Source organism: Haliotis cracherodii, unplaced genomic scaffold (assembly GCF_022045235.1).
Source record: "Haliotis cracherodii isolate W230 unplaced genomic scaffold, xgHalCrac1.p SCAF_1, whole genome shotgun sequence".
Lineage (NCBI taxonomy): Eukaryota > Metazoa > Mollusca > Gastropoda > Lepetellida > Haliotidae > Haliotis > Haliotis cracherodii.
This window is the reverse complement of record NW_027266264.1, coordinates 85,426,387-85,567,044: the sequence shown is the minus strand read 5'-3', so window position 1 is coordinate 85,567,044 and position 140,658 is coordinate 85,426,387. Positions and strand designations below refer to the sequence as shown.

Below are 140,658 nucleotides of genomic sequence, written 5' to 3'. Positions count from 1 at the left end.
CAATACAAATTACTACGCAGCAATGGTAGTACACAGCCGAGTGGTAGTACGACATTCAATGACAGTATAAAATGGGAGAGCAATGGAAATGACACTGACAAGAATATGAATCACCTCGCCGCAACAGTGGTCAAGCTTCCAGGATAGGCCTTGACTCACACCAGGTGAAACGACTGTGAGATCCGACTGGGACGCGCCCGCTCCACTTACATAGTCTAACCAGCTTCAAGGACTTTCTACACAGTACCAGACCAGTACAGTGTCACTTGAACATTACAGAATATTCCACATGCTTCTATAACGCCTGACATCCATCCATGCTATTCCGGAGGTTTACAGATAATTCGAATATCTAAATATATCAACTTTCTCACCACTTCTTACATTAAATAACTAGTCATTGCCTAAACACAATGCAATGAACTTCTACTGATTCTCAACAGAAACAATGTAATGCAGTCGTTATCGCTGTTTAACAATAAATTACACTGCCATATAACAAGAACTCGTAATTTTATAACAAATTTTATTTACCATTTTTTTTTTATTTGTTTGCTTATTTCAAGTCATTTTATAACAAATAATTTTAAGGTCTGTAATGAGTAACTGTTATTTTTGTCTTGAGTGAGTGAGTGAGTGAGTGAGTGAGTGAGTTGGATTTAGCGCCGTTTTTAACAATATTCCAGTTATATCGTGGCGTGTCACCTTAATGTGGGAGGAAAGTGATGCAGGTCTCAGACGTTTACCACTTCGGTAAAACCTACGAGCACGGGTATGGTGATGACAGACCTAGAAACATAATCAGAGCGAACCGGTATGCGAACCCACAATGATAGGTTTCTAGCAACTCTGCACAGCGAATCGCGGCGACTTAGACGACTGGGCCACCCGTGCCTCCCTTTTGTGTGCTAATATGTGGGGGACAACATGGATATGCTGTGGCATATATATGCTATATAATGATAATGGATAAAGTAAAAAACCTATATAAGATGACTGGTATTCAATATTTCGTGGAACATATTGCATAAACAACCGGCAACTTTAAATACAAGAGAAAAAAAAAGGTTTTCATAATCATAAAAAATATATAAATATACACAAAGCACAGTCCAGTCGAGAAGTATGTGTTTATAAATCATTCTACCATCAATTTGGAAATTACTCGATTCTGATTGGTCAATTATAGGCTATTAAATCATAATAACATTTTGTGCAGAAAACACGGTAGAAATCTACAAAGCTAATGTATTTTACGTTTTGGGGACAACAGAGAGCTTGGAATTTGGCGCTTTTCTATAAACGACTGACGTATATGACGTCATATCTTTTGCGTCATAATGAGCTATATGACGTCATAATTGTGACGTGTAGTGTGGAACGAAGCTTTGCAAAGCTTGCTTATGTTTCTTTAGGGGTGGCCATTTCACGTTGGCTTACAATGTACCAAGTTGCCGTGCTTATATGCTTTCAGTGCCTGTCATATGTTCGTGTGAAGTATTACAGTGTATTACAAACTGCTTGAGCATATACAGCGGCATATTATGTTCACTGACTGTTCAGATCGATAACCCACTCAAAACAATGGACTCAACCCATGCCGCTTCACTTAGTATATTTGCTAACACCAAAGAGTTCGCTTTTTGCGAGTATTTAGTCATGGTTGAATGGAGATAAACATACTGTGTTCTCAATGTAGGGCTAGATTTAACCACGCTAAATTGAATTTGGAACAGAATTTCATTAAAATCAGATCTCAGTTCTCGCTACGCTAAACAAAGATCTGAGGACATCCCATTAGGGGTCACGTCAGAACGACTTTTTATATCTGACCAATCAGAGCGTCGCTTATCAGATCTTGAAAGTGACAGTCGGAATGTGATTTCTAATCATGCAACCTCGAATCTTTAAAACGGGGTATTCCGAACTATAGTTACTGGCGTAACGACTGATTCTGTGCAATCTGGACCATATATTCGCCATTCGAGAATGTTCTTTTGTTCAGGTTTCAAATTTTTGTCAAAACATGTTGCGAAGCGTAGTCGCCAATTTGAAATTAGTGCCGTAAAGCACGAGAAAGCTGCCTTCTGATTGGCTATTGTCGACTTCTTGTCAGTAATTCCATTGGTCGGTCAGAGTTCGCGAAAGGTCGGTCTGACGTGACCCGTCACAAACACAGGTAGGTCAATTATTCACCTAAGCAAATGTGGCAATACATATGGTACAAGTCAAACTTTGGAAATATCCTCCACATCTCTACCATATAAACATTTTGAATGGAAAAATACATACGGAGAGACGTTGACTTCACAAATAAGGTGTAGCGACCAGTGAATCCACACAGGAGATTGAAGTGCTGTAACTGAACACAGAGTCACGATATCGTGATGTGAATGTTGCACAATTTTCAAAAATAAATATTGTTGTTCCACTGAAGTAAATACTTGAGCTTGTAATCGGTAGTAATACACACACACACACACACACACACACACACACACACACACACACATACATACATACATACTGTCGAGCAGGCCAATATGCATCGGGAATTCAAACCTCAAGCGGTAAAGACCGTCATCAGCAACACACACCCAAAGTTCAAGGCGCAACTTCTATTTCAAATAAATGGCATTGCCGTCGACGCCATTTTATGACTTTAGAAAAACCAAGGGACGAAACTCCTATGGAATGTTTGAGACGGATGACGTCACGATAAAAAAGCATCTTGCGTTAATATAGTTCGCTTTAAACAACTAAAGTTTGGTGTTTAAAAGGATTGTTTTCTTATGATTTATGAATTTGTGAATATAAGGATTGAAGCTGTTTTTGTTCACGTTCATCAGCTGATGAAGACAGTGCCTCGGTTGACAAATTTACCATGAAGCGTTTCGTGCATCATAGAATTTGCTCACGTGAGTCACTGTCTTCAGCAGCTGATGAACGTCAACAAAAACAATTGCTTTAAATATTTCATAGTTAACTGGAGGTTGGACAAGACCTTTATGCTGTGTTCTCACTCAAGTCGGAGTCGCCGGTATAAAAAAATCCCATTTCTCGATCATTATAGAACATAGCCTGTTGTACATTGTACCAAATCTGACCAACCTGTCAATTAAAAAGTGACAAGTTCCGTGTGATAACGAGTTTACGAATGTTCAAAGTATGTGCCAGCCATGTGTCACGTGGTGTGTCGCATGATGTAAGTGCGCATGTCGTGACACAACTGCGCATGTGTTGGGCCACGTCCATCAACAAACTACAAGACGACAAGAGGACTGCTTGTTGAAGCACTTAGACCACTTAGATGTAAACAGAACAAGAAAATGACGGTTAGATTGTTACAAATTGGGACTAATTGTCGTATTCTTCTTTTAAACATAGTCTGTCTTTCCCCTGTCTTCGTTTTCAATACATTCAGACTTACAGCATAATGAGTTTGCAAGTACATTGAACTGAAATTTAACTATAACCTCAACAGGTCCAGTTATCAGGGAGGATTAGCTCTTGAACGTCAACAAAGTTTATACATAAGTTGTTTCTACTTTGAATTAAATTCTTTGATAGGCATTTAGAAGTTGGAGTACTAAGTAAGGATAAGTTATATGGATGAACACATTCTTTATTACAATTAGGAGCGACGTTTCGGTGTACCTTCTAACACCGTTATTAAACAAGTGATGTACATATTGTACAGTAAACTACGTTTATAACGAACGCGCTTATAACGAACTGACGGATATAACGAAGTTAGTTTTTGGTCCCGGCTATTTGCTGTATATACGCTGTATGTATGCTTATAACGAACACACTTATAACGAACTGACGGATATAACGAAGTTAGTTTTTGGTCCCGGCTATTTGCTGTATATACGCTGTATATATGCTTATAACGAACTTCGGTTGTAACGAACTAAAAAATGTGGTCCCTTTGAGTTTGTTATAAACGTAGCTTAGTGTATATCTTATATCCATATATCTTATCTATATATGTTAACCTTACTTGAATTAAGTTAATTCCATTTCATTTGGAGAGTGGCGGATCACTATAAGCGGAAGGATATGTTTTTGTCTGTCACTATGTGAAGGCCCCTGCATTACTTTTACATAAGCCTCGTCGAGATTCCAGATTAGAATTATTCACCAACAACCTATGCATATTGTGTGGTTGGTTGGTTTGTTGTTTAACGAACCAACCAACCAATTCTAATCTGGAGTCTCGACGAGGCTTATGTAAAAGAAATGCAGGGGCCTTCACATAGTGACAGACAAAAACATATCCTTCCGCTTATAGTGATCCGCCACTCTCCAGCGCGTTGACTTGGTTGATGGCGTGTCATCGTATCTCGACGACGTGGATCGTTGCTCACGATATCAATCACTGGTTTGACAGTCTAAACGCAATCATTTAGCTGGAATATTGGTATTAAACAATGAAGTAACAAACAATACCTTTACATTACTATTAAAAAGCAAATACCCTCAAACACTGTGATATTATATTCATATCTTTGAATATATCTTAAATTGATTAACTTCCCCTTAATTCATCTGAACGCATCACTGCATGCTGATGATGATGCTCTCATCGGATAACGCTCTACATTAGTCGAATTAAGCTCCATAAAAGTAGTCAGGTGTGTTCTCAATTCTGTCGAACCACTTTTATATTATTATTATTATTTGAAATGTTTGACATTATGGTATTGTCCTTTCTGTAGTCTGATAGGTGTTGATATTTATTGATAGGTATATTGGAATATTGGTGAAATCAACGTAAACGCCTACTTACTCCTACTCACTGACTCACTCACGCATTCACGATGAGGCACATTGATCATGATGTGACACCTACTGCGTTTATTTCTTTTGAGGATAAACCGTTATTGAGTGTAATCAACATCACTATATCAAAGCATGTATATGAACAAACCATATATTCCCTATTCCCTATAATAGTATAATACTATTGTCGATAACAGTATTCTCCAAGGAGGTGTCGCTTAATGTTAACATTCAGCGTGTTCGTCCACATACGCTACCATGATGGCCTATCAACTGACGTATTGGTAATCATGCTGTAATGATATCATGAGGACGAGTGCATAAATACCACACAAGTGCATTAATATATGCCACATCTGTGCACTAATACACACCAAACCAGTGCATTAATATATACCAAACCAGTGCATTAATATATACCACACCTGTGCATTAATATATACCACACCAGTCCATTAGTATATACCACATCTGTGCATAAATATATACCAAACCAGTGCATTAATATATACCACACCAGTGCATTAGTATATACCACACCAGTGCATTAATATATACCACACCAGTGCATTAATACATACCCATCTTTTTCAGCAATTCACCCCATAACATTGCATAATGGATTGTACATCATATCAGTGCACTAATGTGCACCCCTCCACTGCATTAGTTCACACCACTGCATTAGTTCATACCACTCCACTGCATTTGTTCATACCACTGCATTTGTTCATACCACTGCATTAGTTCATACCACTCCGCTGCATTAGTTCATACCTCTCCCCCTGCACTCCAGTGCATACATATCATATCAGTGCATTAATTCATACCAATCCAGTGCATACACGCGACTCCATGTATTAATTCATGCAACAGCGCATACATACCACACCAGTGCATACACGTGACTCCATGTATTAATTCATGTAACAGTGCCAACATACCAGTCTAGTGTACACGTCACCCCTTGCTTTAATTCATAGCACACAAGTGAATATATGTCACACCAGTTCATTAATTAATACACCATTAATCAATATCACACCAGCGCATTAACTAATACCACACCAGCGGATTAATTAATACCACACCATTGCACTACGTCATACCCAACTAGTGCATTAAGTTACACCACACCAGTGCATGCATGCCACTCCATGCATTAATTTGTACAACAGTGCCTACATGTCACAAATGCGCATTAATTTATACCACACCAGTACATATATGTCATACAAGCGCATCTATTAATACCACACCAATGCATGGTTACATACCACACTAGAACAAACACCTGTGCATTATTCCATACCACTCCAGTGCAAAGTCTCCTCCACATTTTGTCATATAGTACATCTGAATATACAGTCTACCTCCTCGTAATAACATCGCATCCATAGTTATTGATTATGTTTAAAACTGCCAACGTACATGACTATAATAAAACCCCACTGAAACCGCCAGGATCCTTAGAAGACACCGACAAAGGTTCAGAAATAACTACACCATGTTTTCCATTATAAAGGGCTTTTGAAATGCATACGACGGAAAAGTCTAGCTAATCTATCGAAATCCAAGAGATGCGCTCTACATAGGTTGTGACGTTCCACTCAGAACGGACGCCTTCATTACAGTTGCAGACAGTGGAAGATGAAATCGTCTTTAAGGCTGAATGTCTGCACACAAAGGTGGTATATTTAGCTCACTTGTATCGTATGTTCATGTCAGAGCATAATTACTCTGTAACAGCCAGGTAGAAGGCAACACTTGATCATGTCGCCAAGACATCTCGCTTCTGACAGTAAATGTAAACCAAGCAGATGAAAATGTTGATCTGAATTTAATCAGATTGACAAGCTTGACAGTGTTCAATGATATTGACGTCATAACCTTGATATTTATAGATGACATCGATAATTCTGAAACACCATAAGTGTCAGAGCAGAAAAGGACAAGACGCAATGTTATACATTGTCTGTACCTCAGGTTCATCAGCCGCCATTGTGCCCACCCCTATCGTAAATAAAAGCGACAAACCATTTCACTGCCCATAACAGATGGTTACTAAGCTTTGCTTCCATGTTGGGCGGACGGCGTGATATCACTCAAATATTGTTCAAAGGCCTCTATTGGCAATAGCATGTATATTATAGACGTTGACAGTCTATAAGCAACAGAGTCAAGTAGAGTGCAATGAAACTTTCCCAGTGTCTTCTAGGTCCTTAATGTCAAAGCTGATATTTTCAGAGTTGAAAATAGGATTTATTCTCTTTAACATGTGTCAAAGAAACTTGACAATACGTTTTGCCTTCTCTGCTAGCCAATATAAAAGTACTTGAACAAACTAATTTGATACGTTAATGTCAGTGGAAAGTATCGGTTGCAAGAATTGTGGCCAAAAACCTCACCGCGAGCCTATCCCACAATCTAAATATTGAGAAGGCTACTTTAAGATGATGCGTTTGACGCGTTCGTTTTAAGAGAACTCTAACACGCTTATGATGTTGATCGTCCAAACAATGATATTTATATCTATACAACTTGTAAAGGGCAAAGCGTTATCATCAATACAGAACAAGCGACGATTTACCTTCAGCGAGCAATATTTTATTTCATGCACTGCAACCCATAAGTGTAAAATTAGAATATTGAAATTAACATTCTAAAGTCACATTCCAATGATAAACGCTAATTAATGGCAAAAAGGAAATACTCTTGTATCCTGCATAGAAGCGCTGACATAATCATAAAAAACGTTTCCTAGCATCATAAAGAAGTACCTAGTGATACGAATTAGTGTCCATTGGCATGAAACACTGCTTCGTCACATGAAGCAGCACCTAATCACATGAAGCAGTACAAGGCATGACGCAGTGTACCACTAACAAGTTGCAGTGCCTCACTGACATGAGGCAGTAACTAGTGACATGAAGCAGTGTTCCAGTGACGTGAAACTGTAGCGAGCAACATGAAGCAGTACCATGATAGAAACAGCGTCCAAGTGATACGAAGCAGTTTCCAAGCCACATGCAGAAGCAGTGAGGCAGTGCCCGAATGATATGAAGCAGTGAATTAGTGCTATAAAGCAGCGTCCGAATGACATGGAGAAGTGCCATGAAGCAGTGAATTAGTTATCATGAAGCACTCACCGAATGCCACGAAGCAGTGAATTAGTGCCATAAAGCAGTGCAGGAGTGCCTTGAAGCAGTGATTAAGTGCCATTAGGAGTGTTTGTTTGTTTGTTGTTGCACACAGCTTATTCCGCAATATTCCAGCTATATGACGGCGTTCTGTAAATAATCGAGTCTGGACCAGTCAATTTAGTGATTGTCATCATGACCATCGATCCACGCAACTTGGATACGATGACATGCATCAACCAAATCAGCGAGCCTGACCACCCGATCCCGTTAGTCGCCTCTTACGACAAGAATGGGTGGCTGAAGCCATAAAGCAGTGAATTAGTTCCATAAAAAGTCTCGAGTGTCATGAATAAAACAGTGAATTAGTGCCAGGAAGCTGCCGCCGAGTGTCATGAAGAAATGAGTTAGTGCCATGAAGCAGTGCATCAGTGCTATGAAGCAATACCCGAGTGCCATGCATAAAACAGTGAACGAATGCCATGAAGCACTGCCCGAGTGTCATGCATAAAACAGTGAACGAATGCCATGAAGCACTGAACGAGGGCCATGCATATAGCAGTGAATTAGTGCCTCGAAGCACTGACCGAGTATCATGAAGCGGTGTCTTTGGCGTTACTGTATTTGGGTGATTTTACTACAAGAGACACAAATCAGGTTGAACAAGTGTTAATTTCTAAAACCCTTTCATTATGTTTTCTGCTTAGGGAGTTCATAGAGTAAGGTGCTGTGTTTACTTGGATGGTATCACTTGATAATTGAGAAACTAATGTCATATGTATGCGTTGCAACAGTGGCGGTAGTGAGTATAGCTGCGACGGAAATGACAACAGTTAAATCATGTTTTTACTGGTTACACACTCTGTCATTACCAGCACATGCATTTCTTTTGGAAATTAGATGAGGTGAAATGGGGTTATTGCACTTATATAGCGACGTGCATGCATGTGTGTGTTTGGCTGCTTGTACTAGTCCGGGCCGATTCCGGTTTATATTGCACGCACACTGAGATACCATGCCGCAGTTTAACATGAATACCCCCCTCAGAGACAATATAGACTCCGAGCTGACCAGTCCTTGTTTTAGCCCCTTATGTTTTAGCCCAATGCCGAGCGCCAGACATGGTAACAACAAGTACCATCTTTTAAGGTCTTTTGGGATGACGCGGGCGGGAGTCGAACCCCGAACCTTTCGCTCTCCGGGGGGACGCTTTACCACTAAACCACGGAGGTGGTCATTTTGGAAATGACATGTGAGGGTTATAACATTACTCATTTTTTTATATGGGTGGCTTATTAGCATGCTCACCTTCCAAAGCACTGATTGAGAAACACCGAATTCAAAGAAAAATACATCACTGTTTGCAAAATTATTCGTTTTGGTTTACTATAATGTATTTGGTAATGACATGGTTTTAGTTCACATCATGAGTCTGCCATAATTGAAGACAAGTTTCGGGATTTCATTTTAAATACTTACCTTAAACATAAGTCTTTTACATGGCAGCCATGCTACTCTGTTCCGACATTCCACTTTCTGATGAGAGTGATCTCCCTTAGAGCAAGTCCATGACATAGAGTAGTACTGAGTAGTACTGTCAAATAATGTATTCATGTTTATTTTGTGTTTGTGAATAATCTAATAATCTAGACATTTTGATAATTAAACTGAAAATACAGATGAACAAACAAATGCCATTCCCGTGTCGGACATTACACCACATACACACATTAATAAATAATTATCTTTAAAAATATTAGCATTTGCAAATTATGAAATATTATGGTAATGAATTCAATTGGCCTTAGGTGTTATGTTTTAATGAAGTTTCCATGTTAATAAAAACTCTATAGATTCACCCATATATATTATTCCATCTACTATTACCTGAAGAAGTCATGTATGGTTTAGTTGTTATGTACAATCGAGTGAACTATGCACATAGCATCGCTGTAAAAACGATTAGACACAAAAAGAGATCTGATGCAAACAAACCATCTGACATTTCGACCCAGACACATTAATTTCTTTCTCACTTTTTTGCATTCGCATACACATACATTTGACATGTTGTAACATTGTTGGGCTGTTAGTCAGGTTACGTAATGATCATAACATTACGTCACAGGCACATCAAAGGAAGCCAAAGATTGGCCTGGAAATAAAAAAATCGACTTGATATCAGCGATGGCATAAGGCACAAATCCTTGCCGCTACTCTCTACCCACGCCGTTCACTCGGGGATTGCCATGCTGGAAATGTCAAATAAGCAAAATAACTTTAGTCTCCTTTGCTTGTCACGACGACATCTGTATGATGAGCAAAAGATGATTATATCTCTCTAATTCTGTTTTAGTCCCTGTTTGTTGTTTTAAAAATAACGGATATACCACTCAAAGTTTGCTAAGGATCAACATAGGTGATACGTCAAATTGTGTGCATCTGTTGAAATAGGCAAAGACTGTGCAACACAATGCCAACAAACGACATGTGACAAATAAGCAGTCAGGTCTCCCGTCACAATCAGAGTATCTGACCAAAACGGAAATGTCAAGAAAGCACAAAAAGACAACTCAGAGTGCGCATGTGATCCACGTGATGCACTCGCAGCCTGGCAACTAACCTCATGCTCCCAATATTGCCGAGTTCCTGTAGACCTGCCGGAAGGACTGGGTGTCGTGAGCGGGAGATCTTCAGCTCGTTCCACGTGTGATGGATCGGGTTGAGGTCCTGTGACCAGGCTGGCCACTCCATGCGGACAATGGTCTCCTGCTCTAAACAGGCATGAACGACTCTGGCACGACGAGGTCGTGCGTTATCGTCCATGAGATTGACGTCCGGGCCGATTGCGGTGCACACCTGGCATCGTGCTTTGCTGTTGGACATGAATATAGTTCTTCCCGCTCAAATGCGGAAATGTATCTGTCGTCACCATGTTGAGTAAATACGACAAAACCCTTTCAATAACAAATGCCCCATTGATCAACAGAGGATGTTTCCCTCAAATTTGTCATGTTGGATAGTTTTGAGATTGCAAAACTTTAGACACATCCTTTGAGTTTATTAAAATCCATTTGGTATTAGTAAATTCTACTTGTCTCAGATATTTTCTGTGAATAGAGGGAAAGTACTTCCTTGATTGTATGGTGTGTGTGGCTGTTTGTACCCGTCCGGACTAATGCTGGTTTTATAGTAGTAGTACTGAGTAGTACTGTCAAATAATGTATTCATGTTTATTTTGTGTTTGTGAATAATCTAATAATCTAGACATTTTGATAATTAAACTGAAAATACAGATGAACAAACAAATGCCATTCCCGTGTCGGACATTACACCACATACACACATTAATAAATAATTATCTTTAAAAATATTAGCATTTGCAAATTATGAAATATTATGGTAATGAATTCAATTGGCCTTAGGTGTTATGTTTTAATGAAGTTTCCATGTTAATAAAAACTCTATAGATTCACCCATATATATTATTCCATCTACTATTACCTGAAGAAGTCATGTATGGTTTAGTTGTTATGTACAATCGAGTGAACTATGCACATAGCATCGCTGTAAAAACGATTAGACACAAAAAGAGATCTGATGCAAACAAACCATCTGACATTTCGACCCAGACACATTAATTTCTTTCTCACTTTTTTGCATTCGCATACACATACATTTGACATGTTGTAACATTGTTGGGCTGTTAGTCAGGTTACGTAATGATCATAACATTACGTCACAGGCACATCAAAGGAAGCCAAAGATTGGCCTGGAAATAAAAAAATCGACTTGATATCAGCGATGGCATAAGGCACAAATCCTTGCCGCTACTCTCTACCCACGCCGTTCACTCGGGGATTGCCATGCTGGAAATGTCAAATAAGCAAAATAACTTTAGTCTCCTTTGCTTGTCACGACGATATCTGTATGATGAGCAAAAGATGATTATATCTCTCTAATTCTGTTTTAGTCCCTGTTTGTTGTTTTAAAAATAACGGATATACCACTCAAAGTTTGCTAAGGATCAACATAGGTGATACGTCAAATTGTGTGCATCTGTTGAAATAGGCAAAGACTGTGCAACACAATGCCAACAAACGACATGTGACAAATAAGCAGTCAGGTCTCCCGTCACAATCAGAGTATCTGACCAAAACGGAAATGTCAAGAAAGCACAAAAAGACAACTCAGAGTGCGCATGTGATCCACGTGATGCACTCGCAGCCTGGCAACTAACCTCATGCTCCCAATATTGCCGAGTTCCTGTAGACCTGCCGGAAGGACTGGGTGTCGTGAGCGGGAGATCTTCAGCTCGTTCCACGTGTGATGGATCGGGTTGAGGTCCTGTGACCAGGCTGGCCACTCCATGCGGACAATGGTCTCCTGCTCTAAACAGGCATGAACGACTCTGGCACGACGAGGTCGTGCGTTATCGTCCATGAGATTGACGTCCGGGCCGATTGCGGTGCACACCTGGCATCGTGCTTTGCTGTTGGACATGAATATAGTTCTTCCCGCTCAAATGCGGAAATGTATCTGTCGTCACCATGTTGAGTAAATACGACAAAACCCTTTCAATAACAAATGCCCCATTGATCAACAGAGGATGTTTCCCTCAAATTTGTCATGTTGGATAGTTTTGAGATTGCAAAACTTTAGACACATCCTTTGAGTTTATTAAAATCCATTTGGTATTAGTAAATTCTACTTGTCTCAGATATTTTCTGTGAATAGAGGGAAAGTACTTCCTTGATTGTATGGTGTGTGTGGCTGTTTGTACCCGTCCGGACTAATGCTGGTTTTATAGTGCTTGCCCACTGAGATACCATGCCACAGTTTAACAGGAATACCACACTCAGACGCAGTATGGTTCCTCCGATCATTAGCCATCATAACACTTACTCTGTTGCGTTGTTCTCATGTCAAATCAGTATGACGCGCGCACATAACCTCTCTCTGTAATATCAGAAGGTGTGCTATTAACGACTCCGGAGTTACATACACAAGCTTCTTGCGTTGGCAAAATCGGCCTCTGTTACCTAATTAGCTGTCGCGTAGGCAACCAAATTCAGACGAGGTGTGGGCGGCGGAATGGGATCAGTTATGTAGTGATGTCGTTCCTGACTAAGTGGGTCCGCTACGTGAACACTGTAGTCTTGAAGGATGTGTTTATAACCTTTGAGTCGCCTTTGCAAGATGTGCTCGTAATATGTTCACTGTTGCACGTGCGCCAAGTTCCGTCGTATAGCTTTACAATGTACTGTGCAAGGTTATTTGCAGTTTCGAACAGCATCCTCCCATTCGTTACAAGTGTAGTAAACACAATCTTGTTTAGAGAATTTTTATATGTGTCCTACGTCAACATTATACAGCATTAGCATTATTACGTTATTACAGTATCTTATATATTAATATACAGTGACATACAACATTCTTCTCTCAACTTGGGGTAACGGGTTGCCCAGTCGTCTAAGGCGCCGCAATTCGCTGTCCAGAGTTGAGGCCCCCGAGCACGCCAGAAACTTATAATTATGGGTTTAAATCCCGGTTCGCCCCGATTATGTTACTTGGTTTGGCAGCACCATACCCTAGCTCATTGGTTCATCAAAGTGGTAAACGTCTGAGACCCTCATCGCTTCGGGCTTTTCTCCCACATGAAGCTGACACGCCGTGATATAACTGGAATACTCTCCAGAGCGGCGTCAAACTCACTCCCTCCCAACTTGGTGTAAGCATATGACCAATGGCATCCAGATACTGTATTGGTGTCTTTGGTTCGTGTTCGAGCTGGTCTTCTGGGCGTCCTATACGATTTTCCACTTCCCTGTGGAAACGCTTCTGCATAGGTGGTACGGCATCGCAGTGGAGTTATACCAGTTTTGCATTGTCTGCAGCCTCCACCTTCTTGATAACCTCATCGATATGTGGATGTAGATCAGGGAGGTTGTGCAAGCCCTGAAGCCCGTCCTATCCACTGCTGCACTGTACTTGTCTTAACCCGCCCATGGTTAACAAAGAGCTGACAAGTGAGCACTTCTGTACTGAGCTGGTAGATCCAGGGTGGGTGTTTTTAAAAGAGTGTATGTGGATTATGTCTGTCAGCTCTGAGGATTGTTTTAGCAGTGAATCTTCCGAAATAGATCAGTTGATTTCGTATGTCAAGGTCATGTGTCAAGGTACAGTTTGCAGTGGGTTTTGCAATATGGATAAGTTATCTAAACTGTGACTCAAGCTCGCCTCGCTTCTTATCTCCTGTAGACCTGCTTGAGAACCAGATGAGGCTTTATAGAACAAAACAGAGCCTTGACAAATGATGTATATATTTTTCCTGATTGATTTAGTTATCTTATCAAGGGTTTATCTCACAAGTGTTAACGATATCCACTGGTACCAAATGCTATACAAGATGCTATACAACATGCTGTACAACATGCTATACAACACACACAAACACATACACACACACACACACACACACACACACACACACACACACACACACACACACATAGAGTCCTACATCATGATCATGTGTTTATGAATCACTATCACATACCCGTCACAAACACATGCAGAGGCAAGACAAATGTTCACATTACAAAAAAACGGAAACGTGGTGCAAATCGAAATAGGGAATTGCATCGAACAACATATTGGTCAGTTATGCGTCACTAAGTTTGGAAATGTCCTCCATTTCAATTGAAATCTTAACTGAGACTTTTCAAATAACTTTTGAGCAAGAGCCGTTTGACATTCTTTGACGTGTTCGTAGAAAGAGCACGCTCGATTGTACGTGAAATGTAGACATCTACGGCTGGAGCTGCTGGAATATTACTCGACAAAAAGTTGACTATTGGAAAGTCGTTCCACTTCTCATATTGTCTTGTAGAGAGTTTGTCACTCTGTATGTTTATGCCTAGATCTAAATATGAAACAGACGAGGCCGTCTCACTGGTCTCATATAATTCTAGTTCTAGAACGGAATTGCCTATTTAGCCGTTATTGAACGATATCAGATCATCGATGTATCTGTGGTTTAACTGAGGTTTAACTTCTTGGCAAATGCCTCGTTTTGACTATGCCAATCTGAGCAGAACTATACATAAACAAGGGTAGTACACATGTGTCCCTGGGGATGCCTACTTCTTGCCTATATATCACACCCCAAAATTTCACATAGATGGTATTATTTTCATTTCTGACAAATTGTTCTGAATCTCTGAAGATAGGTGTGTAACTCTATCTATCGTTTATCTATAGGAAATACGACAAAAGCCTTTCCATAACAAGTAACCCATGGATCAAGAGAGGACGTTTTTCCCCAAGTTTGTCATGTTGGATAGTTTTGTACAAAGTTAAAGGCCAAATGATTGGACAGAATTAAAGTTAGTTCATTTCTGAGATTGCAAAACTTCAAACAAATGCTTTGAATTTTTGAGAATCCAATTGGTATTAACAAATTCTACTTGTCTCAGATACTTTCTGTGAATAGATAGAAAGTGCTTCCTTGGTTGTATTCAGGGTTATGGTTAATCTTCCAGACAGGGAGTAGGTGGTACTTGTGGTGGACCTAGCGATATCTCTCTTTTATGAAACTTTGGATTCCAGAAATCTTTGCTAAAACCAGTGTCCGTTGAACGCATCCGACTGTATCATGATCATTACTTCATCAACATTAATGCAATATGTTGTTCATATTTATATTGAATGTCTTTAATCATATTGTTTCATCTATAATACGTAATATCCCATATTCGTGCTAATTATGATCACTGAGTCTCTGGCTCACTGACTCACTCACTCACTGACTCACTCACATTCTTCAGGATGGTCGTCTACCATGTCAGTAAATGTGTGGCGACAACTAATGCCTTTGGTCCAAGTTCAACAATACAGATGATCAAGAATGATGTCAGAATATGACGGGGAGCAAAGAAACTAGTCAAGTCAGTTTTCGATGGCGTACCTTAACTTAGTTTTAGCTTTTGTGATTTTTACCTTCAAACTAACTGCCAGTATCCGGTAATATAGTAGAAACGTGGTGAACACGTGTCCACGTGATTCGTAAATATGTGTTAATGTATGTACTTGTGTAACCTTGGCTATTCTCGCGAGAGTCACAGTGTAAAGCAATTCGTTCTTGAAAACCTCACGATGCCATTGCCATACAATGGTCTCATGGCAAAATAGGGCTTTTTCCTTGACATGAAAGACAAATGACTCAGCCTTAAAAGGCTGGTCATGGACTATACGATCAATCGTTTTGACGTATGGCCTTGTGTTGGTATAGGCATCATTCAGCAAACACGACAGTTTGCAATGAATCACTGTATGAAGTCGATGTTGGTCATTAACACATCATACATGATGATCTAAAGAAAGATGATTCATTCATGTTGCAACTGGCTGTGAATATCTTGATATAATCTGTATTTAATACTAATGCTTGCTGTGTTCTCCGGTGCGGGCAAATCAGTCATCGTAAGAAGTGTAGACGTTTTACTGAGGCGATGAGAAAGGAAGCTACCATGCATGTACCTCTGGGATACCGCTAACTCGTACCGTCTAGTTCATGTACATTTACACGTGTGTAACCTCAATGTGCGTTAGCAACATCCTCACTCTCCCGGGTTTCCGCGACCTGAGCCAACGTTAGCCGTTCTTCCTACCATCAGACCACTGAAACAGGCTTTGTAGTATCGTGGATCCTAATCATTGTGTATCACAAAGTATGGCACATGTCATGTAAATTCTGTCACGAATGTGGGGGTTCTTGCAGCCACACAGCAAAGAGCGGCAAAATATACTGAAGTCGACAGAGATTGTATGTGGGTTGCACTTCTGAAGTATACTCGAATGTCCAAGTTTCACTCCCGTGTTTTCAGCAAATCATGTATACGTTGTGAAACTAATGTTAAACCGTTGCCAAAAGCAAACAAGACATGTGAGATAGTCTGCGTGACGTTTGTCGGGGGAATACATCCCGACTGATAACATTAGATGACATTAACATATTCCCACGACGTCCAGCTACTTGGCACATAATAATATCTTGTAATATCTTCGCGGGAAAGCAACCCGGAAATGACCACACAGCTTCCCGACCCTGTGACACTGAAGAGGTGCAGGGGACCGGTACACTACAGCCCTGAAGCTTCTCCGTGGCAGTCTAATTTGTTACCTTGCCCAAAGCATAAGTTTACTATGAACATTCCAATAAACTTATTTTCACAACTTCTTGACCAGCCCCACGATTAACACAATGTAATGACGTTACAGTTTCCAGTCCCAGTTTCAGAAAGATGACATAACAATCACATATGTATCTACGTGTATAGTGTATTATATTGATAGACGTAATACCGTGAATAAGTAGGTAAATATTTAACTTTTTTTCATTCGTTTTGAACCACACATCTTGTTTGAAGAGACATGTGTCAATCGTTCAGATAATGTCGAATAGAGACTGAGAATCTGTGTTATGGGAAGATTATTTTTCTAAAACTAATTAACCCTTTTTATAATCATAAGCGTCCATATAACTGTATCCTTAGCATGTGTGTGTGAATCACTGTCAAATAGTGATGACACCATGTGAAACGGTGGGCGTATCCTGCCTGACGTGTGGCACAAATAAACTATTGCAATAGTCCTATCGCGTTTATCACAACTGTGTTTTAATCATTACACAGCTATAGCAATAATACAGACGCTTTCAATAGTCAATCTACCTATTAATATCACTAACCACTCATACATTCACTTGTGTCTTAACGGTTTCGCCCTGATTATGTTTCTTTGTTTGTCAGCACCATACTCGTGCTCGTTGGTTTCACCCAAGTCATTCATGTCATCCAGCTCAACCAACGAGTGAGTGAGTGAGTGAGTGAGTAAGGTTTTTAGCAAGTTTCTATCAAAATCACGGCGGGGGGACATCAGTAATGGGTTTCACACATTGTACCCATGTCGGGAATCAAACCCGGGTCTTCGGCGTGACGACCGTACGCTTTAACCAAAAGGCTACCCGATCGACCGCTCAACCAACGACTGATCCAGATGCGTGACACCCAGTACATTCACTGCTGATGGTTTTGAATACATGCCAGGTTTAGTTCTAAATTACACTAACAGATTGTAACAGGATGCCTATCATACGTCAGTGTTACCTAGCTCCAGTAAGATAAAAAACACATGTCTTTATTTTGATGATTTATAAACCAAGAGTAACGTTAATGTACACGGTAATTCATGGCATAACGTACAAGTGAAGGAACTTTTAATAAAAGGTTGGTAGTTGTAGTGAGTGAGTGAGTGAGTGAGTGAGTGAGTGGGTGGGTGGGTGGGTGGGTGAGTGAGTGAGTGTGTGAGTGAGTGAGTGAGTGAGTGAGTGAGTGAGTGAGTGAGTGAGTGAGTGAGTGAGTGAGCGAGCTTTCCCGCCGCTTTCAGCAATATTCCAGCAATATCACGGCGGGGGACACCAGAAATGGGCTTCACACATTGTACCCATGTCGGGAATCGAACCCGGGTCTTCGGCGGTTGGCAGTTGTATGTGAGACATGGCATCATTGTACATGCCATCACTGTGGTACAAAGGAATGTCAAAGGTAGATTGGAATCAACAACGCACGTCAAGTGTTGGTGATTCATTGTCACACACACTAATTTCACAACACTTTTGTTTATAGCAAATTCAGTCAATGATGTTACCAATAGCCGAGCTGATCCTATTTTGACAGTCATTACCTCGAATAAGGGAATGCAATATTATTTACAACGAGTGGTTATCCTGCACAGTAGTAACGATGGCGGGATATTGCTTAATTGCTAGACTCCTTTGACACCAAAACAATTATTCCCAAGCAGTGTGTTGATCCCTGAGTGTCATGTCAGCCCCTGCACCACCCAGGATTGTATCATGTTGTATGACAGCCCCTGCACCACCAAGGATTGTATCATGTTCTGTGACAGCCCCTGCACCACCCAGGATTGTATCATGTTCTATAACAGCCCCTGCACCACCCAGGATTGTATCATGTTGTATGACAGCCCCTGCACCACCCAGGATTGTATCATGTTGTATGACAGCCCCTGCACCACCAAGGATTGTATCATGTTGTATGACAGCCCCTGCACCACCAAGGATTGTATCATGTTCTGTGACAGCCCCTGCACCACCCAGGATTGTATCATGTTCTGTGACAGCCCCTACACATCCAGGATTGTATCATGTTCTATGACAGCCCCTACACATCCAGGATTGCATCATGTTGTATGACAGCCCCTGCACCACCCAGGATTGTATCATGTTCTATGATAGCCCTTACACCACCCATGATTGTATCATGTTCTATGATAGCCCTTACGACACCCAGGATTGTATCATGTTCTATGACAACCCTTACACCATCCAGGATTGTATCATGTTGTATGACAGCCCCTGCACCACCCAGGATTGTATCATGTTCTGTGACAGCCCCTGCACCACCAAGGATTGTATCATGTTCTATGACAGTCCCTGCACATCCAGGATTGTATCATGTTGTATGACAGCCCCTGCACCATCCAGGATTGTATCATGTTGTATGACAGCCCCTGCACCACCCAGGATTGTATCATGTTGTATGACAGCCCCTGCACCACCCAGGATTGTATCATGTTGTATGACAGCCCCTGCACCATCCAGGATTGTATCATGTTGTATGACAGCCCCTCCAACACCCAGTATTGTATCATGTTGTATGACAGCTCCTGCACAACCCAGAATTGTATCATGTTGTATGACAGCCCCTCCAACACCCAGGATTGTATCATGTTCTGTGACAGCCCCTGCACCATCCAGGATTGTATCATGTTGTATGACAGCCCCTGCACCACCAAGGATTGTATCATGTTATATGACAGCCCCTACACATCCAGGATTGTATCATGTTCTGTGACAGCCCCTGCACCACCCAGGATTGTATCATGTTCTGTGACAGCCCCTACACATCCAGGATTGTATCATGTTCTATGACAGCCCCTACACATCCAGGATTGTATCATGTTGTATGACAGCCCCTGCACCACCCAGGATTGTATCATGTTGTATGACAGCTCCTGCACCACCCAGAATTGTATCATGTTGTATGACAGCCCCTCCAACACCCAGGATTGTATCATGTTCTGTGACAGCCCCTGCACCATCCAGGATTGTATCATGTTGTATGACAGCCCCTGCACCACCCAGGATTGTATCCTGTTCTATGATAGCCCTTACACCACCCAGGATTGTATCATGTTCTATGATAGCCCTTACGACACCCAGGGTTGTATCATGTTCTATGACAGCCCTTACACATCCAGGATTGTATCATGTTCTATGACAGCCTATCACCATCCAGGATTTCATCATGTTGTATGACAGCCCCTGCTCCACCCAGGATTGCATCATGTTGTATGACAGCCCCTGCACCACCCAGGATTGTATCATGTTCTATGATAGCCCTTACGACACCCAGGGTTGTATCATGTTCTATGACAGCCCTTACACATCCAGGATTGTATCATGTTCTATGACAGCCTATCACCATCCAGGATTTCATCATGTTGTATGACAGCCCCTGCTCCACCCAGGATTGCATCATGTTGTATGACAGCCCCTGCACCATCCAGGATTGTATCATGTTGCATGACAGCCCTTACACATCCAGGATTGTATCATGTTCTATGACAGCCCTTACACATCCAGGATTGTATCATGTTTTATGACAGCCTATCACCATCCAGGATTTCATCATGTTGTATGACAGCCCCTGCTCCACCCAGGATTGCATCATGTTGTATGACAGCCCCTGCACAACCCAGAATTGTATCATGTTGTATGACAGCCCCTGCACCATCCAGGATTGTATCATGTTGTATGACAGCCCCTGCACCACCCAGGATTGTATCATGTTGTATGACAGCTCCTGCACCATCCAGGATTGTATCATGTTGTATGACAGCTCCTGCACATCCAGGATTGTATCATGTTGTATGACAGCCCCTGCACCACCAAGGATTGTATCATGTTGTATGACAGCCCCTGCACCATCCAGGATTGTATCATGTTGTATGACAGCCCCTGCACCACCCAGGATTGTATCCTGTTGTATGATAACCCCTGCACCACCAAGGATTGTATCATGTTGTATGACAGCCCCTGCACCACCCAGGATTGTATCATGTTGTATGACAGCCTATCACCATCCAGGATTGCATCATATTTGTTTGTGTGTATGTTTGTTTGTTTGTTTAATGGCATACTGAGGAATATTCAAGCCATATGACGGCGGTCTGTAAATTATCGATTCTTGACCAGACAATCCAGTGATGGACATCATGAGCATCGATCCACAAAACTGGGATACGATGACATGCATCAACCAAGTCAGCGAGCCTGACCACCCGATTCCGTTAGTTCCCTCTTAGGGCAAGCATATGAATGCAGCCCTAGCACCATTCTACGTTTAACAGGCGTCATGGCAGACCGTTTCAGGGACTACTTGGGTCATATTTTCAGTTCCCATATCTTGGATAGTATCGGTATGCATACTGTCTCCGGGGATAATAATGGTTCCGGGCATGCGCAAATTAGATTGATGTAGTTTGGAAGGTACCTACGTAATGCGCGTTAATCGGTTATGATAATGACGTCATAATCAACTCTCTGAAGGTTCAGTGGTAATATTTTACAAACTCAATAAACGAGTCAAGTCGATCTATTTCCTGACAGCATCGCCCACTTTGGCCATAAATAAACTTGTCACAGCTAATACTTTTCATTGCCTTCACAAGAAAGCTCAGGCCGCACCAATCTCGCGAGTAAATATAACACATGTCAGCAGTAATCACTTATATCACTTGGTTATAGGTACCCCAATTATAACTTTTGAAGGACGCAGCCACTGATTCTACACACATCTCATAGCCCTGAAGGAGTATGTTCCGACAGCAGGTAACGAATGTGGATATAGCTATGTGTGGATCAAGGGGAGGGACAAGTGGCTGCATATTAACCAAGGCCACTGTCACGAATGTAATGAAATATATAGGGAAAACCCTGAATCATGTCCTTCGTAAAGTAAAGCATAAAAAACGTTCTGGTCGTAGAGATAGCATAGCGTGTATGCTTACCATACGTGTCACTGTCTCGTGAAATCTATCGATGTATCAAGCGCCATGCGCCCAGTCAGAGATTGAACGAACGTATCTATACTGAACAGAAAGTTGGGCACGCTTATGTAACGTTGGTGGACACGTGTTTTTTCAGGTGAACAACTGACTTGCCTTTGTATGTGTTGTGACAGGTGCCACCGGTGTTTCAGGATCACCTTTTCGCGAACACCTGGTGTCATCACTATTTGATAGTGATTCATAAACACATGCTTATGAGATAGTCGGAATCGTACATTTTTTGGCAGAGATTTCTTGCAAATATGAAAAGGGTTAAGCCTCTTTTTATTTACATGTTTTGACCAAGATACGGATTAGTAAATCCTAAGTATTTATATGAAGGTACGCAAAAAGTGGCTGTCCATCTAATTTTGATCTCTCACGCTTAGATAGAATTCCTCATTCTTAAAAGTAATGACCTTGTCATAACCAAATAAACTAACGAATGCAAATTATTACAAAAAGTGTTAATACGCCTTTGTAGCCCATACACTGCGTCATAAATCAAGATAACTCTGTCTGCAAATAACAATAAAAACAACTGCTGAAGTTCAGGTTGGAACTAGGACTCAATTGCTAATTCCTTAAAAAGGGAATAATAAAGGACTCAAAACACAGCCCTGTCTTAGTCACTGATCATGAGGACAGTTAAAAGTATGAAAAGTACTATTATTTGCCCTGACACTGGCTTTTACACATTTGTAAATAGTTTGCAATTTTAAAGATATTCCATAATGTTTTAACACATTCTGAGATTCAGGACTATATATTAGGTCAAATGTAAATTTAATAAAGTCGCCTGAGAACCAGATTGTCTTTTGTCCACATTTTGCCAAAAAGGATGTTTTTGCATTTTCTTTTTAAAAGTTTTTTTTTTTTCTAACATTGTTGTTAATTTCATAAAGCCCCTGTGCTGGAAAGAAGTTTGTTTAGTGATTCTATGTCCGAAAACTCATAACTGGCATAAAACCAGAATGTATTATGTCCATGTCCAATCAAATTCTTGAAACAGATATTGTAACAAGGAGATAGTGCCAAATCATTTGGTTCATTTATCAACTGTACAATGTGAACATTTGGGGGCGATTTGTCAGCTAAAATACTGAATACTGGCATAGCCTACGTCTACTCCATGGCAGTTGTTGAAATCACCACCGAGGAGACCTTCGACATTCCCAACATCTATCAGGACAGCCAAGAAACCATCTTGGAGTAATGTATTTCCACTCTTTGTTCACATGACTTTTCTAATGGTTCGTGATTAACATGAACAGAGAAATCAGTATATCTTTCACACAATCAGATAAACACTTTTCAAGTATAAATGTTACCAAGATGTAAATAATTGATATCGTCATAAAATGATTTTCGGATAAGAAAAGGTTATGCCTCCAGACAAACAATCATATCTGGCAAAAGTCACAAAATCATTAACGTAACATCAAGAACCAACTCCTGACTCCAAGTCTCAAAAACACAGACGACATCAAAGTTTTTACCATCTAAACTGAAGGCATTGTCAGATTATTTGGTAGTCAATCCACTTACACCCAAACATAAAACGTTGAAGTGCGATTGTGTTCCCTGACTATCATGGGCTCGGACACACCTTTGTTTCTTCCTATTCTGTTATGTGAACTGGCGGTCTGGCTTGCTCGGGGTCGTAGAATTCTTTGTTTGTTGATTTCTTCGCTGGTTCTGTTCAATGATTGACAAAGAATGCCACGATCTGTCTCATTATTGAGCCTAGAATCTGGCTGGTACTAGTCGTCTTCTATTATGAGTTTCCCGTTCTTGAAGTGTCGATGCTTTCTATTTTCTGTAAGTTGTCTCAAGCATAGCGCTGATCATTACCGATTCCAATTGAGCCCTTCCTTAGTTGGTCTCTCAGGCCCAAAGGCCACACTTTGTCCTCACCGTAAATAAATCCTATGATCATAGGTTTTCCAATTCTGTGTGCTGTGGCTAATAAGTCCATGGTTAAAGTGCGTCGTCTGCTTTTGCGTTTCAGTTCAAACTTGCACAATCAATTCGCTTGCGTTCTGCTATACTTTCATACACATTCTCGGACAAACCGGAGATAACCACTTTTTTCCTCCTGCTATATTGTTCAAGTATTTGTCAGTTTTATCTTTAGTATCTTTCAGACTATCCTCAAGTTTCATCAACTCTATTTCGTCACGTGGTCTTTCTTCTGATCTTGCTGCAACTTCATCCATGTCAAGTCGTATAACGCCAAAGTCTATATATGTGACCTGATTGCCTTTAAAGCGTCATTCATACTGGTCTCAGTTATCTTTTCCCTAACGTTCAGTTTCACAGATTTCACTTCTTCAAACAACTCTCGCTGCATCGTAAGCTTTCCAGAGCTTGGATCAACAGGGCCAGGATTTGTTTCAACATTCGCCGCACATGGCTAGAAACGTTTCATGGATACATTTTCGGTAGTGGTTGTTTACTTTTTCAAAGTTGGCAGCCATCTTCCCAGAAAAACCCTGCAAAATCCTAACTGCATACATGTCGTGCTTGTCGTAAAAGGCGACTAACGAGATCAGGTGGTCAAGCTCGCTGACTTGGTTGATGCATGTCATCGGTCCCAATTGCGTCTGGTCCAGACTCGATTATTTACAGACCGCCGTCATATAGCTGCAATATTGCTGAGTGCGGCGACATACGTACAACAAACAAACAACAACATGTCCTCTCATGGTGGGTTTATATTACAGCAGATCCGACAGAAAGCCGTGCTGACCACAGTAACACTCGTACTATGTACTGATGCTGCCTCACGCCTGAGCCCATGCATTGCATTGCCTTCTATGATTGAAAACCTTATCTGGTGTATTTTAATATAACTTGCTGACAATTGGAAAGCATTCGCCGAAATACTGCGTGCTGAGAACATTAGGATACACGAGAAGAGTGGCATCTTCCTCTTGATAAGTTGCATCCTCCCACGCGTTGACAAGTGTTATTTTTATTACACAAAAAATGCAGGAAATTGTATTTCGAAGCTATTTTAATTTCGAAATCCGCCTCGCAACAAAATTACCACTTATACTCTAGTGCTGTGTTCATTCCGTATCAGCTTAGCTTACAGTGGAGGTTGTCGTGTAATAGAGCGAATATGATCACGGCGTGTGGGACGTATGCGCCAGAGGGGTATGGCTGTGTATATGTAATGCCTGCGTGCCAACGCATGTGTTATGTTTTTGCGAACACCTGGCGTCAGCACAGAGTTACAGTGATCCATGCCTATAAATTACACTGCTGTTTTTACTTTTACGCCAAATGGAATCTGTTGCGTAGGATAATCGAGACTGGTTATTTTTTATGTTGAGATTAGGACACAATGCCATTCAGAAAGGTCAGATGGGTACTCAAAGTACGTGATCTAGACTACCAGTTGTCAGACTTTCAATTTTTGTGGAAGCCTCGGTGGCTTAGTGGGCTAGATCGCTGACTTTGTGTGATGGCGATTAGGTGCCCCACTCTGGAAAGTGTGGGTTCGAATCTCGGACGGGACTCGACCGAAAAAGTATGAGAATCTGTACTATACTAAGAAAGTGTTATCCCAAATATTACATTTGTTACATTTGAGCACTTTCTAAATGGCATTGTGTATTCATTCACACAACTGTTCTGACAAAAAACGGAAAATATTACATAATCAGTGTGCACATACATTCATTTAATCATGTATAAAGTATTGGTTGTTCTCAGGCCCAGAACCGGAAGACAGTATGGTTGAAACTTTAACAGAAGTAAGTGCGCCGCTTAGAAAGAATTTCACATATAACACGACGCGTCAGGACGTCTAAACGCTTTGGTGAAACCCCCGAACACGCATGTGGTGCTGACAAACCTAGAAACGTAATCTACACTAACTTGGATTCAAAACCCACTCACGGGTTTCTGGCACCAAAAGAGACCAAATTTGCACAGCGACTTGCGACGCCTCGGATGACTCTGCCACCTTCTACTTGCTATTCCAGATTATTAAAAACTTACAAAGAATATCGTATCTTTAGTTATTACCCACGTGGTGAAGATACAGGTGGTAAGATACTAAATCCGTACGTCACACGTGTGTCGTACAAGGTTGACCTTGTTTTATTCGTTTTGATTGGATAACCGTGACCTCTGTCACACCGGGACTACTTTTTTCATTCATAAAAAATCGCGAGACGTCATTCATTTTGCCATTACAAGGCAGAACTGAAGAAATTCATGAGAACGAGAGATATTTACAAACACTTTATTAAACCAAACAAGATAGTCACACGCATCAAATTCGGTTTGCATTCTATATAAGTTATGCATAGAGCTCCTACAGACATATAATCGAGCTAGATCTATAAATCGATTTACAATGTACAACTGCCGATCGAGCGCGTCCCTTGAGCGTGACGCACCCGACCATTTTCGCAACTTTCAATTTGATTTAACGTAAAAGGATAAGCGTGGTGAAATGAATTCTGTTTAAACTATCTGGACAGATATCTAGACTTACTTGGGATGATCCGGTTGTGCCATCGGTGTCCCCTTTGGAGCGTATTTTGTGGCGCTGTTTCGGGAGGTGTTGTTCATGAATGAACGAACACGACAGCACGACCAGATAGCACAGTTCCGATACAAAATCATTGACAACTCCGTGGAAGTGTGCTTGACATCTGATTTTGTGGCCCCAAACATCTCAAATATGAACATTAACATTCCCTATCTCTAGTGTAAAACGCTGTGAGTGGATCGCGGTTGTCTTTTCTTATTCCGGTGGCGACCTTGCCCTTCGATCGTTCGAAGCTGTCACTGACATGCAAGCACGTCTTCAGTATATAGGGTGGTACAGTTAACATGAATGTCTTTGGCAAACAGTCTGATTTCCCTCTTCCAAAATGATACGGACATGATATAAATTCAGCTTATAGGTCAAGGAAACAGAACCATTTTGATTGCACAGACGGGACCCCGGCAGTGTGATGCGTGTGACTGTTGGTCCGATATTCAAAGCGCGGCGCTAATGTGACATTTCAAATTTTCTTATCGGTGCCCTGCGTACTAACAACATGGCGCTTGATACCATAAGTTGAAGACTTTCTTCCAAAAGGATCTTGAGCGTCGGTGCTGGTTTGTTTGTCGACGTTAATATTGTAAAGAAAAAGAAATGTTCTCCTTCAGTTGTTGTATAATAGATATAGAATCTCTCACGAGTGTCATTTTATCAAACATATCAACACTTGTTGATATATTTTATATCAAAAGTCACGAGGGAGAGATTTAATTTATCATCCTACATCATTCTTTCAACTTTGCAAAAAGTACCTGCTAACAGCTTCAGTAGCAGAGCCATTAGTGATGTCATTTGATTGTGACGTCATGGTAACCAATTTGGTAACACAAGAGATATCTCCTGTTGGCGCCAGGTTTGGATCATAAATGGCGTTGTTGTGTTTTTAAACGAATAGTTGACGTCATTGTACAAAAAATCCCACAAAACGGAGGTAATCTATCAATCTGAAGTTTTATCACGATCGCGAGGACTGTTAGACTTTGCCATCACACCTACCGACAGCGTCATATAACATACACCGTATCATTCTACACCGGAATTCCTCGTGCTATTTAGTAAACGAAATAAATGGTTTTTGTTTAAAAACAGATGATCGAAAAACAATATGATAAAATACACCTTCTGGCAATCGAGGCAAAACGTGTACTGCGTGACGACATGTCTCCTTGGCGATGATCCTCATTACAGACCTAATAGAATCATGTGTCTCATTGGTGTGGCAAAATATATCGGTTACATTAACTTTGATCCGCTCAAGTTCAGGGTGATGTAAAGTTATGGATTTTATACACCCGGAATTAGAAACCAAGTGTCTGAACATGAAGTAGGTGGCAGTAATAGGTAAGGGCGAATAGGTTTTATCCATTTGCCGAGTGACATTGACATGGAACCTTTCAACATAATGTTTTTGTACATATAATGTCTTCTTTTATAAACGGCGTTTGCTTTTATCGCGTCGACTATATTTAGGGTGCGAGGGGCATGGAGACAGGAACGAATAGACAACTATATACTCTCTCTTAAAAAAGAAACGCAACCCCAGTCTGAAAATGTGAGAAAACCCCTAGAAGGAAAATATTGATTGTAAATACAATTTTTCTGATATGCACTTATACCATATACACTGTTTATTAACGTAAGCGCCCAAACACACCAATTTTCGTGCACAAGGGCATTTTATTTTTTCTTACATCATAGAGAGCACAATTTTAACGTGGCCCATGCTAAAAGCCTCATGCACGTACAATTCATGGAAAGAGCAGTAGAAGTATGGGTTTATAAAAGCCCGTGTTGATTAGCGATTCACTCTATCATTTTCACAGAAAGACAAGGTCGAATATGCCACGGTTGAGTGCTGCAGATCGAAATATCGCCATTGGTCGTATTGAGAACGGACAAAGCTTTGGAAACGTTGCCCGGCACCTCAATGTTCATAAAACAACGATTTCCCGACTTTGGAGCCGATACACCCAGTTTCATTCAACTGGAGTTTGCCCAAGAAGTGGTAGGCAAAGGGTTACCACACCACCTCAGGATCGTTTCATCCGGGTCACCCACCTACGTAATCGGCTAGCCACACCCACCGTCACTGCAACACAGGTGCCAGGTTTGAGAAGAGTGTCCGCACAAACAATTAGGAACCGTCTACGAGAGGCCGGTCTACGTGCAGGAAGACCACTTATTTGACATGTTTTACGCCACCAACATCGACGCCAACAACTCAGGTGGTGCACCAACGTTCGGATATGGACCATAAGAAACTGGAGGCGCGTCTGGTTTAGTGACGAATCACGTTTTCTCTTACAACGCCGTGACGGAGGACAGCGTGTCTATAGAAGAGGAAACGAACGTTTTGCCCCGAACTGTGTTCGACAGGTCGACAGATTTGGAGGAGGGAGCGTCGTGGTGTGGGGAGCCATGTCTTACAACCAAAGATCAGACTTGGTGATCATTCGTGGCAATTTGACAGCCCAGAGCTGTATCAATGATGCCTTACAGCCTCATCTTCTGCCGATTATCGACCAACAGAGGGAGCTCTATCAACACGACAACGCCCGGCCGCACACTGCTCATGCAACAGTGAATTTTCTCCAGAATTCTAACGTCAACGTGTTACCATGGCCCTCCCGATCACCAGACATCAACCCAATCGAACATCTTTGGGATTATCTGGACCGACGAGTATGTGCACGTACACCGCCGCCGCAGACGTTGGATGCACTAGCCGTTGCACTGCAGGAGGAGTGGAGAGCAATCCCTCTAGAAAGATGCCGGCGTCTAATCCGTTCTGTTCCTAGGAGGTGTAATGCTGTGATCGCAGCTCGTGGCGCTCACACGAGGTACTGAGAAAGACGCCCCATTGCGTCAAGTCAATCTTAGTGAGAGAACTGTCGAAGTCTGGACTTAAACTTGCATAACTGTACTGCCACCATGCCAAATTTCATATTCTTGTCTTCAATAATAAATGTGTTATAATAACTTGAATATTGACATAAACATCTTGAAAATATAGGGGTTGCGTTTCTTTTTTGAGAGAGTGTATATAACGAGAAATATATGTATAGCTGATGACACGGCGTATACAACGACAAACCCACCGACACACCTGCTTTACTTATGCAACACCCACAACATGGCACTGACAGTTGATGTGCATTTTCCCGAGGCAAGAGCGTCCACTAGCCTTTTTATTGCAGTCTTGTTTCCACCCTTGCCACATCAAGCCCACTTTTCTGTGTTAAATATGTTTGGACTATCGCACATATCGATAGTCCAATCAGAGAACGTTTCACAAAATCAACATCCACGACTGGTATACCTTCGTATGAAAGTGATTTACCGCTGCCTGTTGTTGTTGACTCGAATATGTCTTTTTCATCTTTAACCCCACAACGATTGCCTATGTTTTTGTGTCAGGGATGAAATCGCGAATGTTTTCGTTAACTGATCGACAAGGTAGTCGCCATCTTTGTGAAGCTATACGAGATAAGAACAGCGATCTGATTGGATGCGTTTTCATTACAAGGGGCACAACTCGTGATCAACGCGAGGTGGCGCCAGGGTCGAGCCAAGAAAAGTGGCCTTGATGTGGCGACCCGTGAAGATTCCGGGGTAGAATAGGTCTTCAGCAACCCATGCTTGTCGTAAAAGGCGACTAACGGGATCGGGTGGTCAGGCTCGCTGACTTGGTTGATGCATGTCATCGATCCCAATTGCGTGGATCGATGCTCATGATATCAATCGTTGGATTGTCTGGTCCAGACTCGATTATTTACAGACCGCCGTCATATAGCTGGAATATTGCTGAGTGCGGCGTTAAACAACAAACCAACCAACCAAAGCCTTGATGTTCCAAGGGTAGAAACTAGGCTTTGATATGGGCTCGTGGACATGCTTGCCTAGGGAAAATGGTTGATGTGAGGATGGGGGCGTTGGGGTAGCCTAATGGTTAAATCGTTCGCTCGTCCTCTATAAGGGAACAAAGTCAAGTTCCGACTCACTGTTGTGCGGGTGAATGTATGAGTTCAGACAGAGATTAACCCTAGCACGTTAATATAGCCTGAAGGAGACAGAGGTTTAATTACTTTTATCAACATGTTCGGATACCTTATCCAACATTATCTGTGCCGTGTCTGTCAATAATCTGATACCTTTAAAAATCAGAGTTACATGGCTTTGTAGCTCGCTTGAATTTGTCTGGAACATGTAGAATACAAAACATAACACAAAGTAAGGTCGAACAAGGCTGTGCTACAGAGACGGGTGTTTCTTACACAAAGCTGCGTGGACATAAAGTACATAACATTCATAATTGACCGAGAAGGGGATTAATCAATATGAGCAGTAAGGAGAACCACCTCAGCCATATGCTACAAGACACAACAATGAGAGGCTATCAAGTGTTTCATTGCTTGACACATCTGTCATTGTAACTTTTCTATGTAATGTAAGTAAAACGACAAGAACGTAGAAAATTACGTGTAGAACTTCAAACGAAATACAAATTCATTTTTAAAAAGCTGCATTATTGATTTTAAGTACTTAAATCAACAATCTAAAGTTCATTATCAATACATTGTTCAATTGTTGAATAAAATGTGTTTATTCATGGTTGAATCAATAAATGAAACTTAATATCTTTAACGATGACGTGACTTGAAGGGTGATACCCTGAGTATTACTGCCCAGGGGTTCAGTAGGTCAACCGACTGACGTACCATGGCTCTTCCATGGTTTGGAAATCTAACGCAAACAGCGGTATCAGGTTTCAGTCAGCTGACAGATGTGACTGTAAAAAAGGTCGGTACTTTCACCTGTTCTTGTTCTTGCAGAATATGAGATTATTAGTCTGACAAATCATATAATTGACAACAAAATAGCTATTTGAGAAAAGAAACCTCTAATGCTATCATATGTGGGCGTGTTATTGAGTACCTGATCAAAGAATGCAAATCTTTTGTGTATTTATATACTTCACTATTTGTTCAACACGGTATTGTGTTTTTACAGCAAAGTAGGATTTCTAATAGATGTGGGAAAAGAATACCGGAGTAGCAGTAATACAAAAGCTCATCTTTATTCGGTGATATTAGTAACTAGAATGGTGAGATACTTAAGACGATGTGTATCCATACAAATCCAGTCCTTGCAACATTCTACTGTTGACTGAACGACACACACCCTCATTAACATTCCTGCATTCCTGGGGCCGCAGATACTGTACATTGCAGATATCGCTGTAATGAAATTGCATCACAATGCTTAGAAGACAATTGTGACGTCATTGTAACCATGACGTCACAATTAAATGACATCACTAATGGTTCTGCTACTGAAGCTGTTAGCACTAATTTTTAAACGAAGAATTATTTGCTGTTGTCATATGTGTTTTGTGTATTGCCATGTTGAGAAGGCGGCGTCGGGGTAGGCAAACGCATATTTGGTCCCGAGAATAGCTGCTCTTTGTTGAAACAAATCAATTAATTCTTCCAACATCTCGTCAGTCCAAAATAGTTGACTCATTTTGACTTGACTATATGCACTTCCGGTTGAAAAGGGGTAAATGTTCCTTGCAGTCTGATTGGCTAAATTAAACGTCATCAAACTTTGATCAAAGTTTGACGAGAAATAGGATCGGTTTCTGTTCCACCAAAAGTTTTTGACGGCATGTTACACTATCATAAACTTGGTCAAAATGGACTTTGACCAAGTTTTTGATCAAAGTTTTTTTTTATAGTGTAACGGGGGCTTTAGACACCGCTTATTAGTTATTACTGTCTACAAACTGAAAAATTGGAAGAATGATGTTGGATGATAAATAAAATCGCATCCTCGTGCCTTTGGATATCAAATATATCAACACTCGTTGATAAAATTGGATAAACTGCTCGGCAAGTTTCGACATTTTTCCACTTTTATCACGTGTTGAAATATTTGATATCAAAAGACACTCGGGTGAGACTCTCCTTAAAAACATACATTATGTCCGCAATAGGTTCGTCACGCCGAAGACCCGGGTTCGATTCCCAAGGTATTATGTGTGAAGCCCATTTCTGGTGTCCCCCGTCGTGATAGTGCTGCCATATTGTTTAAAGCGGCATAAAAAACATACTTACTCACTCACTCAATAGGTGCACACCGACACCAACCGCTCGTCTCAAGAGGCGACTTGAGACGAATCAGGTGGTTGGAACGAAAATCTCCTGTGTAAATATGTTCACATTGTTCACATTGTTAACCGCTGGGTTTTACGGCCTACATTCGATAACTTACATTCTGAGGTACCAAGACAGTTGTGGGCTGGCTGCGACGTAAAACAACATTTACTCACTCACTCACTCGAACTCAGCTCGCCTCCATAAGGCCACCCCATCACCTGTAGGATCTGTATTATCATTTTAACACGTGACCTACTTTTCGTGAACACCTGGTATCATTACTAATTGATAGTGATTCATAAACACATGCTCATGATACAGTCGGAATCGTACAATCGACATGGCCTCGTGTGACCGCCCCGGTCAGCAATCACGGCTCTGCATCTCCTCGGCACTGACTGGATAAATGTACGATTTATGTCCTGCGGAATTCTGCGCCATTCCGCTTGAAACGCGATGGCCAGTTGTGGGAGTGGCCAGGGCAAGAGGTGATGTGGGCATTATTGGAGTAGTCTATCGTGACTCGAGCTGTGAGCTGTATCCCCCCCCACACACACACTATAACACCGCCACCGAAATTGTTGAATTCACGTACACAATGTGGGGCTCATTTCGACGACGATAAATACGTTGTCTTCCAACTCGTGATTCATCGCTAAACCACATTCGTCTCAATTTTCTCAAATTCCAAGTAGGGGCACCTTCTAAGGCGCCGCGATTCGCTGTGCAGAGTTGCGTCCTTGGACACGTCAGAAACCTATGATTAGGGGTTCGAATCCCGGTTCGTCCCGATTATGTTTCTTGTTTTGTCAGCACCATACCCATGCTCGTGGGTTTCACCGAAGTGGTAAACGTCTGAGACCTGCATCACTGACACGCCGGGATATAACTGAAATACTGTTAAAAGTGGCGTTTAACCCAACTCACTCACTCACTCAAATTCCAAGGCTGTAAAGTTTGACACCAATGCAAAGGTCGCTGTCGACCTGTTGCAAAATAGGGACGATAACTGGTCTTCTGGGATTCCAGCCTCGCGAAGATGGTTCCTGGCAGTCTGGTCCGCTCCGTAGCTGTGTCATTGCGATGACGTAGGTGGAACAGTCGAATGTAGCGATCCTGTGCAGGGGTGGTAACTCTTGGTCGGCCGGGTCTCGGACGGTCTGCAGTGGAATTGAACTGTGTGTATCGGTCCCAAAGGTGGCAAAAGGTGCGGTGGTGGACGTTGAAGTGGCGTGTACAGAAGACTGCGATTCCCCTCTATGGATACGGCCTATGGCGATGTTCCGATCGGCAGCGCTGAGTCTCGGCATTTTCGAAATTGAAAAATGTTGACAATTGAATGACAAATTATTGGCTTATGCTTGCCTTTTTATAGCCACTACCGAGAGTTACGAATGTCATAACTTGCACGTGTATTTTGCTTTACTGTTTTCCTCCATGACATGTTTTAACAAGTGTGAAAACAATGCCGTTTAAGACATTGCAAATCGACAATGGCTGCGTTTTGACACACCGTTTGTCGAATAAGAGGCCACCAACATTTTCCAATAACATATATCCAATTTATTTACCGGATTTTTTGTGTAGTCAGGTTCAATGCACTACATACTACCTGTGCTTTTCTTTTTTTGAAGAGTGTATTCGCAAACACAGGCGTATGTAAATATGTAGAAGTGGTCAAGAGCAAGACGCACAGATGACACACTGTGGTGTATGCAGGTATACACTGGCGGGGGAGAGTATGTGGAAGTGGTCAAGAGCAAGACGCACAGATCACACATTGTGGTGTATGGCAGTATGCAGGTATACACTGGCGGGGGAGAGTATGAGGATTGGAGATCCAGCTCGGCAAGCTTTATTCTGAGTTTGTTAGGCCTTCAGAGGTAGCATAAATTCTCCTGAAGTTCTGTCCGAACTATAAGAACGTGTTACATAGAGAAAGTGCGGTTCTTTGCGGGTTGTGGTTAAAGGGGAATAACTCCTTACACTACCAGGCGTCAAATCAGGATTCCTTCTTGGATTTTTTAGGAAATCAGATAGTGATAGTAGATTCTCACATTTGAGATCTCAGCCTTCTCCGTCAGATCTACAGAGAAGGGTGACCTAGTCGTCTAAGGCGCCCCATTTTGCTGTGCAGAGTTGACTCCCTTGGGCACGCCAGGAACCTATTAGCGTGGGTTTGCCCCTATTATGTTTCTAGGTCTGTCAGCACCATACCTGTGCTTGTGGGTTTTTACCAAAGTGGTAAACGTCTGAGACTTGCATCATTTCGGGCTTTCCTCCCACGCCATGCAATAACTGAAATACCTTTCAACGAGGCGTTAAACCCAACTCACTCACTCACTCACTCACTCACAACAGAGAAGATAACTCTGAATTGAAAACAAAATATGTGTATCATCTTATTAACCGACTATAGACTTCTTAATTCTAGTTCCAATCAACATGAAGGAACATTATTCAAATCCTTTGGGTATGAATCTGTGCGTAAGTTATCTGGGTGCAATTATTTCATGACGTCCATAGTTGAATGTGAAGATACGTCCACAGACACATGTATATGGGCACAGACAGAAATGGTTATACACATTATTTAAAGGCAAAATTATTTTTTATTCTGATGTGTTTTCAAGTTCCACATTTCCATATTTATTTGCTCGATACAGCCGAAGTACTACAATGCCACATGAAAAATTGGCTCTAGGTAACAAATCGTTTTATTATTTTCGTGATATAATTTGTTTTAAATTGGTAATTGAAATTCATCATCACATTTATATTTCCTTGATGATGCTTTAACAGTAATTCCAACATCATAAACGTGGAAGCAATGTCTTCACTTTTTACTCCTCGGTGATAATTTCACAATAGTTCCACAAAAACGACAACTTGGAAGCAATGTTCTCACTTTTCATTCCTCAGTGAGGCTTTCACAATAGTTCCACAATTACAAACCAGAAAGCAATGTTCTCACTTTTCATTTCTTGGTGATGCTTCCACAATATTTTTCACAGTAATAATCCAGAAGCAATGTTCTCACTTTTCCTTCCTCAGTGAGGCTTTCACAATAGTTTCCACGGTAATAATCCAGAAAGCAATGTTCTCACTTTTCCTTCCTCGGTGAGGCTTTCACAATAGTTTCCACAGTAATAATCCAGAAAGCAATGTTCTCACTTTTCCTTCCTCAATGAGGCTTTCACAATAGTTTCCACAGTAATAATCCAGAAAGCAATGTTCTCACTTTTCCTTCCTCAGTGAGGCTTTCACAATAGTTTCCACGGTAATAATCCAGAAAGCAATGTTCTCACTTTTCCTTCCTCGGTGAGGCTTTCACAATAGTTTCCACAGTAATAATCCAGAAAGCAATGTTCTCACTTTTCCTTCCTCAGTGAGGCTTTCACAATAGTTTCCACAGTAATAATCCAGAAAGCAATGTTCTCACTTTTCCTTCCTCAGTGAGGCTTTCACAATAGTTTCCACAGTAATAATCCAGAAAGCAATGTTCTCACTTTTCCTTCCTCGGTGAGGCTTCCACAATAGTTTCCACAGTAATAATCCAGAGAGCAATGTTCTCACTTTTCCTTCCTCGGTGAGGCTTCCACAATAGTTTCCACGGTAATAATCCAGAAAGCAATGTTCTCACTTTTCCTTCCTCAGTGAGGCTTCCACAATAGTTTCCACAGTAATAATCAAGAAAGCAATGTTCTCACTTTTCCTTCCTCAGTGAGGCTTCCACAATAGTTTCCACAGTAATAATCCAGAAAGCAATGTTCTCACTTTTCCTTCCTCAGTGAGGCTTTCACAATAGTTTCCACAGTAATAATCCAGAAACCAACCTGTAAGCAATGTTCTCCCTTGATTTGCCTCAGTTTCGAAACAAAACCTCAGTTTGGTTTTGTTACTCGCATTCCTCTTGTTGTTCATATTATATACGACACGCCGGGTATGCCTCAGGATCACACCGGTAACAAACAATGGTCCATGTGCAAAAGTTTATTTTGGAGCCACTATCCAGGTGAGCATATCTAGGTGTGTCGTGACCCTCCTGACATAGGCTCCTCGCAACTTGTGGTTCGAATCCAGGCATTCTTTGTTTACCACCATCAAGTCAAATGCTGATTGTCCTGGTAGTCCAAATTCCCCTGTAATACAGACTCTTGTGCCGTCAAACTGACTGATGCGCGCGTCTGTACATGTGAAAGCTGTTTTCCATTTGCCAGTCCCCGCGTTTCGATATTGCTCAGACACTCTGAAAACTCCTTTCTCCTTTTTATTTGGGCGAATTATTATTCTGGGTGTTCTGGAGGAGAATTCGGTTACTTCCTTTGGAGCAGTGGGATGGGGTGACGATAGAAGATGTCCAAGTACTATAATTCCGTTCTTTTCTTTCAAGAACATATTGAACCACTCTGGTGACTTGATTATTTCATCATTTGAGAAACTTTCAAGTTCCTTCTTTAGTTTCTTCACATACTTGTCATGGTTTTTTAACCATTTACCTTCAAGCAATTTCAAACTATCCTCCCTCTTCTTCAGCAAAGCAGCAAATTGAGATTCTTCGTCTTTCTCTTCTTTAAGAACTTTGCGAAGTCGCTCCAGAACTGTCTCCTTCAATGTTTCCTCGCCTTTTTTCTTATCTTTGTGTTTGTGTAGTTCTGGGAATCGAAGAGGAGGAAATGTTTTGCAGTTTTCAATTAATCCAGGCGTGCAGACCTTAACTTTATACATGTCATGTCCCACATCGGAGCCATCGGGAGGGGAATAGTTCCAGTCGTGTTGCTCAATGTGTCTCTTGTACCGAAGACGCCTTGTCCGATATTCGCTTTTTGATTTCTTTGTCGAAACAAATTGTTTCAAATTGTTGCTTTCAGTTTGACCCATATTTTGGTGATCTGCTAAATGTTTCCCTATCCCTATCTATAGTATCATTGTGAGCGCGCTCTATTCACGCTGTCTGTCATTGAAAGCTGCTACCACGTGGAGTTGCTAAACAACAACAAATCCCAGCATGCCTTGTACAATGAAACGTTCCAACCAATTATATTCCTTAGTACATGTGACGTCACATCTAAACATGGCGTACATCAATGTCCGTGATCGAACCGACTCAGGAAAAACTGGTAGATTTCGTCTGCAAGACGTGAATATTGAAGGTTCCGTCACTAATCTTTTACAAGAAATAGCCAAGAAGATCGAAGCCTCAAAAGATGACATCGGTATTTTTGTTATTGAACTAATAGAAATCGAATTACAAATTATGTATCGCAATTTCGTGATACCACGAAATTAGGTAACACACTTTTGTAGGCAGAAGTTTCTAGTACATTCATCACTAAATGCCATGTTTGTTGATGTATTGAGGTGATCTTATGTATGACGTTTGACTAATGTGGATCATACATGACCCTCCGTGCGAAGTGATGATTTAGCATTACGCCTATGCCACAACAAATATAATCCCGTGATGGGATGTTTCGTTTGTAAACAAATTCGCTTATTCTGAATCAGAGCAGGCGAGCCCCTTTGAAGCCCTTCGAAGCATTCTGAAACAGATTGAAAATGATGTATTTTACTGAATGGACTGTGTAGGATGTGCTGCTATATCAATATGTTAACGACTATTTTCATTTATGAGATAAGGATAGAGGTGTGGGGTAACCTGCCCTAACACATCCACATAACTAGCCTAACCCAAGGATCGTAATATGTATAATGTATGTTGGCCAGCGACCAGTTATCGCCATTTGTTTCATGTTATTTCTGAAATATACCGTGTTTTAAATGTAATTTACCGTAGACGTTCAATGTTTTTTGTGAAACTATGAGCAATTGTGCCTATTTCTGTCTGTGGAAAAAGTGTGAATAGATTTCTTGTTACGCCACAAGAGGGAATCAGAATAGTGGAAATAGAGCTTTCCTGTCGACTTATTGTACCTCATCGCCGTCTTAACAGTGCTCTGCTTCAGTTATACATATTACATTTTTTATCACTGGTATTGCACTGAATTATATTATTCATTTAAATTAATGTTTTATTTCAGCAATATGCTTAACTAGTATGTTTCTAATATTCCTAACAAAAGTCAGGTTTGTTAATCATTTTCGGATATATATTTCTTCTGTTGAAAATGAGCAAAAGTAAAACTGCTAGCACATGAGCCATATATAACAGGGTGTTGGAGATAATTGGTCCTCAGTGATAACTGTTTGCTAGCCAGTACATAATATATATATATATATCTTTTATGATACTATTGGGTGGCATAAAGATTCTGTAATCGAAAAGGCAGGGGTAGTAGGTTGGCCGCTAAGAACTCTGTGTAGGAGAGAGTACCTTTCCATTTGCTCATTGCTGTGACTTGACCAGTTTGTTGTAGCCTGCTGTCGCTCTAGTGACAGTGTGTGTGTGAAACCAACCAGGAGGTAGAATTTAGACAACAGGAAATACATTTTTTTACAGAAAGGATGTCTACACATTCTGGTGTCAATTTCATCCTTCCATCATGTCTTTCTTTCTTGATGAAATGATTGATCTCGTCTAGTATTCCTGACTGAACATCTGTCATTTAGCATGTTGTACACTCATTCCATAATAATGTAGACATCATGGTTCAATCTAGGTCACACAGCCTTAGAAATTTGTGAAAATATACCTTAATTTGTTTGTATCTGATCCAGCTCGGATGAGACAAACATTTTTCACAATGTTTACATTTTCTGTCAGTTTTATTCAGTTCCAATTTGTAGCAAAATTGAAGCATTGAGATCTGGGTCAGAATAGTATGCTACTAGTTAATGAGAACTACTATCACTGAATTTGTTGTTATCCTCAACACAGTATAGTAGTCTCGTTCCAACAGACAATTGAACATTTTGATTGTAAAACACATGTAGTCCTACCACCTGAGATAGTTATTTTAATTATATTTCATTATTCGATTGTAAAATTGCCTGAGGAAAGGAACTATTCCCTAATTGCAACTTTAGTTTTCTTACTACAATTCTGATACTGTTATTTTGACATTTTGACATTTACCATATTTATTGTAGCATTTTTAAAATTTTGTATTGTTTGTTGTCGTTTTTATACCACTGTCTGCAAATTTACGCCTATATAATGAGACCATATAAATAATGGAGTCTGTTCCAGGCAAACCACTTGACCAGTTATTGTTATTATGAGAAATGTTCATCAGGATATGGTCACTTTGCAGGGTTAGACAAGTTAGAAATTAGGTTATTTTCAATATTCTGCTAAAACTATATACAACAAAGTTGCCATGTATTTAATGGCAACTAATGGTCGTCAACAAGAAAATATCACTAGTCCTGCGTAAATTTACTAGTCTTTGACAAGCAGACTTACCGTTTGTGAATTTCAAACCGTGCTGGTACATGAAATTTACCAAACCATCAATTTGTAAACTACCCGGTCCAATTTGTAAACAGTATGTTGTACTGGGGACCTATTCTAACCTTGGTCCCCATGTGTATGTTATGTAATTAAAATATAATATAACACTTGACAACATGACTAAAACACAATAATCATGATAAATAATAAATTAAATGTATCAATTTTCAATCAACGATGTACACCAAATTTGTTGGTACATGTGAGTGATACTACTGCTGTTAGCGGGGTTAGTCAAGAAATGAAGTTGTGGGAAAGTAGTTCTTGTGGAGTAGAAGTATTTGAATCATAATGGTCACTAGAGATAACAAACAATATCTCTATGGATTTCTTTTCAGAATTGATATACTCTGGTCAGAGACTACTAGAAAGCAGACCACTCACTGCTTATGGTTTGAGACCAGGCTCAACTGTCTATGTGTTACAGAAGAAGATAAGAGATGAACCAGCAGGTAGTGTACAAAACACAGCTTTAGGAATCAGACCAGCAACTGTCACTAGTTGCTAGAGGTGCACTGGTGCAGTGTGAGTTTTCATGCTCCGATACGATACACAATATATATTTTATATATATTATCAATACATGATAGCACACATGCTTAAATACATCGTTAAATAAATCCCCACCATTTTTGTCAGTCAAAAATTGCAAAATTGCAAGTGTCTGCAGCTATCTTTTCCTGTTGAACCTGCTCTGAAATATTTATATTCAAGACGTTTCAACACGATTTGAAATAAATATGCATATCTCGATACATATATTGTGCTCTTGACCTAGCTGTATCATTTCAACCCAACTAGTTGCATAGTTAAGTGTATTCCTCTCTGCATGAAGATCTGACAAACCCCCTATAGGAGTACATAGTGGTGTTGAACAAACCTCACTCATGATCATTGTATTAATACAATGGCCTGTGTAAAGATAATTAACATGTAGGCAAACTACCATAACCACTGTTCATTTCACATGTCTGTTTACTTGAAAGATACCTTAACTGTGGGACAGATTGCTTCAGACTGCCAATTCACACATGCAACCCCCAAGCATGTGTTAGATCGGAATATGGCCCAGAGATAAAACAACATTTCTTGAGTCAAGGTTATTTAATTGGTTATATATTAGAGAATAAGACATGTATGTGCGCACACAGCAGCACTCTCAACCAGACTAGGGTCCAACGGTCATTCCCAAGGCAACCTACCTCTCTTACATCACATATACTATCACATAGAGAGCATTACCGTATAAGTTAAACTGGTAACATTGAATGCGATCATTCACTGGCCACAGCCTTCTTGAATGGAGTCTCGCTCTCGCAACACAAACGTTTAACATTTAACCCATGTAAAGCATATGATGATGATAATGACTGAATCCCACTTCCTTGTCTGTTGCAGCTGCTGCGAGTCACACCCCAAGCAAAGCTGAGATTATTGCTGCTCTACAGAGTGACCTCCTGAACCCAGCTTACAAGAGCATTGTGAGACATTCACTTTCTGTTGTTTAGTTACAAGAGCATTGTGAGACATTCTCTTTCTGTTGCTTAGTTACAAAAGCATTGTTAGACATTCACTTTCTGTTGTTTAGTTACAAAAGCATTGTGAGACATTCACTTTCTGCTGCTTAGTTACAAAAGCATTGTGAGACATTCACTTTCTGCTGCTTAGTTACAAAAGCATTGTGAGACATATACTTTCTGTTGCTTAGTTACAAAAGCATTGTGAGACATTCACTTTCTGTTTGGTAGTTGTAGAACATGTAGCTGTTACAAGAGCATTGTGAGACATTCACTTTCAGCTAGGTTGTTGTTCGTAGAGTGTTATGCCACGTGCACTTCCTGCTGGGTAGTCATTCCAAAAGCGTTGTGCAACATTCACTTCCTGCTGGGTTGTCATTCCAAAAGCGTTGTGCAACATTCACTTTTTGGTGGGTTGTTGTTCAGAGAGCATTGTGTGATGTTCACTTTGTGTTAGGTTTTACAACTTGTAGAATCGGTTGCCTGATGTGATTCATACATGGGCTGAACAAGGTATTACGGTTGAGATACGAAGTAAACTTAATATATAAATGGTGAATTTTGCAATGTATTCTCAATTTGGCTAACAATAGGTTAATTGTAATTTGTGTCTTGTAGAAAAAAAGTGAAAGTCTAATGTCAGTAACTCATGAAAATTGGTTATATGGAAACGAAAGGTAAAAAGTCATATCATGTACCCACATCATAGCTTACATGTGTTTTTCTAGATTAGTACTCCATGAACACATACACAAACTGGATATATTGGTTCTTTTTTAAGCATTATAGAACAATTAATTCATAATCATTTATAGATGTAGAGGGGAATGTCCTTGTGACCCACAGTTCCTTTAAAATAGTGCACCCCGAACCCTATTAGTTTTAAGGAATAGAGAGTTACGGGGATATTACCCTACTTAAAACACATCCCTACTTTTACTCTTTGACAAGATATTCTGTTGTGGTTAACATTTGAAAAATAAACTAGAACTGTTTGTTTGTATTTATACTACGTGAGACACCCTTGCATGATGCACGAGGAATGCGTTCTCTGTCGCTGTTGCACGTGCACCAGGCTCTGTCACTAGCTGATATTAACAATGCATGGTACATGGCTCTGCATAATTTTGTGGGGTCCTAAACCAGTATTTTATCAATTGCCTGCACATTGTAAATACATGCTGACAGGGATTATAGGAAACAGGGGGCCCCGAACAAGGATATATAAATTTTTATATATTTTTTCTCGTCAAGGGTTTATCATTATATCCATATGTATATTATTTTTGAGCTTTTATTATTTAAGCATTATGCAGAAAAATATAAAATACAAATATTTAATAGATAATTTCACGCCATACCCTCCCTCATGTCGCTGTAGCCAAGGTCTTAAATTACACATCCTTAAATCAAACAATGTGGGTTTGAACCCCCGCTAGCAACACGTTTTCCAATAAAATTTGAAATTATTCACCTTTTCAAATTATTTAAAAGTTAATTCTGTCAATTTCAAAATGCTAATTAATTGAAATGTTGTGTCAAGATAATGTATAACTGACAAACATCTGTCCATCCCTGAAAAATAATGGAGCGTTTAAACTAGTGCTGTTGATCTGTGTGTAATATCTCATAGGCTTGTTACACTCACTTTTGTATGTTAATGTCATTTTCAGTTAGTTAATTCATAATAGAACATGTCTGTTAAAATATGGTCTGAGAGGATGTAAGTGATGAGGCGATGGACCTCCCATTTATGAGTATAAATGTTCATCTTATAACCCCAATAGATTTTTATATTAAATCCATACCCACACGATTGGGTCGTATAAGTTCACTATGAACGGAGCATGTAATTGACACAGTTACTGGTCAGTGACCACAGGGATGCTGGCGTGTGTTCGGGTAAAGTGTTTGGTTTAGAAACTTAAAGCATGGTTCAAGCTTGTTTCCACATAGGATCGAAGAGGAATGAAGATATGGATAGTGTGAGATAGAATAAGTATGTAAATACACAGTTTAAACGAAAATTTCCAATATTTTCATATAAACTATACAAATGCTATAAGAGACAACATTTTATTTGAATTGATATGTGGGATCAAGCCAGTTCAGTTTTGGAATAAGATGAGTCATTATGACTTAAGTCACAGTCAGAGATTTACATGAACTCAAATATGTTTGCCCAGTTTGTGTTTTGCAGGTGAATGTATATAGTACACTATTGAACACTAATCTTTCAAAATATATAATACTTATGTCGACATGAACACTTATTTGAAAATTGCCTTGAAACATTCCAGTATGACTAACTTGGCAAGTAAGTTCATTTTGTATGTGAATTGAAGTCAGGCCATGTCGACTGTGAAGTTAGTTGTATATATGTCAATGAGGTATATATGTCAAAATTAAGCATGAAAGTAAGGTTCCTTGGCATTTACACCTTATGTTGAAAGTTGAACATTTAAGAGTCCCGGGCTATATACTATAAGAGCTGATCTCAAGGACTTCGGAACTCCTCAGTTTCAATTTCTGGTATTGTTGGCAGGTGGAGAAGATGCTGACAGATCCTGACACCATCGAGAACATCATTGCAGCCACGCCCGGTCTTGACAGCGACCCTGTGGCTATCTGTGAGTCAATTGAGCTTTTCGTCTCTCTAAATAACAGGGTTACTCACCTGCATGGGGCTTGTAATATGTTCTGTCGTATGTTAATGTCACTTTCAGCTGGTTAATTTAAAGTAGAACATGTCTGTTAAAATGTGGTCCCAGTGGATGTAAGTGATGAGGTTGTGCACACCATTATGGAACCTCTATTTATGAGGACAGATATTCTGGTTATAGCCCCATTAAATTTTGATATCAAATCTAGTATCAACACAAGTCAATAAAAGTTAAAAACTCTGATGCTTGCCGAGATATCAGAGGAGATATTGCTACAATGAAATTGCATCACAATGCTTGGTTACCATCAGGGATGGGTATTGGAAGTTTAAAGTGTATCACAATATTTTGTGATGCACAAGGCCGTATTGCGATATGTACCGTATTACAATATATTATATAATTCAAAATTTTGAATTCTGAAAAAATCTGATGCATTAAGGTATGACTTGAAGTTCATAAATGGAGCAAACAAGATGCTGGTACAACATTACGTTTTCTCAGTCAATAAATACATATTTAGCAAGAAAATACATGACAAAGACATGATAAAAATCGCAATTTGAAATCACCCGATATATCAAGCGTGATAAAAATGATATTGTGATGCGTATCATGGAAAGAATGAACCTGACCTGAATGTTAACAACCTGAAAAGGTAGGAAGAATGATTTGGGATTATTAATAGAATCTCACCGTTGTGTCTCTTGATATCAAGTATATCAGTAAAAGTTCAAGGCTTTCCGAGGAATTTTAAACTTTTATTCGCTCATGTTGATATTTGATATCAAAAGAGATTCTCTATTTTTCTAAAAATGTATTTGCACATCCTCACATCAGTGAATATAGGTGTCTTCTGTGCCGTGATACTTTGCTTTATTTAGCTCGTCCTGTTCTTCAGCAATGCTGCAAGATCCAGATCTCCTCACCATCCTAGCGCATCCACAGAACATTTCAAAGTAAGTACCCATTTCACTGCTAAATCTCTTCAATATGAGTCTCTAAGGTTGTACTATAGTGCTTCCCTGAGGCATGGGTGGTCCAGTTGTCTAAGGCACCTCAGTTTAGTGAACAAATTGACTCTGCTTTTCAGGCCAGAAACCTATAATCGTTGCTTCGAATCCCGTTGTTTTATGTTTTCATGTTAGTCAGCATCACACCCATGCTCGTTGGTTTCTGTGTATGGTAGCTGACTCACTCACTCACTCACTCACTCACTCACTCACTCACTCACTCACTCACTCACTCACTCACTCACTCAAATTCATTTGTTACCATTACTGCTGATTTAGTTAAAGAAATTATATATCCTGCCCATAGAAAAAGTGAGTGAATGAGTATGGTTTTATGCTGCCTTTAGCTCGATTCTGGCAATATCACTGGAAAAGGGTTTCACACATTGTACCCATGAGGGGAATCAAACCCAGGTGTAAAATGTGTGATATCTGAACATGCAGTCTAGGGGTAAGCAGTGTGATTGCTTTTTACACGGTAAAACATGACACCACCATGGTGTGTATTGTAAAGATAAAAATTACTCAGTTAGATGAAGGTTTTGTATTATTTCAAAATGCACCAAATAATGAAATTGGAAACAAGTATTTAATTGAAGGCAAGGGAAAGTTAGTGCTATTTGGTTTCCCTTCTGTACTTGTCCCCGACTCCAGTCTCCAACCAGGGCTGTGGTATGTTGCCTTTTTACCCCGCCCCACCAGTCTCCAACCAGGGCTGTGGTATGTTGCCTTTTTACCCCGCCCACCAGTCTCCAACCAGGGCTGTAGTATGTTGCCTTTTTACCCCGCCCACCAGTCTCCAACCAGGGCTGTGGTATGTTGCCTTTTTACCCCACCCACCAGTCTCCAACCAGGGCTGTAGTATGTTCCCTTTTTGCCCCGCCCCACCAGTCTCCAACCAGGGCTGTGGTATGTTGCCTTTTTGCCCCACCCACCAGTCTCCAACCAGATCTGTGGTATGTTGCCTTTTTACCCTACCCACCAGTCTCCAACCAGGGCTGTAGTATGTTCCCTTTTTGCCCCACCCACCAGTCTCCAACCAGGGCTGTGGTATGTTGCCTTTTTACCCCGCCCCACCAGTCTCCAACCAGGGCTGTAGTATGTTGCCTTTTTACCCCGCCCACCAGTCTCCAACCAGATCTGTGGTATGTTGCCTTTTTACCCTACCCACCAGTCTCCAACCAGGGCTGTAGTATGTTCCCTTTTTGCCCCACCCACCAGTCTCCAACCAGGGCTGTAGTATGTTGCCTTTTTGCCCCACCCACCAGTCTCCAACCAGATCTGTGGTATGTTGCCTTTTTACCCCACCCACCAGTCTCCAACCAGGGCTGTAGTATGTTGCCTTTTTGCCCCACCCACCAGTCTCCAACCAGATCTGTGGTATGTTGCCTCATGACTCTTACCATTTGTAGGTTGCTGGAGAAACATCCATCATTCGGCAATGCCGCCATCACAATAGCAGCAGCTGTCAATGAGGAGGGCTCCAAGGACGCTGCCCGAGTCTCTACAGGTTAGCATACTGTCCCCAGCATGTACAAGCAGGCTACAGCTGCTTTTTTCCCCAATTAGTCAATCAATTTAAGATTTACATGCATCATCCGTCCCATCATATTCATGTGATCTTGAAATCTTTACAAATCAACAGTTGTCATAGTGTGGTGTACAGGACGTTCCACTTGCCAGATCAATGCATGTATCATAAACAATATAATTTGAACAGCATATGTATACACTGAAATCAAGATCTGGAGTTGCCTGGGTTCCTGTCTCCCAAAGTGAGGAGGCAGTGACTGATATCTTGAAGCTGTGATTGGATGACACTAAGCATAACATTCATTGGTCTTCTGTATTGAAAGAAAACAAATAGCAGATCATGTGATATTTAGCTCAATGTCTTTGAAACTATAAGGCCCATGGAGCTGAAGCTTTGTTTGAATAATCCCAGCTGTCGTGTCTCTGAAAAAGAATTCCAATCCCATTTGAATTGTTTTGTTCTGAGTCGGCCATATCATTGTAAAATTTGATTTGCAGTAAGTGTGTGTTATGCAGGGTAACATAAAATACAGGTTTTTGCATATTTTGATTATTTGTTTTGGTACCTCTGTTTTACTGCATATTCAACATCTCTAAAAACATTCAGAAAAACTCCCTTTTTCCCCCCCCAGTCGCATCAAGTATTGATTTGACAGCTGCTTAGTGGGAATGGTTTGGGGTCTGTTGTCGATTGATGATTTTTGGCACTGATACTATGGTTACATGTCATCTCGTAGGGACATACTCTCTGGACCAGATGTCAGATGAAGAGGAGGATGCGGGCCCACCGGTGAGTACCCAATGGCCCAAAAGGTCATCAAGTTACATCTCCATCCTCAGTTGGCCTGTGTACGGGTATTATGTCTACATTCGCCACCATAGCTTCATCACGAAAGTGACGTCACTATCTCAATCTCTCTTATCACCATCTTAGCACAGGATGTCTCTCGCTCTAAGATTGAAATCAACGAGCAATCAAAGCAGCTCTTGGCAAAGCTTGGCATTAATCCACTTCATGAAAATCATCATCTTGTAGGTGCAAGCTATCAGTATATTTACTTTTGTCAGAAGAGTGTTCAGACTGTCATTCAAATAGGTCTCACTACAAGGTATGGTGATGAGTCCAAGGTATTTGTCCTCATAGAATGAAGACCTAATGCACTGGATAATGAGGGATGATCGATGTCCTGTTGTTTGTCCTTCCTTCCCAAAAGGTGTTTTCCTTGTTTATCACATGAGAGGGCATGGGTGGCAGAATTACAGATATGCAGGGAATATTCATGAAGTCGCCAGTACATGTCGGTTAAAATTCCCAAATTAGAATAATAATAATCCCATGTCATGTAAATATTTGAATGCAATGTTATAACACCATGTTGAAATACCCTAAAATAAAGAAAATAAGATCTTAAAAGAAATGTCCCAATTTTGAACAAAATAATAATTTTTCCCAATTTGCCTGCCGAGAGCACTGCAACTTGGTGTGAAGAGTTACATCCCTTGGTGTAGGCAAGTTGTTGGTTAAATTGGCATTCACACCTACCAAGGGCAGATCCAGCATTTTTCAAAAGGTGGCATCCGGAAACCCCTGGACCACCCCTCTGGATCTGCCTATGCTGACCATAGGTCTGCCAGTACCCATGCTTGTCTGAGACCTGCATCTCAGTGGGCTTTCCTCCCACATCAATGGATAACATCTTCTTCATTGTTTTTGTCAATATTCCAGGGTAACTCGGTGTCCGTCCCTTAGGTGAAGCCTGAAATAGGGGAACATGTGAACATAGCAGCTAGTGGAGCCCTGCTGCCCCACTTTATAATTATTGTCATTATTTAAATAGAAGCGACAATGCTACTCTCTAGAATAAACACGGCAAGGGGTAAGAAGTCATAAATCACAATAAGAAGTTGTTATACAGAAGCGTGTCCTCCTGTTTGAATGTCTAACATGGGAATCGAACCGAAACATGTTTACAAGATCAGGCCCTGGTCAAACTGCAATGCTGTTTAAAGAGAGATATTACACCCCAATTAACATATAACATTCAAACGAATCCTCTGTATTTTATGTGACATGAATTGACTGCTTTTACTGAAACGAAGTGGTATCTTTGGTTAGTTGACTCTAAAGATGGTTGACACTTTCTGCTAAAAGGGATAAGCGTTTGATGGGCAGTGTGCTTCTGTACTGAGTGTGAGCTTGTTGATCTGTTGTCAGTCTGGCACGGTGGGTGGAGGTCAGGGCATCACAGCATCACAGCTGGCAGCTGCACTTCAAGCCGCACAAGGCTCGAGTCCAAGGGTAAGCCCAGCTGGAACTCTCGTTGACAGATTGTATTTTAGGATTTAATAACTTTCTCTTTACAATGTACAAGGAACGAAATTATTCAAATTTATTTATTGCTATCTTCTTTTGTTTACTGAGAATAGTACTATTCTGTTTAATTACGCTGTTGATGTCAATAACAGCACAGGCACAGCAACAATTTTACAAGAACCAACAGCATTTTCCACTTCATCCAACTGATTAAGAAGGTCTCCTGTATTCTAGTGATCACGCAAGCTACCTCCAAAATTACATGCTTGATCGTACAAGCCTGGCCCTCCTTCACACTCAAGCAGGCAATCCTCTGTTCACGGTCATGGTTGGCTGCACACCTTCTTGGCAAAGCTAACCTATTCCTAACCCTTTTTAAGCCTTAGACATTCTCTCTCCACAATTAGCAATGACCATTTGTACACTGTACTTTCCCTCGTATGAGTGGGATTCAAGGATTAAAATGTAATCCTCTCTCTTTCTAAAACTGAAATGTGACAAAGGCCATTTACATCACAAATTGAGTTCTCTATTCAGTGAGAAAACAGTGTGCTAAAGATACTATCTCTTCAATTATGTTCCTTGTTCACTTTTTTTTTGTCAGACTTATAAAAAATTAAAATGATGAATCATTGATAGTACTTACTTTGTTCCTTTTTGTGGTATCCTGATCACAATCTGCCGATATGTCTGACTCTGACAGTGACAAAAGTTTTTGAGTTATGGAATGTGCATGTTTCTCAGAAGATGAATTGGTGATAGTGGAAACAGTAACCCCTGCCTGGACGACAATAGTGACGAAAATAATCGGGATTATCCCCCTCTTGGACAGATAGATTATATAGTGATTGCAAAACACAGATTGGTTCATTTCAATCGTTTGTATAGTATATTTTTCTCAAAATCACAATATACTGTGCAATCTTGATATTGCTCTACAAAGATGAAGCAACATGTCATAGACTGTGAGTCAGTGTCACTTACTAACGTGTTACATTACACTATACACATAGCTGAGTGTTTTATGATACCTGGACTGACTGCTGGCATACATTATGCTATAATCTACTGCAGTTACATGTTGGTGAGAGATGAGTGACTGTAGTTGAGACAAATATCGTCTATCTTTATAACGGCATGGATTGAGTTGAGGAGGGGTAGGGGGGTGGAACATGCGGCCCTAATATTGAAAAGGAAAATATCTTCCAATGTTGAAGCTATATAGTTCACCTTACATCAATGTTACTTGACACGGACCCACTAGCCATACTGTTGACATGCATGGAATCCGTACCGGTATTATATATACAAACACAGGTCTCCCTACAACTGATAAACGATCATGTATACTCTGTAGCTGGCTGGTGGTAATGTCCAATCAGCTTGCAGGCCTAGCTTGTCGTGCTATTTAAGCCACGCCCCCTTTTAAGATTATTTTGGGTTGTTTTCAACTACAGACCTTAAAATACATACCGTATTCCCCGTAATAAGCGCCCAGGGTGCTCTCAAAATTAGAAATAGGGGGCTCTTATTAGAATATTATGTTGGGGAAAAAAACAGAGTTGAAAAATAAATTTCGTGGTTTATGCTGACAGCCTGAATTGTTTATGTACGACAGATATATTATTCTAGAATTTAATCGCCCATATTTAAGGGTGCATATAACACACGAGTGCGTATTGTACGCGAATAAATAAGTCTTGTGAACATTGATCAATCGAAAGGGGTGCTATTTGGGATTGTTCACTAGCCAATATATTAGCAAATACCGCCGTGGGCGCTTATCAGAGCGGGACGCTTATTACGTCGAATACGGTACTTTTAATTAGGTGCAGGAGCACTAAGTTTACGTTTTCACACTTCATCGGCCATCATATATGTTGTGCATCAATGATTACTGGCTGCATAATGATGCATAAAAATCTATTACTGTTCCAGTGTTACAAGTCGATTCCCAAATTGAAACAATATGTTAACCAAGAAATCTGTATGAAAAACCGTAGTATAAAACCAACCGACAACCAACGAATGGTATACAGTCAACAAATGTATTACATAATTAACTAGGTTTACAAAACATTCAATGGCAGAATGAGATACAAAATAGTGTAGTAGTAGTGATATCAAAAAGATCACTGGTAATATTATTCACCTATCCGCAACAATGGTCAATCTTCCAAGGTAGGCCAAGGCTTGGAATCCAGGGTGATAAGTGATCTTCACACGAAAGCTGGTCTTGATGTAATGTCACATGAAATATGAGATGAAATGTGAGAAAAGACAGGGACGCGCCTTCTCCACTTATATGGTCTAACCAGCTTCCATCACTTTTCACACACTGCTTGACCAGTTCAGTGTCACCAGAACATCACAGAATAGTTCACGTTTCCATAATGCTTGACAATCATCCAAACTATTCCAGAAATTTACAGATAATTTGAGCATCTGAATATAACTAGTTCATCACCACTGCTAACATTATTTAGTGCTTCTTTCCTGACAACGAATCATTTTCCAAATACAATGCAATGAACTTCTACTGAATCTGAACATTAACAATGTAATACAGTGACAATCATTGTTAACAGTAAATGACACTGCCATATAACACATGATTCTTGCACTTTATGATGTAGATCCTTATCTATGTAATGTACCGAGTATGTGTTTCATTTTAGCAGTCTGGTGGCGCGTCTACATCCAGTGCTAATCCAAGCGGTGGACCTCCCATCATCTCTTCCGACTTCTTCCAGCAGGCGATGCTGCAGGCTCAAAGTGCTGCCACAGAGGTGAGTGATGCTGCTATGGTCATAGGTGAATCCAGAGGTTGGGGGGGGTCTGGACTCCTCTCTCTCTCCCCTCCCCTTTGACCTTCAGGTACCCCGTTTTTACTATGAAACTTTGTTTGAATGATCCCAGCTATGTTGTCTGTACAAATTCTCTCAGTTCCATGACAATGCCATTTTTATCCCCCCCCACATATAATGACGGGGGGGATATAGCCATCAGTATGTCAGTCCATCCGTCCGTCCGTCTGTCTGTCCGTCTGTAATCATTGTTTGTCCGGAGCATATTTCCTAAACCAAACAACCTAGCTTCACAAAACTTGGTACACTTACCAATCAGGCTCAGTAGTAGTGCCTTTTGCTATTTAGAGATTTTTAGAATTTTTAATTTTTGTCGTTTCCATGGAAATATGATGAACTTAGGAAATTTGAGGGTAGTGCTCTTGCCCGGAGCATATTTCCTAAACCGTAGAACCTAGCTTCTCAAAAGTTTTTATGCCTATCAAGCAGGTTATGTAGTGGTGCCTTTGCTATAAACAGATTTTTTCTTTTTTTTTCTTTTTTCAATTTGAATTGAAAATTGATGAACTTAGGGTAATGTCCTCTTCTGGAGCATATCTTCTAAACCATGCGACAGAGATTCATCAAACTTTATGCACATGTCAATCATGTTCACTAGTAGTGCAGTTTGTTATTTATAGATTTTAATCTTTTTAATTTGTAGCCCCTGACATATTATTCTAAGGTGTACTATTTACTGATATCATATACTATATATGATGTGAGTTACATAATCTAGTACATTCTCTTTATGCCTTTGTGTCATGAGGCTACTACAGAGCTATTCATATGCGAATCTGCGAAGTTATTGTTATTACAGGGGCGGTCGGGTAGCCTAGTGGTTAAAGCGTTCGCTCGTCACGCCGAAGACCCAGGTTTGATTCCCTACATGGGTATAATGTGTGAAGCCCATTTCTGGTGTCCCCCGCCGTGATATTGCTGGAATATTGCTAAAAGCAGCGTAAAACCATACTCACTCACTCACTATTGTTATTACAATAAGATCATCAGAAAGTGAGCTACATGAACCAATATTTAATAATAACCTTCATTATATTTCTGGTTTTGGCATCAAGGAAAAAGATTTCCTTGCCAATATTAATACATTTGAAGGTACACACAGTTTACCGACATGCCACGCCGTGGGGATATGTCATCTTCGGATGACTCTTGTTCAATGTTAGATATTGCCTCTGAAACTACACGGCCTGTGAAGCTGAAACGTTGCATAAATGATCTCAGCTATGGTGTCTCTAAAAAGTGCCCTCAGAATACCAATCCAATTTTAAACACAGCCACCATGGCTAATAATTGGTCATCTTTTATTCAAAATGTATTGAAATGTATTGGTGTAGTTAGTAGTGGGGTGGGGCACGGGTGGCCCAATAGCCCAAGGCGCCGCAATTCGCGTTGCGTCCCTTGGGCACTCCAGAAACCTATGATTGTGGGTTCGAATCCTGGTTCAGCCCGATTATGTTTCTAGGTTTGTCAGCACCATACCCGTGCTCGTGGGTTTCACTGAAGTGGTAAACATCTCAGACCTGCATCAATCACTTCAGGCTTTCCTCCAACATTAAGCTGACCCGCCATGATATAACTGGAATACTGTTAAAAGTTGCATTAAACCCAACTCACTCACTCACCACTAGTGGAGCCTATCACATCTGTTCCATTTTTTATGATAATGTTAATTATGACCTTGATTCAACCAAACTAGTTGGCGCAACCAAAGTGTACATGATGAACATGGTCAATAAAAATTAATGTAGGTGCAAATTGGAAAACCATCTCTGTGACCCCAACGCACACTAGGCTGCCACCAAGCTTCATTTGATCGTCTGCATACATTTGGGGATCAATGGCAAAAAGTAGGTTTCACATGTGGTTGCCATGGAAACCAAATTTGACTTAAAATGAAATGGTTCAAGCAATATTAGGAGGATGTTAGTAGGATGGTCCATGCAAAGTTTCACCATCTTACACATGTTGGTTTTTGAGAAAAGGTTCAACATGTGTTCAAGAAGTCCCAAAGAGACGATAGATGGGTCAGCATTTTGGACAATTTGACTAGTGTGTCAGTTACCCTAATGAAGCTGAAATTTGGCATGCAGGTTACTTCTTATGAAGACATTTTATCTTGTTCAAGTCATTGTGAATTTATTAGAATTCTTTTGATTTTAACATCTAAAAAGACATCAAATTTTACAAAAAGTTTAGAATGTGCACATGGCACAGGGTTTAAACTTTTGTGTGACTGAAATGACCGAGAATAGATCAAAGATTGCTCAAGGCATCACAATTAGCACTCAATATCATTGTCATAAAAGATGCTGTGAAGATACTTGTTCTTTTCTTTTTCCCAGATTCTTATTACACCATTTTGGTTTAACTCACCATAGATGTTTGTATGGTGTGGGGTAAAATGTCTTCACAAGTCAGGTGAAGTACTCAGCCTTTAATATTTATTTTTTTAAATGCAAATTCGGGGTTCGAATTCTTGTAAGAGACGCTTTTATGAATCCAGTGGTCAGGCTCAGTGACTTGGTTGATTGGGTCATCTTACCAAGACAGTATGGTTTGCTCATTTGATGAATAGAACCATGAAGATCCTGGGTAGAATAGGTCTTCAGCAACCCATGCTTGTCGTAAAAGGCGACTATGATTGTCGTAGAAGGCGACTCACAGGATTGGGTGGTCAGGCTTGCTGACTTGGTTGATGCATGTCATTGTATCCCAATTGCATGGATCGATGCTCACGATGTCAATCACTGGATTGTCTGGTCCAGAGTTGATTATTTACAGACCGCCGTGATATATCTGAAATACATTAAACATCACACAAGAGCAAACTGGACTGCAAAGTGCAGAGTTGCATCCCTTAGTTTGTGTTTAAATGTAAGGTTAGCCTTGGTCAGCTGTTGGTATTTATCTAAATGGTACTCAATCAACACAGCTGCTCATCATGAGGTAAAGGTTCAATAGTACTTTCCGACTTCTTGCAAGTCATAAGTTTCTGTCTCACAGACAAGTGTATGAGCACGGACTAATGCAGTATGTATGTTGTTTTGTTGCCAGGCCCAGATGCAGCAACTGCGGGACATGGGCATCGCTGATGACAACCTGGCCCGCCGAGCCCTGGATGCCACAGGCGGAGACATCCAGGCTGCCTTGGAACTCATTTTTGCAGATCAGAATACATGACGATCACAGCCAACCATGGACATATTGAAATGTTGACGAAACATAAATTTGTGAATATCTTGTCATAACAATTCCTTGAACTTATCACAGTGTTTGGCTGTAGGAATTCTCTTGAATCAAGGCACCAACAAGACCAACAACACTAGAGTGGAATAATATTTGTTTATTTCATGTATCGAGACACTGAAGGTAATACATGTAAAACAACCAGCTGTGTTTGGTATTATCTTTGTATCAAACCTGATCACTGCTGTCCACCACATTGCCAGGAAAGAGAAGAAACAACTCTCAGTCAGCACAGTATCTTCCGTGTTTCACAGAGAAACAAATCATCCTTTAAATATAGTTATTGATATTTATTCAGATGATGCTCTGGTACACCCAGTTAACTCATTCACTCAGAGATTCTAGTCATTCAATCAGTGATCAGCTTTGATAAATGTAGCTCTTTTTCATAAAGTCATAATGAGTCCTATTTTCATTAATTTGAATGACAGGTACACATAGTGTTGATATTAGGTTACCATGGTTACATCTCTCCAAACTGTCAAAACATTTCAAATTCAAATTTAAGCTCGACCAACATAGTGCAACTAAATAATAGAAAAGTACAAATAACTCGATGTATGCAAGGTGAGCAATGCAAGCACTGCACCAGTATATGTTGTGTACTAATAATATATTATATACATACGTAATAATCACATAACTATATTTTTACTCTGAATATAAGATACATGTAATACCAAACAACGAGAACAATTCAACTACTGGCCACTAATCTAGAGTCAAAAAGATCAAACAGTCTATGTACAAGGAGGTGGTAGATGAAATGGAATGGTATTTTGGAATAAGAGTATGAATGTAAATTCAAATTCAAACACAAACTGTAATTTCTGTCATATCAACATTGACTTCTCATCACCAAATCTACATTTTATGTGAATATTAATAATATTTGATGATAAACAGTATTTCAACAATGCCCTAAAATCCAAATATGGCAGGATTACATTTTCATAAGATCTTTTAGGCTGGCAAAGGAAAAGCTGTTATCTATTTGCTGAAGCAGATCAGACAGATATCAAAATTACTAAATTGATGTAAGTTAAACGATATAATGTTTTCTTGCTTTGAAGATCCATGGAACTAAAGATCACTTTGTGAATGATGAAGTTTTCTGATTTCAATGATCACCTAAGATATCACACAAGAAACTGCACACAATACATTCCAGTCTTACAATATAGGAAAATACGAACATGATCTGTTTTTGTTTATCAAGACTGAACGTCGGAATTCTTAACTTTTGCAATTTCCCTGTTCAAATGCTATAAATGTCTGTTTGCTGTTAGACATTGTCCAGATTCAGGATTGGGTAAAAGATGATGGTGACTTATTTCTGAATCCATCCTTTCACTACCCAAAGAAGATGCACAGCATCAATGCACACTGGTGATAATCTTCAGTAGATAGCAGCTGACTTACAAAGCAGACATCCCGGACATTCAACCAACAATGTTATGTATAAAGCAGGGATGATTTAGTTTCTACGATCTGCGATTGCAACTTCGGGCCTTCTTCCGGGTCTCTTTCTCCAGTTTCCGGTTCCGGTCCAGGTTAATAATAATGGTACTGGAGCCCAGGTGAATCACGTGACCAACACTCCCTGGATCGACACTCTGCACCAATGACTGCTCCCGGTTGGACAGAATCAACAGACGGCGCACTGGAGAAAATAAGTCGACAGTTACAACAGGCTTTGCAGAAAGACTGATATGCCATGTGTTTTGTGGCAAGTGTTTGTATGATAGATGACATCACTCAGAGTAGGTTTTCAGTTGTCTAGTTAGTTTTAGTTGACTGATGACAAAAAAACACTTTGTTGGTGCAAACATCAAGATTGACCATAGAACCCAGTAGCGTGCAGTGAACGTGAATATATATTGTTTGGTGAAATTCAGTTCTTATTTTATATAGATTTAATCAAGATTACATGCATGCACCAAGTTAAGTACGAGTTCATTATTGGCTTAATAGGATAGGCCGCTAGTTCCAGTTTGGTGAGATATATGATGGCGCAGTTCTAGTTCTCTGTGGCATGTTAGTATAGATGTACGCATATTGTACTTACAAAATATGACCATATTCAAGAAACTGGAGATAGAGATTTCAAGCAAGAAGAACATTACTTTTGACAAGTATTTGTAAGTAACTTCTGTTTATGAGAGTTATGATAAAGGATTATGAGCCCACTACAAAATCGCATTGTAGTTGTATTGGTATTAATGTATGCCAACACGAAAGTTTGTGAATCTATTTTGTTTCATGTTTACACAGTATAGCAATTTTATGGTACTTTATTTACTTTAATCATGATATTATCAACAAAGGTTTGAAAACAAACAGATGAGGTCTTTCCCTCCTTATTATGATCCTAAGAAAAGCTTTAACAAAACTACAGTTAGCAAGCATTATGTGTGAAAGAATAAAGAAAGTGAATGGTTTGTTGTAATTCTGTAGAAAACCCATTTTCACAGACATCATTAGAAAACATCCAGAGACAAGTGTAGAGTGCACCCGACTGACGGACTGACGGACATACTGGACAGTAAAGCAACATCTCATATGAAGCAAAACCAGATATTACAAAACAAACTTACCTCTTTTCTTTTCATCTGCACATACCAGATTTGAAACATTAGTTAAAAACAAATATACGCTTAAAAATAGATAAGAGTAGTTGTACCCCGATTTTATCAGTATTCCAGCAATAATAATAAACAGAACAGGTGCCACATTGTGGGTTTTGTACCCAGTGTTCCACCACTTAGCTACACAGCCGCCAGGCTCTTTTCCCCCACACACAGGATTTACTCTTGCCAATTTACGATGTGAAGGAAATTCTCAAATATCGCAATTTGTAAATATTTTCAAGCAAAGATATGGTGCTAACAAACCAAGAATCATACTAATGGCAAACCCACAAGCAACGAATCTTGGCACATGATGACATGAAGATGTGTCTACTTACTCGGAGGGTTGAGAAGGTCACACTGGCACTCTGACCCCAGAGTGAAACTTGCAAATTTGTCTATTTTTTTCTTTCGTCTAGTTCTGAGATCAGCTTTGATTTTCATGGAAGCTCTACCATTTCGACCTGCTTGAACTTTATAAACTGGAGAGAAAGAAAAAAGTCATTGCAAAACTCTATACAATAAGTCACACGAAGATTTGTTTGTTGTTTAAAGCTGCACAGAAATATTCTGTCTATGTGGCTATGGCCTGTTAATAATCATATTGGTCAGACAATCCAGTGATTGACATCATGAGCATCGATCCACGCATCTGGGATATGATGACATGAATCGAGGTCACGGAGCCTGACCATCCGATCCATTCAGTCGACTCTTTCGGCAAGGACAGATGCTTGGGGCCTTTGTTCTCAGCCCCAATCTCTCACGAAGGAACACTTGCTGACATAGTCAAGATAATGCCTCACGGAACAACAGGGTGTCCCCCCGTGCAAGTGGTTCATCAAGGTGAAGTTGAATATTCTTCTTTTACTATATCAATTCACTTGAGGGAACGTTTACTGTAGAGGCGCTATTAAGAGGTTATTGACCAATCAAAATAATTTACCATATTAGACGAGGGCCAAAGAATAATATGGGTTTAGATGCTGTTAAATTTGGCATGTATGATATATTTTATTTGGTGAAAATGTAACGAAAGGTTGAAGGTATTTTCTTTGATGTTTCGTAAAGCTCATGGGAAGGAATAGTTTTACTGCACACTTACTTGCTTTTGACTGACAAATTAATTGATCAAAATCTTCTGGTTTCTCGTTGATACAAGCAGGGCAGCCCGTCGTCTCCGGCGTCTAAAATAAAATGTAGACAAGAATATACCTTTGTTTGTTTGTTGTTTAACGCCGCACTCAGCAATATTCCAGCTATAAGACAGTGGTCTGTAAATAATTGAGTCTGGACCAGACAATCCAGATACTGACATAATGAGCATCGATCCACACAATTGGATACGATGACATGCATCAACCAAGTCAGCTAGCCTGACCACCTGATTCCATTAGTCGCCTCTTACGACAAACATAGTCGCCTTTTACGGCAAGCATGGGTTGATAGCACTGAGAGTCACAGAGGCAAATATTGGGGTTATTCCACCCTTATGTGGATCATATGACAAAATTTGTTTCGAGTTAAAAAAGTATCGACAAAGTAAAACATTTCCTTAATTGGGGGTGCGTTGCAAAGCGCCAATCGCTTGCAAGCAATGTACAGCGATTCGCCTCACAACCGGACGCTAACTTTCAGCCGCTTGCAATCATGCCAATCGCTTACTGAGGTCGCTTCGTTCTCACACCAAAATGGAGGCTGAGTTTGACAGCGGAACAAGAAATTCTTGACTCGATCAACTGGGAAATGGGCAAAGGCAGCTGCCACAACTTCAAAGTAGTCATAAATTTCATCAGTTCGCCATCAAGCCTCTTCTATTACGTTCTCCATTACGGCAAGGCAACCAAGTGGTAGTTGCGCCGCCATTTTGGAAGAGTGACAAAGCGTTTCGAACTGTTGCAGACCCCGGGATGAGCGATTAATTTGCTTACTCAAAGCGATTCGTGGCTTGCAACGCGCCCTAGATTAACTTCACTATTTGGAAAGACGAGTCTTCAAAGAATAATATATTGGTAGTTTTTGTTTCAATTTGAAACGCTAATTCTGTGTCTGGAAAGAACGAACCTTCTGCGATGGAAGAGGTGGCATGTCGTTCACGCCTGAAATACAATGTGATTTTTTTAGTAAATCAGACAATCTCGATTGACATAAGATTTAACAGATATAAATATTTTGGCAAAAATATGTTTGCACAAGAGAATTCACTAACTGAGAGGGAAAATATATAGATTTACACTGTTCAGATACAACAAACCAAAAAATACACCATCTGCTACAATTAACATTGTACACCGAGTACAGTGAAACCCCTTTACTCTGGACTGATGATGTTCCCGGTAAAACTGTCCCGATTAACAAATCAAATTTCCGGATCATCAATTATTGTTTCGGGATAATGTCTTTCGTAAATAGTTCAACTGTTCACAGCTTAATCACCCCAAAGACAGGTTTCCGGTCCAGCAAAATAAACTTTATACTAGCTGTTGTTTCTTACTTCCTATTCTGTTCTGAATCTCTATTGGTGACCCTGCCAACCAAGTAGGCGCCGCTGTTTCATCGGGGATTTCAGCTTTAGTTCCACATGTTGTGGTAATCTCGTAGGATTTAACTATCGTAACATCTGGAAAAAAACACTTTGACAATAACCATTCAGTAGACCAGTTGAAAAAGAAAACCATCGAGTGATACTTAAAAGCCGAACGACCTAAATTACCACGTGACCTTTAAATGTCACAATGAAAGTCTCATTCTGCACACGTCACTGATGTTAACTACCATTTAAGATTTACTTGCCCTTAAATATCGCGAAAACGCCAGCCTCATCTTAGGATTAAGCAGCGCTTGGAGGCCCACCCGATGACTGCCTTCAGGAGTCTGGGAGTTGGGTTTCACGCCGCTTTGGCATAATTTCAGCCATATGACGGCGAGGTAACCTACTGATCCACAGGTTAAGTCAATGAGCGAATAAATGCTGCTCAACGCCGCAATCAGCAATATTGTTTATTCAGTGGCCTATAAATAATCGAGTCTGGGCCATACAAACACAAATGGGACCTAACGTTCCATCACGGAACGGTGAACAATCAGCCAACGAGCATGACCACCCGATCCCCATTTTCGTCAGTTCTTACGACAAGCATGAGGTCGCCCGAATAACTAGTAATCAAGAAAACGATCTTTGATGCATCACCTTTTTCGTAATACTGGTAGGCTTGTATTTCTGCTGGCTTGGGGTCCGACACAGCCACGTCACGGTCTTGCTCAAGTTCGAACTCGAAACAGCGTTTTCTAACGTCAAGCTGAAATCGAAAAAAAGCATTTGTAGGGGTAATTCATCTTCCCGAGGCAAGGGCGTTAACTGACTATAAAAGTCCAGTTTCCACTTTAATAGTCAGTTTACATCCTTGCCTTGGTAAGCTGGGGTGTGTGAGGGGGTAAATGTTGTTCAGAAACAATCCAGTCATAGGATGTCGGGTAGCATATCGTTGCGACAAACAGGAGGCTGGTAGCTCAAGCCACGTGGTCCTGACACGACACACAATCAACCAGGTCTCTTATTCTAGCCACCCAATCCTCATTGTAGTTGCCTGAGAACCGATTCTGACCCTGGATCCCCACAAGGAGCAGGTGTACAGGACAACCAGGCTGACTGAAGTCGTGCTGGGCAAGGCGTGCTCACGTATGTTATTAACTTGTTGCACACATGTTCAATATAAATACTTTACGTATTGCAGTATCCAAATCCATTTAATCCCCATATATTTATGTCTCTTTGTTTCAAATAGATAGGATTTCATATTGAACATGTATGACAATAAAGAATCAATTGTGCTTACCTCATCAAAATAAAATGCTATTAAACCCTTTTTGACGTCATTTTCGTATTTCTTCATACTCAATATAGGGAAAACACTCTCAAGCTGAAATGTGAAATGAATACATACATTAGTTACATTCTAAACTCGTAATCAGTAAGCAATTTAACTGTGTGTAGAAAACATTCAAAATACAAAACTTGATAGCTGAAAAATATTCGACTACCGGTTTGTCGTGTCAGTGGGACATGTTTAAAGCTGTAACACAAATGAGTGAGTTTAGTTTTGTCACCGCATCACATCATTCACGGCGTGTAAGTCATGTAGGGGTTGGGGGTGTACTGCAACCCAGGCGCACGAGTATAGTGCTGACAAACCATGTTTCATAACCAGGGTTCGTAAACAATATTTTCGTATTCGTATTTTCGCAACAACATAATCGACCAACCTCTTTCAAAGAGTTGAGGACTGGGGTCCAAGCCGTCACCATTTTCACTGTCAACATGCTCATCCCGGCGCTGAAGTCCTTCTTACCCATAAAACTGAAAATACCCAAACAATGACATGGTTGCCAAATATGTTCTGATCTTACAGTCAAGTCAAACGCGTAAGTATTCATGTAAAACATCAGTAACAGTTTGGTTAAATGAGGCTCTGTATGTAGTTACCGATTGGTTTTACTCTATGCAGGTGTGGTGATAAAACTTGAGCCATTATGGGACCACAGTGGATGCACAGTTCAGGATACGTTCTCTACTGACACCCCGTGGGGACCCGCGACATGCCAAAATTGGATCGGGTGGTCATGTTCCCGACTGGAACGTGTTATCGTCCACCGACCTTGATCATAATATCAACCACTGGTTGCCTGGCCCGACTTTTGGCAGAGGCAGAAAGCTGAAATATTAATTGCTTAACCCGTCGTAAAGCAACAATTTAATATTTAGCATATACAAAACATGCAAAATGGTTTGTGTTGCCAATGAGGCACTGATAATGGATACAATCCAAATGCAGTTTCTGATAGGACCATCCTCAGTCTCGAGCTGGTTGTCTTGGTGTACCATAGTTGTCTGAAAGCGTCTGTTGCCTTTTACATGTCTTTGTTCACATTAATAAACATTACATTCCTAATTTGTCTCTTGTATCCCCACTACCTCTTTGGTCACATCACAATTTTGAATTCGGACTTCAGACGTCCATCTTAAACGGCCGACGGCTGGATGAACGGCATGACATCATGTAGCATTAGTACAGCACTGTGAATCCTATGATCAAAGTATGTGACTAAATCAAGGAGTACCAGTGCTAGTGATACACTACATAGGCCATACCTGACACATATCCTGATTGATCGTCTGGCACAATCGCTTCTCTTTGTCCTTGACCTTCTGACGGCGACAGTGAGGTTAAATAGAGGTTTGTTGATTCCCAGATTCTCGGGCAGTTTGTTAAACTGTACATTAGCCTAGAAACGAAACCATAAATTAACAAACGACAAATTAACTTTATTTACATGTTGATGTTTCTGTGTACTTGTGCTGCCCACTTGCCTTTCGTTCCGAAACAGACCGCCTCCGTGGTCCAGTGGAAGACCATCCGCCCGGGGAGCGGAAGTTCCGGGGTTCGATCCCCTGGCCGCGTCATACCAATAGACGTGAAAAGATTTTACTTGTTGTTACCCATTAAGGGGCGAACACAAGGACTTGTCGGCTCAGAGTCAGTACACTGTGTTTGAGTGGGGTATTCATGATTTCCTGTGACATGGCATCTCAGTGGGCGAGCACTATAAAATGTGCACCAGTCCGGACCACTACAAGCAACCACACACTCCTGCATACACGTCGCTATTTAAGTGCAATAATCTTGGACGCGACGTTAAACCCAATTTCACCTCACCATTCTTTCCCAGACAATAGCAGAGGTTACAACTTATCACATTAAGGTTGCCGAACCGGGCTCCATTGTATGGCATACCATCTTTCTCTGACTGTAATAGTGTAGTTTGGTCTTAATCTGATAACGTCAAGAATAAACAAAACTGAGGAAGCATAACAGAGTTTACAGAACAAAGCCTCCGACAGTGAGCCTGACCTGTATCAAGGCACACCCTGTACCGTTAGTTGAGACTGAGAGTGTGTTGGGCAGATGCATGATGGGAGCCCTCTGGAGCAGCAGCGTGTTCACCCCCGTGGTGATGTCATATGTCTGGCTCATCTTGTTGCCGGTGAAGGTCACGCTAAGGTCAGTGGCGTTGCCAGTGAACGTCTTGCTGGCGAACTCGGACATAGCTTGAAGGCCAAGGACGGTATCCTGTAACGTCAAATCGCTCATATGAAGGTTATTAAATAGTATCCAGTTCGGTTTAATTGTTTTGAACCTCTAAGAAGCTAAGACGAATTGTACAAATTGTATAACCTCCTGAAGAAGTCTCCTCAGCCATGTCCATAGTTCAGTGATCACAGACCTTGTTTCAAACAGACTCCTCAAACCAGGTCAAAACTGATTACGTTGAAACTGGAGCTATTAGTTATATCTTTTCACTTCGATGGTTAAAAGTAGTTCATACAGGGCATGCACACGATTTTTGTGAATCTTGTCAAACTGCCCGACTGGTGGGTCTTTGATCATTGTATCGATGGGAAATCTCAGTTCTTATGAAATTTATAAGCCTTTCCTTACAAGCCGTCTCGTAACAACCACTGGCCTAACCTTCCCATCAGACTCAGTAAGGTACAGTGTCCATTAACTACCGTTTAGCATTGCGGCACTCTGATAACCCCAACATTATACTGTACAGTCTACAGATGTGAAACCTACCTGTGTAGAAGTGAAACCTACCTGTGTAGATGTGAAGCCTACCTGTGTAGATGTGAAGCCTACCTGTGTAGATGTGAAGCCTACCTATGTAGAGGTGAAACCTACCTGTGTAGATGTGAAGCCTACCTGTGTAGATGTGAAGCCTACCTGTGTAGATGTGAAACCTACCTGTGTAGATGTGAAGCCTACCTGTGTAGATGTGAAACCTACCTGTGTAGATGTGAAGCCTACCTGTGTAGATGTGAAGCATACCCGTATAGATGTGAAACCTACCTGTGTAGATGTGAAGCCTACCTGTGTAGATGTGAAGCCTATCTGTGTAGATGTGAAGCCCACCTGTGTAGATGTGAAGCCCACCTGTGTAGATGTGAAGCCCACCTGTGTAGATGTGAAGCCTATCTGTGTAGATGTGAAGCCTACCTGTGTAGATGTGAAACCTACCTGTGTAGATGTGAAACCTACCTGTGTAGATGTGAAGCCTACCTGTGTAGATGTGAAGCATACCCGTATAGATGTGAAACCTACCTGTGTAGATGTGAAGCCTACCTGTGTAGATGTGAAGCCTATCTGTGTAGATGTGAAGCCCACCTGTGTAGATGTGAAGCCCACCTGTGTAGATGTGAAGCCCACCTGTGTAGATGTGAAGCCTATCTGTGTAGATGTGAAGCCTACCTGTGTAGATGTGAAACCTACCTGTGTAGATGTGAAGCCTACCTGTGTAGATGTAAAGCCTACCTGTGTAGATGTGAAGCCTATCTGTGTAGAGGTGAAACCTACCTGTGTAGATGTGAAACCTACCTGTGTAGATGTGAAGCCTATCTGTGTAGATGTGAAGCCTATCTGTGTAGATGTGAAGCCCACCTGTGTAGATGTGAAGCCTATCTGTGTAGATGTGAAGCCTACCTGTGTAGATGTGAAGCCTATCTGTGTAGATGTGAAGCCCACCTGTGTAGATGTGAAGCCTACCTGTGTAGATGTGAAGCCTACCTGTGTTGATGTGAAGCCTACCTGTGTAGATGTGAAGCCTACCTGTGTTGATGTGAAGCCTACCTGTGTAGATGTGAAGCCTACCTGTGTTGATGTGAAGCCTACCTGTGTAGATCCAATGCATACCTGTGTAGATGCAATGCCTACATGTATAGATGCAATGCATACCTGTGTAGATGTGAAACCTACCTGTGTAGATGCACTGCATACTTGTGTAGATGTGAAACCTACCTGTGTAGATGTGAAACCTACCTGTGTAGATGCAATGCATACCTGTGTAGATGTGAAACCTACCTGTGTAGATGCAATGCATACCTGTGTAGATGTGAAACCTACCTGTGTAGATGCAACGCATACCTGTGTAGATGTGAAACCTACCTGTGTAGATGCACTGCATACTTGTGTAGATGTGAAACCTACCTGTGTAAATGTTAAACCTACCTGTGTAGATGCAATGCATACTTGTGTAGATGTGAAACCTACCTGTGTAGATGCACTGCATACTTGTGTAGATGTGAAACCTACCTGTGTAGATGCAACGCATACCTGTGTAGATGTGAAACCTACCTGTGTAGATGCACTGCATACTTGTGTAGATGTGAAACCTACCTGAGTAGATGCAATGCATACCTTTGTAGATGGGAAACCTACCTGTGTAGATGCAATACATACCAGTGTAGATGGGAAACCTACCTGTGTAGATGCAATGCATACCTGTGTAGATGGTAAACCTACCTGTGTAGATGCAATGCATACCTGTGTAGATGGTAAACCTACCTGTGTAGATGCAATGCATACCTGTGTAGATGGGACACCTACCTGTGTAGATGCAACGCATACCTGTATAGATGGGAAACCTACCTGTGTAGATGCGAATCCTCCAAGGGAGTTTCTCTGCTGCGACAGCCACATAATCATCGGTTGCCCTTTAGCTAAGCCCCCGTCCTGGTAGTACAACAACGTGGCCATCAGGCCATATGACGTCATCTCGATTTCTGCTGACGGTGCTGTTCTGTAGTGCCACGTGTTGACAGCATCTGGCATGGAGCCCCCTCGTCCCCAGTAGCCCAGCACTCCTGTATCAGATATATATTGTATACACCAGAGAATAGAAACTGAGGAAAAACGTTTGTACCACAATGTATAATTACAGTATTAACAGAATCATCCCATAAGGCAAACTACAAACGAAATGTTTGAACTATTCTCAAAGGTGAGGGTCGACATGTCTAAACCGCATTCAGCAATATCAGAGCTACACAACGGTATAAGGTAAATAATGGAATTTGACCCAGAGAAACAGTGATTGATAGAATGAGCACCCAATCACCAATCATCTGATCCAAGTGTGTCGAATTAAACAACGCCGTGGAGAGTCACTATGCCAGTCTGGGTTTCATATTTAGGGAAATGATGTTACTTTTAACGAGTCCGTTTCCTTGCTGCACAGTATCTCTATCACTGCCTAGTGTATTGTAACTACCACAGTGGAATACTGGGCCCCATTCCACAAAGTGATCTTAGCGCGACGACTACCGTAAGTATGGGAGTTACCATCATCTTAGGGCTAAGATCGCCCTGTGTAACGGTGTGCACCTACCGTTAGAGATGACCCTTGCGTCGAGTTCCGTCATAACTTCGTCAGATGCCTGGCTGGTGGGGTCATTCAGGGTCTGGGCGTAGGCAGTGAGGGTCAGAGTGTAGGTGTCCATCTCGTCCCTGGGCTGCAGCGACAAGCACCTGAGGGCGGCCATCAACACAGGGTCCTGCACAGGCACATCACGTTCAGGATATGGCTCAAGTTACATTGACCTGAAGATGACACTCACAGGCGATATACTAGAATTTCATTCTCCATGGCAGCCATATTTGATTTGGCGGCCATATTGAAATGTTTGGGGCCATGCTTTCATGCTTTTTTCACAAAGTGCACAATTGACCTTATATCTGTCACGAAATAGCTTCACTATAATGCAGATTAATGCACTATTAATAACATATCTGGTACTTCTTTTGAAAAACTTAATAAAGAGAGAGAATTTTTTTATTTCATTTTACAACCAATTGATTTTGAAATTGCCATTACGGAGTGTGTCATCGATTTAAATCCTTTACCGTTATAATGAATTTATTCTCTTCAAAACCCAGTGCAACTGCCAAGCTCATTTCTCGAATGTCCTATGACAACGAGTACACTAACGAATTGCTTACCTAATCCGTATGAAGTCTTTGAAGGGTATTTAGAAGTGACACACATAAGGATGAGAATCTACTGATGTTAACTTCTTTATTATGAGGAATGCGTTTCGGAGAAGAACCTTACTCCTTCACTCTGAAACTTTGTGTTCCTCATAATAAAGAGGTTGACATCAATAAATTGTCTTCCTAATCTGAATGGTTATGACAATGTGTAAGGGAGATAGTACTCACATCACGGGGCACGTGGGCCTCCAACAACGCCACAACGACGAAGGCCGTGAGGGCAGTATCATCCTCACCGTCCACCTTCCCCAACCCGCCCATCATGTAGGAGCTGAAGACTTTCCCCACCTCCCGGAAACACCCGTTCTCCATCCGGGTGGACTTGAGGAAGGACACACTGGTGGCCAGGTTGGTTTGGTCGATGTAAATGAAGCGCTGGGCCTGGGCGAACGACTTGACGACGAAGGCCGTGAGCCATGTGCTGCCTGAGGCGTCGCTCTTCCCAAATGCACTGAAGGAGCCATCGTCGTGCCTGTAGTTGAGTTCTCTGGTGTAGCCTGTTGCAAAATGACCGTTTGTTACATGTAAGCTGATGTAAGTGATGTATCTGCTGTTGCAGTTGTGGAATCGTTCAGTTCAGGGTAACTTGAGAACCATTTACTCAGTCCATCTCTACTATATTCAGGCTATGTCAGTAAAATTCATCACTGACCGTAGGTTCATCCGATAATGATCCTTGGTCTGTCAGCACCAGACTCGAACTCATGGGTTGCACCAAAATGGTTAACGTCTAACGCCTGCATCACTTGGGGATTTCCATCACACTAACACACCACATATACTCAAATACTGTTTAACAACGGCGTTCAAGCGAACACGCGATACACCATACCTTCTTTTCGATACAGGACGATAAACTTGCTAAAATACATTACTGCTCATCTAATGATCCCTCGGCATTTTTGTCGGTGAACACTCGCAAAATGTGTCGTAATTAAGTTCACTACTAAAGCGAGCTGCAACGAACATGTGTCTACAGCTACTTTTACGTTTTAACCTGCTCTGAAATATTCATAGTCAAGACATTTCCACGCGATTTGGCGTAAATATGCATATCGCTATACGTATCGTGACCTTTGTATCATATCGTGACCTCGAGCTCCCTGTATCGTTTCACCGCTACAGAAAACAGTTCTCACCGATTTCCATGTATCTCTCACAGAGAAGTTTCATCTCGTCAGTCAGCTGGGAGGTGAAGGTCAGATACTTGAGGACGTAGATGTTGGGGGAGAAGTTGATCATCGTCTGTTCGCCACATCCGGTCGGAAGTTGGACCAGATTGTCAAGGTTACTCAGCGCTGGTCCCATGATGTCACCTGCAATGCCATTCATAACTATTTGATACTATTCAATCTTTGAGGAATTCGTTATGAACGATCTGTATTCCAGGACTAAATGGATTCTCTCTGCGACATGTACACTACCGGGCAAAAGAAAGGACACACTCATGTTTGATGGAGGCTAAAAACGAAACAAATAAGAAATGGTTATTCTATGGTGATGTATTTGATACAGTTGTGTTTTTACCTTAAGTGTGCTGTGTTCCAGCGACCGTTTTCAGCCTAGTTAAGATAACATTTATATTTTTGGGGTTAAACCTAATTTTCAAGAATATACTGTCTTTTGCCTGGCTGTTCTGGTATTGGTAGATATTAGATAGTGGAAGACCTATTTAGTAATATCACGTAAACAACACCATCTCTATAACGAAATGGTTTAGTTTTGTATAAATATGTCGTTCCCGCTAACGTGCAAGTATATCCCAATCGCTTATGGCGGTATGTAAGAAAGCTACGCGAAAAATCGCAAAGAACAATGAAGAACTAAGCGTATTCTATCATGACGTCATTTCCGGAGATTCGAACATGCGCTCGAGGTAGAACTGTATTCAGGGAGTCATCATTATTTAAATACGGGAAAATATATTTGAAGCTTGTACATTCTATTAACATCGTTTAATGGACATACAAAATGTTGATATCTCATATAAGAAATGAAAGACTCGTGGTCGTTGTTTATGGTATAATAAAACACCGCCCGTTATGGTTTATTTTCCCTGCAGTGTTTTATTGTACTATACACAACGACCACCAGTCGTTTATTACTCAAGTCGTGTACTGACAGGACCAGAAGTCCAAGGACTCCTCTTAACCAGTAGGGAGAAGTACGGAGTCTTCTTCTCATTAATATAAAACTGAACCACACGATATACAAATCTCAGAGGTAATGAAAAGTCCGCCCGGACATAATGCTGAGAGAACCCGTCAGCACACGAGTGCATATCCTCTGACTGAGGTTTCCGTTCCAAGATTCGCCCCAAGATTGATTCAGATCAGACAACACGGTAGGACGCGTGAGTCCCACCAAAGTAAAAGAGAACACTATTTTGTCTTACCTCGCAGAGACGATATTCTGTAACTTGCGTACTGTACAAACCGGAGTTACAATCAAGTCAGCCCTAGCTCACACTCTTGCCTACTTTATGTAAAGGTTCACGTTTGGTGTCCCCCGCCATGATATTGCTGGAATATTGCTACAAGGGCTTTGAACCATACTCTCACTAAAAGTGTGCTGATCAAACAAGCTATCTTCGTCTGTGACCAGGCACACCTACCAATGACTGATACATGGCCTCTAGCGGAGTCCCGCACAATGTCCTCAGGCAACGGCAGTTCCACCTCTTCCCTCGTTACGTCAAAATCTACAAGCACAAACGTGTCCATGATATACGGCTTCTGATACCTTGATGCAGCAGTAACAAAAGATTTTAGTTATTCGAATAAAAACTATAGAGAACACATATCATGGGAAATATTAGATTACTTCAAAATGTGGTTTTTTTCTGATCTATGTCTGGGAAAGACGTGAGACAGTAAGAACTGTTACCTTTCGGACAGATGTAGAGACTCTTGGTATATTCTTGTGTCACACCCTCCACCTGCGAAAGAAGCAGATAACGTGTTCATCGAAGGCAAGAATAAAACAGTTTACTTCAATTACATTTTATGTTCACTATGTTTAATTTACAGGCCCTAATTAACTTGACTTGATATGGGTTTTTTTCAGTATTCATACTCAGTGTTGTCAACTATAGAGACTTGCCTTAACAAACAACTCTCTCTTGACAGCATCAGAAAGGCCTATGTATTCCGTGTCAGGTTCAACGTTGTTGTCGCATGTCCCGGGGACTATTTCCGCCTAAAACATCCAATTTTTCAAATCAATACACTCTAGTGAACGTATACAGGCACTTCACATTCGAATTTCTTCACGAACAATATGTGAACATTAATATCATTGTGGAACATTTGTTAAACTTTCAAGGTTCACATTAAAATTATTGCGCACATTTCGCGTATATTTAACTCTAATATATTGTTACCAGGTTACCAGTACACTCACCCTGGCAACAACTGGGAGTTTTCCAACTTCTTTCGCGGAGATGTAGTAGCTCTGTGTCTTACTCTTGCCTCCACAGAGACAGAATGGAAGCTTGAGGTGGTCCCGTACTGTAAGAGTGATGTCGTCGCCCGTCTCCACGTTCACCTGCATCTGTAACGTGACGGGACACTGACAACGCCACGCATCAATCTTACACTAAGATTCTTACACTAACAAAATATTCTTTGAACATCCTGGGTGTTCTTAACTAAATTCGGTGGCTCTTGAAGCGGTGATCGTTAAAATATTCTACATCGAACAAATATCCATCCATGCCCACCCCTACCAAAACCAGAATACCAGAAAATTAAACTGAAGGTCCTTCCGCCACCGTCTCCACCCCTAAACGCACCACCACCCCTAAACGCACCACCACCCCTAAACGCACCACCACCCCTAAACGCACCACCACCCCACGACCACCAGAATACCAGCATGTTCAATTGACGGTGCATCCACTCACAACCGTCAATCCCACCCTGACTCCAAGGTCAAGATATAGTCAGTCTGTTGAGACAGCCTGGGCAAGTGAGAGTAAAACGTATAATGTTATTCCTACCTGAGACTCCCTGCCATTTCTCCTAGATACCATACGCCTTGAGTGTTTCCAGTATTAACAAAATACATCATTTTTAACATGAATCACCTGCACTAAAGGTGTCCCCATACGATCACACAGTGACTCTTGAACACAAAATAACTAAAACAAAGACTGCTTGCATGTCACCTTCTTATATCGACTACCCTAGGTAGTCTCCGCAATACTTACATACAGACATTTCACAGGGTAGTCAGCCTCTACAATACTTACATACAGACATTTCTCAAGGTAGTTGAAGATAGTAACATGGAGTGGGAGCCTCTCCCCTCTGACTGCAGCGTACGGGAGATGTATACTCAAGAAGAATGGCTGGAAGGTTGTCAATGACGTCATTGGAGCCACCCCAACTCCCGCAGACTGGCTGGTGCAGATGGTATTCCCGACCCAGCGGGTGATCGTGTGAGGGGTAGTCTTCCTCAGTTCCAACTCTCCTGTGTCACTGCAATATACGGGGAACTACAACTTCATCACAATAAAATTGATGAAGTCTTCCAATGAAGTTCTGTGAAGCTCACGTTGATCACACTAGGATTGGAGCTGTATACAGACCTGACAAATAGTTACGAGTAAGTACCACTTTACCACTTTGCGTTCAGCAGTAGACATATCAAAGTGGGAATTATGAACCTGAATAGACAAGCTTCATAAAATTCATAACGTCAAAGCAAAGGTGAAGAATAAGAATGGATTTAGCTCCAATATTCATTAGGGCACGGGTGCCCCTGTCGTTTTAGAAACCTCAAATCATGGGTTCAAAACTCTGAATCTTCCTTGTTGTGTTTCTTCGGGCTTTCAACCCATACCAAGCTGCCACGCCGTGATCTAACTGCAATACTGGTCATGGTGGCTTTTAACCCAAATCACTCACTCTAATCTTCAGTAAGAGACATCATGTAACAACCTACCCCACTTGTTCCAGCTCCCAAAGCCAGGTTTCGGGGAAATAGCTTCGAAGAACAGAGCCGGAAGGTTTCTTTTTTTGTGCTGCGCTGAGGGGAATACCGAGTGGCAGCACCCTCTGTCCTCCCCCAGGGCCGGGCAGTCCGCCTTCTGCACACAGAGGAAACAATGAGGAATGGTTATGACGTGGTAGGTACAGATTAGGGGGTCAAGTCATCCATCTTTAGACAGACCTCAAGTCACCCATGCCAAGATGATCTCAAGCCATCATCTTTAGACAGACCTCAAGCCATCATCTTTTGACAGGCCTCAAGTCACCCATGCCAAGATGATCTCAAGCCATCATCTTTAGACAGGCCTAAAGCTATCATCTTTAGACAGGCCTCAAGTCACCCATGGCAAGATGATCTCAAGCCATCCATCTTTAGACAGGCCTCAAGCTATCCATCTTTAGACAGGCCTAAAGGCATCCATCTTTAGACAGGCCTCAAGCCATCCATCTTTAGACAGGCCTCAAGCCATCCATCTTTAGACAGGCCTCTAGCTATCCATCTTTAGACAGGCCTCAAGCCATCCATCTTTAGACAGGCCTCAAGCTATCCATCTTTAGACAGGCCTCAAGTCACCCATGCCAAGATGATCTCAAACCATCCATCTTTAGACAGACCTCAAGCTATCAATCTTTACATAGACCTTAAGTCACCCATCTATAGATGGACCGGATACATTTCTTTTACCCTGGTAGATGTATGCATCCTTTATTTATGTTTGAGGTTACACTGAACAACGTACCACCCATCACTAAACATACAGAGTAACAGTAATAGCGTTTCCTTATATTCATATTTCTTTTTAGTACCTTCATGCTGAGGCTATGTCGCCCGAGTTGAAATATTGTCAATTACGTCTCACAAACTATCTCTAAAATATTTCTAAACGTATTTTCACGATGAGCTGAAAATAAATTTCGCCAATCAAACTATACATCCAAATCACTTACGACTCAGTGAGTGTGTGAGTGTTCAGTGAGTCCTTACCCTCGTACAACACAGCATACTCCTTAGAACAGGGCCGCGTCTCCAGCAACATATTCGTCGCAACTGCCATTCCCATTTGCTGAAATAGTCAGTAAGTGAGTGAGTATGGTTTTACACCGCTTTGAGAAAAATTCCAGCAATATCGCGGCGGGGGACACAAGAAACGGACTTCACCAGAAATGGTCTTCACACATTGTACGCATATGAGAAACCGAACTCGGACTTTTGGCGTGACGAGCGAAAGATTAAGCTTCTAGGCTACCATCGCCTCTTTGTATAAATTACAAGGGTTCGTTTCATAAAGCAATCTTACCGCCTATACCATCATAGCGCTACTTCCACATTTTAATACAGAATTACGACAATCATACAGCTAAGATCACTGTGTGGAACAGGACCAAGATTTCTCAGTTGACGACAATGGATGATTGACAGAAACAAGCAGAGCAGCAGACATTGTTTCCTGCCACATATGGTTTCCTTTGTGTTTTTCTGAAACCTATCTTGCAATTCAGTAACAATCCAATATCTACAATCAAGTCAAGTCACCAAGTAAATAAACGCATCAGCGATAATCGCATTTTGGTGAGCACAAGATGGTAATCCATTGATGAAGCAAAATATAACAAACTTCTCTCAGCTGACAAGATTTGAGGTTTTGAAGTGTCGTAATGTGGCTTGAAAACGAAATCCAATTAGAAGTGACCATTCTTACGTCAACTTACTGGAACATAGCCTTAAGGCAAATCACCTGCCACATTCCATTAACAAGTCAATCGTCGTCTTGATGAGAAATGACCGAAATCTGTGTGCAATGCTCACCCTGAAAGCTTCGACAGCGTCAACGTATCGTGATGAGTAGTGCCACCATTCCCCATACATTTCGTGCTCCGGGGTGCGTTCCTCATCTGCAGAAAATTGTCATACACATTGTACAATCACATGTACAGGGCGCCCCTAGAACACTGTCACACACATTGTAGAACACTGTCACACACATTGAAGGACACTGTCACACATATTGTAGAACACTGTCATACACATTGTAAAAGACTGTCAAACACATTGTAGAACACTGTCACACACATTGTAGAAGACTGACTCACATCGTAGAACATTGTCACACACATTGTAGAACACTGTCACACACATTGTAGAACCCAATGTACAAAGAGCAGCAACATGTGCTGTGCAGTGACAGATCGTTAACGAGTGTACCACTTTCTCGTTCCATGCAGTGTACTTACCGTTCACCTTTCGCTCACAGTATTCTTTGTCACGCTTATAGTAATGGTACTGTTCCCCACCATTGCCGTATTTCTTTAGTATATCAAACATCTGAAGAAGACAAATAAATATAAACAAGGACTGGTCGGCTCGGAGTGAGTGTACTGTGTCTGAGTGGGGTGTTCATGTTAAACTGCAGCGTGGTATTACAGTTGGCTAGCACTATAAACTAGAGATTTGGGTTTACGTGCCACATAGGCTCCAAATGTATTTTATATGTCATATGTTTGTACAACCAAATAAATATGATGCGAAAATTATGTTTTACATAGGAATAGCAATGATTAAAAATATTAATAAATATTAATATACATGAACAAATAATGATGAAAATTGTACTTCTTATTACTTCTAATTACTTCTAATTGATTGATTGATTGATTGATTGATTGATTGATTACCTTTTCAGGTGTCAACTGGTGGTCTCCTCCAAGAATATTAATACTTTTGTCAATCATTCCTATCGAGCAGAGTGATCCCGGTTCTGCTTGTAGCCGAAGAGTTGCCTCCCTTCCTGGTATGACTTTCTTCTCCAGGAAATCAAATTTCACCTGCAATGAGAACATATACGCCTCTGAGTCAAGGCCCGAGCCGATAGGACATAAATATCGCAGCCATATTGGGTCTAGGACACAAATACACCACTGCATGATTTCCCAGATATATGGGTGAGTGAGTGAGTGAGCGAGTGAGTGAGTGAGTGAATGTTGTGTTATGCCACAATATTCCAACTACAAAACCCTGTATCTCGAACCTAGCCGGATCGTGTTGTAACTTCGAGATGTCACGACAGTTGAGATAGGAAGCCATGGCCAGCCAAGCAGATCACGTGCTAGTATTATAGATCCCTAGCGATACGAAAGCATACACGAGAGAAAAACACAACACGTATATGCCATGATAAATTGATTTTTGTTTCGCAGGCAATGGCCAATAACAATTGTAACAACTGGCTCTGATTGCACTGTACATTTTAATATATAAGTACAAAATTCGACAGTAAAGTCAAATATAAGTCCAATGTTCGTGATAGCGCTGTGTATTTTTTATCTGACATTCGAGATAAGTAGTTGAATGTATATGTATTTGTTTAGAGAGGCGGTCGAGATATCGGTACATTTGAAATAAATGGGTCTGACGATAGATCAATGTGTAATCGGGTCTTTACCGTCTAAAGCAATGGTTTATAGCACAAACGACGACCCCCATCGTCGAGGTATAGTGGACACACATTCATTTCAAGACCATACAATCTACATTTCAGTCGACTCTGTAAAGCAGCCGTGTGTACCTAATGCAATTTCTACGAATGAATCCCCAGGGGATCCAGCACCCCCGAACATCAATAGGAAGGGGATGTGAGAGAGCCTTACGTTCAAAACACGCTGGGTGTGATCAAGATTGAAGACCTTTCTGGCGTCTGGACCGCAGACATCGACAGACAACCAACTTCCGTTAAGGTATTGACGCCAAACATAGTGGCCTGTCTGAGGTGGTGGCCCTTGTCACAAACACACTCAGCTATCGAGAGATTGATCTAATCCTTGATAAACGGATTGTATAAGAGTAAAATGTTTGATGACTTCCGAAATAGCTAGGATTGCAAATTGGTATTGATGTTGTCCCTCTTGTTGTTGTTGACATTATCAAGTGAAGTGTTTTGGGGTAGGGACATTCTACTCTATCAGGTTGCAAGTATTGACGCAAACTACGCATTCAAACTGAAATAGGGTTCGTATATTCAGTGAAACAAGCCTCAGCACAAACCCACCTTCTGTACTTATTGCTTTGATCTTTGGCGGTGCCAATTATCTGGCTTGCTTCCATTTGCCCTTTGCTATCTCTATTCTTTTACCTGTCAGTGCTAATTACCCCAGGCCTCCCGTTTGCCAATTAAAAAGTGATGATTTAGTCCTTGCTTCCAGTTGTCCATAACTATCCCCGCTAATCTCTGTAAAGTGTTGGCTTCCATTGTCTATTGCTAATCACCTATCGGCGCCAATTATCTGTTGGCTTCCCTTGTTAAGTTTCCACCTTTCTTTATCTTATTACTTTTGTTGTTCTTACATGTACATGCATATGCTCTCTGGCTCATTGCATTCATTCACCTGATGAAGGAGTAAGTATAAACTTCGAAACGTTTTGTTCCTCATACTAAAGAAGTTGACATCCATAAATTATCTTCCTTATGTGTATCACTTCTTAATGCCTTTCAAACACGTGACCTCACCTTGTTCTTAAAGCACGCTTCTACGTCGAAGTTGATGCTGTCGGCCACGGTCTCCCCGTCGTCCCGGACGTAGTAGATTAGCAGACTAGCCTCTGGGGACATCTCTTCCGTCACCGGTACCCGGAGGGTGAAGTGGGACACGTGTCGTGAGGGGGGAGGGGGAGGAGGGGGTCCGGTGGGTCCGGCGGGTGGTTCCTCGCCACCCTCACCACCTTCCATCCCGTCCGACAGGTCATTGCCAGCCATCTCCGCAGCTGAAACAGAAACGGTTTCGTCAGTACAATGTCAAAACGAAATGGCATCACTGTCTGCATGTCAGTGAAATATTCCCAAACTGTTACATAGCATCGTTTAATACAGAGCTACGTCTTTTTGTTTAGAGGTTTACAAGTGTGTGTTGGGTGGGGGCTGGGGTAGGATCGGATTATTTAAGAATTGACCTTCACTTTGTGTGAGTTCATTGGAGTATGAACCTTCATAGAGTGAGAGCCAAACTGTATGAACGTCGGAGCTTGCGACGACGTTCATACAATGTTTGTCCCTCACTCTATGAAGGTTCATACTCCAATGAACTCACACAAAGTGAAGGTCAGTTCTTATAATTTTTTTATCACAATTTCTTACCTCAAAAGATGTAGGCCTAGATCTAAACACAATTTAATTTAGTACGTGTGACTTCAAGTTTACACTGACAGCCATACAACAACCAGCTATATCGCGGAGTAAAATAGTTCCTCAAAAGAGAGGTGACATGGGCGTATGGATGCACAACTCGCTCTCCAGAAACATCTTACGCAGCACATGTGTTCCAATCATATCCTCATTAGATGAGAAAGGTCTGTAAAGAACTACCTCAGTAAGTCAGTCACAATGACAGCGCGTCGTAATCCATTTACATCAAGTACAAGACGTCAAAATGGCCGACACGATAAACGTGACTGGAGAGATTTCCGAAGTTGTTGATGAACCTTTGGCGGTTACATGTGTTAGTCATCACTGATCAACTGGCCGATCATTGAAAGGTGAATAAAGATGCGTCAAACAGACACAAAGGTAAATTCATAGATTGATGGAGACGGTCAATGTCAGCTTAGGCACGGATCGAGTCGATACTACGATAGTTTAGATGTGCATTTCTTCGTTTGTTCATTAGGATGGGCCGTAGCGAGGATATTCGTGAACAATCATGCAGTCACGCTCTCTGACATTTCTCAAAGTATACTGAAACGCTGAGACCAAGAATTCTAAATGATCAGAAAGAACGCTTATGCATGTTTTCGTGCTAGGGAATTCCCAGGGGTTTCCCCAGGAATGTGGAAGTAGTCCGTCAGTGTTTACGTCAATTCAAGAACACGGGTTGTGAAAAACGTATGAACGTCAAATTGTGTCGTTCATACACTTATGAACGTCAATTTCGCGGTCATGTGACCGACCTCTCGTCCAATGGAAAAGCCTTATATCGTGATAACTTCAAATTAAAAAAATATTACAAAATATTTTAGAGTATGTATGGTGAAATATAAAATCAACATGAAGTAATCGTGCTGATGGGAGTTACCTCCCTTTCTACATGTATCTACAAGCACATGACCATGTTACTAGTAATAATTAGGGCTGGGACGAGTCCAAATTTACTACCCGCCCCCCTATTACCCTACCCTACCCGGGTACCCGCCCCCTTATTACCCGTTAGTGACTTGTAGTAACCATAGAGGTCCAGATAATTTTATTCATTAGACAATATATCACATGACTAACCACGAGACCAGGTAGTCCTGTGGCTACCCGGGTCCTACTCTGTACCCACCCGACCCGGGTACCCGAGTTACCAAGCCCAGCCCTACTACTACTCATAAAAAACTTGGCCTTGCCTGCGAGTTTTTTTGCGATTTTGTTTATTATTATTAATTACATGGCCCTATGCTACACGCTCCTTCCCAGCACGTGACACCTTCGTTACCCTCCCGGTATCATCGCTGCCGCCAGTGTGAAAGCAGCCATTACAAGTATTTTGAAATTTTCTGAATGTAGTGACATTAATAGTTTTATGTATGTCCTTGGAATGCCATCATCGTGAATTTTGAAAAGGTTTGTGATTGACTTGCTATATTTAGCAGATGAATTTACGTTTTGTGTGTTGGTTCAAGATTGCAGACTAACGTGAAAGCACCCAACATGCCTATTATTTCTTACTGTACCAATTACATGATTGCTGAAATAAAATTAAAATTCAACTTGACAAAGAAAGATTTAGATTTTGGGAGGGTATTCGGAGTCAGGACAGTCATGTGTTTGTAAATATAAAAAGGACAAAACCCTTTCCATATTCATAAGAGTCGATTGTACGATTCTGACTATATCATGAGTATGTCTCTATGAACCACTGTCAAATAGTAAATGTGACTTCGGTCACAAACACATGCAAAGGCAAGTCAATTGTTCTGAAAAAATACGGGAACATACGGTACAAGTCAAATAAGGAATGCATCGGACATCACTTTTGTCACCGATGCATTAAATTTGGAAATGTCCTCCACTCATGTCTACTAAAAAAACTTTTTGAAAGCTTTACTGAGGTTTTCAATGTTGTAACCTTGATCAAGCAGCTTTAAAATCTTGGTAGAAAGAGCATGCTCAATTGCACCTAAAAAGTTGTGAAATGTAAACACCAAAGGCTGGAGCTGCAGGAATATTGTTCGACATAAAGGGAAAGCTGACTAATAGAAAGTTGAAGTCATCCCTTTTGTACTACAGTCGTGTGGAGAGTGTTTTGTCACGCTGAATCTTTATACATATATCTACATATGGAACAGATTAGGTGATCTCACTGGTCTCCGTTATTTCTAGCTCAGGTGGGTAAAACGTGAAAGGAACGATATCAGATTATCTATATACCTGAAGCTGACGTTAAACTTCTTGGCCAGATTATCTTCTATTGACTTTGCCCATCCTAGCAGAAATTCTGATTCGTATGCATAAAGAAAAAGCTGAACGGGAAGGGGAGCACAATTAGTGTCAATAGGGATACTACTTCTTTCCTAAATGTCTTTCCCCAAACCTTTACATGGGTGTTATCAATGAGGAAGTCCAGCATTTCACGCATTGTTTTCTCAGTAAACTTCAGATGGCATTTGCTTTCACCTTTGACAAATTGTCCTGAACCTCTGAAGATAGATGTGTAACTGTATCTATGGTCACCCCGTTTTGTAACAAAAGCCCCGCGGGTCAAGGAATAAAGATTTTCCTTATCTTGTCATGTACTAAACATTTTTGATCATTTGGCTAAAAAGTTTGTCTGATAGCGAGGCAGTTGGGTATGTAGGTACATGGGCGGTCAAAGAGGTGGACCTTTCATTTTCATAGTTGCTATCTTGTTTGTGGATGGTTGTCTGACCTGCAAGTTACAGCTAGCTACCTACACTCACCTATACCAGACGCCCGCTTTCTCCTCAAACCAAAAGGTCTGAAAATAGCCGCTTGGATAGGCTCTTCTCCGTATATATCCTCAGATATCTGGTTTCTACCTCTATCATCCTCATCGTATTCATCATAATCGTCATCATCATCGTCATATTCATCATATTCATCATAACCATAATCATCATTTCCTAAATCATCTGCATCCGCGTTACTGCAATTATCCTTAGAATTCATTTGTCCCTCTTTTGAGGTCTCATTTCCCATCCCCGAAAGAGTATTTCCCATATCACCCCCATCACCTCCCCGCGAACCGTTGCCTCCTACACTCACGGTTCTCACGTCAGATAGGGCGTGGTCAGAGGGGTCACTATGTGTCGTTAGATTATCTGTACCGGACTTGTCAATATCTTGCACATCTGTATCGTTTTCGTTTCCCTCCGATTGGTCATTTTGTATTTCCCGTCCCAACCCTTGACTGACATTAGCTTGTTTATCAACCACTTTATTTAGCGCGCCTTTCACAGGTTGAACAGTTACTTTTCCATCGTTGGTTAAACGGTCACTCCTAGTAACATCATCATCACGCGTGTGGTCCCCTTCTTCGTGTGTTTGTTTCCCTGATTCAAGCGTATAATTTCCCTCTTCTTGTGTTTGATTTCCCTCATTATATGGTAACATCTTCTCCATGGAATCACTAGTATGCTCAGATGTATCGTTGGTGTCAGTCAGTGTGATTTCATCCTCTCCATGCGTGTTATTTCCATCCTCTCTCCTACTATGTACTTCATGCGTGTTATTTCCCTCATGCACAGGATCTGACTCTTCTAATGTGTAATTCCCTAAGGCACCGCCACCACCCTTATCATGAACAGCATCACCACCACCCTCGTCATGCACTTTACCGCCAACATCTTCATCATGCACGGGCCCGCCACCAGCATTTTCATGCAAGGTACCGCCACCCGCCTCTTCATGCAGGGTACCACCACCACCCTCTTCGTGCACATCACCGCCAACACCCTCATCATGCACAACATCACCACCAGCCTCTTCACGTGCAGCAGCACCATCACCACCCTCCACATGCGTGTCATCCCTCTCATGCTGGGAGCTAGTGTCGTTTGCGGTGTAATTCCCCTGACTGTCAGCTCCGTGTACATGCTTGCCACCACCCTCCTCAAACGTGTAATTTCCCTCACGAGTTTTGTTGTTATGCTTCATCTGTTCCCCCTCCTCTTCCTCCCCATCCCTCATCTGTTCCAACTCACCGATAACAGGTGCCCGTTTCCTCCGCACCCCCAGAGACTGGTACAGTCCACCCTGCTGCATTACTCCCGCCGACATCTCCGCGGGAGGGTCTACAATTTCGATAGCCTCCCCTTCTTTCTGGGCACCTTCATCCCCGCCCTCCTCTGCATCTCCCTCCCCAATCTCTGGGGGCGGGGACGGGTCAGGTACCTTCTGGAGGCACGATGCCATTGGAACCTCCAGGAACTCCGTGGAGTCGTGCTTCAGGAAGTGGTGCATTTTGTGTCCAGTATGCAGGATTCGACCACGGGACATCACCTGGATTTGGGAGAAGATAGTAAAGGTAAGTAGTCAGTTATGATAAACAACATATCATGTAAATTGTTTGATAGACATTACTTAGAAGCTGGCGGACGACAAAGTAGACACATTTTATGTATAACAAGCTCTTTATTTACTTTAAATGCGATGTTTCGGTATAGATCCTTATACCGTTGTCAAACAAGGCTTACATGCATCTGGCGTCTGATAGTTTTATCTCTACCCAAAATGGTTTACCTCACATTAATCCTTTCCTTTGTCATCCTGTGTACTTTCTCGGGAAGTATACGAGACACACACTCTGTATTTACACTTTACACTCAGGTATTTAACGATCTGACTTTTGAATAATGTCATATATCTACATACCGCAATGACATCACCACAACGTCAACATAAAATTGCAACACAGCAATGTTACAATAATGTCAAAACAATGTCACAATAATGTCAAAACAATGTCACAACAATGTCAAAGCAATGTCAAAACAATGTCACAATATTGTCACAACAATGTCACAATGAGGTCACATTGTTGTCAAAACAATGTCCCAACAATGTCCCAACAATGCCACAACAATGTCACAATAATGTCAAAGCAATATCTCAATAATATTACAACAATGTCACAATGAGGTCACATTGTTGTCAAAACAATGTTACAACAATGTCACAATAATGCCACAACAATGTCACAATAATGTCACAATAATATCACAACAATGTCACTTTACAACAATGATGCATACTGTAGAACTATGCCAGCCCAGCCTGACTTGCCTGGTAGTAGAACTTGGTGTATGTGTTGAGGGTGGTGGTGTACGGGACGGTCACTTCCAGCTCTCCCCCACACGACACGGTGCGGCTCTGGCGGGGGATGGCGATGTAGCTGAGCGAGGGGGAGTACCATTGTTTCACCGTCTTGTATGCCCGGGGCATATACAGGGTGTTGGAGAGCCCGTAGTAAGTGGACGGGTCGGCGTATAGGACTGCCTTCGCCTGAAAAAGAAGCAATTAATGGACTAGACCAAGTATAGAGTTAATGTTGCAATGGGTAAATTTATCCCAGGTGAATTGTCATCTGAACATTACTGTTTGATGATAAGTGTATTGAAGGAAAAGGTAACACTGACAGTATATTTCGGATACAAACCTTTTAGAAATAGAAAGGCCAAGAACGAAAACACATTAACAGACATTTCACTGGACAGTGGAAGATCAGTGGTTTCGCTCTGTCACGGCGTGTCACTGTCATGGCGTGTCACTGTCAAGGCGTGTCACTGTCAAGGCGTGTCACTGCCGTGGCGTGTCACTGTCAAGGCATGTCACTGTCATGGCGTGTCACTGTCAAGGCGTGTCACTGTCAAGGCGTGTCACTGCCGTGGCGTGTCACTGTCAAGGCGTGTCACTGCCGTGGCGTGTCACTGTCAAGGCGTGTCACCGTCGTGGCGTGTCACTGTCAAGGCGTGTCACTGCCGTGGCGTGTCACTGTCAAGGCGTGTCACCGCCGTGGCGTGTCACTGTCAAGGCGTGTCACTGTGGTGGCGTGTCACTGTGGTAGCGTGTCACTATCATGGCGTGTCACTGTCGTGGCGTGTCACTGTGGTGGCGTGTCACTATCATGGCGTGTCACTGTCGTGGCGTGTCACTGTCAAGGCGTGTCAATATCATGGCGTGTCACTGTCAAGGCGTGTCACTGTCATGGCGTGTCACTATCATTGCGTGTCACTGTCATTGCGTGTCTCTAGCAAGGCGTGTCACTGACATGGCGTGTCACTGTCAAGGCGTGTCACTGCCGTGGCGTGTCACTGTCAAGGCGTGTCACTATCATTGCGTGTCACTATCATTGCGTGTCACTGTCATTGCGTGTCTCTAGCAAGGCGTGTCACTGTCATGGCGTGTCACTGTCAAGGCGTGTCACTGCCGTGGCGTGTCACTATCATTGCGTGTCACTGTCAAGGCGTGTCACTGTCAAGGCGTGTCACTGTCATGGTGTGTCACTATCATGGTGTGTCACCGTCAATGCGTGTCACTGTCATGGCGTGTCACTATCATGGTGTGTCACTGTCAAGGCGTGTCACTGTCATGGCGTGTCACGGTGAAGGCGTGTCACTGCCGTGGCGTGTCACTGTCATGGCATGTCACTGTCAAGGCGTGTCACTGTCATGGCATGTCACTATCATGGCGTGTCACTGTCATGGCGTGTCACTGTCATGGCGCGTCCCTTTCATGGCGTGTCACTATCATGGCGTGTCACTATCATTGCGTGTCACTGTCATGGCGTGTCACTATCATTGCGTGTCACTGTCATGGCGTGTCACTGTCAAGGCGTGTCACTGTCATGGCGTGTCACTATCATGGCGTGTCACTGTCATGGCGTGTCACTGTCAAGGCGTGTCACTGTCATGGCGTGTCTCTAGCAAGGCGTGTCCGTTATACCGAGGGAAACCTACACCTACGTAATGCAGGTCGTAGACGTGCACCATATTAGATGAAACACGATTATGGTCCTGAAACATCAAGAATCATAATGGGAAAGATCTTCGATTCGAATCCACGATCAGTGCATCCTGGCACATATAAGGGGTATAACTACGTACAAATTGTGATGATTTAGACAACTTGGCCACCTTGGACTCCGGTACAGAAGGACAACTACATAGGGTTGGAATGTGCCTTTATGCTACTGTAACAGACATTACATCAATGCTGAAGTCTTGTGTCTTCTCGGTGATGATGTCACACACACTGAAGTGGATGATGCCGTCACTGTCAGAGGTGTAGTTGTTGGAGAGACGTATGTCGTTACGGTAGTCCACCAGTGACACTTCGATCAGCTCTCCAGGTGCTGGCTCTCCGTCGGGAGTCGTTACCACCGCCTAGAAACAGAAGACAGTAGTTCAGTCGTTCAATGCTGATGGAGGTGGTGGTGATGGTGATGGGGACGCTAATAAATGGGTTACTAGTGATTCAATCAGTTAACGCTGGTGCTACTTCCTCCGATACTCGGTGTGTTTCTGTGTATGTACTATGTACTAGTGGGGTAGGACTTGCATATTGAGATATGTCTTACTATTTACATGGGCCATAGTATAATCACTCACTTTGGTGTATGGTACACTACAGCAGTGTGAAGTTTTCAGTAAATCTGTGGAAGTGCTGTTGATGATGTGGTTATTGATGATGTTGTTGTTGATGATGATGTGGTAATTGATGATGTGGTTATTGATGTTGTTTATGATGTGGTAATTGATGTTAATGATGTGGTTATTGATGTTGATGATTTGGTTATTGATGTTGATGTTATTGATGATGTGTTTATTGATATTGATGTTGTTGGTGATGATGTGATTGTTGATGTTGTTGATGATATGGTTATTGATATTGTTGTTGTTGATGATGTGATTGTTGATTTTGCTGATGATGTGATTGTGGATGCTGTTGTTGGTGATATTGATGTTGTCATTGTTGATGTTGTTGATGATGTGGTTATTAATATTGATGTTGTTAGTGATGATGTGGTTATTGATATTGATGTTGTTGTTGATGTTGTGGTTATTGATATTGATTTTGTTGATGATATGATTGTTGATATTGATGTTGACATTGTTGATGTTCATGATGATATGGTTATTAATATTGATGTTGTTGGTGATGATGTGGTTATTAATATTGATGCTGTTGTTGATGTTGTGGTTATTGATATTGATTTTGTTGATGATATGATTGTTGATATTGATGTTGACATTGTTGATGTTCATGATGATATGGTTATTAATATTGATGTTGTTGGTGATGATGTGGTTATTAATATTGATGTTGTTGTGGTTATTGATATTGATTTTGTTGATGATATGATTGTTGTTGATGATGTTGTTGATGATGATGTGATTGTTAATGTTGTTGATGAAATGGTTGCGGGTGTTGTTGATGATATGGTTGTTGATATTGTTGTTGGTGTTGGTGGTGGTGGTGGTGGTGTGATTGTTGATGTGATTGTTGATGTTGTTGATGATGTGGTTGTGGATGTTGTTGATGATGTGGTTGTGGATGTTGTTGATGATGTGGTTGTGGATGTTGTTGATGATGTGGTTGTGGATGTTGTTGATGATGTGGTTGTGGATGTTGTTGATGATGTGGTTGTGGATGTTGTTGATGATGTGGTTGTTGATATTGTTGTTGTTGTTGGTGGTGGTGGTGTGATTGTTGATGTTGTTGATGATGTGGTTGTGGATGTTGTTGATGATGTGGTTGTGGATGTTGTTGATGATGTGGTTGTGGATGTTGTTGATGATGTGGTTGTGGATGTTGTTGATGATGTGGTTGTTGATATGGTTATTGATATTCATGTTGTTGTTCATGGGGTTTTGATGTTGACAGTCAGCTGATACTGGCTGTTGTTCTAAAGTTTTGTTCATTGAATGTTCATAAAATGTACCAGCAATATAAACATGTTGTGGTCTTTATGATCCATATTGCAAGCAGTGTATTTAAAATATGAAACATTTCAAACAGTATTCAGCATTCAGCCGTAAAGCATACGCCTGCTTAGAAGGACACTCACGCGACCATGGTAAGGGAAGGTTGGCTTAAAGAACCCATTTGTGTCGTCTTTAAGCGTGATCTTAAGCGGGTCATAGGAAACAGCCGGGCCGGTGCTCGTCTTGTTGACAACGGCAGCTGAACAGAACGCATCAGTTTGCGTTAATATTGTTGAAAAATAAACAAAAACATATACTAGTAAGAAAATGTTCCAAATCAAGAGAATAAATAATAGTTTCACTGGAAATTTCTATACTATTAAAAGACGGTTACGTCTTTTTGTTCACAATAAAAAGAACACGAATTAATAAATGGCTTTTCATCTAAAAAGCACAGGTTTTTTTCATAATTAAAAGAATAAGCCTGGCAGATGACATACCTGTAAAAACAATAAATCAAATCAAACGAATAATACTTTTACTGGCAAGTAGCTTTTCTCTTATACACTTAGTTCGAATGTACAAAATAGACAAAGCCATTAATTATTTATTAGTCGTTACTACACCTGTATTAATTTCTCGAACAGAGGCGTTGATCTGGAGCTTGGAACCATACAAGTAGTACTTTTTATTGGCCATCTCCACCTCGCTGGTGTTGACAGAGAACTTGTAGCAGCCATCGAACTGGTGAAAGATTCATCACTGTACAACACACAGGCTTCAAAGGGGGCGAAATGTAACACTATGCCACTAAAACAGGCATCCTACTGGTGTGGGGCTATCAACTATCCATTACAAATACAACATGACCATCGCGGTTACATAGAGGACACGAGCTGTTTGATGCTCTTATTGGTTATATCAAGGCATGTCAGCGTAACGTGGGAGCAAAGTGATGCAGGTGTATATATACTCGCGAGCACTGCACAGCGCGGGCTAACATAGAAGGTGAGGTGAAATGGCTTTAGAGTCGCGTTCAAGATTGTTACACATATTTTGTTTGTTTGTTGTTTAACGCCGCACTCGGCAATATTCCAGCTATATGATGGCGGTTTTTAAGTAATGGAGTCTGGACCAGACAATCCAGTGATTGACATCATGAGCATCGATGTACACACTTTGGAAACGATGACATGCATCAACCAAGTCAGCGAGCCTGACCACCCGATCCCGTTAGTCGCCTCTTACGACAAGCATTGTCGATTTTTACGGCAAGCATGGGTTGCTGAAGACCTATTCTACCCCGGATCTTCACGGGTACACGCGTTTCTAGCCAAAGGGACGCAACTCTGCACAGCAATTTGTGAATTTTCAGAACGTAAAAAACAAAGTGCATGTTAAACATAGATGACGTATTCAGAACACCACCCAATCCTACAGTTAATGCTAATATAGAGTGACGTTCAGCCCCCTCTCTCTGCCTTACCTTGACGGTTTCCCTGTAGCACGGGCGTTCTGTTGACTGGTAGCTGGTGAGACACACCTCCAGGCTCACGTACCCCATCACTGGTTTGCCGTACGTGTATCTACAACAGCAGGGAGTGAGTTCTGTTGTATACAGAAGCTTTTTATGGAGACTTTTTCTATTTTCGTGAAATTTCAAGATAGTCATTTTAAGATCATTATCTTGATATTCAACTTAGTATCTTTAAATTTCAAAATAATAAGGTGAAATTTCAAGTTATTATCATAACATTTCAACTTATTATCTTGCAAATTCTAGATCATTATCTTGAAATTTCAACTATGTACGTAACTTGAAATTTCATTCTGTAATTTCAAATTAGTGTAAGAAATTTTAAGAAACAAATTTGAAACAACATATGTTCTGTAGTTTTACGACGCTTTCATCAATAATCCAGACACATATCGACAGTGATACTTAGAATAGGCTTCACATATTGTACCCGTTTGGGATGTCATGCACCAGGTGTCCACGTTGTGAGCAACAAGTACACTACATGTTAAATGATGTAAGTGGGTACGTGAGTGAGTGAGATTGGGGTTTAAACCCCTTGGGCAGTATTTCAGTACATAACGGTGTCCGCTAGTCGTGGAAGTAATTCAGGTCTTAGCCGCTTGGCACTTTGGTACATGAGCACGAGAAAGGTGCTGACAAACCTAGAAACTATTAGGGCGAATCTAGGATTCCAACAGATGATGCGGGGCGCAAATTGAATCGCCTTAAACAACTTGGTCACCCGTGCACTCGTTACGTAATGTAATATACAGTGAGTTAGTGAATGGTATTCTACGCCGCTTGCAGGGCAATACTTCGCCATATGTACATCACCGCGACATGAGACCCGCAAAGAATCGGGGTAGAATAGGTCTTCAGAAACCCATGCTTGCCGTAAAATGCGACTGAGCTTGTCGTAAGAGGCGACTAACGGGATCGAGTGATCAGGCTCGATGACCTGGTTGATGCATGTCATCGTTTCATGATGTCAACCACTGGATTGTCTGGTCTAGACTCCATTATTTACAGACCGCTTTCCTATAGCGTGAATATTGCCGTGTGCGGCGTTACACAACAAAGAAACAAACACTGTGACATGTAATCGAGTCATGACCACATAAACCAGTGGTTGATAGCTCAAGCACCGATGCACGCTGTCGGATATGTAGGCTGTAACACGCGTACGTTGCGACCACCCGATTCCAAGTCTACTCATCTCTGTTGTACGATACTTTCTGTTCAGGAATCCGCAGGGTTTCATTGTCAAATGTGCTTTCAGAAACTATACATTCAAACGCCAATGACATCTAAGAATTCAATTTCTGCCTCCATGTTTCCATACAGTCAACTTCAAGTGTATCACAGATCATTAATAATCCCCTGCGGAACCATAGCGTGTGAATTTATATTACATGAAACTGACTTGCAAGTAAAATCCGAAGCTGAATGTCAAAGAGTAACGCCTGCATACATATGTAGTTGCGACGCAGGATGACGAGATTGTGAAACGATCTTCCCGAGCTCAATTCAGACGACATGTATGGAAATAGGTTTAAATTTATTCATAGTTTCAGCAGAACATAATTCTTTTTTGATATCTGAAGAATCAACGAGGAAGAGTCTATTTTGGACTACATGGCACTCAGATTTGAAATTGGTTAGATGATCCACTATCGCTTTAATAATAATGTTTGTTGTTGGTGTTGTCGTTTGTTACTGACCGCCGCTCTCAGCATTGTTCCAGCTCCAGCTCCAGCTGCAACTATCTGGCAGTGGCATGTAGTCGAGCCTAAACCAGACTGACCAGTGATTGATGTTATGAGCACCTCCCCCGCCATGAAGTACGAAGATATGCGATCAACGTACATACTTATCCACCAGAGCAAACTAGTCGCCTCTTACGATCAGAATATGCATGTGTACTTAAAGTTACTACCCACAGAGCCCACATGAGGTTGATAGCATGAACACCAATCACGAGGTTCAGGTATGATGGCACACAATCTGTCAGGTCCCGTATCCTTACCACCAATCCTCACTAGTCGCATACAGTTAGCTGTAATATTGCTGAGTGCGGCGTTAAACAAACAAACCATCATAAGCATGGGAGTGGGAAGCTATTCATCCCGGTATCTCCACTGGGTCAGTAATATCGCTTCAATAACACTGATCAATACTCATTTCGATGACTGCAAGTCAGACTTCACTTGGCTTAAATATATGAAGACATATCACGGTGGCGTGTAAAGGAGAGAGTTTGGACCAGAGAAACTAGTGGTCGATAGCATGAGCCACGGCCACCGAGTGAATCCGTTTGGTAAATTAATTATTACTGGACGTGCGGGATGTGACACTTTAAAGACTGCTTGTATGGTAAATTAATATACTATTCAAATTTTGATAGTGATAATCAGATATGTCAGTTTAATATTAAATATACACTTGACACTATTATGAGAACTATTTTGTGTACAAAAGAAATATAAAACATATCCCTATCGAAGGTGAAGTGGGATATATCAGGCAACGGGATAACGAACAATCAGCTGTTGAGGACGCTCAGGAAAGTACGTACTCGGCGCAGACTTTGCCGTCAATGGTGGAGGCGTTGGACAACAGGAAGGGTGGCGGTGTGATCTGGACATCAAACCGGGGTAGCACTGTGGGTAAAAAGGAAGGTCGCTTAGCATGGTGCGTGGATGAGTGAGTTGGGTTTAGTGCCGCTTTGAATAGTATTTCAGTTCCAGTAAACTACGGTTATAACGAACTCAAAGGGATCATTAATGTTAGTTCGTTATAACCGCAGTTCGTTATAAGCATATATGCAGCAAGTGGTCGGGACAAAAAAATAAGTTCGTTAGATGCGTCAATTCGTTATAAGCGTGTTCGTTATTAACGTAATTTACTGTATATCATGGAGTGTCTGCTTTAGTGCTCGAGCACGGCATGGTGCTGACTGATCGCTGTTGGTTGCTGGCTTGAAATGGTGAGCGTGGCGTCGACTGTATACCCTTTACTGTTTGATAGTCACAGAAGACGTGAGTTGAACGTCGATTTGAGTGAGTGAGTGAGTTGGGTTCAACGTCGCTTTCAACAGTGTTCCAGTTATATCAAGTATTGTCAGTTTAACGTGGGAGGAAAGCCCGACGTGATCAGGTCTCAGACGTTTACCACTTTGGTGAAACCCACGACTGTGGTGCTGACAGACTTAGGAACATAATCTGAGTGCATTTGGATTCGGACGCACAGTCATAGGTTTCTGGTGTGTCCAAGGGACGCAACTCTGCACAGCGTATAGCGGCGCCTTAGACGCCTGGGCCACCCGTACCCCCCATGTCGATTTTAACAGTATTTCAGTTATATAAGGGCGTGCCTTGGGGGGCTAAAGCCTGGTTCAAGATGTTTATCAGATCGAAGACCAATCTCCGTGTCTCAACAACACTTAACATTTCAACAAAATCCTAACACAATGCACTCCCCGTGCAAATCTCCCAAGTTATGAAATAGACTAAAATCTTCAAGAACTAAATTCTATTACATTCATTTTGAAAGGAAAAAGCATTCCTCCTCAAGCTACCGTTTTGGGGAATTGTTTTAAATAATGAAAGCGCTGGACAGGCTGGTTTTTTTTGAAAATATGGAGATGTTAAATTGTTCCGCTTCTCATTTTAGAGAAATAAATATGTGTCTTGAAACAGTGGGTGACAAAATATTGTGTCTGTACACATCCCGGAAACGTGGGTACCTTACCGTACTCTTGCACCTGGAAGGGCTGGGACGTGGTCTCACCGTCCAGGGTGACGTCGATAGTCCACTCCCCCAACGTGGGCTCTGCTGGCATGGGGTACTTGAAGCTGGTCACTCCTGAAAAACACGGGCGATGGGAACAATTAGGACAAAATATATGAACCTTGAGAGTTCCATCCGTGACCGCCTCATTTGAATCTTGGTGTTTAAATATCGTATTTCAATTCCAGTCCTGTAGCAAGTGCCCCCTGTGGCAAATTTAAACCGATTAAAAAAACCAGAGTGTTTTCCGTTTCAAAAAGTTCATTATCATGGCTGACAATATGGTGTGTGTGTGTGAGAGAGAGAGAGAGAGAGAGAGAGAGAGAGAGTGGGAGAGAGTGAGCGAGTGAGAGAGAGGGAGGGAGGGAGGGGGTGGGGAGAGAGAGGGAGAGAGAGAGGGAGGGGGGAGGGGGTGGGGAGAGAGAGAGGGAGGGAGGGGGTGGGGAGAGAGAGAGAGTGAGAGAGAGAGAGTGAGCGAGTGAGAGAGAGAGGGAGGGAGGAGGGGTGGGGAGAGAGAGAGGGAGGGAGGGGGTGGGGAGAGAGAGAGAGAGAGAGAGAGAGAGGGAGGGGGTGGAGAGAGAGAGAGAGGGAGGGAGGGGGTGGGGAGAGAGAGAGAGAGAGGGAGGGAGGGGGTGGGGAGGGAGAGAGAAAGAGAGAGAGAGAGGGAGGGAGGGGAGAGAGAGAGAGAGGGAGGGAGGGGGTGGGGAGGGAGAGAGAAAGAGAGAGAGAGGGAGGGAGGGGAGAGAGAGAGGGAGGGAGGGAGGGGGTGGGGGAGAGAGAGAGAGTTAGTGTGTGTGTGTGTGTGTATATACGTGTGAGAAAGTGAATGTGCATGTATTAGTGTGTATATACCTGTGAGAGAGTGAATGTGCATGTATTAGTGTGTATATACGTGTGAGAAAGTGAATGTGCATGTATTAGTGTGAGTATGCGTGTGAGAGAGTGAATGTGCATGTATTAGTGTGTATATACGTGTGAGAAAGTGAATGTGCATGTATTAGTGTGTATATACGTGTGAGAGAGTGAATGTGCATGTATTAGTGTATATACGTGTGAGAGAGTGAATGTGCATGCATTAGTGTGTGTATACGTGTGAGAGAGTGAATGTGCATGTATTAGTGTGTGTTTGAAAAAAATATATTATTCATTGTACAAACATACCAGAATATGTTGACATGCGTTACTGACCTTGACATTCAACATTCAGCCATTGTTTGACTCTTATGTCGTTGGGAGTTTTTATGAAGATGCTCTGAATCTAAACAGAAAGTAAATCACCCATTTGTAACACTTCATAACATAATAATGTGACGATATTAACAATGCTTTTTGTAAGGAGAGCTTAATTGTGAAAACGATAACGTTGTTGACATCACATGGAGTTGTTGTCAGCCATCGCAACCATGGCCAGAACACCGCCATCTCTCCGAGCTCATGTATTATACTGTCTCAGAAACCACGTCTATGAATACTGAACGTTAAAACATGTTTCACTTTTCTTAAATTGAATTGTGGATCCACAAGATTAATATACAACTGTATTGTATGAAACAACATGCAACTTTGTAAATGTGACTTAGTGCTACGGCTGCCTACCACGCCAGTCCTTGTCTTGAGATCCCTCGTTAGTGTTAGAACACGGAACTGCACTGAAAAAGAAATCAATAATTATAAAGAACATCCTGGAAAATGACATAACAAGAACCTAATTTTCCGTATCGTCGGGAGAAATTCCGTAATTAGAGGCGAAAATTATGTTTCATGCGTTCCTGATCAAATCCGTCTGACAGGGGCACATCATTTATCGCCCATTATCTAGTGCACTGTGTCATCGGGTGTGTTGCCGAGCGCTTCCTTATGTATTTTGTCGTTTGTCATATAGTTTGAATAGCACGATTTTGTGTGGCTGATTCACATAACCATCCATTTCAAAAACGTTGCACTGATAAACTTTACAGTGCATGTTTGACAGCAGCCTCTTTTACAAACACAGAAGCACACGTATAATCATGCGCTCAAGAACACGACACATAAATAGTTATATAAATGCCCAGACATACGCCCAGACACACGCAAATATACGTCCAGACACACACGCACATATACGTCCAGACAAACGTGCATATATACGCCAAGCATACGCACATATACGTCCAAACACAGACAAATATACGTCCAGACACACCCGCAGATATACGTCCAGACACACGCACAGATATACGACCAGACACATGCGCAGATTAACCTCCAAACACACGCCCAGATATACGTCCAGACACACGCGCTGATATACGCCCAGACACACACAATTCTACGTTCAGACACACACAAATATACGCCAAGACACACGCGCAGATATACTCCCAGACACAAGCGCAGATATACGTACAGACACACGCGTAGATATATGTCCAGACACAAGCGCAGATATACGTCCAGACACACGCAAATGTACGTCCAACACACGCGCAGATATATGTTCAGACAAACGCAGATATAAGGCCAGAAACACGCACATATACGTCAAGACACCCACAAAAATATGTCTAGACACACACACATATACGTCCAGACACACGCGCAGATAAACATCCAGACACACGCGCAGATTTACCTCAAGATACACGCACATGTATACTATACGCACAGACACACACACATATACGCACTGACGCACACACACATACGCACTGACACACACACATATACGCACTGACGCACACACATATACGCACTGACACACACACATATACGCACTGATACACACAAATATACGCACTGACACACACACATATACACACTGACACACACACATATACGCACTGATACACACACATATACCCACTGACACACACACATATACGCACTGACGCACACACATATACGCACTGACACACACACATATACGCAATGACGCACACACATATACGCACTGACACACACACATATACGCACTGATACACACACATATACGCACTGATACACACACATATACGCACTGACACACACACATATACGCACTGACGCAAACACATATACGCACTGACACACACACATATACGCACTGATACACACATATATACCCACTGACACACACACATATACGCACTGACGCACACACATATACGCACTGACACACACACATATACGCACTGACGCACACACATATACGCACTGACACACACACATATACGCACTGACGCACACATATATACGCACTGACACACACACATATACGCACTGATATACACACATATACGCACTGACACACACATATACGCACTGACGCACACACATATACGCACTGACACACACACATATACGCACTGACACACACACATATACGCACTGACGCACACACATATACACACTGACACACACACATATACGCACTGACGCACACACATATACGCACTGATACACACACATATACCCACTGACACACACACAATACGCACTGACACACACACATATACGCACTGATACACACACATATACGCACTGATACACACACATATATCACATATACGCACTGATACACACACATATACGCACTGACGCACACACATATACGCACTGATACACACACATATACCCACTGACACACACACAATACGCACTGACGCACACACATATACGCACTGATACACACACATATACGCACTGACACACACATATATCACATATACGCACTGATACACACACATATACGCACTGACACACACACACATATACGCACTGACGCACACACATATACGCACTGATACACACACATATACCCACTGACACACACACATATACGCACTGACGCACACACATATACGCACTGATACACACACATATACGCACTGATACACACACATATATCACATATACGCACTGACGCACACACATATACGCACTGACGCACACACATATACGCACTGACACACACACACACACACACACACACATCTACGCACTGACACACACACATATATATGCCAAGACTCACACGCATGAAGTGTATGCCAGGACACACACACATATACGCTGGAACACGCAAAACTAGCCACGCACACTCAGCTATACACCAAGCATAAAACCCGTTTAAGTCACACAACAATGTCCCAGACGTATGCAGACAAAGAAACCGAATGCTCTGTCGAAACCATTCATTCTGCCACCACCATCAGCCTCTTCAAATACAATACAGTAATTTGTTAAGAACACTTCCTAATTACCTAATGGAATCTGGTGATGACAACGTGAGCACCCCAATGGAAACCCGATAAAGTTCTAATATTTGAATATATAAAATCGCACACCGAACAACTTCTCTAATACGCGTCATCAGCTGCAGCTGAAACTGCAGAATTGCCGCAGCGGGTAATCTATAGCCCTCCGACCACCACCAGAGACGTGAAGGACCCGTGTTACTGATCACTTCATTTAGACAAGTGCTTTTAGATGTATGCTTGCCATACGGTGTGAGAAGTTTAGAACTCCACCGAGGCTTTTAACACGTAGATAGACAATCTGAATGATAGATAGAACGGTCAGGCCTCGCATCATCTGAAATGCGCGATGCGCGGAATAATGATCACGTACTGACGAGTTTCCGCACATGTTTTTGACTAATGCGGTGATTTATTGTAACATTTAACAATACATGGCATATCTGCGACCTATCTTCAATTCAAGAGGCCATACGTACAAGGGGATTGTCGCTTGCACCTGTTAATTTCATTTAACATGCCATGGGGCGGATGGTTGGTTATAGGCTACTGGGTAAAGCATTCTCTCATCACGTGGGACCGAGTTCGATTCCCATCGTAGAAACAACACGTGAAGATTGCGATTGATGTCCGCGGTCGTGGTGTAGCTATTGTATGGTCAATAGCAACGACAAACATCGCTAACATATAGCCACATAACACACTATCTGTCTGACTTATGTCTTCTTTTACCTCCAAGTCGACCACACTTAGAATGACAAGCATTAAATTCAGCACCCACACTGAACACATCACCAACTCGCCCTGTCTGTCACCTCTATTATTTGGATACAGTTATCAACGCCTTTAGAACTCCGGCATCGATTCAGGTCCATTAACCCCTGCTTGTATCGAGTAAGACTGAATTGGAATCGGATGAGCGTAACACGGACGGGCGACCACCTGATGCTATATCATGACGCCATCAAACAACAGTCCAGATTGTGTTCCTTGGGGTCTGAACGCCACAACACGCTCCAAGTGGTAAACGTCTTCAGTCTGTGTCAGTTTGGCCATTACTTTCACATTAACCTGATACGCTGTTATAAAAGTGAAACACTGAAGGCGAACTCACACACTTCGTCACAATTCCAGATCCGAATAGCCCTGCGCAGTAGGTGGCATGTGACTCACGGATGTCAAAAGTTGACACATGTCGGGCATTAATCTCAAAGAAAGGAATCGCTTGTGTCCTATCCCCAGGTGCCATTGCCAAGGTGTCAACTCTTCGCCAATGTAAAGGAATCAAGAATTCTAATTATTTGTTTTTTCGTCTTTTTTTTCATGTACAGCGTTCAGAGTTGTGGGGAGTAAGGCGTAAGGTAATAGTGTGCAGTCTGTGAAATCGATCAATGCTCTTTCTTCCGGAGGCCAATCACTCATGGTAATCATTGTGCCTGGAACAATTCATCTTACCACTCAGCTTTATTTCTTACAAGAACAGGAGAAATAAGGGAAATATGTGCTGACATGCAGTGTCGTGTCATTAGTAGATGCGGTTTTTTTTACGATAGTGGAACAATGTGTCATGTCATCATCATCATCATCATCGCCGTCGCCGTCATCAGTATAGTTATCAACATCATCATTATCGTCATCATTATCATCACCATCATCATCGTCATCTGCATAGTCATCACCATTTCCGTCATCATCATCATCATCATCATCATTATCATTATCATCATCAATACATGCAGGACTATAATGAGTGTTTTTATTGTTAATATCATTTTTATCAAGAACTATCACATAATATGCTGTCAAAAGTATTATATGATATATTTTAAGCCTTAAATTCATTATGTATGTACTATATGACATTTCATTGCTTGAGTACTTGACAAAGTGAGTATTTATGTTCATACGTAATTCACAGTAATATTCAACGATCGCGGTGTTGTAAAATATCTAATATCAATTCATCACTATTGGAACGACAGGGTTTTGCTCTCACTAATGGAATGCAGGCTGTGAGGCAAGAGATTACGAGCAGAGGTTAATGATTCCTCAAGCCAACTGATGACTTAGTTCTTCACTATTGAAACCTTCGTGCCAGCATTTCGAAAGTACAGGCACGTGTCCGCGAAACCGCTGCAGGCGACGTAACCCGCCTCGTCACGTACAAGCGTTGAAGCCTGTTTTTAGAGGGAGGAGAAATGAAGTTTTACATCGTGTTCAAGATTATTTCAACAAGCGTGTGTGTGTGTGTGTGTGTGTGTGTGTACTAGTCCCAGTAATAGTCACAGCCCACTGAGATACCATACCGCAGTTAAACACAGATAACCCACTAAGATTCATTACACAGACTCCGATCCGGCCATTTCTTGTTTTGTTCCCAAATACCGAATTTCAAGCCGGTTGACAACAACTAGCATCTGTTAACGTCTTTTGGTATGACGCAGTCAGGAGATCCCACCACCGACCTCCAGCCCTCCGGATATAATGAAAACATATTTTCATTTTTATTTCCCAACGGATATAGGACACTGTGTACTCCAGGACAGTTTGATCCTGTGTATGCATGAGCTTTTGATTCGAGTCGTGTTTCAGACAACGTGAGAGACAATATTTCAGAACTGTTTTTGAATACATGAAATCTTCAGGCAAAAGAGAGCAAAAGATTAAACAATAAACAATATTTTCACGCGACTAGCGCAGCACCAAATGCCACAACAATAAGTTGTGTCGAGCATTCCTATTATCGACATACGCAGCCTTACATAAGCTGCATAATCATCTGCCACGCTCCTCACATTTCATTCAACTGCATGCCCACAAGCCCCACGAAGGAAATTATTTTAAATTTATTTTTGAGATATTAAAAACACAAAAATAAAACAAATGTTTAGTAAACATGGTAACAGGGGACTCCGAAACAGTCATCCAAAACATCTTGAATTGTAAGACGTTTATTAAATTACAAATCACAAGCGTTTATTTAAATTTACAATTTTTCAAGCCGAAAAAACGCCTTTCAAGGAGCTCACATTTTCAAATCTGATTAAAAGTGATTCGGATGGAGGACATGGAATGGGGCAGAGCTGCAGTCTGTTGCGCTGCTCATAATGTTGTGACACTGTTGTGTTGCTATACATACTGATACACTGACTAGAATAGGACAGACGTCGTGCGATCCATATATTGATAACCTTAAACATAGACTTAATGTACCCCCAGACACATTAACGCCAATATCAGAATATACACTTAACCGAAATAGGACAACATGCTGTTCCCGCCAATAGTATTAACCATAGCAATATGCCGGCTCTGCCTCACGGCAAGAGCAGTGGTGATGACTCAAATATTCTTAACTTTTGTGGCATAAAAAATGTAAGAAATCGATTTATCTCCATAAACAAGACCGAATGACTTTATCTCAAAGACATTTGACAAAGCAATAATGCCAATTGTTATAAAATTCCGTATTTGGATATTCGTTTAATCATATTTGTGAGGGTGTTGTTGCACGTTGTGAATGCATCATCCTCAGCTCAGACACCAGTAATTATCAGAGACGTCGCCCCAGTGCAAGAATGCACACGGATGGTTATAAATGATTGGCAACCGAGGAGCTCACAACAACAAAGCATTACTGTAAACAGCAGAAGAGGTAGAGAGTTTGTTGGGTTCGTGTCGCGTCAAGCAATATCCCAGCCATATCACCTCTATTAACAGGCTACAAACGTCGTACCACACAGCAGCAGAGAATATAGTATGTCAATGAATAAAAGCGACAAAACCCACTGATAATCGTAAGAAATCTCTGCAAAAAGCAGAGTCTTTTGAGCATATCCTGCCCTGTCACAAACACATGCAAAGGTAAGACATGTGCTCACCAGTACAAACACGGGAACACAACGGGATGAAAACTCAAAATTGTTAATCTTATATAACATCAGTTTGGGAATTTCAGTATGTCGGCAGCATGTGTACCATAATCATTTTGAACGCTTTATATACGCCATGAATAATGCAACCCCGAGTCGTATGGCGCTTTGAAATCTTCGAAAGAGCATGCTAGATTGTACCTCAAACGTTGAGAACTGTAGACACCAAATGCTGGGTCTGCTGGAATATTGCCCTACATTAAGGAAAGTGGACTTCTGGAAAGTTGAAGTCATCCCTCTTGTCTTTTCGATACTTTGTTGTGACCGATATTTTATGCACAGATCTAAATGTGAAACAAATGAAGGTGTTCTTCACTGGGATCTATTGTTTCTGTTTCAGGTTGCTAAATCAGTGGAAGGAAATTGACTATTTGACCGTTATTGGAACTATACTATCGGGAAAAAGTAAATGGGCTTCATACAAATTTCAATAAATATAGCCAGGCAACACTCATGGTCGTCCACAAGACAACCATATTCGGTTGGTGCTTCTACGGAATCGATACCAAACTGGCACATTAACAGCTCGGGTAATCCCGCGTTGAGACCAAGCAGTGGCAGAACCATTTAGGGAACTCAACATCCGGCCCTGGCGCCCAGCAATACGCCCAATTTAGCTTAAAGCAGACAGCATCAGGGGTTCAGAAGGCAAGACGGGGACGGTATACTGTTCACAGATGAGCCCTGGACAGTTTTTATGGTCGTGCAAGGGCCAACAAGTGTCCAGGAGAACGTTTTAGGGACGCATGGTCAGTTCGGGTGGAAGTGTAATGGTATGAGGTGGAACCACAACTCATGGGAGAACGCAACTCATCACTGTTATTGGCACTTTGAATGGCGAACGCTCCCGAAACGACATTGTTTAACGTCATGTGGTTCCACTTGTACAAATGCATAATGCCCGGCTGTTTCTCCGGACCTCTTCCCCACAGAACATGTCTGGGATGAGATGGACCGACGCCTACTATAGGACCAGAACCATCCGGTAACGCCAGCTCAGTTGGGACAATCTTTGGTTGAAATTTGAAAAAAACACATCCCCCAGGCTGTTTTCAATCACCTTGTGTCTTCAATGCCCCGCCACTGCCTGACCTGTATTAACGCAAATGGTGGTCACACCCGATATTAACATTGTTAATTAATTTGTTATACCACCTTTCTTTCAGGGCGTGTCGCTCTGTTTCCTCAGCGAGCCTGGCCACCCGATCCCGTTAGTCGCCTCTTACAACAAGCATAGTCGCTTTTTACGACAAGCATGGGTTGCTGAAGACCTATTCTACCCCGGGTCTTCATGGGTTATGTACGGGGATCTAATATATCCATAAAAATTCCCCATAATGTATTATCGCGTTATAGCGATGCATTATATTGTTTCTCCTGGCAATACATTCGTCGACATAATCTTCCAAAACTTTAATATATTTGGAGAAACAAGGCCTTAACCCTTTTATACTCAGAACATGAACGTGTCTTTTTGATAATTGTGCAATCCAGATAAACATGGTATATATTTTCGTTTGCTATTCCACAGAATGAGCAGGTATTGTTGTCGAGTTTCATTTTTAACAATTCTCTTTAAGCGTAAATAATTTTGTGTTAGAATTTGAATTGAAGATTTAGTAATTTGGTATCATGTGTACTTTCTCTACATTGCAAAAACGTTTGTCTCCAAACTATGTCATTGTTTAGTTCTGTTTCTCATTTCTCGCACACTGCTGGTGAAACTACTGAAGTGATAAGATTATCATAGAACAATCGGAACCTTTACCCGATTTAAGCAGGTCACAGCAGGCACATTCAGTGTGTTTAGTGATAGAGTGTTAAGAACAATAGTCATGTGATTAGTACCTGTCTGTGATTTAGGAACATTAAGGGTCAACTGATTGTAACCTAGTAAAGTACCCTTAATATCATACCTATATTTAAGTTCGGTAAGTCCTCTTCTGATACCAGTGTTTGATTATGAAACCTGGGTATTTGAATTGATGATTAAACCACAGTGGTTGCGTAAGAAATCTATTTATGTTTTTATCGTTTAAGATATAGTTCTTTAATGCATTTTGACCAAGCATCCAGTGTGACTTTCCAAAAAGGATGTCAACAATATTTTTCCCAATATCAGCACCCAGAAAAAATAAAGGAAAAACCTTTAAAGGAAAGCCGCAAAGGTTATAGGAACGGTCTCGTCTTTGAGGAGTCAATAAAAGTTCTTCATTTATCATCTAAGTCCACCCTCTTCATATTTCCGTATTAGATTCGTTCTTTTAATCATATCCTTCTTAACATTCCATTAAATTTAAAAATACATCTTTTATCTCTTTACAAAATTCTTTAGGATCGTTTGGGAGAGATGTTGGTACATCAATTATTGTTGATAATAGTGTTTTAATAACAGTCATTTTGCCCATTAAAGTAATGAATCAAGAATCTAGGATACTTTTACAACATTTTTATGGGAAGAGATGATAGAACAAGAATTTGTCTGCAAACTGTACGGGCTAAGCAGAGAAAAGGAAACGTAAATAAGTTATGAATTTATATGGAAGATATTCATATTTCTAAAGACGATTAAAACATAAATAAGAAATGAATGGGGTTTAGAATACATTGTGGCTCCTTACAAATCATATTCTAGAGGTGCAGCAATTGTCTTTAATTATAATGTAGAATTTAAAATACATAGAGTACACAAAGGTGAGTATGGAAACTGTATCATCCGACACATTACAGTGAGGGGATATGACTGATACTGATACCGATAGTCCATTTCAGATAAACCTCATTTTTACGACGTATTGTTTGACGATAGTGATGATATTGAAAATTAATCGTTGGTGATATGTGGCGATTGGACTCTCGTACTACATTCTGCGGTAGACTTAGAAAACTATAGAAATATTAAAAACCCTCGAGCTAGAAAGGTCAGATGAATGTGAAACGTTTATTTTATGATGTTTGGTGAGATTTAAACCCTTATAAAAATATATTTACATGGTGTAGAAAAGAATCCGAGACTGCAACCCAGATTACATTTCTTGCTAGTTCCAAATCAACACTTAGTGCATCAATCGTACCAGGATATAAATCAGACCATTCGACCATTACATTATCATTTTCGAACGTTCTGGAAATTTAACACTTCATTATTACGAAACTATTAATATATTAAGTTAGTAACTAACCTGTTAGAAGAAACCAAAATAGAATATGCGGATCTAATTTATGACAATAGATGACCACATCCTAGCTTTAACTATTAAACATACGCTATTTCTATAAAGCTTTTTAATGAACGTAAGAGGAAAATCAATTTTATGGGCCACATACTTGTAAAATGAGAATAGTAGGAAAATTCAGCAGTTAGAAGATACATACTATTATTGAGTTAGAAGATAATATAAAAGAAAACTTCAAAAACACAAGTAAAGCAAGGCTAGCGGGCCTTTCAAAAAGCAAAGCCGAAATGGCAGATCTAAAAGGAGAGGCAATATGAATCCAAAGAAAAAATAGGATAAACTCATATAAAGAAGGTGAAAAACCAAGAAATTACATTTGTCACTTAGAAAATAGAAATTACATTATTAAACGTATTGACAGTATCATTAAGGAAAATGTTGAAGAATTTACTGATGGTCGCAAGATAATTAACAACTATATACATAAGCAAGTATATACAGCCACTGGCGACATAGACGAAGACAAAGGGTATTTTACAAAATATCGTTACCGCCCACATTAAGTAAAGATACTTCGGTTGAATTGGAGAAGGAATTAGAATTGAAGGAAACAGCACAAGTTTCATAATCTATACAAAAATGATATGATTCCTGGTCTAGATGGATATCAAGTGGATTTTTTAATTTTTCTGAAAAGACCTGAAAATATGGTTATTGAGATACATAAAAGATACTAATTCTACGACGATAACCACGAACAGAGGGGTTATTACGTGTATCCCGAAAAATAGACGCCCGCTGAATAGCTGGAGACCAATATCGTTATTAAATGCTTTGTAAAGATTATAAGTGCTTGCATAACAAATAGAATTCAGTTTAAATGTATTCATTTAAGATAATCAGACCGGATTTATTGCTGGTAGGTGTATGAGTGAAAATATTAGGCTATTGTATGATTTGTTTGAAACTAACAGGCAAACGAAGCCAGTTTTATAACCATTAATAGACTTTGTCAAAAACAGTCGATACAGTTTCAAAGCGTTTCATAATGTTTTTAGAAATATTTGGATTCGGCACAAATATTCAAAAATGGGTCAATATTCTTATTTCGACACCTGTCAACTTGTTTTGAAAACGAAAAGGACTGGAGACTTGGAGGTCCTCTTTGATCATATGTATTTGTATTTGTAGCTGAGATATCAGGTATTATGATAAGAACAAATGACAACATACATAGGATTATCTAAAGTGAAACCGAACATAAACTAGTAAAGTACGAAGTGAGTGAGTGAGTATGGTTTTACGCCGATTTTAGCAATATTCCAGCAATACTACGGCGGGGGACACCAGAAATGGGCTTCACACATTGTACCCATGTCGAGAATCGAACCCGGGTCTTCGGCGTGACGAGCGAACGCTTTAACCACTAGGCTACCCGACCGCCCTAAAGTACGAAGACGAAGCCATAAACACGTTATACAAATTTTACAAAATGTCTGGACTTCATATAAATATCGATAAAACTAAGGCAATATGGATAAGATCAATGACAGGAAGTCTGCAAAATAGCAATCAAAGATTAAAATTTAGACTGGCATAATCGAGATTTTGAAGTATTAGGAATTACACTAAATTTCCATTTAACAGACCTTTGGGTGGTACCAGAAAACGAATTGAAACAATCAAAAGAATTCTTTCAAATTGGAGAAAATGTTGTTCCTTACGTTTGTCGTGTGGGGTAGTGAGGTGTAAGGTGGAAAAATATAATAGTTTGACCGAGTTGAAGATGGTTTCTTTCTGCGATTGTAATAATTCAACCGAATTCGTATAGTTTCGAGAATTCACATGGCATGACGTCCACTCGTCTCGCTTACTTTCTGTGAATATAGAGAAAGTCCTTAGTCGGTTGAAGTACGGCTTGTGGTTAATGTTTGAGACGGGGATATTGCTAGACACGCCAATGTTTCTCTCATTGGAATCCAGCACAATAGAGGACTATCTTCATGTTTTAATGTCAAGCCAAAAATCGATAGTACTAATGTGTGGTTTTAGTAGATTTCTTCCTCAGTTAACATACTGGCCTTATATGTGGCGTTACTTCAAATGCCGCTCATTCATTATAATGGTTATGCTATTAGAGGCCCTGTCAGTGGGACAAGTACACACTATTCATATAGGGCAGCCAGACTCGAGATGACAGCTGCCTGGGACGGAATAGGTTTATTCCAATTTCTGTTTGTGCACTCTAAACATGACATCGCCCACTGACTCAACCCACTCCGAAAGACATCCTACAGGTTCATCTTATCTTTTGGTCTGTGTTGACCCCTATTGATAGCAGACTGTTCACGCTATTTCCGCGTTCTGCGTAACATTCATAACTCTTGGAACACAATTCGGATTAGACGGTGTTGGTATGGAAAATGAAACTGTGGTCTGTTTCTGAAATTTGAAATATTGGGCGACATTTAAGTGAACTCTTTTTTTGTCTGAACATGTTGCTCACGTTTGAAGAATAAATTCCTTGTTTCCAAATTCAAGAACATGCGGTCTCATTGCTGATTTTGTTTCCAGTTTGACCAATCGTTTCAAAGCAATAGCAAGACTTGTAGAGCCTAGCAGATGCTGTGGATAAGATATTCTAACTGTTTGTAGACCAATCCATCAGCAGAAGTTGCTGGAGTCGATCTCTCAACGACTTTGAGCAGAGTCTTGTTCGTACTTTGTGATGTCCCAGTGATTGTTGAAAGAGAGACAATAAACCTTCCAAATCATTTGTATTGTTTGGCCTTTGTCCTTTCTTGTGACCACGTCGGCGTAAACATGTAAACATGCGTGAAAAAGACTCAATACATCGACGTTGGCGGGTGGTCGGTGAGAAAGACTGCCACCGTTTTATATTTTGCCATTACATCCACATGCAGTCGACCCTATAGGATGAGAAAACCATTGAACTCGAACTGTCGTGTACAGCAATGTCATTGAACTCGAACTGTCGTGTACAGCAATGTCATTGAACTCGAACTGTCGTGTACAGCAATGTCATTGAACTCGAACTGTCGTGTACAGCAATGTCATTGAACTCGACTGTCGTGTACAGCAATGTCATTGAACTCGACTGTCGTGTACAGCAATGTCATTGAACTCGACTGTCGTGTACAGCAATGTCATTGAACTCGAACTGTCGTGTACAGCAATGTCATTGAACTCGACTGTCGTGTACAGCAATGTCATTGAACTCGACTGTCGTGTACAGCAATGTCATTGAACTCGACTGTCGTGTACAGCAATGTCATTGAACTCGACTGTCGTGTACAGCAATGTCATTGAACTCGACTGTCGTGTACAGCAATGTCATTGAACTCGACTGTCGTGTACAGCAATGTCATTGAACTCGAACTGTCGTGTACAGCAATGTCATTGAACTCGACTGTCGTGTACAGCAATGTCATTGAACTCGAACTGTCGTGTACAGCAATGTCATTGAACTCGACTGTCGTGTACAGCAATGTCATTGAACTCGACTGTCGTGTACAGCAATGTCATTGAACTCGACTGTCGTGTACAGCAATGTCATTGAACTCGAACTGTCGTGTACAGCAATGTCATTGAACTCGAACTGTCGTGTACAGCAATGTCATTGAACTCGAACTGTCGTGTACAGCAATGTCATTGCTGTACACGACAGTCGAGTTCAATGGTTTTCTCATCCTATAGGGTGGACTGCATTTTAGGATATCAGATGGATGGTATATGTTCATGCAAATGATTGAATGATTTCCAGAATTCAAATGTTGTTAGACACAATTGAAAATATTTCTCTTGATACCTGATTAATGATGGATGATTCGTGTCGATAATTTCTGTTGTATCTCTCCCAAATACATCAGTCGAATAAAAGGTACAGTCAATGCCAAAGATGGCGTTTTTAGTATGACTTGACTTCCAACGACCCTGAACAGTATGTTTCAGCTGTACAATTAGAACTGAATTCAGGATCATGCCGTTATCTAAATTGGACAAATTTTGCAATTGTTTTCGCCACATGAAGAAATACCGTACAGAAGTAAGTTTCAAAGAAAAATATCCTTTTATATATAATTTTTGGTGATGTCAGTATAGGAATCGTTTTCTTTGACATGTTTATTGCTTCATGCTGAAGGTTGGTTGTGTTCATGATAGCTGGAAGGGCAACACGAGGAATGCAATATACACCATATGTTGCAGTAGTCCCGTCTTCACAATAGCGGAAGCAATACAGTTTCTTTCTGGTACTAAGATCAAGGTCAACGTCTTTCTATCTAGGAGTCAATGTACGTTCGGGTTTAGTGTTTCTCCCTCATTTAAACAGTGTCATCACTAACCCAAAGTTCTCTCAATAGGAAGTCATTACTCACACGGTCACGCCATTTCACTGACAGAGGGCAATTTGAAGCCGGATCAATAGCGTCAAGTAATGGCTGCCATTCCTGTCACCAGCAGTGACGAGAAGTGTCCAGTCAATGTCATACGAAGTTAAACGTGAAGACCATTGGCTTATGATCCCTGGTCGAACATGTGTCACAACATGGAACCTCTTTATCCATAGAAACCTCTAGGACTATCACACCAATCATGGGTCGCCAAGCGGTGACGAAATGTTGATCAGTGTGCAATATTCCAGCTAAATCACGACAGCTTGAGGATTAGCGAACATAGTGGCTTATAACATGATCAACGATCCGTGCCGAGTGGGTACGATGTTATATTTGCCAACTCCGAAATTGTGACCGCCCAATCAACATTGTAGTCGGTTCTCACAATAAGAATGGGTGCTGTCTGTTTACTTTGCTGTCCTTGAATCTCCACGAGGTACTGGGGATCTGTACTGCCCTTGAATCTCCACGGGAAGACAACACAGGGCGCTGGTGGCTGGTGTTCCGGAATCCCCACGACGTACAAGGGATCGTTGTTGTCCCGGAATCCCTACGACGTACAAAGGATCGTTGCTGTCCCGGAATCCCCACGACGTACAAGAGATCGTTGATGTCCCTGAATCCCTACGACGTACAAGGGATCGTTGTTGTCCCGGAATCCCCACGACGTACAAGGGGTCGTCGCTGTATCCCCACGACGTACAAGAGATCGTTGTTGTCCCTGAATCCCCACGACGTACAAGGGATCGTTGTTGTCCCGGAATCCCCACGACGTACAAAGGATCGTTGCTGTCCCTGAATCCCCACGACGTACAAGAGATCGTTGATGTCCCTGAATCCCTACGACGTACAAGGGATCGTTGTTGTCCCGGAATCCCCACGACGTACAAGGGGTCGTCGCTGTATCCCCACGACGTACAAGAGATCGTTGTTGTCCCTGAATCCCCACGACGTACAAGGGATCGTTCTTGTCCCTGAATCCCCACGAGGTACAAGGGGTCGTCGCTGTATCCCAACGACGTACAAGGGATCGTTGTTGTCCCGGAATCCCCACGACGTACAACGGATCGTTGCTGTCCCTGAATCCCCAAGGGGTTTTGGGGCGAACTCTGCACGAAAATTCAAACGAGAAAAAGACAGGAAAAAGGTGCTGGCTCCCTATGTTTCCCAAGAATCCTCGCGGGGAGACAGGCATGAAATGAATGTGGTTCACGCTGCCCTTAAATCCCCTTGGCCATAGGGCGCTGGTGATCTATGCTGTCTCTGAACCCCTTGAGCCAATGGCGCTGATGATCTATGCTGTCCCCGACTCCCCTTGGGCACAGGATGCTAGTGACATATGCTGTCTCAGAATCTCTATGGGCTCACGGAGCTACAGAATATGTCTATCAAATGCTAAATTCACATAACACTTCGTCTTCAGCTTTCCATATTAATGTTTGAATGTCAGCATGTCTGCCAAATCTATTGCTATTTCCCAGAGGTAGGCCACGTATAAAGGTCAGCGTCTAACCAAAAGGATATGTTGTAAAATGTGACTAATTACAGACCAAGTGAACGCCTTGCTCCCTCTGCTAATAATGGTTACAGATTTTAATTTTAACTATTGATGAACGATTTTCCTCCCTTTTTAAAGCTATCAGTAATCCCTATTAGGCAGTTTAGACGGCAAGGCGCCTAGTGAGATGGAAAATAATTGTAAAAAAATACTTCATTATCAATTCATGTAGTTGTATTTTCCCCTGTAGTTATCCAAGTTTCAATTACTATCGATGTCTTTTTTAAGGGCGGGTGTGAAGCATTTGTGTTACTCTTGTAAATGAATTCTTGTAGGAAACTGATAAAGGTATTTCCATGACAGGTAAATATTACAAAGATTCCTTACATTAGCAGTCTCCCTCAAGGATTACGAGTTGCTGTTGCTGAGGTACGTATATCTGAACTGGGGATCAGGCTCCATGACGCTGTGGATCGTTGTTCATAATATCAGTCACTAGTTTATCTGATTCGGACTCGATATTTAGATGTCGCCATCATATACTAGTAGCTGGAATATTGCTTAGTGTGGACTATCGTGGTTTCATTGCGTTGTTATACACGCCTGCCATAGTCGATGGGGTTTTTTCTTTTAAGGGCTATTGTTTGACCCGGAACCGACCAGAAGCGTTTCAGTAATGACTCTAGTAGAGTTACAATTTTGGAGTTTCGAACGTGAAGCACAAAAAAAGTGTCAACGATTGTTATCACTACGTCTTGCTTAATGACCCTGTTGAAACCCTTTAAGTAGTCCATGTTTGAGAGTCGGCTCAACTTAGTTGGTTAGTTGAGTTGAAATGGGGCTTAACGTGTGTCTCTGCTTCTACTAGTCCGGACTTTTGCTGATTTTAGCCCACTGAAATACCATGCCGCATTTTAACATGAATACCCCACTCAAACACAGTATGCTGACTCCGAGACGGCCTGTCCTTAATGCCGAGCGCCAAACAGGGTAACAACAAGTGTCATCTTTTAACGTCTTTTGGTATGACGCGGCCGGGGTCGAACCCCGAACCTTCTGCTCTTCGGGCTGACGCTCTACCATTAGACCAAGTTCGGATAAACTGAGAATCTGATGTGTGCAACGTTTGAATGGCTGATGGTGTTGTTGTCAGCGCCACGGCGTGGTTCGTTGCTAGCGTTATCAACCACTGGTGTGCCTGGTCCCTTTCCTCCATTGCAAAGATGACTTCATACAACTATATAATGCTCTAAAATGACTGCGTTAAATATAATCTACTCACGGACTTTAATAATCAAACAACGAGCAAGACTTAGTGCTCACCCAATGACCATGACGCTGGATCTGTGTTGCAGCTGTGTTGAGAGTTGAAGTTGACTTCTCTCAGTTAAACTCATCTTCCCGAGGCAAGGAAGTTAACTGACTGCAAAAGTCCAGTTTTCATCCTTGTCGAGCTAGGCTTGAATTTCTGGGTTCGATCGTAGCGCCAGCTGTGGCTATTACGAGTTATGTCCCTTCTATGTCCCTCCTATTGACCAATCAGATTCCACCACTCACCTCACTTGCATTTGCTTCAAACAAATGGCAGTGAAGGTGATCTGATCGATAATCAAGATCATTATTGTAACAAAACGGTTCTTACTTCGCGAAGTGCATCAAATCGCATGAGGACCTTCATTAAAAACATGAAAAGATTTGGAAAATATCTGTTGACACTAAGTTTATGGTGCATATGTTTCGCAACTCGGCACAGCAGTTTACGAACCGGATGTTGATTTTGATTGGACAATGCATCGACTCGCTAGTCCAGCCAAAATATCTTCAAAATTCCAACCTAGTTCGGCAAGGATGGAAACTGGACTTTTATAGTTAACTCCCTTACCTCGGGAAGATGAGTATTGATAGAATACATGTTTATCGCTTAAACAGATGGCTCTACTCGATGATTATGAATCCCTTAAATGTCGCTGAGTAGTATGTGGGTTTTCTCTTACCTCTCTGGCCAGGTTTGTAGATAGGTTTATCCGTCTGAACCAGGGTGATGATATTCTCTGTCTTCACCTCAACCTCTGTCGTTCCTGTCGCCTCAATGGTGGATGTGTCGTTACGGAGAACAACGTCGTATTCACCCGTCTGGGTAGGAACATTGAACTTCAGACACTGACTATAAGCTGGAAAAGAGATTGTGACGATATGGTCAATCAAAACTGGCAAAGGAAACTTACCTCCTATGAGTGAGTGAGTATGGTGTAACGCCGCTTTTAGCAATATTTCAGCAACACCGTGGCGAGGACACGAGAAATAGGCTTCACACATTGTACCCAGTTGGGAAATCGAACCCAGGCCTCGACGCAAAGAGCATGTCCTGAATAATATGCACAATCACTCAGTCATGTGCATTACATGGCAACATGTCAAACCATTGATGATTTACTTAAAAGGATTGGCGTGTCACGTCGTAAATAAAAATATTTGTTGTGGAACTATAGCTTCTCACCAAAGGCTCCCGAAAATGATTTGAATTTAAAGAATAATAACAGAGAATATTTCTATACGAATTCAATGAAAAAAGAAAAATTACCCAAAGAGATTCATAAAAAGGTGGAAGCAAACACGATAGAATTCCAAATGAGCTCACTAATGATTACATTCCAACTCAACTACTGACATTGTGATATTTTACTGCATGATTGCATTATGACACAATATTGATCGTTGGATTCTCTCAGTAATCGCCCTGGGAAAATGTCATCTTTGTAAACACCGCCCCAACAATGCTGAAGCCATTCCAACAAGAAAATGTACTCACATTCTGAGATCTCATATTCAAAGTCATGTTCTTCTTGTGTTTCCTTGTGTGTCAGGCGCAGCGTGAAGGCAAAGGCGGGGTCATCAACGTCGTGCAACGTCACACAAAACGTCTCCTCTCCCCCAGCCCTAAGTGTACGTGGTAACGTCAGGATGTAGCCCCTGGGGGAACGAAAGGGTTAATCACTACTTGCACTAAATAATGGGATGAACAGGAATGCTTTATAGGTAGCAGATAGTTGACTTCAGTCTTTTTCTGCATTGCTAAAAATATTTTTTTTCTTTTATAAATGATTATCGTGCTACGACCCAACGTCATTTGTCTGAATATTAGAATTGCACTACAAAGCATCACGTTAACTCACAATATGAATTATACTGTACAATACAATATCACGAGACATGAACATCAAATACATGAGTTGGGGTTTATTAAACGCTGCAGAATGGGAATTGCAGGATATCATTGTATTATCCTACTGTGAATTGCAATGCGTCGTGATGGGCTCGCAATACGATGACACATATCTCGAAAGTTAACTGCTGACATATTTCTGGAATGTGTAACAATACATGATTTCTCATACTGAGAATGTCATATGACCTAGACGGTGGGCATAAGAGCTGACAATGCCACTGGACAATGTTGAATCTCATGACCATCAGTTATTTGCTATGCGTTGCTTTATCAAAAATAGATTAAATTCAAAGTGTGATAACAATTGGGTTTGTAGTCTCCTTATGTTGAGACACAGGAAATCCAGTAGTCTTATGGATTTAATATTCTGTGAGGAGTTGCGACGCTACAATACTGTTCAAATCATGTAAAGAAGATACAGTCAGTCACACCTTCAGATGGTTGGTACATCAAACAGCCATATCGGGGATGTTTGTTGCATTATCGGAGAACTGTGTTCACGCACACCACCAACAGTTCAAAGTAACCTTCAACCATGTCTCTTTTAGTTTTACTGGATCATAAATGTTTTTTTACAGATTCTTTTCTGTACTCTTTATGAACTGTTTTGTTCTCGAAACCATTCCAGAGTTCAGACAACAGTTTTCTTTGTGGTTTCTTGTAGATACATTAGTTAACCCCAAAGCGTTTCACACCTAAAGAAATTACAGTTTGCATTGTCAGACAAAACACTCTTAAACATAAATGTTTGGGCTAAATCCACACAGAATTGGCGGCAGCTAAAAAAACATGACATGAAGGATGAAACCTGTATCAACACAAGCTACAAGAGTAAATATTGTTAAACGTTTTAACGCGAAGATGAAGTTTAGAGAAGCAAGGTTGACGCCGCGAAAGCTTCTTCTGATGGCCATGTGTTGTGAGGAGTGATGACTACGCCGTATACACACTGCCACGATCGATACATGAACACTCAGACCAAAGACAGATAAATGTCAACCATTTAGCGGCTAATTTTCATGTGATATCCTCATGTTATTAGGTGTGCTATGGTTGGTCTTGACACGATTATAATGTCATGAGAAAAGTGTGACAATCCTGTGGGAATGCATGGCGCAGGCCGTGAATCAATGGAGGACAAATCCAAAGTACATGTAGTAGAGGAACACAGAACATTGCTGAATTTCAAACACGCTACAGTCATTATATTTATTGTTTTGTTTGATTTGTTTGTCGCTTAATGCCGTATTCAACAATATTACAGCTATATGACGGTGGTCTGTAAATAATCGAGTCTGGACCAGACGATCCAGGGATTGATATCATGAGCATTGATCCATGCAATTTGGATACGGTGACATGCACCAACCATGTCAGCTCTCCTGACCAACTGTGGTTTGCTGAAGACCTATTCAAACCCGTATCTCCACGGGTCTATTATATTTATTGATATACACAAAGCATCATAAGGTCTCGATATTTCAGTGTAACATACATCATCCAAACTCACTCATTCCTGTTTGAGACGAAGTGACTGCTGACGCTGGGACATTGATGCCCACCCTACGCATATCAGTGAAAGTTGACGGCTCATTTAAAAATGAGGAAGGAATGTGTCTGTTGGATTCTAACAATATATTCGGTTATATTACGTCGTACCCGCCTAAAGAAAGCCATTGAGAGAAACCCAAAGACTGAAAGACCTAATATATCACATGACACAACACGTCACAGTGATATTTTCTTTCTGTATTCGACACCTGTGTTATATAATCTACTTGTCAGGGTCGGTCGGGTAGGCTAGTGGTTAAAGCGTTCGCTCGTCACGCCAAAGACCCGGGTTCGATTCCCGACATGGGTACAATGTGTGGAGCCCACTTTCAGGCGGTCCTGAGAAATTTTTAGAATACTTTTTAGTCACTACTTCAAGACTTTATATCTGAAAGGATGATACGAACTATTTTATTACATTCCCACTCGCCCTTTTACAAGACGCTTTACGCAAAGCCATGGATCATCAGATTTTCACTGCTCCATGCATATTTCCACCGCTAGTTTGCCTTGTACACTCATAGGAATCTGTTTCGGAGGATAGTCGAAACTGGTTATTCTCTGGCGTTGGCGTTTTATATTTACATGACATTTTTGTGAAAACCTGAGGCAAATTAGTTCATTCCAATATTTTCTGGAACGATTATTTTTTATAAAATCTAATGGAAAAAAACACCCCTCTCCTGAATATCACATGGGCGGACATGATAGCCGTGCTGAATGAGATCATTTGGAAATACATTCAAACGCAGCAAGTCTACAGCTCCAACCAAAACCAGTGTAGTCAGCCCGGACAGGTACCATAATCCCTGCAAACTAGGGACATGATCTCCAACACAGTGGGGGGTATGTACTCGGGCAGAGACGTACTTCCAGCATTACATAACGTGCTCATCTCCTCCGCTGTCAGCCCAGCATGGACGCTTATTGTCTGTGCTGAAGTCGAAGCACGCAAATGAGCGCCAACGATCATGCTAATTGATAAATACCTTGAAAGCTTTGCTCTCACTTCGTTATTATGTCAGATTCGTAATGGGCGATTGTGTTTCGTTCATCGACTGATCCTACTTTTTGTACGACCCCAGGTAATTATATACTGACCTGTCTGCCCGAGGCTACTATGAAGCTCCTGTGAAAACAGTCCGGCTATTAAAGAATATCTCATGAACTGGAGCAGCAAGCATCTCGAAATTGAATAAGACAGACAGAGCTATGAATAATTAACAAACCCTTCCAGACAAAGACTTTTGTTGGAGAATGAGCATGTCCATTTAGACATGTGAAAAACACTTTATCCCGTACTTAAGTACATGAGTCGTAACCATAGCACTATCTTGTCCAAGGTTACACCACTGCGTGATGAACTGCGGTATCACAGGGATGTTTGGTGTTGAAATGTCATTGTACATTCCGCATAGCCAATGCAGACACATATCTCTATTGCTATAAAACGTAATTATTTGGTTGAAATATCGACTGTACTTTGCAGGTTTCGTTTTGTGCAGAGACAAAAATATATATGTGTTGATTGAATGTGATGTTTAGTGTGCAGGATTGTGAAGAGGTATCACCTGCCTACTCGATATGTCAGCTATCTTTGATTCATGTGAGTGAGTATGGTTTTACGCGCTTTCAGTAATATTCCATCAATATCACGGCGGGGCATACCAGAAATGGACTCAACATATAAAACCTATGGTGGGATTCAAACCGGGCTTTCGGTGTGATGAGCAAACGCTTTTACCACAGGGCTACCCCCGATTCATGAAATACCCCGCACATACAAAGCATAAACTAACAAGGACCTGAACATTGTAACGTCAAAACTGACATGGCGTTGACGCAGTAGGTGGCCTCGTCCCCAGCTACAGCCTTCCTGTACAAGTACAAGCTCATATCAAGGTCATATCAAGGGTAGAAGAAGTAAAGGAAGGAGGAAAGAAGAAGGCGAAGAGGAAATTTAGTAAAAGATAAGCGAGTGATCGCAAAACTCGGAGATGTTATACAGGATGTCATCCTAACCATCTAAATATGGATTTAATGGAAGATCTGTCAAGAGACGCGTTTTACGTTGTCGGTAGGACATGGTGACAGTGTTACAAACACCAGGTATCACCGTTAGAAGTAACTGAATACCTGGTGACGTTGGATACACTCGGTGAGTGAGTGAGTGAGTGAGTGAGTGAGTACCAAGCACTACTACAGCTGTAACACGGCTGTCTGAAAAGATAACGAGACTGAGCCCTGAAATCCGGTGGTTGATAGCATGAGTAAAGGATCCGTGCCGTCGGGGACTATGAGACAATATCCGCCAGATCACGCACTTTCACCAAAAGTTGGATTCCATATTTTCAGTGAGCCTTTCTCGGGTCTTTTTCCTTTTGCGCCAAATAAAACCATTATGATCACGTCAGGCTATTTGATTCTGAACCAGGAATTCATTGGCTATTCTGAACGGTCATTCTGTGCAAATAAAACTGACACAACTATAGGTAATTATGCAAAATTATAGAGAAGTGACATATCAACCATCGGATGGTTTAAGTCGAAGAAATCCTTTTCGAATTTGTTGATTCCGGAAGTAACTTCCGGACTTGAAAGATTCTCTTGATTTCTCCATAACGGAAACTGTTTCGGTATATAACTGAGACTGTTTTTTCTCTGGAGTTGACTTTTATATTAAAGACTAGTACAGAACCCTACTGGGTACACAAGGGACATCACTCAAGTAGTGGGCATTCGTCTGTGATAACAGTATTTGGTTAGCAATCTCATAACCCATCAGTAATGTAATCTGAAAATTCAGCAGTCTGTATCCCAGAGACTACCCAGCCTTGTGACATCCAGGAACAGTTACGGCTACACAGGCAATTAGTCGGTATACTTCTTATTAATGTATCCTCCAAATGATGTTCTTAGAATAGATGAGACTCAGACACTCATCAACACTCGCACCACGTGACGCATTGAACAAATACACATTTGTGTATATACCCTGTAGCCTAAGTGTCACACTCCATGAGATCTGGTTATATTCAGGTTATGCATGACAAAGGCTCGAGTTGTCGACGGCGTACTTACATAGTTGACGATCTTGTCATATTTGCCCAGTCTCATCGTTTACCATATACACACTGCCAGTGTGATGCCCCATCCATTTCCTTATAAACGACGACCGGAATCCTGATACGGAGAATTGACATTCGCTGATCAAATGTCAAGACTTGTACAAGAGTCAGCCATCCACTACAGAACTTCAGCGGCTTCGGTTTTTCATACTTCCAAAACAAGCGACAAAACCCTTTCCATATCCAACAGAAATCTCTGCATAAAGCAGAGTCGAATGTTATAAAAGAAGACATAATGTCCACTAGAAACGCCTGGCATAGCTTTGTCTTCACCAATGTAGGGTTATGATGTGCTTAGGTAACTGTTTGTCTAGAGTTATATATGTTTTCGCCAAGGAAACGGTTAAGCTGTGCTTGGGTAATTGTTTGTTTAGAGTCATAAATGTTTTCGCCAAGGAAACGGTTAAGCTGTGCTTGGGTAATTGTTTGTTTAGAGTTATAAATGTTTTCGCCAAGGAAACGGTTAAGCTGTGCTTGGGTTATTGTTTGTTTAGAGTTATAAATGTTTTCGCCAAGGAAACGGCTAAGTTGTGCTTGGGTAATTGTTTGTTTAGTATTAGGTATGTTTGACATGCATCATACTGCATGGTACACGTCACGCATGACAATGTCCCCTATGAAGATCTCGGTTACAGCTATGTATTATATCCTTCGAATAGTTGACGTCATTTACCGGTTCAACAAGCTCCCTATCCCCTAAGGCCATCAGTCTTGAACGTCAACCTGCACTGTTTTCTATCTAATATCGCTATTCTGTAGATACGTCACTGTGTTGTGTTCATTCTGACAGTGTCTGTACGTTAAACTATAAGACTCACACGAAGACTGCAACTGTAACATCGTCAAACATGCCGGTCAAACCAAAGAGGTGCTGTTGCGTAAATTCCGACAACACACTACATCTCCGTTGCTGGCAACTGATGCGTATGCTTGCGGTGAACAAACGATTTAACCACTAGGCTACCCCGCCGCCCTGAATCTAACGAGAGTGAGGAATGCTGATGGTTGACTTAATCCCCTGGACCAGGCTGTATCCAGCGTTCATGGTGCCTTAACCTGGAACTAAACCTCCATTATCGAATGTACCATAAACTCGGCTGTATTAATGACCCTATCCCTTGATTGGCGAGCCGTTTACGTAATATTGTTTGTAATTATTACAGAAGGATGTCTGTATTTATAACATAGAACAGCAGTAACAAATGGTCTTTCTGAATGGAACTGAAACGCGCCTTCTAGATTTATAAGATCTCTGTACTACTGATGCCACGGACCAGATGGCAGAAAACGAAAGAGCGTGTTTGCTTGAAAGGAATTGAGGGAAAACTTAAGAGCGAACACCCTAATAATTATATGTAAATGGAAATATTCCACTTAAGCATCATTAGTTAATAGAAGTTTAATTACAAAAACAATTGAAATGCCCCACCTCACTATGAAACATTGATATTTCTTTATTCATTTCGCACTTTAGGCCATCGGCCCATTGTACATTTAGATAGTCAAGTCCACAATACACATTAACGAGCTTCTGATATTCATGGCATCTAATATATATATAATGAGAGGTTTTCCGTGGTTTCAGCTTGGCATGATGACAACACTATGTTAGATTTATGTTATGTAGTATGGACATAATTTTTTTCCGAAATATATTTGTTTCTAATCTTGTTATATGTTTTACAAATTAACAGAAAATGGATAAGACCACTGTTACAGTCGTTAAAAGTCTTTGGTTTCTTGGGACATTATGTTATCTCCCCATTTCAATATGAGAACTAGAACGATGTGGGAAAGCGGAGTACGAAATTTATCAATATTGATATTTAGAAGATACGGTTCAACACAAGCATTTAATTTAAATAAAGAATATGTATGCATTTTCGGACTACTAGCAATATCTGAATGCCATTCTTGTTCATGCATATATTTTAATCGTGATACAAATTAAAAAAGAAATGGTTTTGGATAAGAAACTGATTGGTTTTCCCAAAAATAGCCGAAACCAAATTTATATAAAGCATTTTTAACCTTGGATACCCAATTAATCTTGCCATTTACAGCTTCTTTATACAACATATTATAGCTCTTTCTTGGGTAACGACTATTATGAAAAGATATAACCTTATACCAGTAAGTAATACAACGCTTATATGCTGAAGAAATATCGACCACACCCGCCTCTTACGAAATGATCGGGTGTGGAAGACTTGACGCCTAAAACTTGTTTGCATGCTAATAAATGGATCTGTTTAATTTCTTTGTATTTATTAAAGCCCCAAATTTCTTGAGCCAAGTCATTGATGAACATATTAAACATGAGACATTTAATATGAAACATTAAGAATTTGATTAACCATTATGGTTTAATGTACACATTAGTTAAAGCAGGCGTGCAGCAACATGGTTCTGACCTCTACGGACAGGAACAGTGGATCTATTTCTCTAACGTTACCCATAGAGCCAGGAACAGTAGATCTGTTTCTCTAGCGTTACCCATAGAGCCACAGGAACAGTGGATCTGTTTCTCTAGCGTTACCCATAGAGCCAGGTACAGTGGATCTGTTTCTCTAGCGTTACCCATAGAGCCAGGAACAGTGGATCTGTTTCTCCAGCGTTACTCATAGAGCCAGGAACAGTTGATCTGCTTTACTAGCGCTACCCACAGAGCCAGAAACAGTGGATCTGTTTCTCTAGCGTTACCCATAGAGCCACAGGAACAGTGGATCTGTTTCTCTAACGTTACCCATGGAGCCAGGAACAGTGGATCTGCTTTACTAGCTCTACCCATAGAGACAGGAACAGTGGATCTGTTTTTCTAGCGTTACCCATAGAGCCACAGGAACAGTGGATCTGTTTCTCTAACGTTACCCATGGAGCCAGGAACAGTGGATCTGCTTTACTAGCGCTACCCATAGAGCCAGGAACAGTGGTTCTGCTTTTCCAGCATTAACCATAGAGCCAGGAACAGTGGATCTGCTTTACTAGCGCTGCCCATGGAGCCAGGAACAGTGGATATGCTTTACTAGCGCTACCCATAGAGCCAGGAACAGTGGATCTGCTTTACTAGCGCTACCCGTGGAGAGGGGAACAGTAGTTCTGCTTTACTAGCGCTACCCGTGGAGAGGGGAACAGTAGTTCTGCTTTACTAGCGCTACCCGTGGAGAGGGGAACAGTGGATCTGCTTTACTAGCGCTACCCGTGGAGAGGGGAACAGTAGTTCTGCTTTACTAGAGATGCCCATAGAGCCAGGAACAGTGGATCTGCTTTACTAGCGCTACCCGTGGAGAGGGGAACAGTAGTTCTGCTTTACTAGAGCTGCCCATAGAGCCAGGAACAGTGGATCTGCTTTACTAGCGCTACCCGTGGAGAGGGGAACAGTAGTTCTGCTTTACTAGAGCTACCCATAGAGCCAGGAACAGTGGATCTGCTTTACTAGCGCTGCCCATGGAGCCAGGAACAGTGGATCTGCTTTACTAGCGCTGCCCATGGAGCCAGGAACAGTGGATCTGCTTTACTCTCACTACCCGTGGAGAGGGGAACAGTAGTTCTGCTTTACTAGCGCTGCCCATAGAGCCAGGAACACTGGATCTGCTTTACTAGCGCTACCCGTGGAGATGGGAACAGTGGATCTGCTTTACTCTCGCTATCCGTGGAGAGGGGAACAGTGGATCTGCTTTACTAGCGCTACCCATAGAGCCAGGAACAGCGCTACCCGGTGAGAGGAGAACAGTGGATCTGCTTTACTAGCGCTAACAGTGGAGAGGGGAACAGTGGATCTGCTTTACTAGCGCTAACAGTGGATCTGCTTTACTAGCGTTAACCATGGAGCCAGGAACAGTGGATCTGCTTTACTAGCGTTAACCATGGAGCCAGGAACAGTGCATGTACTGTTCCTCTACTTCAACTGGTTCAATTAAAACATGTTACGAGATAGATATCAATTTATTTATGTTTCGGTCGGGAAAGAACTGAAAAAGGACTGGTGGCCTTGTCAATTTTGAAATAACCTCAAGTTGACATTTTATCAGGACCGTATGGTTCTCCTCGGTAACTATCAATTACCAGGCACGAAGGTGATGAGAGCAAAGTTTTTTTCTATGGAGCTTACGGGTACCCATACACAAAATGTTATATTACAGACTACAGACTGATATCATTTGAAGTATGATATAATACCGAGACTCCATTATATACTGTATTAGTTTTTTTCGCAGTCTTACCACTATTTCAGAACGATATCAAAGACTAAAATTAGGATCATTTCAAGCTACTGTCTGATTTCAAGGGGAAAGCTAGCCCTTGAGCACGAGTTACGGGCTGACACGGAAACAGGCGGAAAGCTGTCGCGCAATACGCTCAGGAAGCTAGAGTGGCATCGCTCTATCGTGGGGAAGCATCTAGACCTCTTGGTACAGAAATAACAGTTCACAAGCGTCTTGAGACACTTACAACTTTCTCAGGACAGCGACACACTTTACTCTATCTAGGCTATATTCAGTTGCATTAGCCTTAAAGGCGCACGATTAAACAAGATTTGTTTTGCCCAGGGTTTCTAGTTTACATATTTTTTTTTATAGAAAACAAATTATACAGAAATATGGCAGTCTTCGTGTGAAGTTACCTGGAAATCCCGACATATCTGTTGGATGTGAATAAATTCTTCAGCACAGAACATGTCAATAGCCAGTCTCGACATTGATGACGCAATGCAAAACCTAGCCAATACAGTGTCAATACAGTGTCAAAACAGTGTCATAACCGCAAAAAGCTTCGTAATTGGGTCCAGGGTGTTTATTGTAGTAACAAGGAGATATTTGTACATATATATAGAGATAATCGAGCATGGCTTTTGACTGGGAAGGCGATGTCGCTGTCGACTACTTGGTACCAACATGTAAAGACATCAAATAGCGATCTGAACATCATGCGAGCCAATGAACGAGGTTGTGTTAAGGAAAAAATGTTATATAATTTGTGTTCGTGATAGGAGAAAATGTAAACGAAACATTCTTATCTTGGATATATACATGTTAGAGTTACATCTTCAAATGCCTAAGTCATTATTTCAGTGAACCCTCATCCTAAACATCTTGACCAACTTGATTTAACACCATTAATGGCAGTATTGCGGCTGGTGTTGGCGAAAATTCCGAAGTAAAGCTGGTCTTAGACGTTTACCGGCAAAACCCACGAGGAAGGGTATGGTGCTGACAAACCTAGAACCACAATAAGGGCGAACCGGGATTCGAACCCTCGACCTCACGTTCAATCGAAAATAATTGATCCAATTTCATAATGTGTTGTCAATATTGTAAATACCAAAATACCATATTTATACGACTGTATACCACTGCCTGTCTTACAAATAATGACAATACAAGAACTAGTTTTCCAAGATCAGTTCAGCGTCTCGTTGTTAAAGTCAAAGTCGGTACGTACATCTTTTTATCCAAAATAACTTATAAAAGAATTGATTCAGAAGTTCAGGGTGTGAGTAGGGGAGGGGGGGGGTGTAGTTAAACACGTGATGTGGTAGTGACGGTCAGCCACGTGTGTTTGTTTACCTTGTGAGAGACATCGAAGGGAAGGGGGGAATTGTCGTATTGTCGACACACGCCCTCATGGCCGGATATTTGTGATTGTAGATAACGCGACTCGCGGAGGCCGCTGACCGACATAAATATGTAATAGACCGATATAAATATATAATAGACCGACATCAGTATGAAATAGACGGATATGAATACATAATAGACCGACATCGGTATGTAATAGAAATCTATCAGGCTGCGGTTTGCTAACATAAGGTAGCTACATGCTTTGTTTAAAAGATAAAATAAAAGCGTATAAGATGCCCGCAAGAATAACTGGATCTCATTGTATCTGGTAGTCAATCAATTTAACTGAAGTTGCTAAGGCACATTGTGGCAAGAAAATCCATTTTATGTATTTACCAACTGAACGCTTTCAAATACAGGCAAGATGCTCCCGTAACGATGTGTGTGTTGAGAGTTGTATTCCATAAATCTGTCAAAGCGCTTCGATTGTTGCAACAAGGATATATATTTAAGAACGTGAAGTTAATGTCAGTGTGAAAAGGTTATTTCAAGCTTAACGATGCAATTCGGAAAGAACCTTTCAGGTTGACTTGAGTTGACTGAGCAGTAATTTTCTGAATGTATTATGGACAATCCCTTTACCCAAAGTGGGCATGAATACTGTAAACGAGTTTGTGTTTGAATTAACCACATTTATTAATAATTGTTTCCGAGGGCAGATTAAAGTTTCATTAGTTTTTTGTCAACTGCTGCCAGCTCTTAAACTGATGAGGACAGTGTGTAAATATTATTTTATGATAAATATAGCATTATTCAAATCAAACCTGGCCCAGCCAGATCAGCGGTTGATAGTATGAGCAATTGTCCACGCGCCGTCGGATGACATACACGTTATCCACACCTGATCCGAAGTTAAGGGATGAAGCCTTTCGGATCGATCATCGAATATCACCAATTGCTTTTCAGTGATCCATTCATATCACTTTTTTCATCGCTAATTCCCATAACTATTTTGCCCCAATCTGTGTCGTCGGATAATCGAGTCTGGGTATTCTCTGGCGCTGACGTTTTATATATGTTTCATATATATTTTATTTATATTTTCTATACGACGATTAGCATGCTTCAAAAAATATTCCGTGTCTTTGCAGAAAATCAATTTAGACTTCAAATTTGACATGCTTTTTGCAAGATAGATAAATAAGAAGTATTTGTAAGCAGTTTAAAATAATAAGATAAGGGGAGGGTGGGGGGGGGGCAAAGTTTAGTAGTGAGAGGATTCAGTGGGATGACTTCATTGTTTGGGTTTATTATAATAGGTACAATACACACACATGGTTTGCCAAAATCCCGACCGGATAGAGTACAAGTTACAAGCGATGCATTCACAGCATGTTATAAACTGTTCAGTTAAAAATGTTAACTGGAAATACCATGGAAATAATAAGGAAAAGATGTAAGTGATGTCATTTATATTTTACGTATTCCATATCCCCAACAAATCCAAATTTCCTATTAATGATTAAATAAGTGTCAAAGAACGGTTCACTCTCATTGTGGCTGTTTCCAGATGGACTACAAAAAGTAGGAGTAGGCAAACAATAGCTACCTATAGAATAATGGACCATACCATCCGTACTCAGATGTCATCAGTACGCAGCCCATATACACATGAACAATGCCTTATGAGAGACGTTGATAATTTTTTATTTGATATCTGTTCTTTTATTCTTTATTTTCAAAACAGTCACAAAGAATGCTTTACGGAGTATTTACAATAGCAAAAACAATGTTAATGGAAAATGCAACAAAAGCTACATTTGCATAGTTAATGAAAGCTCAACATATACGCACTGTGCAATATGTGACGTTTTAGCATAAGGCGTGAGCTACATTCAGTATGTTTACAAGCGCAGGGTGCTGAGTTTGTGCTCCCTCGGACAGGCACACGCCATTTTGTGACACTGGGTGACACCGAGTGACACTGGAAACGGATAAATTTATGAATAAATGGAAAAAAGAATGAATAAATCAAATGAATACCACAAGAATCTGTTTCGTCATTTTCCAACTTTGATTACTCCAACGTCGCCTAGAAACAAATCTAGGGTTGACAGGTAGTAATTTGCAGTCACTGAACCATGAAGTACGTATATAGAGGGAGGATAGGTAGTAATTAGCAATCACTGAACCAAGGAGTATGTACATAGAGGGAGGATAGGTAGTAATTAGCAGTCACTGAACCATGAAGTATGTATATAGAGGGAGGATAGGTAGTAATTAGCAGTCACTGAACCGTGAAGTACCTATATAGAGGGAGGATAGGTAGTAATCAGCAGTCACTGAACCATGAAGTATGTATATAGAGGGAGGATAGGTAGTAATTAGCAGTCACTGAACCATGAAGTATGTATATAGAGGGAGGATAGGTAGTAATTAGCAGTCACTGAACCATGAAGTATGTATATATATATAGGGGTGATAGGTAGTAATCGGCAGTCACTGAATCATGGAGTATGTATACAGAGGGTTGACAGGTAGTAATTAGCAGTCACTGAACCATGAAGTATGTATATAGAGGGATGATAGGTAGTAATTAGCAGTCACTGAACCATGAAGTATGTGTATATAGGGATGATAGGTAGGAATTAGCAGTCACTGAATCATTGAGTATGTATATAGAGGGATGATAGGTAGTAATTAGCAGTCACTGAACCATGAAGTATGTATATAGAGGGATGATAGGTAGTAATTAGCAGTCACTGAACCATGAAGTATATATATAGAGGGATGATAGGTAGTAATTAGCAGTCACTGAACCATGAAGTATGTATATAGAGGGATGATAGGTAGTAATTAGCAGTCACTGAATCATGAAGTATGTGTATATAGGGATGATAGGTAGTAATTAGCAGTCACTGAATCATGAAGTATGTATATATATAGGGGTGATAGGTAGTAATTAGCAGTCACTGAATCATGGAGTATGTATATAGAGGGTTGACAGGTAGTAATTAGCAGTCACTGAATCATGAAGTATGTATATAGAGGGATGATAGGTAGTAATTAGCAGTCACTGAATCATGGAGTATGTATATAGAGGGATGATAGGTAGTAATTTGCAGTCACTGAATCATGGAGTACGTATATAGAGGGATGATAGGTAGTAATTAGCAGTCACTGAATCATGGAGTATGTATATATAGGATGATAGGTAGTAATTAGCAGTCACTGAATCATGGAGTATGTATATAGAGGGATGATAGGTAGTAATTAGCAGTCACTGAATCATGGAGTATGTGTATATAGGGCTGATAGGTAGTGATTAGCAGTCACTGAACCATGAAGTATGTATATAGAGGGATGATAGGTAGTAATTAGCAGTCACTGAATCATGGAGTATGTGTATATAGGGGTGATAGGTAGTAATTAGCAGTCACTGAATCACGAAGTATGTATATAGAGGGATGATAGGTAGTAATTAGCAGTCACTGAATCATGGAGTATGTATATATAAGATGATAGGTAGTAATTAGCAGTCACTGAATCATGGAGTATGTGTATATAGGGTGATAGGTAGTTAATTAGCAGTCACTGAATCATGAAGTATGTATATATATAGGGGTGATAGGTAGTAATTAGCAGTCACTGAATCATGAAGTATGTGTATATAGGGGTGACAGGTAGTAATTAGCAGTCACTGAATCATGGAGTATGTGTATATAGGGGTGATAGGTAGTAATTAGCAGTCACTGAACCATGAAGTATGTATATATATAGGGGTATTAGGTAGTAATCGGCAGTCACTGAATCACGAAGTATTTATATATAGGGGTGATAGGTAGTAATTAGCAGTCTCTGAACCATGAAGTATGTATATAGAGGGATGATAGGTAGTAATTAGCAGTCACTGAATCATGGAGTATGTGTATATAGGGGTGATAGGTAGTAATTAGCAGTCACTGAATCATGAAGTATGTGTATATAGGGGTGATAGATAGTAATTAGCAGTCACTGAACCATGAAGTAAATGTATATATAAGGATGATAGATACTAATTAGCCGTCATGAAGTTAACGTATTGAAACAGTCGCCACAATGGGAAGCAGGCTTAATGGGACGACACGGAGCGATAGAAGCCACAGCCGACTAGCTCTGACATTCAGGTGACAATCTCACACGACCACAGCCTCATTACCGACGCTGCACAAAGTCAAATGTCTTTCCCAAGTTAAACTGCCGAAGGTACAACGTAATAAGACAATGAGTGACACTTAAGAAGTTGTGTTCTGAGAAAGAAGTTTAAGATAACAGATGAGACTTGATACTGACAAGGCACAGCGGCCTGGAATTCACCCCACTGGCTCTGTCAATGACGGAACTGACTCACAATCAAAAGACATGTTCCGCCCACTCGATCTTGATACTTAGCCATCGCGGGGTTTTTTTATTAAGTCGCAGGGCCCACGGTCCGCATGTACTGATTATCGCCATATTGACATATTTTCGTACATGTCTTCAGTAAACACGCTGAAGGCGTTGTCGCTCAGTAAGTGCATTGTTTCAGTGAGTGAGTGAGTGAGTGAGTGAGTGAGTGTGTGAGTGGGTTTGGGTGGGTGGACGGGGAGTGAGTGAGTGAGTGAGTGAGTGAGTGTAGTTTACGCCGCTTTTAGCAATATTCCAGCAATATCACAGCGGGTGACCCCAGAAATGGGCTTCACAACATTGCATTAGATCACGCAATGTTGTTTATTGTCTTTGTTGTTTACTGAAATGTTACAGCAATATAACCACCGACTTGAATGGGCAACATACAGTGGTTGGCATAATGTGAGCGACACATGTTGTCGGGTTCGCTTGCATGCAATTGGCCAAGCTTTAGTCAGCGATTCTGAACACCCAGTCCGATTGAGTCATCACTTACACACGTTGGTATCAGGAAAGGGCTGTTTTCGTGATGGGGACCGACGTGGTCACGTCATATTTAATGAAAGCGGAAACAAACTTTCCATAATCAAACGACATCAGAAACCTCCGCTAAAATCAGTGTCCACTGTAAGAGTCTGACTACATCCTGAACTCTTAATTAGTGGTGATACCAGGTGTTCGTGTATCCTGCCCCACCGGCGGCGCCAGTCACAAACACATGCAAAGGCATGGCAAGTTTTCACATGGACAAACAGGTGAAAATAGGTCACTGATGCGTCAAATTTGGAAATGTCATCTACATGTCTAAAATAACACATTTTAAAAGCTTTACTTAAACTATGAATTCTGCAAACCTTGCAATATATTTAGCGAGAGTCACATGGATCGTTGACATATTTGTAGAAAAAGCATGCTCGACTGTAACTCTAAAGTTGTGAAATGTGGACACCAATGGCAGGAGCCGATAGACTAATGCTTGACATAAAGGGGAAGTTTAGTTGAAGTCATGCTTGTGTCCTACATCCCTGTGGATAGTTTGTTGTCATTCTAAATCTTTATACATAGATGCAAATATGAAACAGATGAGGCGGTTTCACATGTCTCTGTTATTTCGAGTTCAGATGGGTAAGTCAGTGAAAGGGAATGGTTATTAGGCCGTTATTGAACGATCAGATTATCATAACATCGATATACTTGAAGCATAAGTTAAACGTCCTGGCCAAATTCCTTGTTTTTATTTTGGCAATCAAGCTATGAGACGTGTGAGGTATTGGAAAGAGCCTATATCTGATTATGAACTTCTTCGCGTCGTCATATACATTTCCAATAAAATTTGAGTTTGTAACAGAACGTAATTATGAACAGGAAAAAAAAAAGATTCGAGTCGATTTTCATCCCAATTTTTAATGTGAAGAGTACAAACTGTTATTTGAGTGGTTTTGATTTACACGAATTGAAATACACTTGAACAAATGTCTAATTAGGCGGTACCGTTTCAAATCGATCTCATTGGCAGATTAACGGATTAACGAACCATGGATACTTTGAAATGAACCTTTGATTGATATAGATCACCGTTCATTGAAGGTGTCTTTCGACCTGACGGGGTTCGAGGAAGGATGTTTGAGTGCGGCGTCAGGCCATACATACTTACCTTTTTATGCAATTTATGTGAATGGCAGGTGCTAGCGGTATATAGATCTTAAAGTGACACAGAATAATATAAAGACAACAGTTATTTCAACTAAGTAGAAACTAAGATGAAAGCAACATAATCACTGCATTGCATTGTATGTATTGACGGTGCGCTGACATGTATACCCGAGTAAACACCGCTTACCATTATATTTCAATATAAAATAACTATTTTCTAAAATCGTGTCTTGCAGTTCTTTCTTACGAAGAGTCTTTGTTTCAGCTTACAAAGTGACATTAAACTGACGCGCTGTGATGTAACTGAAATACTGATCAAAGCGTCTTAAACCCAGCTCACTGACTAACTCAATTCTGCTTCTGCTTCTTTACATCCCAAGACATGTCCCAGTCCTCGCGACATCTAGCGGAATATTTACTGTGTTATTACTAGCTCCCAGTAGGAATCAGTGATGTTTTAGACATTTGTCAAAACAAGTTTAATGTCATATGCATATATTTCCAAAAGAAAACTCTGGATATATCAAAATAAGGAAGGGAAGTGCTTAACATCCTCGGCGCATATTGTATATGTCTCGTGAAGAACACACCGGGGAAACAGAGGTACCATGGCGGCTTCACCAACCAACAGCTTGACGAGTGTCATCTATCATTGATGTGTCTCTGGTGAGACGTCTTCTAGTCAGCGTTACAATCCTCCGTCCTCATGGGGATAATCACAAGACACAGAAAGAAACTCATTAACTTTGGCCGTGTCTACATTACACCAAACTGAGGTTGCCAACGTGCTCCTCTGTAGTTGCTTCAGTGATGATTGTTCCACGTTGAAACGGTTATCGTCTCCTTTACAACAATTCAGAAACCGTCGCTAGACATCTTGTAATCAGCTGACGCACCGATGACATGCGATTGTTCCATAAGGGTTTCACAGCCATTCAGACCATGTGTTGATGAAGGGGTATACGAGTCTACTATGTTGCAAAATGATTAAATCTTAGTTTTATAGTTCATTTCGTAAACCTACCCCACGGTATTACATCTCCCTGTCCGATGTGTGACACTAGGTGTCCCAATTATTGACTTTCTCTTTACAATGTGTATCAAATTACCAAGAGAGCGGAGTCGTTGTTAATATCGCTGGTTATTGGTTGCAATAATGGCTTTGAGTGTTCGGGATGCGTTAGTGTTTTTTGTAACGTTCAGATGGCTGAGGTATTGCAGGGATATCTACAATATGTGCAGCGTCATGATGGGTTTATGGGCAATACAACACCAAGCTGATGCTGCCAGGCTTTCAGCGTCCATTAAACAGATGAAGGGCATCAATCAACTTCATTTATTTTCAGTAGGACATGTATAGGTTTTATTCAGTTGCTATACGAAATTAGTTCAGCTTAAAATTTATAAATAAAAGCGTCATATCCATTTTCAATAATTATTAGAAATCCAGACTTAAAAGATTTAGTTGTACGATGCCGACTATATCATGAAAGACAATTTTCATGAACCACTATCACATAGTGATGATACCAGATGTTAGCGAAAAGGTGAGCGTATCCTGCCCCACTAGGGGCCTCCGTCACAAACACATGACGAAGGCAAGTTAATTGTACACCAATAAAACGGGACCAAATGTTACAAGTCAAAATTTGCAATTGCATTGGACATCACTTTTGTCACCGATGCGTACAATTTGGAAATGTCACCCACATGTCTTCCACAAAACGTTTTGAAAGCTTTACTGGGCTTCACTGTTTTGTTACATAACAGTTTTAATTGGTATACCACTTTAGTGAATACAAGATAAAAACATGGCAATCAAACAAGGAGGACGTATCTACGAAACATTTATATAGGGATTACCTGTTGCATAATGTCTTATCTATGAAGATAGTGATAGTATTGTTCAAGAAAGCCCTCTGTGACCTGGCCAGAAACCGGCCAAAAGTACATGCGATATTGAATTGTTATACTGAATGCTGTATAAGAGCCCTGTAGCACGCGGGGTGTTACAGACGGGGAATCAAACACCCGCCTACCCGTCAAGGCAGAAGTGTTGTTATGGGCAGCATGCACGTTATGTGTTTTACATACTGACATCATCAGTGAATTACCAGGGAAAGAAACATTAAAAAACAAACTGTTCACGAGAGACAGAGTATTATTGTTTAACTTCAGCATTACTGATTGGGTGAATGTCAGTGGGGACTCTGCCAGTGCCGAGGCAGCCAAATGCCTATACAGCCATGTCACTGATGCATATGGTAACAAAAGTGCATCTATTGTACCAGTATGTTGCACCAGTATGGATTTGGAAACTCCATCAGCTGGGGATTGAAATACATTTGTAACATAACTCAAGAAGTGATTCATTTATATTTATACAGTAGTTGAAACGGGAACTTCAACTGATTGGATTTTTTAAATAAACAAGCGTGATTACATAATGAATATGAACTTTATGGAGATAAAAAAAACTTCTAAAGGATTAGGATATAACACGAAGTATTGGATATCTGCATTTACAAGTAGACAGACATATATTTTATTTTATTTTATTTAAGTATAGCCCCTTTACATAAAACTTTAGTATATACAAATAGATAATTATATGTACAGAGACGGCCACTCTATTCACAGTCATGGAAGACTTACGTCATACATCATTCATCAATATTCTAAATTGCATGCGGGAATACATTTCTGCCATGCTGCAATGGCTACACCTATAAGTTATTATCACATGGTTGAGGGTTACATATTATTTTATATTACCGGATCAGGTCAAATGTATTTAAATGATTACCTCCATGTTTGATGGTGGCTAAAAATGAAAGAACAAGAAATGTTTATTCGAAGGTGATGTATTAGAGTCCGGTATCCTGTCAATGACATCTCAAGGAACACGAGGATCACAATTTCACAGTAGACAGTATTGAGCGGAGTGAAGTGGGAATTTCCAAGCGAATACTTTTTTGTGCCCGGCAGTGAAGTAAGGCGAATGTTATCACCTTGGACACAAACATATATCTTTCCATATGAACTTAAAAACGAACTGGTGTTTCCAACCCTTAAGTCAGTCTGTTTGACTCCGATGTTGTGGGAAAGAAGTACCTATTTTAAACTTCAAATTGATACTCTCTTGTGTTCTGTGTACAGCTTTACAAGTATTTCAACAAGGGCCTCATAAACGTACCAAAATACACTGGACTTCCATCAAACAATACCTACCAGAACAAAGAATATCGTAACCATGCATTCCACAAATGTGAACAGCATGTCGCCGAGTATAGGCTAACTAAAGCATCATGAATGTAGCAAATAGTGAATGTACCCTGGATTTAAGACTACTTTTCAAAACAGTACAGGTTTACCCTACCAATACGGCATCGTACATGAGAAGACATTGGTTCCATTGTTTGTGGTATTGATTCAAAGAATGTTTGTCAGACTGGGGTGTAGTACGACAGGAAATTACGGTTCTCTGTCGGAACAAGAACACAACACGTGGGTCTACCAAGGGGAGGAAATAACTCAAGCCATTAATATTTAACCAACGCCAAATGTCACCTGATTTTTACTGCAATATTGTTACCAGACTTCCAATTCATACATGCTCGCTCAGGGCTGTAGTTTCCCTTTGATTGGCCCTATGCAGTTGCTATTAGCTCCTGACCTTGTAGACTGTACGGAGAAAATGGCATGGCAAAGAAAGAGGTGCTATGGTTAATTTGAGTTTTGGGGCATATATATAGCATTCAATCACAGTCCTTAGCGGCCGGTGATTGTAAGGTTAGGAACTTCGTTTCCTGAAGGTTTTTTGTAGCTAAATTTGTAGAGCTTAACAATGACTTTTAGGACTCCGTGCTATGAACAATTAGAGTCACACGCCATCTTTAAGAAGCGTTTAGGTTTAAAGATGTACTGAGGGCTTTGGCCATGATGCAAAGAATACAAGCCTGGAATGTAGCCAATACTGAGAGGTCTAAACACGTGGATTACACAGATCATTATAACAGGAATGTTTACAAAGCCTTCTACCGAATTCAGATAACGGTAATGGCAAGACGGCCACCACCAGCACATACAACTCCAAACTTGTTATTTCACAAGCCAATGGCCATGTACCATAGTGGATAAAAGGGATACGTCTTAAAGGTTAATTGACATAACTACAACAAAGGTAAACTGAGTAACTCGAATACAACGATTGCAGGACAATCATACAATCATTAAAACCAGATACATCGCAGAGATAATCAGTGGGTCGTGTATCGTGTATTCTTGATGAGAATGTTAGTGATTTGCAGATAAGCTAAGTATGCAATAGTGTGTGCGCGTGCGTGCGTGCGCGTGTGTGCGTTGCCACCTGATTCATTTCAAAATAAATAAATTGTTACTGATTTGCTAAACCAAGCAATTACTTTCGCTTTTATTTTTTTATAAACAGAAAGAGAAGCAACGTAAGGATATATTAATTAAATAATTCATTTGACACAACATTATAAATTCCAACTTCAAATACATCTACACGAAGGTTCAAATGTGTTCATATAACTCTTCTTTGGGGGCTCGTATTGGCTTCAAGGTAGACACAATTTTATGGATAACAACTTCTTTAATACTGTAAAAAGCGACGTTTCGGTACAGATCCTTATACCGTTGTCAAGCAGGACTGACAACGTATTGGTTTGTTTTTTTAATCGTGCTGGTATTTTCAAGATGTGGCAGAAGAAGGACCTTGTGATCTAAATATCATGTATGTTGGTAAAAATGCTTATTGAAAAGAAATCGTATTAGTTTATGGATCGACATTGGCGATATAAAAAAAGACGGGTGTATAAAGTATGACTCGTCAGAATATGCCCTGAACCCAAAAGGCGAAATAAAGGCGAGCAACAACACCAACAGCAACAGCAACAGCAGCAGCAACACAGACGTTTCTTATTTACGTTAGCATCACGCTTTGTTTTTTTAATTGGTGACATCTGTGTGATTGTTTTCTAAGTTACTTTGACACTCGAGATGGTACTAGATTAGATAGAGGCATAACTGTCTTTGTCAACGCGCAACATGAAATGTATCATAATAGTTTTTTATCTCTTTCAGCTCAGCAACATTATGTTTTCTCTGCCCCCATGCGATTCTATATTGTTTTACAAACACCTATAGTGTGCATGCATTGATCCCTTTGATAGCTTGTATAGAAGTTCTTTGTACACTCATGTTATCTCACGACAGACTACTCTGTGAACCACTATCCACCATGCACTAACATATGTCTGCACCTGTCAACACGGAGACACCTTGGATGTCGGTTTCTAACATAGGTAATCGTGTTACAAGTCGTAAGCACATATATCACAACAGACACGGCGATCACAAATTCTTAGATATACACCATCTGTGCCAAAGTACTTACTGCAGATTCATATCGATTTAGTCGTCCCTCGGGGATGTAAACAACGGGAAATTATAGGGGACGGATATGCATGATATTCAGTTAAATGAATTGTTTAATATAAACTGCAACTAGATTTATTATATATACACATCATGTACAATTCATTTGTTACATCTAACCTTCATTGATGTATGTATTGCAACATGTCTTATGTGTAATGAAGCGGTATTAACAATTGTTTACCAATCCATTTTTACACTTTTGTGAAAATAAATATGTTTAAACGATGCGTGAAAGTCCAAAAGCACTCATATTCCGTGAAACATCTTGACACATATCCATAGACTAACATCTAGTCTCTGAAATGAACATATCGTACATACAAAAAACAGGTGTTCAGTTATTAATAAAAATATAATAAAAAGGAGCCCAGTGACTCTCTTCATTTCCTGATACTGCAGTAATCTAGACTTGCCAAACATTATAGACATGCATGGGCTGTATTTGATATATATTTGTATCAGGGTCTGTAAGACAGACTAACATATCTAATTTAAGTTGACTTTTAAATTCCTACCTAAATGACATTTATTAATTTCTTTCTAATCTTTGTTGACAACCAAGTATGCACCTATATGATCATATTTCAATCATTGATATTTCAATTAGCATGGATGGTGTGACAATCCTGGTTAGACGTTCCACAGATATCGTTTTTCTTGTTAAATTGCAAACTATTTTCTTTAAAATTAAGTCAATATCACGTGATCCATTCTTTTGAAGTGTTTGTGAATGTAATTAATTTCAAGCGTCTGTTCAGACACATATTCATGTGTCGTGTGTCGTTTCATAATCATCAGAATTCTCCCCCAACAAATACAATTAACTCTTGCGGTTTTGGTAACCGAAAATCAATACTCGGTTTTTCATTTCCTATGTTTTCCTCGTCCAGATATGAAAGGGAAAATATGTCTAAACGGCTTGTATCACGTGTCGGACACTAATCCTTCAAAATAGCATCGCGCATTTCAAATGATCCGGCATATGAGGTCAGCTGATCCCAGCGTGGTCTAGTTCATACCCAATTATGAAAGATCCTCTTCGCCGCGTGGCGCTCTGGGAAAGTGTAAAAACCTGAACGACATTTATGAAAACTTGAGTGAGAGTTTCGTTTGATGTTGTTTCTCTGACGTGTTTTGCTTCAAAAGAAGGTCAAATTCCATCCATGGAATTACTTATTGAAGATGCTACGTACGACTATGGGAGGATATTACATCATTTATAACTTGTTGGTGTTTTAACGATGCTCAAAATATTGATCTTAGCGTGGATGCTGAAACGGACACCTGATTGGTTTTTATAAAGTTCGCGTGTGTTATTTTATTTAAAGTTCGTAAGAAAACGTCTTATGAAACCAAACCTGTGTGAATATGGGGAACATGAATCTGCTCGATAATATTTCTTACATTTTTCTCTGAAATAAGCGCATAATAAATCAATATAAAGGTGTCTGATATATAACATTGACATTCACGATAATAACACGACGAACTATCGAAAACTTTTGAAAACACCCGAGTCACTTAAGACCGCTCATAGGCCACAACACTGTGGGAAGAAAACAAAACATTATGAAAGAGTGTCAACTTACGGCTGAGCCGAGATGAGGTGGAAAGCCGTGATTGTAGATAATAGGGCAACGGCCCCGGCTTGCCCAAACATTGTCAGCGAGTGGAGAGGAGGCCACTTGTACACTGACCGTCTCGTTGTCAATGGATGTAATATAGTCCCACTCTGCACCGTCTCACTACCTTGACCAGCGAATCAATACGCGCTGACTTCCGCAGGCGCTCCATCAACGCCTAAGCACAGCATGAGGAAATTAAACAATGAGGTTGCACAAATGATGGGCTCCAAGACAGAGGGACAATTGTGCTGTCTTCTTTCCGTACAACATGTGCAATGATTTTACATTTGCATGCTCCACCGCAAGTTATGGTGGGAGGTATGTTTAGGAAAGGATTTAGGACCATGTGAGAGGGATAGGGAATTTGACAATGAGCAGGATGCAGCGGGTTGTTTTGCTTCGAACTGTGCGCTTATTCAAATCTGTAGAAGAGTTTTTATTCCTATTTCTAGGACGATTCGTGCCGAGATGATTGATAGTGTTAAGAATGACATTACATGGATTTGTGAAAAAAATATTATTCTGAATTATTGCAATATGCAGTGGAATATCATTACTTTAGAACATGCGGCTTTAGATCAACCGATCTCTCATATTGAAAGTGGTGGCGAAGAAGTAATGGCAGCATCGCTGAAGTATCAAAGCATCAGCGGATTCAGAGAGTTCCTCGGTGCAGAGATGCAGTAGCTGTTTTCACAGTAGCCTCACATTGTCGGGGGGGGGGGGGGTGCCGCCGTGTAGAGATGCAGTAGCTGTATTCCTCACATTGTCTAGGGGGAGTCACGACTTGTACGGGAAATAGTAGCTGTATTCACAGTAGCCTCACATTGCCTAGAGTGAGTTACATCATACAAGATAAATATTAGCTGAATCCACAGTAGCCTCACATTGTCAGGGGGCGTCACGCCGTGCACGTGAAATAGTAGCTGTACTCACAGTAGCCCCACATTGCCTAGAGTGAGTTACATCATACACTGTAAATAGCAGATGTATTCATCGCATTGGGTATAGGGAGTCACATAATACACCTATAAAGCCGTCGGTTCCAAATGGCATTCCCTTCCATCATATAATCAATTACATCCGCAAATCGGAAAACAAATAACGTTATCTCCTAAGTGGCCGCTAAAGCGGACATAAACCTGGTCGTCACAGTCGCAGAAGAAACATTAGCCGATGACCATGGCGATACTCAATAGACATAATTCTCTCTTGCAGCTTTTTGTCAGTTTTCTTGGGAAGAACAAGAAAGCTGAAAAGGTTATTTTGGAAATTTAAGGCACAGTAAGGCCTGACACAGATAGTATTCTTTATTTCTACATGTTTGTTTTGTCATATATATAAAAAAGTGTGTCACTACTGGCCCTTGAAGACATGATCAGACTAAGCACATCATGTTAAGGCATAAAACGTATTTCAACACAAGCCAGATAAAGAAACAAATATGTCCCGACACTGTTCATAAACATCATCATGATCACAGTCACATTTATTTGTACAATGATACAAGATATTCATATTTTGTCTGTGATAGCAGATGCCGTTTTTGTCTGTGACACCAGATGTCTGTCTATGATTCCGGTAGCACGTTGTTTGGCCATGACAGAGTATGTACTTTATGTTTGTCTGTGGTACCCGATGCCCAATATTTTGGTCTACGATACCGATATTACGTTACGTTTGTCTTCGATACCGATATTACGTTACGTTTGTCTACGATACCGATATTACGTTACGTTTGTCTACGATACCGATATTACGTTACGTTTGTCTCCGATACCGATATTACGTTACGTTTGTCTACAATACCCATAATACGTTACATTTGTCTACGATACCGATATTACGTTACGTTTGTCTACAATACCGATATTACGTTACGTTTGTCTACGACCAGTGAAGATCCGGTTAGAATAGGTTTTCAGCAACACATGCTTGCCGTGAAAACGTCTATGTTTGTCGTAGGAGGCGACTAACGGGATTGGGTGGTCAGGCTCGCTGACTTGGTTGATGCATGTCATCGTATCCCAAATGCATGTGATCGATACTCATGAAGTCAATCACTGGATTGCCTGGTTACAGACCGTCGTCATAAAGCTAGAATATTGCTGAGTGCGGCGTTAAACAACAAACAAACAAAACGATAGCACGTTACGTTTGTCTCCGTACCGGATCCTTTTTTTCTATGATACAAAATACCCGTTATTATTCTATGATATAAAATACCCGTTATTATTCTATGATATAAAATACCCGTTATTATTCTATGATATAAAATACCCGTTATTATTCTATGATACAAAATACCCGTTATTATTCTATGATACAAAATACCCGTTATTATTCTATGATACAAAATACCCGTTATTATTCTATGATGTAATATACCCGTTATTTTCTGATACCAGATGTCCATTTTTCTACTATGATACAGGAATGACCGGCTTCTATTTTTCTGTAATACCGGCAGCAGGTCAGTTTGGGCTATTATACATGTAGAACGTTACTGTTGTCTATCATCTTTGTAGAACGCTCTTCTTGTTTATGATATTTGTCAAACGTTAACAAATATATTTGCCTATGAGACCTGCAGCACGTTATTTTATGTCTATCATACCTGCAGCACGTTATTTTATGTCTGTCACACCTGCAACTCGTTATGTTTTGCCCATAATACCTTTATTAGCACATTATTTGTGACTATCAAGTCTGTTTTGTCCATCATGTCACGTCGGCACGTTATTTTTATCTATCATGTATGTGGCACGTTAATTTTGTCTATTGTATCTGTAGCATTTTATTTGTGTCTTTGATATAGCATGTACGTTATGTTATGTTGTTGGTCCATGTAGCACGTCATATTTGTAAATGGTCCATGTGGCAAGGTGTTTGTAAATGGTCCATGTAGCACGTGATGTTTGTAAATGGTCCATGTAGCACGTTATGTTTGTAAATGGTCCATGTAGCACGTTATGTTTGTAAATGGTCCATGTAGCAAGTTGTTTGTAAATGGTCCATATAGCACGTTATGTTTGTAAATGGTCCATGTAGCACGTTATGTTTGTAAATGGTCCATGTAGCACGTTATGTTTGTAATGGTCCGTGTAGCAGGTTATGTTTGTAAATGGTTCATATAGCACGTTATGTTTGTAATGGTCCGTGTAGCACGTTATGTTTGTAAATGGTCCGTGTAGCACGTTATGTTTGTAAATGGTCCATGTAGCACGTTATGTTTGTAAATGGTCCGTGTAGCACGTTATGTTTGTAAATGGTCCATGTAGCAAGTTGTTTGTAAATAGTCCATGTAGGAGGTGGTGTTTGTAGATAATCCATGTAGCACGTTATGTTTGTAAATGGTCCGTGTAGCACGTTATGTTTGTAAATGGTCCATGTAGCACGTTATGTTTGTAAATGGTCCGTGTAGCACGTTATGTTTGTAAATGGTCCATGTAGCAAGTTGTTTGTAAATAGTCCATGTAGGAGGTGGTGTTTGTAGATAATCCATGTAGCACGTTATGTTTGTCAATGGTCAATGTAGCACGTGATGTTTGTAAATGGTAACGGATTCATGTCCCATGTGTTCATGAATCTGGATTTAGTCAACTCAGTGAATTATTTAGCGCTTCATACAATGATACATACTATCTCTCGGCCGCTAAACGGGACAATCGGGTAGCCTAGTGGTTAAAGCGTTCGCTCGTCACGCAAAAGACCGGGGTTCGATTCCCGACATGGGTACAATGTGTGAAGCTCATTTCTGGTGTCATCCGCCGTGAAATTGCGGGAATATTGCCAAAAGCGACATACAACCATACTCACTCACTCACTTGGCCGCTAAAGTGTAGAATACTAGGAGATATTGATGCGTTGTTGTGACATTGAAGTATGTCTCGTTACACCCTGTTATGGTGAGTGTGTTTTCTGTAGATCCTATGAGTATCCGTCACTTCCTTTTGGGAAAGATGCAAACGATACCGTGGTCAGAGGAACCTTTGCTGATTTGTAAATATTATCCTTGACTGAGTTTCTTTACCATGGAGATTTCCTTCCAAGGATTGTGCACGCTAGTGTTTGAATGCCAGGGCAGTGTTGCGGAAACTATTTTTTCTTTTGGAAATAATGCCCCTTTATACTGAAAATATTGTCAGCAAATTATCTGACGTTTTGCACATTTCTGTGATCAAGCGTTTAGCGACATTTTATAGCTCTGTTGTGGATAAAACTAAACCTTTTAGACGCTCCCGCTAGTAAACTGAGTGTATTATGTAACAACTTCGTGACAGTTCTATCGATTCTAGACTAATGGAGAATATAGCCTGAACGCTGATCTGAGAAATCTCCACAACGCGAGTTCATTCAATTTGTGCATGCTGCCGGACTCCTGCCTCTTGTCTGAGAGAGAGAGCCAGCTTTTGAGAAGACCTCTGCCAACGCTTTCACAGCCACTGAACCATCCGACACTGGCACTATATCATAGTTTACAGGCTCTACGTTCATGTTTTATCCCAAGGAATCATTTTGGACTGTATGTGGGAAATCCGATTTAAGCCCATCGTGAAAGCTAGAACGCGAAATGATAATAATCCAAATTGGCGGTGAATCTTTGTAGTATTCATCTCTGAGTACGTTAGTGTT

General features: G+C 41.0%; 2 protein-coding genes across 3 annotated transcripts; one reads left to right on the top strand and one right to left on the bottom strand.

Annotated features, from left to right (window-relative positions):
* The first annotated feature begins 37,918 nt into the window (after positions 1-37,918).
* LOC139452382 (ubiquitin-like protein 7) lies at positions 37,919-55,626 on the top strand. Its single transcript, XM_071233879.1, has 10 exons — positions 37,919-38,068; positions 40,605-40,718; positions 41,665-41,747; positions 44,329-44,413; positions 45,348-45,405; positions 46,872-46,969; positions 47,730-47,782; positions 49,208-49,291; positions 51,988-52,095; positions 55,228-55,626. The coding sequence occupies exons 1-10, from the start codon at positions 37,927-37,929 to the stop codon at positions 55,351-55,353; spliced, it is 951 nt and encodes a 316-aa protein (XP_071089980.1). The 5' UTR covers positions 37,919-37,926; the 3' UTR covers positions 55,354-55,626.
* On the bottom strand, positions 55,508-136,118 carry LOC139452244 (alpha-2-macroglobulin-like protein 1). 2 transcript variants are annotated; one of them, XM_071233679.1, is made up of 39 exons: positions 135,988-136,118; positions 112,195-112,355; positions 111,380-111,556; positions 93,744-93,796; positions 93,336-93,405; positions 92,109-92,222; positions 90,934-91,018; positions 88,326-88,425; positions 87,466-87,583; positions 86,983-87,098; positions 85,121-85,297; positions 83,199-83,417; positions 82,118-82,415; positions 77,430-77,683; positions 75,601-75,750; positions 75,160-75,250; positions 74,735-74,820; positions 73,913-73,991; positions 72,881-73,025; positions 72,186-72,414; positions 71,336-71,485; positions 71,036-71,131; positions 70,820-70,871; positions 70,548-70,634; positions 69,073-69,249; positions 68,102-68,430; positions 67,272-67,437; positions 66,533-66,747; positions 63,959-64,177; positions 63,199-63,332; positions 62,313-62,406; positions 61,886-61,969; positions 61,240-61,348; positions 60,544-60,669; positions 60,114-60,148; positions 59,155-59,236; positions 58,388-58,531; positions 58,017-58,031; positions 55,508-57,082 (listed from the first exon to the last, which is right to left on the bottom strand). In XM_071233679.1, exons 1-39 carry the CDS (start codon positions 136,056-136,058, stop codon positions 56,904-56,906), a joined length of 5,286 nt encoding a protein of 1,761 aa, XP_071089780.1. In that variant the 5' UTR covers positions 136,059-136,118; the 3' UTR covers positions 55,508-56,903. The 2 variants fall into 2 exon arrangements, with proteins under 2 accessions (XP_071089780.1, XP_071089863.1); XM_071233762.1 differs by lacking the exon at positions 58,017-58,031.
* Positions 136,119-140,658: the final 4,540 nt, after the last annotated feature.

Bases quoted from the DNA above. Each gene is read 5' to 3' on its own strand.
- LOC139452382 (XM_071233879.1), top strand. From the start codon at position 37,927: ATGGCGTACATCAATGTCCGTGATCGAACCGACTCAGGAAAAACTGGT. The intron at 44,414-45,347 runs GTGAGTCAATTG...CCTGTTCTTCAG, and splicing joins CAGCGACCCTGTGGCTATCT to CAATGCTGCAAGATCCAGAT. The intron at 46,970-47,729 runs GTTAGCATACTG...GTCATCTCGTAG, and splicing joins CGCTGCCCGAGTCTCTACAG to GGACATACTCTCTGGACCAG.
- LOC139452244 (XM_071233679.1), bottom strand. From the start codon at position 136,058: ATGTTTGGGCAAGCCGGGGCCGTTGCCCTATTATCTACAATCACGGCT. The intron at 71,132-71,335 runs GTGAGTGTACTG...TGGATGTTTTAG, and splicing joins AACTCCCAGTTGTTGCCAGG to GCGGAAATAGTCCCCGGGAC. The intron at 63,333-63,958 runs GTCAGGCTCACT...TTTCGTTTCTAG, and splicing joins CAGGGTGTGCCTTGATACAG to GCTAATGTACAGTTTAACAA.